The sequence below is a fragment of the Gambusia affinis genome, linkage group LG01 (assembly GCF_019740435.1).
Source record: "Gambusia affinis linkage group LG01, SWU_Gaff_1.0, whole genome shotgun sequence".
NCBI classification, from domain to species: domain Eukaryota; kingdom Metazoa; phylum Chordata; class Actinopteri; order Cyprinodontiformes; family Poeciliidae; genus Gambusia; species Gambusia affinis.
In genome coordinates this window covers 17,044,508-17,188,686 of record NC_057868.1, presented here as the reverse complement: position 1 = coordinate 17,188,686, position 144,179 = coordinate 17,044,508, and the positions used below count along the sequence as shown (strand labels likewise).

The 144,179-nt window shown below is 39.7% G+C and overlaps 3 protein-coding genes and 1 long non-coding RNA gene across 12 annotated transcripts in view; all 4 read right to left on the bottom strand.

Annotated features, from left to right (window-relative positions):
• Positions 1-4,682, bottom strand: part of snphb (syntaphilin b) — a 25,554-nt gene extending 20,872 nt beyond the window's left edge. For 2 of the 5 annotated variants that reach the window (XM_044115961.1, XM_044115987.1), the window contains exon 1: positions 4,467-4,671. The gene's annotated coding sequence lies outside the window, so the exon portion shown is untranslated. Of the gene's footprint in view, positions 1-3,783; positions 4,031-4,051; positions 4,182-4,466 lie in introns of those variants that run through there. The other 3 variants (XM_044115934.1, XM_044115943.1, XM_044115952.1) reach the window with 3 other exon arrangements.
• Positions 4,683-35,262: 30,580 nt separating this feature from the next.
• Positions 35,263-124,833, bottom strand: ntsr1 (neurotensin receptor 1 (high affinity)). Of its 4 annotated transcripts, none has more exons than XM_044116020.1 (4): positions 124,084-124,833; positions 104,012-104,213; positions 45,118-45,202; positions 35,263-40,358 (listed from the first exon to the last, which is right to left on the bottom strand). In XM_044116020.1, the coding sequence occupies exons 1-4, from the start codon at positions 124,750-124,752 to the stop codon at positions 40,103-40,105; spliced, it is 1,212 nt and encodes a 403-aa protein (XP_043971955.1). In that variant the 5' UTR covers positions 124,753-124,833; the 3' UTR covers positions 35,263-40,102. The 4 variants fall into 4 exon arrangements, 3 of the variants coding, with proteins under 3 accessions (XP_043971955.1, XP_043971946.1, XP_043971934.1); XR_006370556.1 differs by lacking the exons at positions 104,012-104,213; positions 124,084-124,833 and adding exons at positions 43,742-43,929; positions 49,149-50,974 and having other exon boundaries at positions 40,272-40,358; XM_044116011.1 differs by lacking the exons at positions 104,012-104,213; positions 124,084-124,833 and adding an exon at positions 49,149-50,974 and having other exon boundaries at positions 40,193-40,358.
• LOC122830599 lies at positions 70,062-79,712 on the bottom strand. Of its 2 annotated transcripts, XR_006370561.1 has the most exons (4): positions 79,669-79,712; positions 71,042-71,134; positions 70,864-70,943; positions 70,067-70,608 (listed from the first exon to the last, which is right to left on the bottom strand). It is a non-coding gene; the product is annotated as an uncharacterized LOC122830599 (long non-coding RNA). The 2 variants fall into 2 exon arrangements; XR_006370560.1 differs by lacking the exon at positions 79,669-79,712 and having other exon boundaries at positions 70,062-70,608; positions 71,042-71,637.
• Positions 85,933-89,675, bottom strand: LOC122830590. Its single transcript, XM_044116033.1, has 9 exons — positions 89,298-89,675; positions 89,139-89,198; positions 89,020-89,055; positions 87,531-87,591; positions 87,338-87,444; positions 86,977-87,249; positions 86,788-86,881; positions 86,539-86,606; positions 85,933-86,454 (listed from the first exon to the last, which is right to left on the bottom strand). The coding sequence occupies exons 1-9, from the start codon at positions 89,373-89,375 to the stop codon at positions 86,164-86,166; spliced, it is 1,068 nt and encodes a 355-aa protein (XP_043971968.1). The 5' UTR covers positions 89,376-89,675; the 3' UTR covers positions 85,933-86,163.
• Positions 124,834-144,179: the final 19,346 nt, after the last annotated feature.

Here is a 144,179-nt window from a genome sequence, read left to right as displayed (position 1 = left end):
GCTCCTGCTGCAGTGCATGCTGTCCAGCTCAGCTAAAGTTTTGCCAAGCACATCACAGCACACTATAGCCCAATTAACATAATAAGTCTGAGGCAGTTCAACCAATCACAATCTGGGAAGTATCTGACACATCAATCAGCGGTTTTAATCTTAATATTAGTTGCTTGACAAAAAGTCCCTGCAGAGTTTTTCTCTCTACAAGCAAGATTTAGCCCTCATTAGGCTTATCTGGTGCTCAATGTGAGTTTATTCGGGTCAGGAGCCTGAAATAACTAATACACTAAGGGTTTGTCAGTAGAGAGTCAGGTTACATTGACAGAAATCATGCCTGAGTGCTGCTACCCACAAAATCATGCTAGTGTTTTACTCACAGCCAGGAGGAGCAAAGGGGCATTATTACAAACCAGAAAATCAATGTTTATGATCACATTAGAAGTGGGAGGAGACTGAGCTGCATTCATTTGTGGCACTCTCTGCAATACCACAAGAAGCTGACAGGGAGGAGCCTCTGGGTTTATAGAGCTGTCTGTTCGGTTAGCAGAGCTTCTGAAACACTTTTCCAAATGAGAGTGTTGGTGTTACTAGAGACAAGGCAAGTCAAATCCCATCTTTAGAGGGCCAGCATTGTGTTTTTTCCAGCACCCCTCCCGACCCCACTAAGGGACAAGGGTGTACAGAAAATGGATGGATGGATGGATATATATGTGACTTAAAAGACATTTGACTTTGTAATTTAATGCCTTGAAATTTGGCCTATGTCTCTTTAAAAATCCCTGCTCTTCCTGGAGCTCCGCCTTCAGGAAATCATCACAACATGGCTCCTCTGTTAACCCTTTCGCAACATTTTTACCAACGTTTCACTGAGAAGTAGCTCCTATAATAAGCTCAGCAATTCCACCAGGTGTTTGCTAATTGTTGCTGGCTAGTCTGAAGGAGCTGAGTTGTGGAGTCTTAGGGGAGGGCTGCTCTGTAATGTGGAATCTGCAAAGCCTGGAAACTGCAGCTGCAAGGAGGAGCTTTGTCTGGAAGGCAGAGCTTGGTCCACCCCGGCATTTTGCACAGCTGAATGCATTCCGTGGAGTATAAAAGATTTGTCAATCACGCATGGAAACATCAATGGAACAGTCCGGGTATGTTGGATGTAACGCTCAAAAAAGTTGATTTACATAAACAGTCCAAAAGTGTTTTGGCATTCTCAACTTTAAACAGAAGAAAAATCACAAGAAAAACCTTTGCAAACCTTGATAATGGAAACTGTCCAATGAAAAGAAATAATAATAATAATAATAATAATAATAATAATAATAATAATAATAATAATAATAATAATAATAATAATAATAATAATAATAATAATAATAAAATCCTTAGAAGTACATTTCCCAGCAGCAATCCCACAAAAAAATATACACTTTGAACTTATCGCTAATATGTTGACTGCATGATTTCTGCGGGTAGACATGTGTGCAGGTTTTGAACCATTGTCCTACACAAAGGACAGTTGGTAGCACAGTTGCCTTCCAGCAAGAAGGTTCTGTGTTCTGGAGTCTTTCTGCATGGAGATTGCATGTTGTCCCGGAGCATGACTGGGTTCTCTCCAGGGACTCTGGCTTCATTCCAGTCCAAAAACATGATTAGAGCAGTTTAAAGAGACCAGTAACTTACAGTGTGAGTGTGTGAAGGTTGGGTGTCCTGTGATTCTAAACCATATGCTGCAGCTGTTCTTTGCTTTCAAATAAATGCTGTTCCTAGACTTTGTGATTAGTAGCACAAACTCCATTTAAAAAACAGTGCAAACAACTCCAACTGACTGTGGCACATAGTGTCAAATAGTGTCATTTGTACCACAACCAATTGTATATTGAGGATATTTACAAGGATTGAAGAAAGTCCTATGAAAACATTTTGTAGTCTTACATATTTTACTTCTTAACTATGATTGTTTGATTTAATTTATTTAATAGAAATATGGAACAATTAGGTTTTCTCTCCATGTGTGCATCTTACCAAACACTATGGGGTGTCAAGGAGTGCCAAGTCACCATGGAGACGGTCAGCTTTCCGCTCGTGTGTGAAACGTGAGCAGAAGGAGAGCTGCGGCTGACAAATAACGCTGGAAAACGGGACAAGAGGGGGAGTCTGCAGCTGACGAGGAGGGCAGGCTGGACAAAGGACAAGAGGGACCAAAAACCAGAGGGAGAGGTCTGGCTGGTTTTCATCTCCTCACTTTTGTGTTGCGTCGCTGAACAAGTTGTATTTGGATTTATAAATAGATCAGGGTGCATATGGCATGGCCCCTAGAGCACAGCGTCTGACTGTTGCAATATTTAAGAACAAACCCAAAAGACTGAGTACAGAATCGGAAGGACAAACAAAAACTTGCTCGGAATGAGTATCCTATGAGCTGTCAGTCAGCTGTGTATGACATCTGGAAAGACAGAAAACTTTTAATCAAACCAACTGCTTAAGATCCAAAAAACATCCAAGAAACAGCTAGAAGACTGCTTTGACGTTTCAAACCTCTGACTCCCAAAAAATGTCATCATCATGCTAAGTGTTAGCATGCCTGTCAGTGAAATGAACAACCTTCTGCAAATTCAGAACTGGACAGTTAACATTGTTATTTAACAGGCTAACTTGCTGTGAAATTGGGAATGTTACTGTACAAGGTAAACAAATGCAGGAAAGAAAGTGTATAGTACTTAATTTTAGACACATAATTCTATTCAATTTAGTTGGCATATTTGAGACAGAATTTCAAACTTGAGTCGTCCTTTAGAAAGTTTTTATATATGATAGTCTGGTATACTTGGTTTGAATGGGGACCAAAATTGCAACATTTGTTCCTTTTTCAGCAGGTATGGTTTACTTTTGCACAAACCAAACCCTTGAAAAACCTGCTGCCCTTCCTCACCTGTGGTGGCGCTGCACTAAGGGCCACAACACAAAAACCTCTGAAGAAGAGACTGACAACTAAATTCATCACAAAATGTAAACAAGAATGGGGTGGCATCAGATTTTCACAGTTACAGGATTCCTCTTTTCTCCAGTGCTAGACTCATGCAACTGCATTTACCCAGAATGCCCTGCGCTATAGTCCACTTCCTGCTTTTGGAGCGGGTCTTGGTCTGCATTCAAACCGCCTAACCGCACCAAAGTGCACCAAGACCTACGTTTTTATCCGGACCAGATTTCTCTTTTTGGTCCGTATCAGAGTTAGATTACGCATTCCCACCTCCTGAAACAAACCGACTTTGTAGCTAAACGGCCTGGAGTTCGATTAAAGAGACTTAATTTTATGTATGTTTGTGATCCTTATCTTGCTATGTTATTCCCTGAGATTAAGGAAAACTAGATGAAATGCTCAGGAAAAAAAACAAACTCCAAGCAGCCCAAGACTCAAACTTGCTATAATCAAGGTTATCATAGTTAGCTAAAAACAAACAAAATTAAACACCAAAATACCAGAGTCATACAATGATGTCTTCTGTTGCGTATTCATTACCCAGTCAATTTAATCACAATACAATACTTTGGTTAATTTTTAGGTACAGGAATCAAAAAGGTCCAAGTGTGAAAAACTCAAAACCACTAAAATTACTCATAAAAACAAAGCTAAAACAAAACTATATTTAACTAATAATAACTAATAAATACTAGCAAACCAATAAATAATAAAACGGGCTGAACTACACACGCACAAAAATAAAACTCCTCATGCATTATGTGATTTTGCATCAAGATTATTGATATATTCTTGGCAGAGTAATCATCCTAACTTACCCCTGTGGTTGAGTCTGACTGTGCTGACTCCATGCACATTTAAGAAGCAGTCCTTGATTTAGAAACATAGTTATTCCTTTCACCACCAAAGAATGAAAAAAATATTTCGCGCCTTAATATGTTTAGAGTAAAAATCCCTGTCATTTATCAGGTTGGGCCAGAATCATAGAAGAAAAAAACAAAACAAAATACAAATGCTGCAAGGTCAAACTGCAGCGCGAAGCAACCTGTCACGACTCCGCTGCGAGGAAACATGGACGACTCTTACCCAGAGTCCTGGGCACACTGTCCTAGACGCTCATAGTTCCACGGGAAATTAGATGCACAAATCGTTGGAGTTCCAGTTTTGGTGCAGTGAGTGTGCACGGAAAGGCTGTAAGGAGTTGAGCTGAATCAGGCGCACAGCGTGAGCAAAACATCTGCCGGCGCAGGAGCGCAGTGCGCAGCTTCCATCAGCTGCAGCAACATAAACAGAGCAGGAAACACACCGTAGGCCGGACTCAGAGCTGAATGAACCATCGAGATCTACACACTCCCTGCACAATCGCTCCATGCATTCATTGTTTTCTGCTTAGAACACTTTTAGTCCTTGACGCACAACACTGTCTTCACTCTTCCACCGCAAAACGACACCTCTGTCGCAGTCAGCAGTGGCTCTGACGGCTGCACTAACCAGACCTTACCTGTGCTCCTTATGTCTCATCCGGGATTTTTTCCGCCTTTCAGGCTCCCATATCCTCGGTTCTTGTGATTTGAGCTCCGACCGACGGAGCGCTGATCTTGGTTCACACACCCGGCGAGCAGAGGCGGAGGAAGGCGGAGGAAGGAGGGGCTGGTCCAGGGGGTGATAGAGGAGGTGAGCTGGATGGAAGGAAGGAAGCAAGGATGGATAGATGGATGGATGGATACGGCTCGAGGAAGAGAGGACGGAAGCATCTGCGTCATGTTACGTCGGGCTATTTTTTTTTAAAGGGAAATACCACTCAGTCTGTTGTGGCTGAAGAACTCGAGGTTGCTTGATTGATTCTTTCATAAAGTAGGAACTTTACTTTTTGGGATAACCCTCAAGTAAAGGGATAACGCTTTAAGTTATATATATATGTATATATATATATAAATATCTAGAAATATAAATATTTCTATATGTTGAAAGTGGCAACTCGGCTTGCCACTTTCATATGAGGTAGGCTACCATTTGTGATGTTACACAGTCAAAGGTTAACAATAATTTGGGTTCTTTACACTGTCATAAGTAAAAACGGATGTTCATTTTTCATAGCCATAAGACGGTGATAGGGCAATTGTAGATAGATAAAAAGTAAAAGTAAATTTGCATCAAAGCACGAAACAAAAATATGCTATCCAAAGCTCAGAACGTTTTAGATTAACCTTAGAGATGTTACAGAAAAACATTTCTAATACGAGTTAAACACCGGTATTTTTGCCCTGAAATGAATTGCACTGCAGCCCAACGCTAATCCACTCCGCACTAAAGGGTAAAAGGACAAGCAACCTAAGCTGGAACAATATGAAATTATTTTTCAAAATTACTTTTTCCAACTTTACTCTGACAGCGATAATAGAAAGACATACTTCAGACAAGCGATTATTTGGTTGAGAACAGTCTATGTAAGTCTATACATTATCACCGGTCTTTCCTGCCACCTAGTGGTGAATAGGAAAAAATCATGGTCCGATATCTTTGGACGAAGCCCTGTGTGCTTGTAAGATGATCTCTACCAAACATTGACAACTCGATTATTCCTTAACTATTCCATAGATAACCAGTGCAAAGACATAATAAATCAATAATATAATAATAATAATAATAATAATAATAATAATAATAATAATAATAATAATAATAATAATAATAATAATAAAAGAGAGACATCCTGCTGTTGCAAGTTCAGAGGCTAAAATGTGTGTGCATTTGGTCCAAAAGTGAACTTCTTTAAAATGCGCTTTTAAACATTTTTTGGAGTGTAAAAATAACTTCTTTTAGTCAATAAAATCAAGACCGATTACTGAGCTCTTTTAAATATGCTACAGAAACTACCGTGTGTCCAAAAATAAATAAATAAATAAATAAATAAATAAATAAATAAATAAATAAATAAATAAATAAATAAATAAATAAAACCTTTTCTCTCAAATCACTTATAATTGGGAGTAAATGGGGATTGATTCTTTCCTGTTGAATTTCGATCACGTCTGCAGCAAGGATGTTCACCAACACTTTAAATACCAAGATCAAACTATAGAGAATGGAAGGTACTGGATGGCTGGAAGGGTGATTAAGTCCTCGGTCAAAACTCCGTTGAAGTCCCTTTGCAATACTTGCAATGACTTGTAATACCACATATTCAACAGCAGAGGTCACTTTATCATCGCCACTCTTATCTGGATGCGCTGCACTCTACTGAGGCTGGATCCGATAGTGGAAAAAGCAGAGAAAAGTATAACAGGAAGTTATATCAGGTGACAAAAAACCAGTAAGCTCATCTATTACCAAGTGTTTATATGGAAAAAAACAATCCTAATTTAATCTACATTTAGACCCAGGAACCATGTACTTGAGCTCTTTTTAAAGCCAAACAAAACTGTAAAAGTATATTTTCAACAATAGATGTATACATTAATTCTGTTCTACCATAGTGTCAGTATTAAGGAATGCTTAAATCACAATCTTTTCAGGTGTAGGATATTCTTTAACATGCTGAAAGACAATTAAGACTTCCTTTTGCATAAAGATTTTGAGTCAATAGAAAATACTTTATATTTTCTATTGACTATATTTTCTATTCAACACTAGAACTGCAGTAGGAAGCTACATTTGACCTTCCATTCTGCAAAATGAAATGTATGAATCAGAGTTTTCTTCATAGCTCCGACCTCCAGCAAGAGTCACTACACAGGTCCATTTTGTGACCATATAAAATCATTTGTGAACTGCTTTTTGTTTGTAAGTTATCTTTGTCTAATCTCAAGCTTATTTTCATGATGAAATGTTGACCATACAAAAAAAAAACAACAAAAAAACAGGATCATATAAGAGGTTAAACATTAGCTCAGGAAAATACAGAAGAAGAGCCTGATGACTGAAAGCTCTGCCTCTTGTTTTATTAAGAATCAGTCCAATATGTTCTATGCTTCAAACCTTATTGAATAATAAAGAGCAAAGACCAAATCATATGATATTCACTGAATAGCTCAGCTAAGAAAAGGACTGTGAGGGAAAATCAAAGTCCAGTTACCATAACAACTGGTTTCAAATTAATCAAGGTAAAGCAACTTGTTCAACACAAACAACAACATAAAACACGTTTAAAACACTTTCAACATGTAAGGAGGTTTCACATGGTTCATTGTTGAGAATATTAAACTCCAAATGATCTTATAATTCATCATATGATCCAGTATGCACTAAGGAAAAGAGAACAGATGGAGTGAAAAATGTCAGTTTCAAGTTATTAATCAGATCAGAGATCGGTGAAGTGACTCCTCTGGTTTTATTTCAGAAAAGTCAACAGAGAGCAAACACAGCAGAGGCCTGGCTGTGGTCACAAACAGCTGTGTGGCTCACAGCAAATCAGAGTCTATTTGGGAAGGTAAAAGTAAATCCTCTCCTCCATCACAGTAACAAAGACTACAGACTAGGAGCATGCTGATTGTTTTTAAAGCTCATCTGGAAAAACAAATGGCTCTTCTTTACTCATTTTGCTCTTTAGTGTATGATGAGTGAAACGGTTTGGAAAGGTTATTCCCTCAGACTGAATGTTGGGATACATGACCAGCTGGCTTACAGGACGTAACAGTCGAACTGGAGTTATTTTCCCCAACAAAGCAGTTGAACTGAATACAAAAAGTAATCAATTCAATTCGGTTCAGTTCATTTATTTACCACCGATTCAAAACAAATGTTGCCAGGTCAGTCATGCATTTATTGCAATTCAGTCAAGTCATCAAGTAGGACATTAAGTATTTTGAAAGGTTCCTCTTATAAATCAACCAGTATAACTGGATTTACAGCTGCAGTTTAGTACATTCTGGTTTGGAAACCATCCAGAAAAGTTCAAACCTGGGCTGCTTCATCCATTCATTGATTTAAAAAAGTAAACTTAAACAGGCAGGAGTTTCATATGTTAACCCAGACATTGGAGCCGCTGTCTTGGTCCAGATGGTACTTTTTCATCCCTCCAACCATTTCTAGTGTAATCCACATGAATCTACAGGAGAAAATTCAATTCCAGGGGCAGAGTGCTCCTGTGTGTTTCCTCAGACGGTCTTAAGTACACATAAATCAAGTTTATCTATAAACAATCAAGAAGCCACACACTGAGTGAAAAAACAGAATATATACATATATATATATATATATATATATATATATATATATATATATATATATATACATATATATATGTACTGGTTGCAGCATAGATGAAAGATGAACGATATCCTAAAACAAATCAGAATATACTGATCCCCACGAAAACACACTCATGGCCTCATCACATTAATGTGTGTCTTTAGTGGCAAAGCAAATGCCACAGGAAAAAAAAGAGACTAAATGCACTAAATGCAAACACAATTTGATCACCAAACAAGGCGGGCTGCGACAGATCTTTTAGAAAGAATACATGTGGCAGCAAATGTGCACCACAGCTACAAAAGGCATGGTAACATTTTGTAAACTGCATGTAGATCAAATGTTCAGCACATTAAGAGTCACCAAGCTCACCCCTCCATCCAAAATACAATACATTTTTTCTTTTTCTTTTCTTTTTTTTTTACTTTTGAGTACTTTGGTTAAAGTTACAGCATATAACTTTTATAAACATACATATATATTTGTTAAAAGTGTCTGTATGTTGTGACAATATACCGTGTCAAATATTCAGTGAAAAAAAATCAAGCTTCTCTGCTTCTTCCCCGGTGGCCCTACTGCTACCTGCAGAAATACACAGCTCAGTCAGAAACAGCCAATCAGAGCCAGGAGGAGGGACTTAGTGCTGTCAGTCACTCTCATGTACTGCTCACCCTCCATTGCAAAATGTTTTTTTGTTTTTTTACATTAGCAGAATATTGAACTTTGTAACACATTTGTAATGGAAATGCAGCAAGTAAGTTCTTTCACCAACATCAGCACATTTACTTTTTAGTTTAAAGTTATCTGCTATGTTTGTAGGGGGGAGGACTGAATTTTAAAACCTTAGGTTGCTGATTTATAGCACACAATAAAATCAGAAACTATGTTAACACCATTATTACATGGTGTTAACATAAAATCATGACTGAGGTCTGACGATCAGTGCTTGTCTGCTTGGCCGTTGCATCATCTCATCTTGTTTAGTGTCGATATGATTTATCACTGAGTGTGCGTTCAGACTGGCACTACTGATACCTCTTCTCTGTGTGAACCGCTAAGCAAAGGCAGGATTCAATTTCACGGTTGAGGAGTGTTCAAGACTGAGGGACATTTCTATGATTGTAGCCATGTGTGATCAGTGTTATGGGAAGGATAATGTCATCACCGCCAATGGTTATGGTTTATGTCTTCTGACATCCTAATGTGGCACATATAGATTGCACCAGGTAGCTCAAGGTCCTATTAAAGTGACTTAGAGTAAGTCTAACACATTTTGCTTTTTAGTTGAAAGTTGGTTTTCAGATTAAGAAAAGATGTGGATTAACAAAACCCCTCATGATGAGCATAGGATATGTCACAGTTCACAATGCAAAGCAGAAAATAAAAACATTATTTAGAGAAAGTTGTTTCCTGAAGCAATTTGATGATTCAGAAATCAATGAACTTCTGGACAACTGATTCTAACCAGTCACTGGTGATGGATTTAATTGGCCGCATAAAGAAGGTGTATCTTAAAAAAATAGACAAAAAGCATCTAGCATTTTGGTACATTAGTAACCCCTTAAAGAACCATGTTTATTTTTCAGCAATGCTAATAACAATATTATTAGTGTCAGCAGTTTACTACAGCTGACCGTGGAATGACTGGAGAAAACGATTTTGTAAACAACAGAATTGATAATGGCCACCTGGATGGCTATCTCAGTTAGCTTAGCATAGCATTTAGCTTTCACCTCTAGCAGTGCTTATACCACAGACTCTGTGGTCTGTTTGCACCTACCAGCTTGGATTAAATTCCTGCAAAACACAACAAAAACTTTGAAATAGGCAATCAGACACAGTATGTAAATTATTTTATCTCTGACAAAAGCCTTTCTTTACTTGTTCTTGAAAAGAAAATTTTTGGTGAGCAAATATTATTTTTGTTTAGTTAGTTGCAAAAGGTATAAAATTTTAGAAATGTTGTCAGATTTCAGTAAAGCTATAATTTGTGTTTGATTCACCAAAGCGGTATTTTTACTGTGAGTAAATTATATTAAACTATAAAGTATATGCACAGTGGTTGTCTAAATGTCACAACCATCAAACTGATGATGGTCCATGGTTCTGTGACTGGCTCCATAGCTGATACGTTTTCACAGAAAACGTTCATGCATTCTTTCATAAATAGTTTCTATGGTTACACACCCGTAATAAATCTTTATATTCCGAGTGCCCTTGAACACACCTAAGCAGTAGAATGAAAAGCTATGTTGTTGGGTAGAACTTAAGAGGTTTGACCATGAATATGTATGAGTCTCTATTAATGTATTCACACAAAATGTGTTTATGTTCTCTGTTTATGTATAATAACAGAATAATTATCTATGTTCTGAAGAATGGTAGGTCTTGTCTTGTGGGGCCCAAACATAATTTTTAGGTTTAGGAGTTAGGATTAGGGCTATGGTGTGGATCAGATTTTAGATAAAGGGTCAGTTTAGTCTATTTATAGGTCCAGTGGTATGATATCAACCTTCTAACCAGCCTTCTTGACCCCTAGTAGAAAGACATCAAAATGCCCTGAGTTTATACAAAAGTGAAGAAATTCTCAAGGTGGTGGAAAGCTGGAGGCCACACTGCAGCTGAGTTGAGCAATTTTAAACAAATTTTCTACAGCACTATATTAGGGGATGTTAACCATCTACACTTTCAAAAGATACCATTGTGAGTTTGTTGCAACTTTCTGCATCTTGGAGGTCGTTGCACAAATGAAATCTTGTTTCAAATTCCAAATGTTGTCTCAACTTCTGATGATTGTAAGGGATGAAGTGGACCCGTTTAGCACCAGCCTCCACCAACATCACATTTGTGTAGTTACACAAAAGTTGTTTCACAAACTTAACAACAGTTTATTGTGCAGAAAGTCAAAGGGGACAGTATTATGTAAAATTGACTATTTTGAAATTACATCATGTCATAATGTTATTTGTTCATCAAAATCTTGCCTGGAGTGTTGCCTTGATTCCTTCATGCATCTTTAAGAAATCCTTTAATCTCCCATGGCAACCAGTCCACTGTGCAACCTCTTAGACTCAGTCCACATTTGAGATACAACTCATAACAGCTCTTCTCAGTGCAACTGGTAAAAACATTTATAGAGGGTTAATAGAGGAGTCGTTGTGATGACTTCCTGAAGGCGGAGTTTCAGAAAGAGGAATAATTTCTTAAAGAGACATAGGCCCAATTTTAAAGTGCTAAATAATGAAGTCCAATTTTTATTATGACAAATTATATGTATATGTACAGTATTTTTATTACACCTGAAGGTAACATAATTACTTCATTGGGCTATAAAATTGCACTTTGTGCCAGGAAATGACATAACATTGCCTCCTTTAACATCGGCTAATGTAGCCTTCAAAAACTAATGGATTGCCTTCACCAGCAGATGTTTTAGGGTTTGTATGAAAGACTCAAAGAGGGAAAAACCATAAAAAGTTCAAATGCATCTTTATTTTAAGAACACAACAGCCAGGCTAGATTTTAAACTACAGGCTGCTCTTAAACTTCTTGAAACCCGTCAGTGAAAAGGAGCACCATAGTTGGTTTATGTCACAATCTATTAACGTAGAACATGGTTAGTCGAGCCTCTTCTCATTCTTGCTGTTCTCAGGAGAATCCAGCAGCGTGGTGTTGCACGACATTCAAACAATTGACCCTGCAAGCATTAATTTGGCGCTCCAACTCCAGGGACTCGGCCTCGTGAAGAATCTATTTCAGTGCTGCAAATGTTTTCCAAAAAAGCAGGCAACCTGACCCCGCTTCATTTGTTGAAGCCATGGTACAAACACAGACAAGGCTATTACACGGTCTTTGCAATCTCATTTATACTCTAAATGGGGGGGCCTCTGATTGCAAACTCATGATGGAGTCCATCAGTCGGTCACAGTAATGAAACATGTTGTTGGAATTTAATTGTATTTAATGTGTGTTTAATATTCTCCTTCAGTAGAAAAGATTCCAGCTACAATAAAGTCATTGTCGTTTACCTGCAGCTCCTCTCCTGTGCTCCTTGTCCCAGTTAGACCATAAAAAGTTTGTGATAATGCTGATACTGGTTCATGAAACGGTTTGCACGAGGTGATATTTGGCATGTGCGTCACATTGTTGGCTGTCTGCGTCACCTGAGCCGACTGAGAACAGGATTTTCTCAGTTTTGCTTGCCACCTCTGAGAGCCTCTGTGAGAACTCACGCAGAGCTGTGTTTCCGTGCAGTCGCTCCACAATGAAACTTTTAAATTGAACTGTGAGTCTGAATAGATCCAAAAGGTAAACAATTTTATGCCTCATCTTATACATCATGCTGTTCGGCCCAACATAATGACGGTATGTGAAGAGAGGAGGCAGGAGGCAAAGCAGAACCTGTAAATGAAAATGCAAAATTGAGTTTGATGTTGTGTGTCCTGCTTGAATTTGCTGACTGTAGAGAAAAAGTTTTACCTTGTTTAGGAGATGAGAACTTTTTCACAAACAGCAGAGGAAATACTGAGCTTATCTCTCAAGTGTAGAAAAATGACAAAAGTTGCTTTTCATTATGTACTTCGTCTTAAAGAGGCAGTATTATGTATTTTCCAGGATCATAGTGCCATTTTATAGCATATTCAAGTAATGCTATAATCAGTTTTTCACAACTGTTACCCTCAGTTGTTAAAAAATCCTGTACATACCAAACATGACTTGAATGAAATTTTACTTTTAATTTCAATTACTTCATTTTAATTTTCTATATGATTTAAAATCAATAATAAAGCATGACGTCGCTCAGAGCACAAAGAAAAGAATTAAACTATGGATCGGGCACATTGTCACGATGCCCATCCTAGAATGTTTTTCAAGACTGATGCAGATATTGATATCGGATCGGCGGATCTCTAGTTAAGTCCAATAAAAGCTGATTCTTGTGGGAATTTTCCTGCCACATTCTGGGTCCTGCTGGGCCTGGAATGACAACTACTGTACTAAATAAAGCATAAACTAAATACACTCTTAATAATTGGTTTACCTCAATTGAAGTATACACTTTCTACAAAATCTAAATGCTTGACTTGCACTTTGCAACTCAAGCATTCAACTCATATTTGCGTCATATTTACTCGCAAACATGATGCGAGTAAAATCAGCAGCTTGAGGACTGGTGGAGCTCAGATCAGCTCCACCAGTCCGTAGTGATGCATCTTCAGGCTGAACGTTCTAATTTCTGTGTGATCCTGTTGGGAATAAGCATTGACTGATTCACAAGAAGCCCAGCCTCTATTATTCAGGAACCCTCTGAAGTTAAGACGAACCATGCAGTGAAACATTGTTAGGTATGGATGAGGTTCACTCTCAGCTCCTGACTGTATGGACAGGTTTGATCTAAGCTGATCTTTACTGACTCTGGATGAAAACTCCACTACCAGTACCATGCTTCCTGCAGTGGGTGGCTAGTCAAACAGACCCTGCCCACTCTACAGTCTCACCTTCCTGTCATTGTACATCCTTGTTTTCATTACCTTTGGTGATGTTGTGGCGTGTTTAGGTCCAGCTGTTGTTTGGGCGTCCAGTCTAAGAGCGAAACACCCGTAGATGTGTGAAGTCTGTGTTGTGACAAGATTCTAGAAGCTAGAGTTGTGAATCTGATTCACAAAGAAAGTAAGGAAAGATCACTTCTGTTTCAGCAGATTTTATTCACTTCTGAACCACTGACGATTGGACACTAGGACGTCGGTTCTGTTGATGTGAAGTGAGAACACTTTGCAGCTGCAGGGTGCTTACAACGCAATGTGCTAACCTTCTAATTTCTGTGTTTGGCCTTTTTTTCTTGAGAGCTTTAAATGCGTAAGCTTTAAATCTTCAGATGTTCTTCGCTCCTCTCAGCTCTTTCAAATAGAGGGCACGAGTCTAGATCTCCGCCTCCTGTTATTTGGCTGCTGTTTATTTTCAATCTCGCATTTCAGATATCAAAGCCTTTTGCAATTTCTCCGACATCTACTCCATTTACAACGTTGAGTCACAGATTGTTTTGCTGCTGTTTCTGACCTCTTCCCCATTGTCTGCAGCTTTTCCACTCAGCTTCTTTAAATTCTTCACACCCTCGACGTCCTTTCGAGTTGTTCCCAATTGATACTTCTTGAATATATTTCAGCATCAAAAAGGGGGGGAAAAAAAAACAAAATATTGAACTTTTGATTGTTGCATAGAAGTGATGAAAATTGAATTTTAAGTCTTAATATGTTGTGTTGAGCAATATTTGAGGAAAGGTACAAACAAGGCAGGCAAACAGAGAGTTTGGGGGCCCAATAGTAAGAAAAGTAAAAATTAATCATGAAAACTGGCAAAAAGTCTACTTTTGTATACTTTTTTATGACTGGAGAGGATAAGCAAGTTTTCACTCCTGGTAGAGTTTATACTTTATATCTCATCAAGTGACTGGTGAAGGAGCATTACATTATTGGTTGATATAAACTAACAGCAAAGTTAAGGTCTTTTCCACAGATGTCTTTTCCCTCATTAGGAACCTGTTTTGACAGGTTTTGACTTTTAAAGTAATTTAGTTGTTGAAGCTGATCTATCAATGTTGGTGTCAGTGTGTATCTCACACCAGGTTTTATTATTAAGGTTATCTTTTACATTTTTATTTATTTTCATGCCATCAAATACAACAAACTTTGAACTCAAACAAACTATTGAGTGTTAAGAGCTGTGAGTACATTGAAGTTTTCTTTTCTGAAATTGATTTATAATATATTTGCAGAAATAAATATGAAGCTTTTGTCAGTTTGTCCTTACTGCTATGAAGCTCTAAGTGCTCTTGCTGTGAATCTGCTTGACGCCACAGGCTTTACAGATTTTGCATCGAAACTGGAGGAAAATGTATTTAGTTCATGTAGAATTGGGGGCTGTGACGAAACTAAATGTGGGAAAAGTGAAGAGGTGTGAGGTCCTTTTAGGATGCTGTTACAAAACAGAATAAATCAGAGCCACCAAAGCATTCTGACCTGACACTGCAGCTAATGCTGCGCTGAACAATAATACGTCCAGATAGCTGGGAGTGGGAGCCTGACTGTGTTTATCGGTGCAGTGGTCCACTGAGCCCTCCTTTAACCTTTATACACCCGGAGGCTCCATGTTCTGGCTTCTGTAATCAACTTAACCTGCTCCCATTTTTAGATGTTACACAGGGCATTCAGTGGAGAGCGCCTGAAAGCGTTGTCTGTAATTCCTGTCTGCTGCAGGAAAGTAGCAGAGATCAAGATCACAGATGAAGCGATACAGTAAGTTTAATGTAATTTCTTAGCTTAATCTCTGAGATGAATTTCCAAGGCCTTCTCTGAAGCACAGTTGATGTACCAAACAATTTCCACAAATCATGAACGGCAAGGCTGGGAATCGATAAAAACCTCACAATTCAAATGTCTTATTCAATAGTCATTTAAGTACTTTAATACTTCAACACATAGTAGTATATCAATAATTAATTGGAGTACCTATTAAGAATTTAATGTATTACTTGCCTGTGTAAACAATATTAATTATTTTACAGGTCATACATTCACATTTTTGAGCAGTGAAATATCTGAAAATAAAAAAAGTAGCACACTAACACTTGTGCTCAATATGAAGTACAAATGTTAAAACATGACTGTATTACAATTGAGGTAAAAGGCACATAAATGTAAATAAAATCCTCTGTAGAAACTGAGATAATTCACATATGTATATTTTTTTTAAACCATTAGTTTTCTACGCATGTTTAAACAATATTGCGATTCTGAGTTACACTCTTCACCAGCAAATGGTGGTAATGCATCGTAGTTAACTGTTTGACAACTGCAAATAAACTCAAGAAGAAGAAGTTGGCTCCACATCTAGGAGTCCTTTTGACACGGAGCTGAAATGTCCTTAAGATTGTTGGAACTGAACAGTGAAGGTTTTAAAAGACACAAGTTCACGACCCTTAACTCAAAACCAACAATCAACGGCGGGAAGCAGCATGCAAACTGGACTTATGATGAATCACACAACTTTCATTCATCACACCCATGTCATCAGCCATGTCTGTCTATATTCCAGTGTCAGTGATACAACACTGAAATGCTCTCTTCTCTCTAGAATACAGGCTCCCTGATGTCTGTGTGGAGAGATGGGGTCACTGTGCAAGCAGAGTGAAAGATGGCTGTCTGTAAACAATCAACCCAGCCGCCCCCCAGCCATCTCAGACAAACCTTCACATAATTGGAAAAATAATAAAAATAAATAAAAGGTTCTTGTGTTTTTCTGAGTGGGAGCTTGTGCTGTGGATCAGGAGCCATAATGAATTGTTTTTGTGTGTTTCTATAGTGTCGCAGTGTTTGCTGAGGCGGCTGGATGTGACTGTTGGAGTGGCATTTCTGACTGGAGAGCAGAAAGCACTCATATTTAATACATTCAGCTGGAACATTTTCACCCTGTGTTCCAACAAGTTGTTTAAAAATGGCTGCTTCTTTTTTTGTGTGTGTGTGTGTGTTTCAATAAAACTAAAGAAGCGTTACTTTCTGTGTAAGCCTTCACTGTAAATACCTGATGATGCGTTTTTGTGAATAAACACATCGTCCTTTTGATTTGATCTAGAGATCCATTTAAAGTCTCCACAGGAAAGAGATAACGTGGCACGCGGGCCACTTCCAGTTCTTCAGTGGCGTTTAAAGGAAACCTGACGTGCGTGTGACCAAGATCTTGTTGAAGCAGAACAGCTGATTTCAACCTGCTGCTTATCTGTCGGAAAACTGAGTCACGCTTCTTGTCTCTGCACTGATTAGAGCCAACATGCGACGCCATGAATTATGATTGTTGCGTGTATTCCTGTACCAAGCTGATTTGTTTGTTTTTGTTTTTTTGTTTTTTTTCCAGGGAGAGACTGGATCTTTTGAGATGAGCTTGTGAGAAATAACTTGTCAGAAATAGTTCCCTCACCTTGCAGCAGACATGCCAGGTCACTCTCACGATCGTCATTATCTGCGTTTCCGCTAACCGTGGAATTACGCAAATTGAGTTTATGAAAATAAATTTGCTTAATGGAAACATGGCAATTTTGAAAGGTGGTTTGCTCAGGGCGCCAGAGAGCCTAGAACCGCCTCTGCTGACTGCTGATTGATGCCACATGCACTGATTCCTGCCCTACATTCACTCACAGAGCGATTGTGTGTCGTCAGGCCCTGACTTGTTTACATCGAATGCCTATAATTATTTTAAAATATGTATTTGTTTAATGATCTGATGCAACATTCACAATATTTTGAGATGCAACATTTTGGGATTTATTATCTGAAGGCCATAATCAACAAATTGTGTTTATATAAAAAAACTTAGTTTCACTTTCTGAAATGTGGATGAAAAAATTGGAACATTTTCTATTATTTTTGTTGTATAGTATTTTTTATTTTAGAGCTGTGCCGATATATCCACAATGGTTCCTTTGCAAATGTTTAAAGCATCAACCTTGCTAACTTGTCCCTGGGATAAAATCATTTCTAATGCTGCCCAAGTTGATGTCACTCTGATAGTCTTCAGCTCCATCTTCTGTCTGTTTGTTCACGCCACCATTTTACCCGTCCATCAAAGCACCTCCTATAAGCCAGGCATTTTTTTTTATCACACTTTCTTCCTCACACTCATCTCCTCTCAGCACCTCTCTTGTTCACTGCCTTTATTTGTTGACCACAGGTCCTTCATGGTGCTTTTTCTATAACTCCACTCTTTGCAGTTTCAGTGCTCTACACATTTCCTCTTACATGCCTTTACTGATTTTTTGTCGAGTTTTTAGTTTTTTCTTTCAGAGCACAGGTCCTCCTCTCCAGGCTCTCTTCCATCTCCTCACCGTCCTTGAAAGCGTCCCACTCCACAATCCACACATCTCTGCTCAGCCCTCCATCTCTCTGCAAAGCCATTGTTTCTCTCTTGGCCGTGCATCATTGAAAAAGGGGAAAAAATGATTTTCAAATTAAAAAAAATACATTTGCATTTGTGAGTGTCTTTGTTGCCCTGGGCACCCACCGCGCCACAAGTGAATAATTCACTCGACAATTTTTTTGAAGAGTGTACTTCAGAAATCAATCAGTCAGACCAGGAAGCTACGACTCCGTTCCTTTTCCTCAAAGGCCGTTGCATTTGACAGGTCACTAGCAGTCGAAGCAAAATGTGAGAAGCTGAAAATACAGGCAGGATGGAGTCAAGCTTAGGTTGTAAAAATGAATTTAGTGCGTCTTGGGAGTAAAACATGACAACAACTGCATATTAAATAATTTTAACGTGGATGAAAATGAGAATAACAATCTGATATTTTCTTAGGGGTCCCAAGGCATCCCCTAGTGCCGCCACTGCTTCTCCCAGTGTTCCCAGTGCTACCTACAGAAATATACTGCTGAGTCAGAAACAACCAATCAGAACCAGGAGGACGGTCGAAGTGGAGGAGCTTGATTTTTTTTTTTTTCACAGATTTTCTGCCTCATATTATACTGTCACCACATATTGTCTAAAGGATAAATAGTTTTTATAAAACATATGTTGTTTTATAAGTGTTACTTTCAAGCCTTTCCAAGTCCTACCATGTTTTGATTTGTCTATTTTTAATGATTCTGACAAAATCATGGCCCAGCTACCTCTTTATTATTCATTATGTAATTACACATCCTTTACAAAGAAGACACTCTGACTACTGCTACTTTGAAATCACGGACTAAATAGAACTTTTTAAATATTTCTCTCAACATGTTTGTTTTTCTCTATATTATTTCTTATTATCCTAACATTTTTATTATTTCCAGTTTTCCTCCTTCCTTGTTGTCTGTCAGGTCGATTTTGTTTTCCAATGAACAATCTGAACTGTTCCCTGCCTGTCTGCCGGCTGCTCCTAAACATGACATGATCGTTCTATCTGTGAGTGGTAATAATGCGTTCTTCATCACTGGAAAACTATGTAGAACCAAGTAGAGACGACTGCTGTTTCACCAGAACCATTACACACAGTCAGCAAGACACATGAGCGCTAAAGACCAAATATGGCAGAAAACTTTCCATCATGCCAACAGGGTGAGAAAAGCCAGCTGTGTTACATAATTATGATTTCCTCTTCATTTGCTTTGTAAGCAGAGAGAACCAACCACAACCCATCTCTTCTCTACTGTGGCATATTAGGACGTTTGTAGACAGAAAAAAAGGACGAGTAAATTTCTACCAAAAAAACAAGGAAATTCCTGAGCTCCAAATGTTGAAAATTTGAAACGTTTTGAGTTTCAAATGTTGACAATTTTTAAATGTCAAAACTCAAACATTTTGAGATTAATCTCAGAAATTAATTTTTGGAAATCTTTAGATTTTTTTTTCTAGCAAATTTTTTGACTTTTCAAACTCAGAATTTTTTTCTGGAAAATTTCTCAAAAAAATTGTTTGTAAATTAATCTAAAAAAAAAAATAAAATTCTGTCCTTTTTTTTTTCTACCTACAAGTCTCCTTTGTCATATAATGCGGTGTGTGAGGTGAGGTAGACGCTAGAGACCCAGGTTAAATGAGTAATGATGTAATTTTAATGAATAAATCCAAACTAAGTCCAAAAACCAAGGCAGCACTGCTTGAACAGAATCCAGGGCTCAACACAGGTAGCAACAAGGTGAACGAATGGACAGGAACGACAGACTAAGGAACAACAGATGTAGCGAGACGTAACCTATAGACGTAGGACCCGACGAAGACACAGACATACAGGTGACACTAAATACACAGAGGGTAATCAGGGAACGAGACACACCTGGAAACTAATCAAGGGGAGACAGGACAACACAGAGACTCAGACACACAGGAAACTCGAAATAAACACACAGAAAAACACGGAACATGACATCTTTCCCTGTAGAGTCTTTCTTGTAAAAAAAATTGCTAGAAAATATCAGCATAATACTTTGTATCAACATAAGTTATGAAATAAACAGGGAACTGAATGAGGAATAACTCAGAAAAATAAAGATAAGAGACCCAGAAGAAGAAGCAAGAAAAGGGGGATGAATATTAGAAGGACTTTTTTGTGAGAAGCAGACGGACAGCGGGTGGAGGGTTTGGTCAAGCGTGTTAACAGCGTGATGCTGGTTAGTCACCGGTGGTAGGTAAACCAACACGGGAGATAAACACACCTGAACTCTGGGAACTTGCAGAGCAGGCTGTTTCTAGAGCCAACACAGGAGCTTAGAGATGGCTTTTCCCACAGGTCTTAATGAGGGAGCTGTCACTCTCATTAGACGCAGTTCAGCGGAGGAGGGAGAGCAGTCAGAAAGGTCAGGTCACATATGAAATACCCATAAACCTTCCTGTTGGTTTTTCTCTCTCTCTTTTCCTTCTTTTAAGAAGATTGGCCATTTCAGGAGAACTTTCTATAAATCTGTAAAGCAAAGAACATCAATGTAAGTTAAAATGGAAAATACAAAATAAAACTAGTCAAAATTAGTAAAAGAAACATGCAGACATGTTTCACTAGATTGTCATCCAATGACTGAAAGACTTGGAATGACACGGCAACAACTTGGCCTGATCAGAGACTGCATCAAACAACTGGAGCTGTCACACAGTATCTCAGGGGTTTAGATCAGTCCTTCCCAAACTGTGGTCTAGGTCAGTGGCCCCCAACCTTTTTAGTACAGCGGACAGGTCAACCCTTCCTAACTTTTCTGCGGACCAAGGGGGGGAGGATCAACATCGTTGCAATTGTTTCTTACTCATTCTGCTGCATGTTGGTGCCCACGACGTAACTGACAGCATCCGGTTTAGGATTTTCAAAATAAAAGCTCCTCCGGACTCAATACATACAACGGACATATTTAATTATTTCTTGCGCGGCCCGGTACCAATTAGTCCGGTACCGGTCCGCAGCCAGGTGATTGGGGACCCCTGGTCTAGGTGATCCACGGGCGCCCCCTAGTGATCCGCAAGGTACTGCATGTCAACGACCGATTATTGACTTAAAACAATAATACTTGTTGAAAAGTTACTTATAATTCAGTTCCGTCTTTTTTCAAGAGGAGTAGCACTAACATTTTGTAAGAATTTGGAAGATTTTGTAAGATTTTGTAAGATTTTGTGTTTTTGCAGTGCATGCTTTTGGTAAATATTCGTCATTAAACTGAGTCAAAATTCCTTCGGAGTGGCTTATATGCTGCCATTTGTGGATGAAAAAGCTGTAAAGCCAAAGGCACAATTATTCTGCAAGAATACCCACTGAAAGTTTGTTATGATGGAGTTAATTGTTCAGAACTTTTGCCCTCAGCGTCACAGGAAGAGAGCCTGTTGATCTGTGGCACTCGGCGTTCTGACAAAAAGGCAGAAAGTGATGCTTTTGGAATAATAAGGAACTGGGGTGTTATTGGTTCTCAGCAATTCGGCTCCCTGATCACATCGGCCTCGTGTCGACGTCGTTTAGGTTTCCTCTTAACTCAGTTTTCCTTTTGCTGTTTCAGCTCTAATCTGGTGTCACTGTGCAGTCGGCCAAAACAGTCACAGCACACACAGTTCTCCAGACTTTATGAACATGCTGTCTATTGACAATGTTAAGAGAGTTAATGGAGGAGAGTACAGACAGTGTAATGTAAACTGTGATGAAAGTGCCAACAGTTGGTGTTGCAGGCAGCTTTTCAAACCAAGTGACTTCATGGAGGGTAAGTTTTTCTTCTCAGCTCAGTGGTTTCTGCCTTTCATGGTCATTCACTTTAAATCATGTTGGTTTTGTTTTGAACATTGTAAAAAGCACCATAAATACTGCATACAGAAATCATAGACTTTAACTATCTTCTGCAAATTACAGCTGTAATTTGCACTTTTAGCTGCAAATTACAGCTGAAAGTGATAGAGTATTAAAGGCTAGCCTAAGAAAAAAGCAAAAAAAAACAAACAAAAAAAAACAAGGTTGATTGACAGCACTAAGCCCCACCTCCCAGCTCTGATTGGTTGTTTTTGGTTGTGTTTTTCTTCAGACAGCAATGTAGCTCAGGGAGGAAGTGGAGGAGATCGAACTTTTACCAGATTATCTGTCTCATTATAATGTCACAACATAGTGACAGTTTTAACAAATATGAAAAAAAAAACATGATTTTGTAAAAGTTACATACTGCTGTTTTAACGAACAGTAATTTTGACAGAGACCTGCACCAAACTGCCCGGGACTGGGACTCCAACCCAGGACAACCGTGTTGAGGACTATGGACCACACATGGTGCTGGGCTGCCTCTGTGTGGCCACTGCTTTTCCAAATTATCTGGTGACCAACTCCATCGATCTCACCACAGCAGTTTTTTGCTTGCTCCAGACTGTTGGCTGCTCCTACCTGATTAAAGGGGAGCACATTGTGAGAGGACCTCTCCCTAACCCCTGAAAGGCCACCCATGTTCATCCATCCAATTTTCATCCCATCTTCCCTAATAAGCTAATTATCTATTGGATTTGCTATAATTAGAGATGGTCGGTATTTGTATTGCAAAAGTGTAATGTGCTATTTGGAAGTGGAAGGTTAAACGGCATTGTAATAACATAAAGGTTTTAGCTACATAGATGCTTAGGCGTGACGTTCCACTGGGATGCATTAGACATTAGATTTCTCTGCTTTGTGTTCACTGCAATAAATGTACCAACACTCGCTTGATCTCCCTCTGTCCCTTTTTCTCTCTCTCTCTTTCTTACACACACACCCAGACACACACACACACACACACACAGGTAGTTGCCCTTCAACCAAGATACATTCACACTCGAATGCCCAGTTGCAGAACTGGTCTGTATGTGTGTACCAACCCTGCAGGCTAAGTAATATCTTCGCCCTGTCACCCTCCGTGATGAGGTCCTTCTCTGGCTCGCAGGAGTGTCAGAGAACACAGACTCTTGTGCTGCATGATCGTTTAAACTGGGTGCTGCTTGAACAAACATTTTAAAACTCAACTTCTCAACCTAGAAAATAATTTTTTTTCTCTAGATGTATAACAGCAGCAGAACAGACCATGGCAAATATTAGGAGTCTGTCTCAGACAATATGTTGTCCACATCAAATGATTTTTTCATTGTCTGTCTTGCTTTAAATGCATTTAAATGAGCCAACTGTTAATTATTAAGCAGAAAATTTAAAAGAATGTAAACACTACCTCAGAATGTAAAATATTTTTTTGTGATTAAATACTTGATGCCTGCATTTAAAAAAATGTTTAAGGTAAAAATTTTTGTATAATTTATTGGGAATCGTCATGATAATTAGCTTAGACTTTCATGTCTGACTGTAATTAAGCTCAAATTGTAGGTTCAATTAAATTTGATTAAAAAACATGTGTCATCACAGGGGGGGTCAGTGGATGCTGAAGTGTGTGTAGTGCCCAGAGGTTACTGACCTTCTGCAGAGACAAAGGCTACACCCAACCAAACTGGCTCAGAAACAGTGAGGCACGAGCTTCATGGAACAGGTTTCCATGGCGATGCAAAGGGTCAGGAACAGTGGTCAAACGTGGTCAAGTTTATTTGGATAGCACATTTCAGCTACATGTTACTTCCAAGTTCTTTACACTATAAAAAACACAATGCAGTAACCAATTATGAAACAAGCCATAAATGAATGTCATCATCAAATTCATCAAGCAAAAATGCATGAAATATTTTTGATCATTGTTCCACTTACTGCTAATCAAAAGCAGCTCTAGTTTTAGTCTGGATTTAAAGGAACTCAGTGTTTCATCTGTTTTGCATTTTCTGAAAGTTTGTTACAGATTTGTGGTGCATAGATGCTGAATGCTGCCTCCAACCTCATACGACGATAAAGTTCATGACTTAATGAGCATGAGGGGTGCATAAAGCTTTGCAGCCTGAAATCCATGGATCCATTCAATCGATGTTTAAAGGACTCACTAACTCTTCGCGTGAATAATTTGGTTCTGGTGACTGGCAGAGTAAAGACATGTAGTAACATACACATAGGCTACATGTGTGCAAAACTCTGACATTCCACTATTCGAAAAAACACAATTTCACAGTTGTGGCGTTTACATTAAATAAAGATCTCAATTAAAATCACACGAGAATATGTTTATTCACTCAATAAGTCATTAAAAAAAAAACCAAAAAACATTCAGCTCCATCATCCCCGTATCACTTCCTGTCATCTTCTTTGTGTTTTCTGCCAGTGGTAACATCTGGTTGTTGATCAGCTGACTGGTTTGGTAGAACTGAGCCTGGATGAGGATGTTAAGCTGTAATTAGCAAAATTTTTTATTTTTTTTCTGTCAGATGAAATAAGCTTTCTTGAACTTTGTTTTGGGCATACTGTAAACAAAAATCCAGTTCATTCCACTTAACACTTCATCATTTTCTGCACTGACTGGCATTTGTCACGTAAAGCCTGCACCTCCTGCAGAAGGTCTTGTACACTGAGGCGCCAGGATCTAACTCTCAAACATGAAATCCACATGGGGAAAAGAACTGATTAGCCTCTGTAAATAAGAATTGGACTCCTCCTTCATCACAGGCCGATTAGAAACCAACCAAAAGAGCGCAAGACTGGAAGTCTTTCTATTTCGAACTGACTTAGAGAATTATAATTCATGAGCTTTAGAACTGTCTTATAATTGGGTCTGTGGCTTATTTCCAGTTGAACATTCGAGATATACCGCCTCACATTTGTGTTTCTTCAGCACTACCTCAAATTTCTTGCTTAAAGTAATTAACTGAAACCAGAAAAAAAGACCTGCTGCATTGGTTTTCCATAATTTATTTTAAATCAACGCTTTACTGACACATCCAGTTCTCAGAGCAGAAAAAAAACTGTTTGCTACACAAATACGCAGTCAGTAAATCCGGCATGACACGATAGATGTGACCTGCTGTCCTAACCAGGCTCAATGAAAGCTGTCACCATGACTCTAATGTGAGGCCTGCAGCATCCTCTCTGTTTAGGAGAACTGGAAACAGCCTGCAGCCGATTGAAAAGGTGACAGTAAGAACCAGGTGAACCGTGTCAGATGTTGTTCAGTAGCAGTCATTAGTAGAGCTGTTTCATGATCTAGTTAGTAGGTAAACCAGTTCCTATCTGCCTTGAATCTTCTTTTGTTCCATCTGTTTCTCAGGCTTGCATCATCTTGACAGGTAGTATCTTGAACATACCTCTGCTGTCTCCCATGTTACTTTAATGTCTGGATTTGTCTTTCATGGCTTTGTTCAGGTTGACTCATCTTCACTACTTGTTTTTGTACCAGCCACTCTCTCAGTCCATCATTTTACTTTTAGATCCAGCAATATATGAAGTAACAGAGACGGAATTGAAGAATCCATACTTAATTTACACATCAGTGCATTACTCAGTAATCTTCTTACCTTTAAATCTCAGAAAGTGTTTAATTCTACTAAATTATGCGCATAAAAAGCCCTAGCAGCACTTCATGTTCAGACACTTTAATGCTGGGATATTTATTTCATTAGTAGAGTTTGTGTTCTGTAACCCTTCTAGACCAGTGCAGAAAAATAAAAACTAAATGGGAGATACATTGAAGATTTGGACTGTTTGAGTGGACAGAAGTTGAAGAAGCAGGCTGGTCCTAAAATTCAGTCCAGAGCGCAAATCTTTGTCGATATTCTGCTGATGTTGAAAAAACACAATTTCGCAATTGCAGCGTTTCCATTAAATAAGAGATTAAATTAAAATCACATGTGAATAAGTTTGTTATTGTTTAAAAAAAAACTAAAGTCATTTCTCCTGCTAGTGCTAGACTTGCATGTTTGTTTGATTTTTTTATTGTATTTACCCAGAATGCCCTTCACTGTTGTCTACTTCCTGCTTTTGGAGCGGTCCCTTGTTACACATTCACATCTCCCCACTCAAACCAGACTTTCTGGGCAAAGGCAGGCTAAATAACTGACCTGACTGTCCCTAAAGCGCAAAAGAGACGAGAGTCTAGTGGACTCTGCAGAACAGTAATATCTGCAAATCACTAATAAAGTTTCCCTCAGTCTGACTCCAGCAGCTAAAAGTTTCTGGTGATATTGTGTCACTTGGTGCATTAATGTAAAGCCAGGTCTCTTTGTACCTCAGGTAACCTGTATTTAACACCCACAGTCTGACTCAGAGTCACTTGAGAAATTATCCTTCAAACTTCCAACTGATTATGTGGAGCCATAGAGGTATGAATGTTTCCAGACGTTGGTCTCACTCTTTACTTTTGCTGAAAATTGTTAGGAGCACTAAAGTACGTCAGAGACAGAACATGTCTATTCTTCCCCGTTCTCTTTATGCACCAGTTTCCTTTCTAAAATGGACATTTTTTCTGTTTATGAAAGCATTTATGTTTATCCAAAAAGCCTCATAATAGATTGGTTTTACGTGAGATCCCTCTTTTGGACCCACTGGCAGTGGAGAATGGGGGGAATATATGCTTTTCTACTCCAGTAATGTCTCGGTAAATATTGTTGTATCCTATTTTAATAGCATTAGTGCCAAATTCAAGTGTTTGAATGCATCATCTCTGGTCTTCCTCTGCAACATCCTGGAGTCCAAAAACCCCAACATGGACAGCAGCTCAGACTTTTACCGGTTTGGAGTGGCACGTTTCCCTGGTTCCAAATCTTTTAAAAGTACCTGAAGTTTTTTATATAGATGCTAAAATTATTTTGGTGGTTTTGTGTAGTATCCTCTTCTCAAGCATACATTTCTTAATTCATCCTTCTGATTCTTAAATAAAAAAGTCAATATATTTGCACGCTGATGTTTGACCATAAGACACATAACAAGTCCTGACTGAGCAAAGGACTGGCGATAGCACAGATTTAATCCAAATACACACACACTATTCAGGAAAAAAGGTACATGAGATAAGACACACACACTTTAAAAATATGACAGAACTTGGCCTTCTTTAAAGTCTGCTTCGTTTCCTCATGTTTAGAAACACGTAGCTCATTTTCCAGCACATAACCCTAGTATGGCATGTTGGAAAAATGTGGCAAAATATTTAACAGAAGCTCTCGAAACATGGCATTGGACAAAATGAAAAGTTTATTGCTTGTTTTCACAATTGGTTATTGATGTTTTTATGATGTTTTTAAGCACTTTGAACTGCCTTGTTGCTCAAATGTGCTATATATACAAATAAACGTCACTTAAAAACCACTGTGACGTTCTGATGAAAGATCCCGAGAGCAATTTTTCATTTCGATAAAACTAAAACCATTAAGCTCTACTTAAATGGGTTGCTCTATCATCTAAGAGTTTTCTAAAGCATCAGGATTTCGTTGGTGATTTATTGCTCCAAACTGCATTCAGTCTGATCTGTAAATCAAAGCTGAAGTTAAAAGAAGGGGGGCAACAAAAGAGGCCGTATAGAGAATGAAACACATCATCACTGCAGTAAATCTGAACAACAGCAGGGATTCAAAGAGTGATAAAAATGAAACATTGGAGAGTCTGATAGGCAGAATATAAAAAAAAAAAAAGATGAAACAATACCCTGTCAGACAACTAGAGAGCTATTCCTGCCAAGTCGAGTTTCACTCTTGGACATGCAGCGCCTGGTTGACCTTCACTTGAGCTGTCTGTCAAACGTGGTTTGGCACTAATGAGACAGCAGCTGGCTGCAATGGGCTGTGTGGCTTTGCATCATGTTAACAAACCGGAGCACAACACCGGCAAACCGTAAAACCTTCTAGGTAGTTCTGAATCTCTAGAGTGTGTGCAGTAACAATAATGTGATAAAGTAACAGGATATATCTTATTTGTCAAGTTATGTACAATGCTGTACTTGGCAGCTTACAGATTCTGTTTTTCTTTATTTGACACACTTAAAGGTTTCAGATTATAAAAATGATAATATTAAATAATAATAATAAAAAACAAATGTTAAGGGGTAAACATGAAATGTTGAACATAAAATGTGATAAATCAGTTACTTTATGATTTAACAGGGAGGATCATGTTTGGTTTGGGCAGCATTGTCTCTTCAGAAATTATTTTTTTAAGGTATTTGGTGTTTGACATGTCCAATTGTTCAATTTTATGTTCACTGCAAACACAGTCATTGTTAAACACTGAAAGACGGGTCAAGTGTATCCATATAGACAGATAACATCAAGTTATTCTATCAAGGTGTACCTAATAAAGTGTCCTGTGGGTGTATTGAAAATGTTGCATTTTCTGAGCTCCCTCTACTGTGTTTTTCTGCACTCTGCTGCAATGTTACCCTGACAGTGCATGTTTGTTGTTGTTTGCAGATTAAGCATAAGACAACATTTGCTGCTGCGTTCTCTCTGTCTGTTCGTTTGACACCTTCTCTCTCCACCACCGCTCTCTGTGTTTCAGGAGGTAGATCACTGCAACAAAGGATTAAATGAGATTAGAAAAAAATGTCAGATGGAGACCATTGAGTGAGTGGTTATTTAATATGTATGGACAATGGACGTTTGGATTCTTTGGATCCTTCTTGATGGATGAGCAGAAAAGCAGAGCTCTTAAAAAATCAATAGAAAGAGTTAGGTCTCTTTTTTCATATTACAAAATTACAAATTTATTGATGGAACCTGACTTAATGTTGTGTTTTGATGGTTGATTTTATGTTGCGTTGTGTTTCTGTGTTTGATACGATGTAAAGCACTTTGAAATGCCTTGCTGCTGAAATGTGCTATAAAATTAAAATGTAATTGATTGATTGATTGATTTTTTTAGTTCTCAGTCTAGCAAAATAGAAATAAAAATAAACAGGGCAAGATTTATTTTCAGCCTGGCTTAAGTGCTTGTAGTTACATTAAATGGCTTTTTATCACTTCTTTTTTTTTTTTATTAATTCTGACTGCTCTAGTGCTTTACACCAGAGCCGGTCATTTAATGCTCTCACACACAGAGCAGTAGGCAGGTCGTGTCAACATGAACCCAGGAGGAACCGAAAATCAAATAACTCATCATCTAGGATATAACTTTGTGTACTTATACTCTAAGCCATGTGTGGATGACTGATGTTGATGCATGAAAGCAAGACAAATACCGACCTCTTCACTAACACTGTTTGTCTGTCATGCTAATCTTTAATGTTGCTTTACTGATGCAGGAAGCTCAATTATTCTTATCTGAATCCTTTCTGCAAGTTTCCAAAGACTGCTGGTGTGGCAGGATCTTTGTTTTATATCAAGTTTAGTATTCAGTGTTTATAACAGCTTGCTTTTCATGTGGATTTTATTATGCTTCAAAATACATCATGACTTTACAGAGACCTCAGTGAAATGATTTGTTTGTTTCCTGCGCGGCTGTTCAGGTTGTTCAGCCTTTGGTGTCCTGAAAAAGGGAAGAACCAAAAGAAACAAGATGTTTTCAGGGTTTTGTTCTCCATGCTAAAAAAAGCCATTTCTTTCCCTTTCCACGTCTGCAATTTGTTGTTTCTCATGGCTTCTTCTCATCTGAAGTAGGATCAGTCCCAACAAGATACAACATTACATCTTAAATGGAGACAAAAGAACACAGTCAGTACTGTTCTGCGTCTTCACTTTGATCACGTGACGAAGGTTTTTTTATACAGTGTTGCAGTGAAGCCTACCGTCCTTACGAGGTTACACATAAAAGACTCGCTTTTTTACATAGTAGTGACTCAATAATCAGAAAGTTTTTGAAATGGCTTGTTTTCCAGACATAAGAAACCATCAACTTATTGACAGAAAATGGAAAGATTGCTTTTTTTAATTAGCACTTGGGCTGTTTCTAGAAGCAGTAGACTCAAGTTGAAGAACAAAAGTATGCAAAAAGTGAATTTGGTGTAGCAGATGCCTTTAAAGCACTGCAAAATGTTCAAATTTTATTTGTTATTTTTTAAAGATTCCAAAGCAAGTTGCTATTTTCACTTGCCCATCATCAATTTACAGTATTTTGTGTATAACACATAACATCCAAATCAAATTAGAACCACCACTGAAGACGGTGGTTCTAATGTCAAATCAACAACGGGTCAGCAACATCAGCTGGTCCTCCTGCAGGATGCCTTCTTTATCAGATTCTAAAGCTTTGTTCCTGTGGACTGTGACAGAAAAATCTGCCGAATAAATATTCTGACACTTCTAAGTTAGAAAATATCTAATGCATTTGGAGCTCAGTTTTTCTGATCAGAGCTGTAGCAACCGTTTCCATGTAGCATCCAGACAGAGGCCGCACGAAGAGCAGGAGATCATCAATGTGGGAATATTCTTGGTGAATAATTGAAAACATTCATATTACATGATTCCAAAGACCTGAACAATGTGACAACTGTCTTCTGAACATCATAAATCATTCTGTTTTCCCTCCCCCCACTTTCCTTTGATCACCTCTCTTCATTTATCTGAAAGCTCCAAAGCAGCCCAGCTTCTCAGTGGTTGAAATCAGCATTAGCATTAGTTGCTAAGAAGAAAAAAAAAAACAGTAGGGCAATTACTCTGCTTCATGTTGCAAATCACGGTGAGGAAAATGGCATCATAAGTGCGAGTTTGGAGCATTCATAAGCACACACTTGAATGTCATTATCTGGCATCGTCGCTCGCTGCTAATTAGAAGGACAAAGGATTCAAGTCTCATAAGTGAACTAGATGGAAAATGAATGGAGTGAATAAAATGAGTGTTTGGTTGGAGAGGAATTGATGATCGATGTGCATGAGAAAAAACACAGGCTAGGATCTGGATCCTTCAAGTCAATATTTGACATATGGAGCATGGGGGACGTGTATTAATGGGTTGTTACAGCAGGACCTTGTGAATGATACAATAAGGGCCAAAGAAATAATTAGTGTTATTAAGATTTTTGAAAGATGTTTGACACCTTAATCTTTTTATTCTCCTGTGTTTTTCAGCATTTTTATTCAACAATTTTGCAAAAAAAAAAAAGAAAACAAAAAAGAAAAAAATCCCTCTCATTTCAGATTTTCACTCATAATTTATTAAGAAAATTTAAACCTCTAATCTTTCCTCTAGTCAAAGGTGGAAATAGTAATATTAGGGCCTAAAGGCATGCATGGTGTCCTCCCTCTGCCTCCCTTCAGTCTTTCAGTAAGATTTTCTGAGAGTGACTTTAGAAACATAAGAAACCATCAAATATATGTTTAATTCTTTTAACCCTTCCTGGATTGAAGAAAAAGCCAATGAAGTGACATGTACAAAATGAGTTACACCGTTACATTTTATCAGATTATATAGCAACATTTTACACCAGTCATGGCATTTTTACTAATATAAAGCATTATGTTGTCAGTTTTTTGAGTTAAATAAAAGCACTGTGCATGTTTGAACACAACTTTTAATGTCTAACCTGCATGTTACCAGAAATGAACGTTTCAGATTATAAATACCCGAGTTTGCAGATGTAAAACTGAATGGATGCATTTTACTTGTCAGCAGCTTTCAATTTCAGAATGCTCTTGAGAAAAGTGGGAAAATTGAAATTATTAACCAATTTTGCTACTTTTCTCAGACAAAAAGTGATCATACCAACAGAGCTCAACTATAAAGCATTTCAGGGAAAATAACCACAGATTTAGCTGAGCAGAAAAGTTGTGGAAATAGAAAATTACCATGCAAATAAAAAATACCTTTAAATGAATTTGGCGTGCTGCCTCTTGGTAGGAACACGGACTGTGAGCCTCTGCCTTTACTCTGCATTCTCATCACCCTTTGTGTGTGTGTGTGTGTGTGTGTGTGTCTTATTGCTGAACTGATTGTCTTCCCAGTGTGTTGCTATCACCAGCTGTTTCTCACCAGACTCACTCACCAACAGAACAAGAGGAGCAGCAGGAGTGGATCTCTGAACACACCTGATGGCCTCCTCACACCCAGGTGGCGTCCAGGCCCACATGTTGCCCTCTTTGTTTCATGTTTCCAGTACTTACCTGTTGCTTCTCTCTCTTCTGATCTGCTGGTTCAAGCTGCTGGAGGTCTGGTGGAAGGTGTCCGCACCGCTGCGCCTACTTCCTCCTCACTGACAATCCTCCCGAGTCTCTCGCCATTCCTTTGATTGCTCTCCCTGGGAAATGACTGACGATCCTCCCGCAACGATCACCAGTGACAGAACATTTACCACCGACTACGACAACCAGTTTGTTCTTCAAACCCTCTGCAGCATCAGCTGTCCATTAACCTCTAACTCTGTATCAGCTCATATGTTGGCATTAATATAAATTTGAGTTATGCTGAACTGGCCAATATGTTATGTTTGAATTAAAGTAATCTAATTTTGCTTCTTTTCACCGTGGGATGACTTCCTTTGGGGAGTTTAAAAGAACCGTGGAAATAAACTGTATAGACTCAAAGGTCCTGAAGCTCCACTGACTGTCAGAGCTAAGATATCTACTGAGGATTCAGCGTGTCACTCCACGCTCAATCACAGCTCCTCTGATCGTTTTGCTCTCAGTCGGGGGGAGAGGATTAAGATTTTATCCTTTGCCACATCAATGGTGTCAGCCCGATGTTAAAATTCACCGTCTGGTTTATGCCCTGGAGCGAAAGATCATTCCTTGGATCTGTGTTCCAATAAAAAGAGATGATCACTGCACTCCACAGAATTATATTACTATTATTATGTCATGCGCAGACACATACCAAATAAAACAACAATATTATGAAAATGTAATTCATTTTATTAAGTGGAATATATTTAATAGGCAAACTACAGTGTGATTTTAAATGTTTATTTCTGATGATCAAGACTTACAGTTAATAATAACCGAAAGACAACCTGTGGAAACTTTCAATAATACCAATTATAATTTATATGTGATTATAAATTATAATAAAACTATCTTTAGTACAGAACTGGTCACACACTTATGGAGGACGGCTAACAACTGGACAGCTGTGCAGCAAACTGACACATGGAGGGAGGGTCAGGCATGCACAGTCATAGCTAAAGAATTTAGCTGTTGAGAATGGAAAGTCGAGTGGAAGGAAAAACTAGTGGTAGAAAATGTGCAAATAGAAGAACTCTTTATGTTGCTTTTACAGTAATTCACTGTAACAGTAATTACTGTAAAATTAACATAAAAAGTCAAATTATAGATCACAAAAACACTCAAAGACATTTGGAGATACTGAAATGCTTGCAAAGCATATCTTTCCCCCCCTATTTTCCAATTCTGAGTAACAGTTTTTCCATTGTAGATAAAAATCAAATCCAAAGAGCTTAAATTAGTCCAAAATAAAAGCTGAAGGAGAATAAGAACAGGATAATAATATTATTATTTTTTTGTCTGCTCAGTGTGTACAATAAAATGAGAGGTTGAAATTTTAACTGTTTTTCCAAATAATTTTGTGCAACTTCAATGCAAAGCTCCACTTTTTTTTTTTTTAAATGCTTTTTACTCTTTTCAACAGGGACATAAGTGATTCTCCAACAGAGCATTTCTGGGAAACATTTTACATGTTGCATTTGTTCATATCGAAAAACAAAAGCAGAGGAAACAAACATGAGGTAGAATAGAGACAAGCAAACACTCTGACTCGCTTCTGTCTGCTGCTGATTTTCCTTCATTGTTTACTGCAGCAGCCATTCAGTTGCTGTCTGTCTCTGTGAATTATCTACACTCAAGTAAATTTTTCTTTCGCTGCAAACAACAGTTCAATCACTTCAACTCGCACATTAACGTCTCCCTCTCCTGTCGCTCCAAACCCTGCAGCTAGACTTTCCTCAGTGTTCTGCTCCTCCAGTGCAGAACACCTGAATCACTCGCTCCACATGGTGATGCAGGAAAACGTCTGGCAAACATTCAAAAAGAACTAGTGAAATGTGGAAGCAGATCTTTTTTTGACTTCACTGGTCAGCCTTTTCTCTTCCAAACTGATCATTTATTTCAACTTTATTTAAAAAGAAATGTGAGCAATGAAAGAGAAAAAAGCCTTTTCAAAGTATTTAGATGTTAAAGCGGACCGTTACAGATGTCCTACGGTTAGTAAGAGGGGTTTGATCTGGTAAATTGTAGTTAAATATAAAAGTCTTGCAGCAGAGCGGCAGGGCTGAGTGGAGGAATTGAGAATTATCTCCATGTCTATCCATTCTTGTCTAACTGTGTCTACAGTAATGAGAGTTTTTCCTGGTTTATTAACTCGGTCCAAATGGTATTAGATTCTGGTATTATTGTTTGCCCTTGTGGCATTTGAAAGTAAAATAACCTACTGCTAACATTTAGAAAGCTCACAGAAAACAACTCAGATGAGGACAAATATAACGATGGAGTTTCTATTCATCCTGAAACAACGAAATGTCTTTATTTTTAATGTGATCCTGGCTGAAGAAACTCATTTTGCAGAGTGATAATACTCAGCTCTGTCTACTTTTAGCATCATTAATTAGAATTAAAATGTATGTTTATTAAAATCTCATTGAGTCATTATTCCAAGAATTAGCAGAAATGAACAACTAGACCAGCGATCTGCAATCAAACATGCTAAAGAAACCAAGCATGTTTTTTATGATTTATTTTTTGTGTCATCTGGTTGGAAACCGTATTTTTTAAAATCGTTTTCCACAAATACTAGCATTCCACCAAAGAAACTGGAGCCATCCTCTTGTTTTTGCAAATGTTTTATGTTTTTCTTCCTTTCCAAACTTCAACTTAGAAACTTAGAAATAAAATGGTGGTAATTGGAAGAATTGAAACTTATTTCCTACATATGTTGCGTTTTTTTTTTTCAAAAGGTTCGATCAATATTAGCGGCTCTCAATCAGTTTTACTTTTATCAGAGGCCAAAATGTTTTTTTTTTGTTTTGTTTTTTAATAGTAATGATTGCAGATCCCTTCTATAAACCAATTAATATATCGATATCCACACTCACCTCTCAGTGCAGATAGCAATAATTATGATCATTTCAGCATATTTTCAGCCTCACAAACCAGCCCTTTTTTCATATCCTATATTCGACAATATATACAAATTCATAAATGCTTATTTGGACTCATCACTGCCTTGATGTTGTTGGATGGTTCCTGCAGAAGGTAACATGAGAAGGTAACATCAGCTTCATTTGGCTCCGCCGTGTTGATGAGGCAGGCCACGTCTGAGAAGCAACACCACTGTCCTGAGAATCAGAACAAACCCAAACTGAAGCCTGCATGCTCAGATGGAGGATTTTATTACAGGCCTCTGGTAAAAACCCAAAGTACTCTTCCAAAGCTGATGTAGCTTCAGTAAGACATTGGACTTCCATGTACATTATGAGTGGTATTTCTTTTTCCAAGTATCCAGCGATTAAATGCAATGACTGTGCTTCAGAAAAGGTCAAACACTTCTCTGCTAAGTGGTGTGTTTGCACAAACGAGCAGTGTGTGTGGAGGTGAAACCTTCCCCATATAGTATACCCTTACATATTGCAGCTCAGCAGGAGAGAGCGCCAGAGAAACATGCTGGCGGTCATATTTTTATTATGTGCATTTAAAGAAAGTTGATATTGGGAAGTTTGCAGAAACCATTAACCCAATAGAGTTACTACAAGAGTAGAACAAAGTGCTCCTCTTAATAAAAGAGCAGATTTGGTTAATTTAAAGCACATTTTTTGGAGTTTTGGACAAGCTGCTATCGTGACTCAGTCAATGGCTGCATTCCTTACTGAGGAATTCCAAACAGAGACAGCCTGAGGGTTTTAACTCTAAATCACTTGTTGCCATGTAAACTTGATATGAAAGTCTGTTTTTATTTATTTAGTTTTTTTGTTTTTTACGGCCTTACCACAAACTAAGGTTGCATTCAAACCAGCCCTGTTTAGTTCAGAAAGAAAACTCTGGTCTGCCTACAGACCTAGGTCTTAGATCAGTTGAAGTGAACCCTTGTGCGCTTCGGATACATATGTGGAAGCCGAGCGGACCAGTAATTGCTCCAAAAGCAGGAAGCGGTCTATGGTGCAGGGCATTCTGGGAAAATATAACTAAAACAGACGTGTGAGTCCAGCGCTAGCGGCAGAAATGGCTCATTATCTTTTACCAAATACAAAAGAGAAATCCTACAACTGAAAAAATCTGACGCTACTTCATTTTTGTTTACATTTTGTGAAGAAGGAAGTTGCGCTGAGTGTCTTAATCAGATGTTTTTGTGTCATTCAGTCGCTCTTGGAACAGCACCACCACAGGCGAGGAGGAGAACAGGTTTTTCAAAAGGTTTGGCACAGTGAAGTGTGATAGGAAACCTCACCAGCTGAAAATAGAACAAATGTTGCAACTTTGGTCCTTAACTGGACTAGGAGGTGTGAAAACACCCCAGGCCTTGTTTAGTTTCTCTTAACGTTGTGGACAAACCAGGTGAGTTTAGGAAAGAAGCACTGAATTCTGGGTTTTACTGTGCCTACTCTGACAGAGGGGATCTTCACTTCCTGCTGCCAGGAAACTGCAGAAGCAGAAACAGCTGATCATTCATGTGACTCTGGTCAGGGATTTCAGGGAAGAGGATTTGCTTCTTCTATGTGTGGATCCAGGATTTAGCAGGAACTTGTCAACACAACAACACAACCTCCTTAAGTCCATAATGTTGCTGCAGATGAGAATGCTCTGCATTATGTGACCGTTTCCTGGTATGCATGGTGTCGGGGTTAGAGTTCCAAACTGCAAACTTAGAAAGCACAGCCTCCACAAGGCAAGCACACTTCAAAACAACCCCCATTGTTGCTGTAAAGCAATTAAGCAATTTTATTCGGAGATGAATAACATAACAAGATCAGATTAAATCAGAGAAACCTAGCTAGGATTTTTTTGTTTTTATTTCATGCTTTCTATATTAACATTGTTACTATAGTTTTTTGTTTTTTTCAAACTTTGTATCTCAGTTTTTGTTCTTTGGTATTCTTTTCTGTTTGCAAAGAAAAAAAAATCCACCTGATAATATGCTTAGAAACTGTTTCCCTCTGTTAAAGCCCATCTTGTGGTTGCTTAATCTGAAGCCTGAACCTAAAACATCTAAGCTAATGCTAACCATTGGACCGTATCCACCCACAACTGATTAACTCACACACATTCCTACTGCCAGGAACTTGGTAGCACGGAAAAAGCAAACCATGCAGTTTGTGACACTGGTCGGGGGTTTCAGGGAAGAGGATTTGCTTCTTCTATGTGTGCATCCAGGGATTAGCAGGAACTTGTCAACACACCAACACAACCTGCTTAAGTCCATAATGTTGCTGCAGACATTCTGTAAATGCACAAGAGTGTATGACCATTTCCTGCTATGCGTAGTGCTGAGGTCAGATTACCAAACTTAAAACTTGTAAGGCAAAAGTTCAACAAGAAATAAACAAGAAACAACATTTTCCATGTTTGCTGTAGATTAATGGATAATCCAACCTGGCCGACTAAAGAATTATAACAATGGAGCAGCCAAAAAAAAATTTGGAATTGAGAGAATGAAGCATATGCACTTTGCAAACCCACTGATAAATTTCAAAACTACAAAAAATAACACATTTTCTGCTTATGTATAAGTGGCAGTCCTAATTGTAAGCAACCCTGACTGTCCTGTTGCAACAGGAGGATTCTGTAGAATCTTTGTAATATAAGTGGAATGATTGAGTGAATTGTTATTGCAGAAATACTATCAACACATGATAGATGGTCATAAGCAATGACCATCTATCATTTAGATTTAGTGTTCAGTTAAGAAATACTAAATCTTACCAGATATTTGTTGTCCAGTTTCTGCAGTGCAAACATCTCCAGTGCACTTTGAAATGAGGCACAACTCATTTCAAAGTTACTTATCAGCAACAGCTAGCAGCCCGTTTAAGTTAATTGTTGAATATTGATTTCAAAAGATGTGCTGTTTCATTGGTCTGGTAAATCCAGAGCTTCACATTTTGGCCCAGATCTTTCTCCACCCAAACAGACTAGAGTAGCGTCACTCGTCAACATCCTGCTTCGTCTTGTTAACCCAACGCACCACATTACTAGGCCTTCTACTGTTCAAAGGAGGGATTTTTGATTTAGCCAGAAAAACGTGGCTTCAGTTTGTGACAGACAAACTGAAGTTTCATTCTGTAAGAAAATAGGAGAAAAAATCAGGAAGAAACTGTAAGATTAGCAACAGTGACTTAGAATATCAGTGACATGAACAGAAAGTCAACTTCGGGCAATTCATTTTTTGAGAACTTCAAAAGAGTCTTGACTAACTTATTAAAACGTACAACAATATAACCTACATTCTTTTTGATTAATCAAACTGAACACTTTAAATTGTACATTGAATTTGAGTGAATTGAGTTAATGCTCATGGTCAAATTTTGCCTGCATAAATTAGGTCCATTATCTTTTCTTTCTACTTTTTACAATTTGCCTCTGTTGGCTCGTTTAAAGAAACTGACCATGTGAGCAACTATTGTAGAAACACAGTCCAGTAAGTATTAGACTCCAATAAAACTCTTGACTCTGTTATTAATGTTTTCAGAGTGCTTGTTTTTGCATCACCGGTGAATACCAACAAACTGATAAATACCATTATACAAATGAGACTTTTTGCTCCAACTCTCACTGTGCAAAAAACTATGAACAATTTTCCTTGACGCACTGCATGACTCTGTCCTGACTGATTTTAAACAATGACATCTGAAACAATATACCTACATAAAAGTCAATTTAAAACATCCAGCCATTTTCTTATCTACTAGAATATATCCTCAGTGGAAATGAGGCGTATGGTGATGTTCAAAACTCAATGTTTGGTTCCACCTTACAAGATCACCTGCAATTATTATTACTCCAGATTTCAAAACTTTGTGAAAAACTTTCACTTACTCATAATCAGTGGGTTGGTGGTTTGAACCCACATTTCATTCGTCTCAGTTGTTGTGTCCTTGGACTGTTACAGAATGTTTGTGTGACCTCAAGCCAAACTGTAATTTTTGCCACTTTTCACATAAGCAAATCTCTCGGCTCTGATTGTTTTGTCACAAACAAGCTGCTGATTTGCTCGGAAAATAAATGTAAAAAAGAAATCACTCTAGTCTGAAAACTCTGCGGGTCTCTCTGCTCTCGCTCTTCCTTTATCTTCTGTTCAAGTTATTTTGTGCCTTAGCTGCCAAGTAGCCTAGATTGTTTTCACTCCTTGCTTTGCTAAAAAAAGAAGAATCCAGAGATCTCTGGACATCTCTCCAGCAGCTGCTGGGAATATTCAGCAAGAAGTGCTTCACTTGATTTAACATTTCTTTCAACAGATGTGGACATTTGAGTTTAGGAACGACTTTATTTCCAGAGTGTATAATTTCTGACATAGCTATGCACAAGTACAACAATCAGGCACAGCCTCTCTTTTCTGGCTATGCTTTCATAGGTTGTTGCTACAAATAATGAAAAGTGTCAGAAATGAACATTCTCCCTGTGAGTGTATTTACAAAACCCCGCTGGAAATGAGAGGGTTGGCTGTACAACAAGGACCTCCTGCAGGCTGAGAGCTGGGCAACAGAGTTTTGCTTGACCAAAACCAAGACATGCAGGACGGGTAAAGAGCCTCTGATGAAAGGGGTTTTCCTCCACACACTTCACGCCCTTTACCCTGCTTTTCTTCATCTAACATCAAAGTCAGGTTTATTCACAGACGCTCACAGATGATGGTTACACCATGGCTGCCGTTGCACTGACAGTATTGCCGAAGGCCATGTTTATAGAGTCTCTGAAGTTTATACTTAACATCTTAAGAAACAAAATGTTCACCTCACTGAGTGATTGAATCCGTTAGTGTCTCTCGCTTCTTCTTCAAATTTTATGCTTTCACATTTTTTTTGGCACAACTTCATGCAATGCTGGATGAAGAAGTCACGAGACATTGTGCAGTTGCAGTCAAATGACAGTGGTCTCTGAGTGGGCACTTGGTTTACCAGGACAAATGATGATCGCCACAGTTCCACGAAGAGCACCGTGACTCAACGTCTAACAGAGGCTTCCTTCTGTAGCCACAACATGGCAGCAAACAGTTCCGTATTGTCAGTACGTTGTTTCTTTGATGATGTTGGTGGAGAAGGTGTGGTTGCTGGAAATGCTGATGGAGTGGCGGGTCAGGGGGTGCAGCTGCTTCCTGGGTGTGTGGCGGCAAGGCATGAAGAAGTAGCGCAGCGTGGTGAAGAAGATCTGGCGGTAGGTAGCAGACACCAGGTTGTAGAGGATGGGGTTGATGGCCGAGCTGACGTAGAACAGCACGTTGGTCAGCATGTAGAAGTAGTGGTAGAAGTCGTACATGTTGCTGCAAGAGTAAAGAGAAGAAAGGAAAGTAAAGGTGTGAAATGTTTGGTTTTGATACACCAATTGTATCCCCTCTCGCCCAAATGACATTTGACCCCATGTGCACTTTTAGAAGTTTTTTTTGGGAACTAATGGTCTGACTGAACATTCTCTCACTTTTCCACCGTCTGACCATAATGTCACTGTCTGTTGTGCTAAGAGGATTAACATGCAAAATATTTAGCTTTAAACTGAATATTTTGTTTGCAGTCAAATATTCATCGAAAATAGAAGTCAGCTAATATTTAGCTCAGAGCAAAACTAGTCAGCCAGCTCTAACTATTTAGCTCAGCGCAAGCTTTGCATGCTAGCTATTCACTTAGCTCAGAGCTAAACATTTAGCTAACATGCAAATTCACTTGCTGGTGACTGGAAGTGGACTACCAAAATAAAAGCTGGGTCTTGTGAACCAGGGGTAGGCCCAGCCATCCTGTGTCAGGTGACTGCTTGTTCCCATTGGGAGGTAACTTACCAGTGGAGAAAACCTCTGGAACAAGCAATTTCTGTCTTTAGTGAAATAATTTAAATGCTCTGGTGAAGTGCAGGAGTTTATATGAAGGTTTGTAAAACCCAAATTTTATTTTGATAGTCCACTTCCAGTTGTTGGCAAGCAAATTTGCATATGAGCTAAATATTTAGTTTAAATTGTTTGAAACTGTGACATTTCTAAACAAATGAAAGACCTGGGAAAAATATGACTTTGGCAAATGAACTCCCATTACAGGCTAAATGATCCAAATCGTTGTTAATATTTGACTGTGTAACTTTTGTAACACCATACGTGACCCCTGGCTGAAATATGTCATTAACAGACTTCTGTACAACCTAATGACAAACTGATGACATGATCAAACTCAAGAGATTACATCTGAGAATCATTAACGGCTCGCCTTTGGAATTTTAGTCGTTTTGACGAAACAGCTGAGAGACCTAAAACACAAATACATTATTATAATTACCAAAACTAATTATCTTTCAAGTGATGTTTTCGTTCTGATTACCAAAGGGATGACGCTGTGTAAACTAATAATGCACATTTCTAAGCCTGTGGTCCACTTCCAAAAACACAAGCCATTATTGAAACGTTTTTAAGATGTAGCCTTGGGATTTCTGCCAGCCACTAACTTTATTAATGCTGTGAAAGCAGGAAACCAACGGCAAGAAGATTCCGCGCGCCCCGCTCTGCTGGAATCTTACAGATACACAGTCACGTACGTCAGCTTTCCAAATCCATGTGACACAAATCTAATCTCCAGAGGAATGAAAATAGCAGACACATCATCTCTGCGAGGATCTCTGTGAAAGTGTTGTAAAAGAAGTAAATTCATTTGATGCGATCTATTTTTGTTGTACCTTATAAATGCCACAAAAAGGTTCAACAGGAATGGAAAACCTTAAAGTGACTGAATCTATCCCCGATAGAGACTGACGATAAGGAAGCAGGAGATTAAGCTACAGAGCTACAGAAGTGGAGGACATTAACGGAGGAAAAGTTACATAAGCCCAGGCGAATGCTGAGAGATATCAGTAAAGAGTAGAAAATATCATGAGGGTGTAAAATATGGTCATAACGTACACCATTCACATCTCTTTTTAATTTTGTTCCATTTCAAATCATGAAACAAATTTGAACATTTAATAAAGATAAATTGAGAACATACAAAAATTTGGTTAACTGATGGCAGAAAAGTTTTCCAATCCTATGCAAAAAATGTAAATGACCCATTTGTTAAATGATCAATGAACTCAAATGTCACTAGTGACACCCACCTGATCATTAGCAGGCCAGAAGAATCAAGTAATAACTTTAATACAAGGATTCGAACACCATGAACTAGGCTAAAAGGAAATTTAAAAAATCAAAAAATGATGCAGTGACATGAAGTACTTAAAGAAGAGATGAGAATCTATCACTAGCTGTGTTTCCTGCTGACCCTCAAGTGAAAATGTTGCAAAACAGAAAAAAATAGTGAATTAGGTATGTTTCCATCTGCTGGTTGAGAGCGAATCAACCAGGCTACACAAATTATAATTTCAATGGAGTTTGACACTAAACATGGGTTTAATGAACAGGAAATAGAGGATGGAAATAGTATGGATTTTCTGAATTGATGGTTTTGCTGTCTAGCTATTTGTTCTGTCATGTCAGTTGGTACTGGCTGTGTTACCTGCTGTATGGAGAAGTAGAAAAAGAAACAGTTTAATGAAGCTGATCAGTGACGGAAGGTAAATGTCAGAATTTATTCTGCAAATGTCCAATTTCCATCTGCCCTTCAGAACATTAACTGTTGTTTTGGAAAAGCCAAAAACCACCTCAAGCTAGCATAAAAACATTTAGCAAAATTGAGGAAGTTATTTTGAATTTTACCATTTCCCTCGACCCTTCATAGTGCAATACTTCAAAAAAATGTGCATAAAGAAAGCTTTGATGGAAACACGGTTAATGACATCTATCAGTCTAGAAAGGACTACAAAACCAGTTCAAAGGCTTCAATAGTCCAGCAATTCAATTCAATACGGTTTGCTTAAGTTACAGCACTAATTCACAAAGATAGTTTCCTCAAGTCACAAAAACAAAAACATCTCATTTAAATTTCAGAAATACATATTTAATCCAAACAGTCAGGTTTAAACTCAAATAAATACATTCAAACCTGATCTCTGTTTAGAATAAATGCAATCAGGTACAGTTTATTACAGGGGTCCCCAAAGTCGGTCCTTGAGGGCCGGCCTCCTGCATGTTTTAGTTCTCTCCCTGGTTTAACGCACCTGGATCAAATTATGGAAGAACATTGACTTGCTCATTAGGTTGCTGGTGCCACCAGGGAGAAAACGTACAGGATGCCGGCCTTCGAGTTTATCATCTCAATGATAAACCCTGGTTTATCATTGAGATGATAAACCAGGGGTCCCCAAAGTCGGTAATGAAAGTTTTGCAAAGAAAGCTAGCAGATTGAGACTTGCAGCAATCATCCCTTCTGTATGAGCATGTGGACAGTTGATTGCATCAAGACATTAACTGTGTAGCCATCAATCCTACTGAGCGTGCAAGACACAATGATAGAGAGAACTCCCCTCTAACAGGAATGGATCTCCAGAGGAATCACGCTTGATGTGAGCGGTCGTCTGCCACCAATGACCGGGGTTTGAGAAAACAGAGCAGACACACAAAAAACACAAGCACTCAACTAGGAGTACCTTCTGTGCTAATGAAAAAGTAGAGAGGTAGTGGCAGCAGTAGCAGAGAAGCAAGAAAATTGCTTTGTATGGGAATGAGACGAGGTTTAACTCTGAAAGACAGTATCACAAGTCATAGATGCATGAATCATGTAAATAAATAATTACTATCTCAGCCGTGGTAAATACTCTCCACCAGCCAGTGAGAAAAACACAGTTTTGTCAGGGCTTTCCCAGTAATCTGGCTTGGCAAAGCACAGACACAGTTGTTCCGTCTGGCACCGGTCTGGTGTTGGGTCAGTCTACATGCATAAGGGCTGCCATGTGCAGAGGGAGTTTAGCCGCTTCTGCTTCCTCTGTAAGAGGAAATGGTGAGAATGAAAGATGGCACTAATGGAAGGTTAGAAAAAGCTGCCTTACATGACAGTGTGGAATCTGCTCTTGGAGTGCATGTAACCAGTCCTGGTGCTCTGAATTATGTCATTTATATTATATAGCTATAGCTTCACAAGGACAATAGGTTCCAGATTTCTGGGCCTGGGAGCCACTAGAATAAATGCTGTACTGTTGTAGCAGGCCATGTGCAAACTGGGGCAGGTAAAGGGAACAGTGAGGACAAAATCCCCATTTTATACCAACTGAAAGGGAAATAAGCAAGCAAAACCTTTAAGGTTTATGCACAAATTACTTGTGCAAATAAGTGATGACGGTCTAACTAAAGTGTAACTAACCTCACTGTGAAACCTTAACAAAGGAGCGATGTTATGATGATTTACTGAAGGCGGAGTTTCAGAAAGAGCAGGAGTTTTTAAAGAGACAGAGGCCCGATTTCAAGGGATTAAATTAGGAAGTCAAATTTCTTTTAAATCATTTTTGATAAATATAGCATTTGACTTGACTGTGCTATAAAATGTCACTATTTTCCTGTAAAACACATAAATTTAAATTGAGTAGAACTGAAAAATTACACTTGGTAACAACATAGCAGGCCAGAACCATCAGCAGGAAAAGAATTAGCTTAGAAATTTGGACAAAATAAGAATGATAAATTTACACCTTGAGGATTTTTAGAAGGACGCATAAAAGCATCTAAAAAAGATTCTTGTGTATCTTACTGTTTCATAGTCATTTATGTTTTACATCTATTGTTTCTTTTTCCTGTGTACGTAAGAGCAGATGAGAGTGAGTAATATTAATATTCTCAAATGCTCTCCGTTTGATTTAATCAGACACATTATGTCTTGATGGACTAAAAATAGAAAGAAAGAGACGGAAAATGGAAGTGAGAGAAGAAGAATTGAAGCTTATCAATAAGATGGAGCTCTCCTGCTTCCATTTTTCAGACGCTTTTAACCGATGACTCTAAATGACTTCTTTAGTCAATACTTAAGTTCATTTGTGCGTATGCTCTTTTGAAAGTACGAATATAAGCAAACATACGTGGGTCTAAAAACACTGACGCCTTGTTGAAAAACAAGCTATTGGAGATAGAACGCCAAAGAGACTAAGGAGAAAAAGAATAAATAAAAAATAAAACTACTTACTCTGACCAGTCGGAGATGTAGCAAAACATGAGGCGACGAGCGTGATAGGGCAGCCAGCAGACCACAAAGGCAATGACCACAGCTCCTGGACACAGGACAGAGTGAGGGAGAATCAGATGCCAATAAACAGAATGCATACATAAAGTTCAAATGACAAAGTGAAAAGTCTCCCTTTTAAAATATGAACAATGTTCAGATGATTGGAGTAACAATGTTCAAGGATCAGTGATGGGCAAAGCTGTGACTGAGGCAGAAATAATAGAGATAATTATGACCTTCAAGCATTTGATTAAAAAGACAAATGGTCACACCCCCATGTCCAGATGCACTGAAAACCCCGGAGCACGCGCTTTCAGAAAAAAAAAGACTTGTAATTTGTATTTGATTGTAGATGAGATCAAAAGGCTCTAACAAAGTAATTTGAAGGCAGCTGCTATTTCTGAAGTTTGAATGCTATCCAGAAGCACAGTGTGATGATGTGCACTTGTACCCCTCGAGCAAAAACAGAGTCAAGTCAGAAAAAAGTCTCAAATTATGATGGCATGATAAATTGTGCACTAGAAAGGATTACTGTCAAATTTATTTGATGAACCGCAAAGAGCATCACCGTCATTTTCTCTTGTTCCTCTCTTTATTATTTAATACAAAAATGTTCTGCCAGTGTCAACCTCCTGCACCAATGACAAAAACCTTTTTATATCAGCATTCATGAGGAATAGGGAGCACAAATATGACTACTGTGATTTTAACAAACATATTTTGTACAAAACTCCAGAAACATAAAAAAAGAAATATATAAAATGTACTTAAATTCCCAGACAAATCATCCACTAATCCAGTGGTTCCCAAAGATTTTCTGGGCCCCCTATGGATTACAATAAAAATCCTCTCCAAATAAGAAAGAGCACACACATCGTTCAACCAGACATAAACCTATACATATATTTTGTTTTTAAACTCCATTGAAGTTTATTTCACACTTCAGGTTGCAACAAAACACACTACAAACCATCTTTACAGTCAAACACTTTTGTGTGTTTTTTTTTTTAATTCATCCATACCGCTTCCCGCACCCCCCTGCAATGGCACTGCGCCCCACACAGGGGGCGTGCTTCCAACTTTGGGAACCACTACACTAATCTATCCATCTATTGTCATCCACTTACCCATTGCAGGTTCACAAGGAAAACCAAGAGATCTCTTTTCCAGTTGACACTTCCCCTCCACCTTTTACTTTCGTCACCAGACCAGATGGTACTGATCCATAAAATTATCTTTCACTCCATTTTACTTTCACTCACAAATATCAACGTCTTCAATGAAAACACTGATATGAAATGAAATAAAATTAGGCATGGAGGAAATAGAGGGAACGTAACATCCAGTACCCGGCTGCCAGGTATGATGCAACAGAACCCTATCAACTCCACACCATTCATGTTGGCAAGCAAAAACTTTAAACATCAGCATTGACATCATCACATCCTCAGGTTTTCTAAAGATTTATAAAATCTAAAAAACACACACAGCCAGCAGTCTCTGTGTGTGTTCTCTGGCCATTCATGTCAAAATAACAAAAAAGATGCAGTGCGTTCAGAACTCAAGTAAAGCAAAGAAAACATGTTCATATTTGTTACGGCCCTGGGCCTTACGGGCTGGATTGCAGGTTTGTTGTCTGTCTTTGTGCTCCTCCTGTTTACAGGTGCTGCTGATTTGTTAATTTGGAGCACAGAGCATTTAAACCAGGCCGTCTCCACCTTCTGGGTCGCCTTCAGTGTCCACTCTGCTCTTGACGCTTGTGGTGTTTTGTTGCTCAGCTCCCCTCCTTTTACACATGTGCGTTTGTCTTTGCACCTCAACACTTCCATATGCACTTGTACAACACATTCAAGCATTTGCATCACACCACTGATACTGACATCCACAATCCATTGTTTGTGTTAATAAATATTCCTTTTTATGCACTTTAACCACTGCATGGTCTCCCGTTTTGTTAGGACTTTGAGCCAGTTGTAACAATATTTATTTAGTGACAGCAATACGAATGTTTTAACTCAGGAAGAGTTCAGAAATCAATATTTGGTGGAATAAACATGAGGTTTTAAAAGGGGTTCAGTGCAGTCGTCTCTTAATTTCTTCCAGACCTTTGTCTGGATTTGAATTAAAGAAATAAAATGGCAAAAGTCTTGCTGGCTGTATCTTCATCCTATCTGATTTCTTATAGCTGTTACTCTGAGTAGCCTGTCCTTCCGAAGCAAATATCCTGGGACCAGTAATCACTTAAACATTAAGCACTCCATCTCCAGTGGCTAAAACTTAATAAAGACAGTCTCTAAGAAATCAACTTCTTCCCTGCCTCAGCTTTGAAAGCAGCTATGTAGGAAGGCACACACTCTAAAGCAGTGTTTTTCAACCACTGTGCCGCAGCACACTAGTGTGCCCTGAGTGATCGTCTGGTGTGCTGTGGAAATTAACCAATTTCACCCAATTGGTCTAAAAAAATATTTTGAAAACAAATTAATTATCTGCAAATAATATGCCATTTTTGAGTGTCTGTGCTGTAAAAGTAACTAGCATATATGAGCATTGCTCATATATGCTATACTTATATATATATATGCTCCATAACATAGCTTTTATATATATATATATATGTATATGCTACATATACATATGATAGCACATGTATGCTTATGTAGCATATGCAAGCATATGCTATCATATGTAGCATATGCTATATATGCTATCATATGTAGCATATGCTATATATGCTATCATATGTAGCATATGCTATATATGCTATCATATGTAGCATATGCTATATATGCTATCATATGTAGCATATGCTATCATATGTAGCATATGCTATATATGCTATCATATGTAGCATATGCTATATATGCTATCATATGTAGCATATGCTATATATATTTATCATATGTAACATATATATATATCATGTATATATATATACGTGTATATATATATATATATGCTATATGTATGTATATATATATATATATATCATATGTAACATATATATATATATATATATGCATATATATATATGCTATCATATGTAGCATATGCTATATATGCTATCATATGTAGCATATGCTATATATGCTATCATATGTAGCATATGCTACATATGATAGCATATGTAGCATATGCTATCATATGTAGCATATGTAGCATATGCTACATATGATAGCATATGCTACATATATATAAGCATAGCAAGTATATATAAGCTATGCTTATATGACTTATATATACAGTACAGACCAAAAGTTTGGACAGACTTTCCAATTGAATTCAATGAGAAGCAATTTTACCCCAACATATCCTGCAGGACCCCCACCCCAACACTAAGCATTGACCACACTCTTGAAATGTCAATACAATGGTCCCCCTGACCAAAATCTACCCATAAAATCTGATATGTCCTGCAGGACCCACCCCAAATAATGAGGGTCGACCACCCCTCTTGAAAAATCAATAAAATTCTCCCTCTTACCAAAATCTACCCACATTGTCCAATTGGACCCCAAATATCCTGCAGGACCCCCACCCCAACACTAAGCATTGACCACACTCTTGAAATGTCAATACGATGGTCCCCCTGACCAAAATCTACCCATAAAACCTGATATGTCCTGCACGACCCACCCCAAATAATGAGGGTCGGCCTCTCCTCTTGAAAAATCAATAAAATTCTCCCTCTGTCAAAAATCTTCCCACATGGTCCACTTTCTTCCCACATGTCCTGGAGGACCCTCCCTCAAACACTGAGATCCTGCCTACATCTTTGCATTTTCAAATGAATTGATTAGAAGAGGCGGCAAAAAACCAGTGTTTCTGGGTTTTGTCGTAGACTTTGTGTCTGAGTCCTCAGGTTTCAGTCGGATATTTTGTGACTGAATTGGTGGAAGTTTATCTTTCTTTGAAAATGAGATCTCTGCAATCTTATTTCTCAACTCACTGATGTTGATTTCTTGCATTTTAATTTTTGTGAGATATGCAGTTACCTCTGCCTCTAATGCTTTTTTCTGTCGTCTAAGAGCTTTGATGGTGGTCTGGCTCTCCTGAACTTGAAGCATTACATCTTCCGGCACATGGTCTAACTTAGACTTGAGACACTTAATCACATTCTGGAGATTCGCCTCCTCAAGCTTTAGATTTTCAATTTCTGTCACTTTCTCCTTCAGCTTTGTGGACAATCTGCGGTTCTCAGTGCGAAGCATTGTGAGTTTTCCCGTTTTCTTGTCCGTGCCTGGGAGAAGTCTAACAGCTCCATTCTCTTCATTTAGCCCCAGCCTTTGCACCTTGGAATACGTTTCTTTAACCATTTTGAATTTCTGCTCATTCGCATGGAGTCGCAGAACTTCCTTAGTTAGTTCTACGATCTTGCATTCCTGTTCACGAATGATATCGGCCTGTATTCCAATTTTTCTGTTATTGCTGAGAAGTACTTCTGCGGCTCTTCTGTTTTTGGTCAGAGCATCTTCTCTCTGCGTTTTCAGTTTCATGTAATCTTCCTGTGTACGCAGGAGGTCCTTTTCAAATTTGATTTTATTTTCCTTGCTGTTGTCTTTCGTGTCAACCAGCTTTATCTTGACCTGCTCCACCTGATGCTTAAATAATTGAGTCTCTTGCTTGGACTTTTCCAGGAGTGTCTGGGTTTCAACAATCTCTTTCTCAAGATTTGCTGCAGAAGTTTTTAGTTTTTGATATTTTTTCTGTAGGTTTGCTTTTTCTGTTTGAGCACGTTCACATTTCTCCTGGAGGACTTGGTATTTCGACTCTTGTTTGGACATCTTCCTCTCAAAATCAATCAAAGACTTGTGAAGTGACGTAATTTCCTTTCGTAGGCTCAGATTTTCGTCATCTTTGTGTTTTAGTCGCTTCATTGAAGTTTCTTCATTCTGGCGATTTCTTTTTGCCTCCATTTCTGTCTCTTGTGCAACTTGGCGTTGTTTCTTAATCTCCTCCTTCTGAGCATCAAGTATCTTTTCCTTTGCATCCAAGACAATCTTAAAATTGTCAATTGTGTTCTCTTTAGTTTTCAATATATCAGACTGCATTTTAAGCTCAGCTTTCAGGCTCTCTGACTCATTTCTAGATGTGATTGCTTTTAGCTGAGACGCATCTACCTGTATTTTCAATCTTTGGTTGTCGTCTTTAAGCTCTTTCACCAGTTTTTCTGCATCAAGGGCTCGATCTCTGTACACCTTCAGTCCTGCCACTTTCTCAGACAAGTCGCGCCTCCGTGCAGTTTCAGCCATGAGAGAATGTGTCTTGTCTGCAAGAGCTTGTTCCATGTTTTTTAACTGACCTTCTAGTTCCTCAATCCTAGTTACACTTTCCAGAAATTTAGCGGAAATCCCTTTAAAGTTGTTGGAAAGTTTAAAATTTTTAACCTCCAGCAATTTAATTTCCTTCTTCAGCTGATATGTGTTCTGTTGTTGTTTCCGTAAATCCTTTTCAGCTTGTTGCGCTCTCTCTTTGGACGGAGAGATTTCTGTCTGGTTGTCCTCTGGCAGTGTGGATCGGCGTGTTGTGTCTCTGGTTCTTTCATCCCCATTTTTCATGAGGTTCTTTTGGGATTGAGAATCATCGTCAGTTAATTCAACCTCCATGGTCTCCCATTCTTGTATTGAACGTCTCATTTTTGTCTTGTTTTTGGATAGCAATCCTTTTACAAACGTATAATCACAGAAAGCAATCCTACCTTGGAACTCTTGGAGCTCAATGACTTTGACACAGACAGGGTCACTGACTATGTCAAAGTCATTGTCTATGACATCACTATGTCATGAGTGATGTCATGATCTTTGTCCCCATGACATCACTGTTCCTGCAGCAGTACACTAAACCAGTGTTTTTGCTTGTAGCTCATTTTAAAGACTTATTTACATTAATCTCACTTAATTCTTTTTATTTTGTGATGACAACTTACTTTTTTGTGTTCAGTTACCTTAAAAGTTACAAATCTTTAGCTTAAAGGGACTTTCTACTTTGACTTTACTTGAAACAATTGAGTTCAATGCCGCATTCGTATCCTACGTCAGACCAGCTCAATATATTCTGATCATCCAACTCAATTCATTAAGTTTATTCATCTCAATTTACTAAGTTTTGCAAACTTAATTCATTGAGTGTGTTTGAGAAATTTGGTTGATAAATTTGATTATATAAAGTGATTTGCTTGTAAAAACGCAACAAAAACAAAAAATTCAAACAGGGAAATAGTTGGATGTGATGTAACGTTTCCAAAGTGTTTTCCAAATGCCATCTTAAACGACAGAAGAAACTGTAATAAATAGTTAAGCATCCCATATGGTGGACACACCCGTTACAAGAACTTGCTGTCTTTTGTTCTACTTTTAATCACATTTCAAATTCGGTCTTCTTCTTCCTTTTAGTACGACCTACAGAGCAGCGTTTCTCAGTTCTGCTGGTTCTGCTGGTTTTCTCTGGCTCTGTTTTTGATACTCCCTATTGATTGCAAAGTCACAGCTCAGGTAATGTGTAGCGCTTGCTAAAATGTCAGCACATCTCAAAAGGCCAATTGCCTCTTTTTCTACTTACCTTCAAATACCAAAGAACACGAGCTGATAAACGAAGCGGATTGCTTGAATAAATACTCCTGCCGTAAAAGCAGTGGAACCTGAGCAGCATGAATGCCGAACGTGCTTCTGTGTGCAGCCCATCAAAGAAGGGCATGAAGTGAATGTTTTTTGTTGTTTTTTTTCTCAGGATGCTTACAAAGAGATTGAGATTGGCAGGTCACACCTCAGCATTTGGTACTTCACTATCATTCCCCACCGATTGGTCTCAACTGGATATTCAATCAACACATACAGAGTAAATTATATTGAAACCATGGCAACCCACGTTCCAGTGACACAGCTATGTCAAACTTACGAACCTCTCATGGTGCACCAGAACAGTTTGTCCACCCCGACTGCTACTGTTATTCATTGTGGGTTGTTTTTTTTTTACCATATTGTAAAGACTCCAACTTGAGTTTAGTAAGCGTTGAGTTAAAAGGTTTGATGTCTCCATTTTTGTAACTGGCACTTAAGGCATTTTTATGCTTCAGAGCTTAACAGCTGTCCCTTGAAGAAATGTGAAATGGAACAGCCTGTTGGTAGATGAACCTGACACAATAACTATTACCTTTTATCTCTCTCTGTCTGCTGAACGTGTTGGTTCATGAACAGTCCGTATGCAGAATTGCACTACACACTATGACAACTTGTTGTTCTGCTAAATTACAGGAATTTCAGGGTTTCCCTCCGTACATTAAAAACCCGGTGGGCTTTAAAATGAAGTATTTGCTTAACTGGGACATCACAGCATTTTTTCATTTTTATACCTCTACCCGCAAAAAACTAAAATGTATTTTAATTGCAGATAATATATGCAACACTGAAGCAGACAAATGCTTAAAATGTTTGTTCTAATGGTCTCATCTTGTTGTGTCACAAAGACCTGATATTTTATTGTCTTCTTAATATCTGTAGACCAGTAAGAGGGTAACTGTGGTTGGGACAGGAAGCAATACGCATCCTTAAGAATTTCCTCCATAAATAAGCATATGTTTGGATTTGAGGACACAGGAAGAGGCAGCTTCCCTGTAAACTACTGAACAAACACAGAGAAAGTGCAGCTGAGATTGTCTTTCTAAAGCTTACGGGCATTTATTCTTGGTATCATTTTCTGGACATGTTTATTATTGTCTCAGATAATGAAGTAAATGGGGACTGTTGCACCACCAAAAACATGTTTCTCTAACATTATCCTGGATATTGGAGAAACTGAGAGGAAGTGAGGCCCGACCTGCTCTGAGGACAGAACAACACACTTGTTTTCCAACACAATTATCTTCTTATTTGTAATAAGACAATTAAAATCCATCTTAGTTTGACAACGAGTCCATCAATATTTTACTGACTGGTGATGTAGCCATGTTCTTAATTGAAAACTAAAAATGTTAAAGTAAGGAAACACCAGAGACAGGATAGCAATCTGGATTGACAACAAATGAATAACAGTAAAAAAGATAGACTAAATAAATGGAATTATAATTAATTTGTATTCATACTAAAATTAACATAGCTAATGTTATAAATAATAAGAGTAAACTTAGTACTTAAAAAAAAAATAAATAAAAAAAATAAAATGAATGGCTTTTGATACAAAAATATCAAAAATTGCTGCAGCCATGACTAGAATCCCAATAATAAAAGTATGCTCCACTGCCTGTTTTGTTCAGAAAGCTGTTGGGGAAAAAACCTGAAGGGTCAGCAAAGTTTAAAGGATAAAAGCAAAGGAAGACCATTAACACTTTTTGAAATCCGTAAAAGCATCTCCAAATCAATCCTGAAACAAACAGAAAGTAAGTGCAACAAATTGGTAATTGGCGCAAATAATGTTTGTTCTCTCTGTGGTGATGCTCGACATTGATTTGGCTGTGGTTTGAAGTGAGCTCAGTATGTTTTTCTCTGAATATGAGACAAAACATGGGCCAGTCCATTAGGTAACACACTCGTGGTGCGACTATGAGTGTGTTACCTAATGCGGCTGTTTCACTGAAGCATTAGGAAGCTATGAAGTAGGTACACTTGTTCATAAAGCCATTACTCATGATCTCGGCATTGACGCTGCTGTAGTTTTGGCAACTGCACAACATAAAGTGCAAGACGATTGTTTTCTCATTAAAGTCGAAAGTGATCAGAAAGTGATCAATTTGTGATTCACTTCCACAAACTTCAATAAATGCATGTTTTTAGATCTCATTGACTTCTTACTTCAGTTAGTGAGAACTGAGATAAAAAGCGCTATATAAATAATATTCCCATTCTAGTTGAAGACTGGAGCCCATTTCTACTGTATTCTGTCCTGGCCAATAATAATAATAATAATAATAATACTCAGTTGAAGCTGTGAGAGTCCAGTTGAAATCACCCATCAATCTAGAAAGCAAACTGATTGCTGGAAAAGAGGGAAAAATCAAAGTGTTCTTGTGTTACCAATGGTTACCTCCAAGAAAAAGCGTGGAGCTATAATTGGTCTGTATCAAAACTGCATCAGATGGAGGAAACTGCTGCGAACTGTTTTCAGCTGAACGTTTTCTATCATCAGGAACTATAGGAACTATATGATAAGGTGTTTGTTTGACGTGATGAAGAACCTGCGGGGAAACCTTGCTTGAGAAATCTAAAGATAATCATTTGTCTTGAGATGAATAGATAACATCGTCCACGCAAACTGGATTGAGCCAAAGTGTTTGGATCCGGCTTTCCGGGTTATTAATTTGCCAGATCATTGACTACGATCAACTGCTGCTGATTGAAGTTTCGCTCTGACTCTCCAACAGTCGGGACACTAAAAGCATGTGAGGAGAATGAATGAGTTTAAAAAAGAAAAGTGCATAGCTTCCATGAAGACAACCAAAGAGAGAAAAAAAAGGAAAAAAATTACTTCAATAATCCAGACTGTTTTGTCGAAAGGTGATTGATCGGCAAACAGAGAAGACCAAGATGGAGAGACACCGGTTTCTGTCTGTCCTTGCAAAGAATGAAAGGAAAGAGCTTCTGTAGTAATTCTATTACTTTCTTTTTCTAACAAATTAGATTACCTCCCTTACAGGTTAGGAAGAACTTGGCATGATTTCCTGAAATCATAAGAAGGCATTTGGGCAGGTCTACATTCAACTGAGACTCAAAGGTCTTTGTTAAGAAAGCCCTTGATTATTTTAAAGGCACTCATTTAAAGAGGACATATACAAAATCCACTTTGTTGTGTACTTTGAACATCAAGGAAAGCAGAAAAAGTTTAATTCAGTCTCTCTAGATGCTGTGTACATTTCTTTCTACTCTCTTTTGGGTCAATCCATTCAGTTTTACTGGTTCTCTAAAGTGTTTTGAACTCTTACGTCTCCTTATTATAGGACAATAATGGACTTCCTGCTAGCCAATTTCACAAATCCGCCATTTTTGCTTCTCGCAGTGATTTATTTTTTTTTTTTTAGCCCAGGTTCAACGTGTTCTGTGTCTTCTTGTTTTAATTTTCTGTCACACTTAAGTGTTTCAGATTTTCCAAAATCACTTAAACATAAATATGTACAAAAAGCAAGTCTGTTCCACAGTGTTCAGCAACAACTGCTATCAAGTGCTGCATTCCCAGAACCGGAACCAAACATGGAGAAGCAGCATTCAGCTTCTATGCTCCTCAAATCTGGAACAAACTTCCAGAAAACTGCAAAACAGCCAAAAAACTGAGTTACTTTAAATCAATATTAAAAAATCCCACCCGTTTAGAGCTGCTTTTGAACCACAATGAATGAAATGAAATATTCTCCAACAAATATGATCCTTATTGAGGATTTTGATAATAGCAATCCTCTTAATGTAGAGTTTCCAGCTGGTTTGGTCAGTTGTTGGCAGCGTGGTGTCTTTGTTGACTTTGTGTTTTTAGGATTCAAAGCCCTTTGAACTGCCTTGTTGCTGAAATGTGATATACAAATAAACTTGACTGCCGGCAGCATGCACGCTTTTCCCGCTCAGCATGCGCAGAGTTAATTCCCCTGAAAGTTTTGCAGCTAAAGGTGACTCCTCACGCAATCAGGCACAATTAAAGGAGCAGTCCGAGTAATAACGACCACGACTCGCTGTTTGAGACGTTCTAAATGCTGTGAGCAGAAAGAGAGAGAGAATAGAAAGCAGAAGTGAAAACATTTTGACAGATACTTGTTAGTCCTAAGAACTGCAGAACTCTGCTCTTCAGAGGCGTACCTTTTTGTTTTTTTTCCCCCCACATACAGTCATGTAGCTTTCTTCACATAGTCGAATCATTTCTCATGGGAGAAAAAGTGGCGGTGGTGGAGGAATATAAATACCTCTGTGTTTGTATGGGCAAAGGCTAAGCAACCTGGTGACAAATACTGGTTTGGTTCCTTTCTTCAAACTACACCGGAGCCTCTGGAGATTATTGTGCAAAGAAAAATTCTTTATGAAATCAAGAAAATTACAGTCAACCATGAGCATCCTCTTCATGAGATTACAGAGGGATGCACTGATCCATTTCTTCGTTGAGTAAATCTCTGTTCAGCAACAGCGAGGGGAACATTTCATCCATTTCCTTGTCTTTCCAAACTGATTGTAAACACAACATTTCAGGGAGTGAACATAAAAATAACATTCCAATACTCTGTCATTTAGTCATTCGCAGGAACAGGATTCTGTGTTGGGCGCCTAAGCTTCACCGCTAATAGCATCATTAAGACATGCACAAGATGTTGTTTAATGTGTGTGTGTGTGTGTGAGAACAGATGCAACAGCTGGGGCAAAACCAACCGCTCCATCAATATGCAGGTCAGCAACTGTGTTTCCAACATTGCTCAACACATTATTCCCAATGCACCAACAGACGCAGGGAAGGCTCGTATTATTTCATTTCATGCAAGTGTTACAGTTTCCGTTCACTCAGCGCGTGCGTGTGCATGTGTGGGTGTGTGTGTGTGTGTGTGTGTGTGTGTGTGTTCACGAGCTCCACTCAGAGACTTTGTAAATACATCATCCCATTGGGAAGAACACACAGCAAGCAGATTTACGCACTGACTACACACATGCATCAAAGCAGAACAGAGAGGAGACCGGTGAAGATAATTACTCGATTTGGCAACAACTAAACACGTCATTTGGGACAGTTATTAATCTGCCTGTAAGTGTGCTACTGATTCATTTCTGAATAGAGTCAGCATTTGTGGTAATAACAGCAATTAAAAAAATACTAAGAGTTCAGATACCAAGAATGTACCAAGAATGTCATTTCATTCTAATCAGGTGATGACGTTGGTTCAAAACAGAAAAAATGAAGAATTTCTTTTCTACTGTTCTGGTTTAGCTATTTTCCTGAGCTGAAATTGCATGATCAGGAGATACAGGAACTAAGACGAAACTGACGGTCTCTGATTGCGGCTTTCGATTTGGGAAATGGCTAAAGGGAAATTCCACCTAATTTTTCATTACCTTCGGCATCTTTAAACTACTCTAGTTAAAAAAACAAAACAAACAAAAAAAAAAACTACAACACTTAGACTCTTCAAACCTGCACTGGATTATTCTCAACTAACTTTTTTCACATGTTGTCATGTTGCAAATGGCAATGCTGTATTTTATAGAGATTTCTTTCCAAAATCCAACTCAAAGCAGTACATAATGGTAGTCTGGTAAAAAACAAAAAACCAAACTGCCCCTTGACTTAAACTTTTCTCCATCCAGAGGGTCTGGGCTCTCAGCCATTGAGAAACAATCATGTCCTGGAAGCACGGACTCTGTTGGAGTTTGAAATTTTACCTAATTGCTAATGTGACATATGTGATGCACCAGTTCCATTTTAAGAAGCTTATCAGAAATTGCCTGCTCTGTAACACAACCACCCTCCACAGTGAAGAGAGGCGGCTATTGATGGCCAACATGGACTGAATGGCTTTGTTCACTTCCTCCGCTGCCGCTGCTAAAGCTACAGGCAGATCACAATTCTAAAACAGCGCAGAAAATTGACGTCATCGTTCATGACTTCTCCTTCTGTTTGCTGATTGGCTCGGTCAAAAATCGACTGAAGACATCCAAGTCAAGGGGAGAAAGCCCAGACTGGGCTGGAAGCCAGAACGTTTTTCAACCGTAATTGCAGAGCAATGGTCATAATAACATAATGATGAAGTGTATAAAAACTTTTACATGGTCTCTGAACAGGGTGCCGTCTGCTGAATTCAGCCTCCCTGGGGAAATTCATTATTGAGCCACATCTAGTTGCAGCTACAGCTGCAGGTCTTGAGGGATGTGCCACATTCAGAGAGATCATTTTTGCCCTAATGGCTGTAGAAAATAGCTCTCACATTTTCAGCTGACCAAATATGCTAATGTAAGCATAAATACTTTCAGTAGCATGTGGGTATCATTAGAATGTTTACTGTCATTTACTTACTCCATTAAGTATACTAAACATGGCTAATAAGTCTGAAAAATAGAAAATAGCTTATTTAAGCTAAAGGCTAATGCTAATGAACTGCCTTGCTGCAAGGCAGTTCCCTAACCTCGGATAAACAGATAATGCAGAATGATATCATTGCACGCCTCCGTGATGCACTGTCCAGAGGGGCATTTTGAGGCTTTTATTTTGAAATTTGCAGTAAGCTTCATATTAAATGCCCACACTAATCCAATGTGTAAGAGTGCTTTGGATAAACCAGTCACATAAAGCCAAAAAAAATTACATGATGTAAAAATTCCCAAGGCTTTTATTTTGAAATTTTGTTAAGCTTCATTTGAAAGGGTCAAAGTCATCCCATGTGTAACAGTCATTGGATTAAATCAGTCATATAACGCTCAAAAAGCAATGACCTGATGTAAAAATTTTCAAGGGCTTTTATTTTGAAATTTTCAGTAAGCTTCATTTCAAAGGCTAGACTCATCCCATGTGTAACAGTGACAGGGTTAAATGAGTTATATACAGCCCATAGCAGCAAGTTGTTCTAAAGGCCAGCTCAGTCCTCCTCTGTTTTAACTGAACTACTAGTTCGAACTACAGTGATGTGATTTGTAGTCCTCAGCAGCTCTCCCTGCTCTGGGTTCCGTTGCCATGGTAAATAATCCTCTCTGCCAGCTGTGAGTGAGACATCCAGGGGGAGACAATTCTCTGTTTGAGCCAGCCAGTTTGACTAAAAAAAGCATTGCAAAAAACTGTTTCCCGTTACCGTAATACATATTCGAAAACCGTTTGAAGCATATGAGAGGCCTATTTGTCGTCTCACATAGTCCCGCCATTCATATCTCTACCTCACTCACAGTATTAACAGCGATGAGATAAAAAAAGTGTGTGCCAAGGTCTGAAATTTATCAGAAATACATGGAAGTGAATCAGTGAGATCTGTCTGCTACCCTGGCGCATGACTTTGCTCTGAAGCACCTGGAGAGAAAACTGTAAGCGCTAGATAATTTTTGAAAACATTTGACCGGAGCAGGCACGCGTATCAATGTCATGACCAAGTTTGATACCAATCATGCAATATTTGTGAGCGTGAGGGCGAGTTAAAAAATGATTTGGGGTCAAAATGTCGCTCTGACTCTCACTCTAGCGGAGCGGCCTTCACACTCTGATTTTTCCAAAAATCAAAAACTTTGGGTCGCTTAGAAAGAAGTTGTGGACAAACCATAATACATATTGACGATGTGCTGTCTTCACTTTAAAAGAGATCACGGACGTATCTACAAAATGAAGTTTGAATGGCGTTTCTACATAAAGTTATGACGACACAGAAAATCCTCAAAAATAGGGTATTTTCAGGATTTACTGGTTGCCTCATCCCCTTGACGACGAGAGATGCACCTGGTGAGCTCGTTAGTGATTTTGGGGTCGTTTTTTGCTTTTTACGTCGCCATGGTAACTCCAAATCCCACCAAAAGTAAAATCACACCACACGGGATCGAGCCGCACGTTTTTATACCACATTTTTGGGTGGGCTCGCAGCGGTACGAGCCGCATTCACGGTGACGGAAGAATAAGTTAAGAACTAGAAAATTCCTGAAGAAATTTAACTGGGGCCTGCCAAAGTGTGCCCGTCGGTTTGGACCCAGCGTTCTGATGCTAAGAATTAGCATCAATGCTAAAGAAAGCTGCAATGTAATCAATAGCATGTGGAGAATCACAAGAATGTTAAGTAAGCTGGACATGCAACATTCAGTATGATAAAGTAAGTGTATTAGCTAAAATGAGCAAATATGCTAATGTAAGCATAAATACTTTCAGTAGCATGTGGGGTATCATTAGAATGTTTACTGTCATTTACTTACTCCATTAAGTATACTAAACATGGCTAATAAGTCTGAAAAATAGAAAATAGCTTATTTAAGCTAAAAGGCTAATGCTAATCAACTGCCTTGCTGCGCAAGGCAGTTCCCTAACCTGGGATAAACAGATAATGCAGAATGATATCACTTCACCGCCCTCGTGATGCACTATCAGAAGGGGCATTTTGAGGCTTTTATTTTGAAATTTGCAGTAAGCTTCATATTAAATGCCCACACTAATCCAATGTGTAAGAGTGCTTTGGATAAACCAGTCACATAAAGCCAAAAAGAGCAATTACATGATGTAAAAATTGCCAAGGCTTTTATTTTGAAATTTTTGTTAAGCTTCATTTGAAAGGGTCAAAGTCATCCCATGTGTAACAGTCATTGGATTAAATCAGTCATATAACGCTCAAAAAGCAATGACCTGATGTAAAAATTTTCAAGGGCTTTTATTTTGAAATTTTCAGTAAGCTTCATTTCAAAGGGCCAAACTCATCCCATGTGTAACAGTGACAGGGTTAAATTAGTTATATACAGCCCATAGCAGCAAGTTTTTCTAAAGGCCAGCTCAGTCCTCCTCTGTTTTAACTGAACTAGTAGTTCGAACTACAGTGATGCGTATTTGTAGTCCTCAGCAGCTCTCCCTGCTCTGGGTTCCGTTGCCATGGTAAATAATCCTCTCTGCCAGCTGTGAGTGAGACATCCAGGGGGAGACAATTCTCTGTTTGAGCCAGCCAGTTTGACTAAAAAAAGCATTGCAAAAAACTGTTTCCCGTTCGGGAACCGTAATACATATTCGAAAACCGTTTGAAGCATATGAGAGGGCTATTTGTCGTCTCACATAGTCCCGCCATTCATATCTCTACCTCACTCACAGTATTAACAGCGATGAGATAAAAAAAAGTGTGTGCCAAGGTCTGAAATTTTTCAGAAATACATGGAAGTGAATCAGTGAGATCTGTCTGCTACCCTGGCGCATGACTTTGCTCTGAAGCACCTGGAGAGAAAACTGTAAGCGCTAGATAATTTTTGAAAACATTTGACCGAGCAGGCATTATCAATGTCATGACCAAGTTTGATACCAATCATGCAATATTTGTGAGCGTGAGGCGAGTTAAAAATGATTTGGGGTCAAAATGTCGCTCTGACTCTCACTCTAGCGGAGCCTTCACACTCTGATTTTTCCAAAATCAAAAACTTTGGGTCGCTTAGAAAGAAGTTGTGGACAAACCATAATACATATTGACGTGCTGTCTTCACTTTAAAAGAGATCACGGACGTATCTACAAAATGAAGTTTGAATGGCGTTTCTACATAAAGTTATGATTTACACAGAAAATCCTCAAAAATAGGGTATTTTCAGGATTTACTCTGGTTGCCTCCCTTGACGAGACTTGCACCTGGTGAGCTCGTTAGTGATTTTGGGGTCGTTTTTGCTTTTACGCCATGGTAACTCCAAATCCCACCAAAAGTAATAGCTCCAATGCCGGGTTCGAGACGCTTTGATACCACTTTTGTGGGTGGGCTCAGCGGTACGAGCCGCATTAACGGAGACGGAAGAAAAATAAATAATAAAGAGGCATTCTATTGGGTGTAGAACAATAGGTGTTATGCCATAATGCATGAGGCAGTGACTGACTTGCTTCGCAAGTCAGTCACTGCTCTCCTTATGCATTGCTATGGGCAGGCCCCAACTAGAAAATTCCTGAAGAAATTTAACTGGGGCCTGCCAAAGTGTGCCCGTCGGTTTGGACCCAGCGTTCTGATGCTAAGAATTTGCATCAATGCTAAGCTAAGTTCAAAAATTCCAAAGAACTATGTGGAGAATCACAAGAATATTGACTAACATGGACTTGCACCATTCAGCATGATAAACTAAATGAATCAGCTAAAATTAGCCAAAATGCTAATGTTAGCATGAATGCTGTCAGTAGCATGTGGGGCATCGCTAGCATGTTTTCTATACCTGACTTACACCATTCAGTATACTAAACATGGCTAATAAGTAAGAAAAATAGCTAATAGCTTATTTAAGACAAAATGCTAATGCTAATGAACTGCCTTGCTGCGCAAGGCAGTTCCCTAACCTGAGAGAAAAAGATAATGCAGAATGATATCATTGCACCGCCTGCGGCGGTGCATTATTCACAGGGGCATATTGAGGCTTTTATTTTGAAATTTTCAGTAAGCTTAATAATAAATGCCCACACTAATCCAATGTGTAAGAGTGGTTTGGAGAAACCAGTCACATAAAGCCTAAAAGAGCAATTACATAATGTAAAAATTGTCAAGGCTTTTATTTTGAAATTCTTTTTAAACTTCATATCAAAGGGCCACACTCATCCAATGTTTAAGAGTTATTGGATTAAATCAGTAATATGCTCATGAAAGCAATTACTTGATTCAAAAATATTCAAGGTAATAGAAAAATAGGTAATAGCGTATTTAAGGTAAAAGGCTAATGCTAATGAACTGCTTTGCTGCACAAGGCAGTTCCCTAACCTGAGAGAAAAATATAAAGCATTCTAATATTATTGCATATACGGCGATTAACCAGAGGGCAATATGAAGGCTTTTATTTTGAAATTTGCAGAAAGCTTCATATTAAATGCCCACACTAATCCAATGTGTAAGAGTGCTTTGGATAAACCAGTCACATAAAGCCAAAAAGAGCAATTACATGATGTAAAAATTGCCAAAGCTTTTATTTTGAAATTTTTGTTAAGCTTCATTTGAAAGGGTCAAAGTCATCCCATGTGTAACAGTCATTGGATTAAATCAGTCACATAAAGCCAAAAAGAGCAATTACATGATGTAAAAATTCCCAAGGCTTTTATTTTGAAATTTTTGTTAAGCTTCATTTGAAAGGGTCAAAGTCATCCCATGTGTAACAGTCATTGGATTAAATCAGTCATATAACGCTCAAAAAAGCAATGACCTGATGTAAAAATTTTCAAGGGCTTTTATTTTGAAATTTTCAGTAAGCTTCATTTCAAAGGGCTAGACTCATCCGTAACAGTGACAGGGTTAAATTAGTTATATACAGCCCATAGCAGCAAGTTTTTCTAAAGGCCAGCTCAGTCCTCCTCTGTTTTAACTGAACTAGTAGTTCGAACTACAGTGATGCGTATTTGTAGTCCTCAGCAGCTCTCCCTGCTCTGGGTTCCGTTGCCATGGTAAATAATCCTCTCTGCCAGCTGTGAGTGAGACATCCAGGGGGAGACAATTCTCTGTTTGAGCCAGCCAGTTTTACTAAAAAAAGCATTGCAAAAAACTGTTTCCCGTTCGGGAACCGTAATACATATTCGAAAACCGTTTGAAGCATATGAGAGGGCTATTTGTCGTCTCACATAGTCCCGCCATTCATATCTCTACCTCACTCACAGTATTAACAGCGATGAGATAAAAAAAGTGTGTGCCAAGGTCTGTAATTTTTCAGAAATGCATGAAAGTGAATCAGTGAGATCTGTCTGCTACCCTGGCGCATGACTTTGCTCTGAAGCACCTGGAGAGAAAACTGTAAGCGCTAGATAATTTTTGAAAACATTTGACCGGAGCAGGCACGCCAGATCAATGTCATGACCAAGTTTGATACCAATCATGCAATATTTGTGAGCGTGAGGGCGAGTTAAAAAATGATTTGGGGTCAAAATGTCGCTCTGACTCTCACTCTAGAGGAGCAGCCTTCACACTCTGATTTTTCCAAAAATCAAAAACTTTGGGTCGCTTAGAAAGAAGTTGTGGACAAACCATAATACATATTGACGTGCTGTCTTCACTTTAAAAGAGATCACGGACGTATCTACAAAATGAAGTTTGAATGGCGTTTCTACATAAGGTTATGACGACACAGAAAATCCTCAAAAATAGGGTATTTTCAGGATTTACTGGTTGCCTCGTCCCCTTGACGACGAGACTTGCACCTGGTGAGCTCGTTAGTGATTTTGGGGTCGTTTTTTGCTTTTTACGTCGCCATGGTAACTCCAAATCCCACCAAAAGTAATAGCTCCAATGCCGGGTTCGAGCCGCACGTTTTGATACCACTTTTATGGGTGGGCTCGCAGCGGTACGAGCCGCATTAACGGTAACGGAAGAATAATAAATACTAGAAAATTCCTGAAGAAATTTAACTGGGGCCTGCCAAAGTGTGCCCGTCGGTTTGGACCCAGCGTTCTGATGCTAACAATTTGCATCAATGCTAAAGAAAGCTGCAATGTAATCAATACAATCAATAGAATCACAATAATGTTAAGTAAACTGGACATGCACCATTCAGTATGATAAAGTAAGTGTATTAGCTAAAATGAGCAAATATGCTAATGTTAGCGTGAATGCTCTCTGTAGCATGTGGGATATTATTAGAATGTTCTCTGTAATTTACTTAATTCCTTCAGAATACTAAACATGGCAGATAAGTAAGAAAAATAGGTAATAGCTTATTTTGCTAAAAGGTGAATGAACTGCCTTGCTGTGCAAGGCAGTTCCCTAACCTGGGATAAACAGATAATGCAGAATGATATCACTGCACCGCCTCCGGCGGTGCACTGTCCAGAGGGGCATTTTGAGGCTTTTATTTTGAAATTTGCAGTAAGCTTCATATTAAATGCCCACACTAATCCAATGTGTAAGAGTGCTTTGGATAAACCAGTCACATAAAGCCAAAAAGAGCAATTACATGATGTAAAAATTCCCAAGGCTTTTATTTTGAAATTTTTGTTAAGCTTCATTTGAAAGGGTCAAAGTCATCCCATGTGTAACAGTCATTGGATTAAATCAGTCATATAACGCTCAAAAAAGCAATGACCTGATGTAAAAATTTTCAAGGGCTTTTATTTTGAAATTTTCAGTAAGCTTCATTTCAAAGGGCCAAACTCATCCCATGTGTAACAGTGACAGGGTTAAATTAGTTATATACAGCCCATAGCAGCAAGTTTTTCTAAAGGCCAGCTCAGTCCTCCTCTGTTTTAACTGAACTAGTAGTTCGAACTACAGTGATGCGTATTTGTAGTCCTCAGCAAATCTCCCTGCTCTGGGTTCCGTTGCCATGGTAAATAATCCTCTCTGCCAGCTGTGAGTGAGACATCCAGGGGGAGACAATTCTCTGTTTGAGCCAGCCAGTTTGACTAAAAAAAGCATTGCAAAAAACTGTTTCCCGTTCGGGAACCGTAATACATATTCGAAAACCGTTTGAAGCATATGAGAGGGCTATTTGTCGTCTCACATAGTCCCGCCATTCATATCTCTACCTCACTCACAGTATTAACAGCAATGAGATAAAAAAAGTGTGTGCCAAGGTCTGAAATTTTTCAGAAATACATGGAAGTGAATCAGTGAGATCTGTCTGCTACCCTGGCGCATGACTTTGCTCTGAAGCACCTGGAGAGAAAACTGTAAGCGCTAGATAATTTTTGAAAACATTTGACCGGAGCAGGCACGCGTATCAATGTCATGACCAAGTTTGATACCAATCATGCAATATTTGTGAGCGTGAGGGCGAGTTAAAAAATGATTTGGGGTCAAAATGTCGCTCTGACTCTCACTCTAGCGGAGCGGCCTTCACACTCTGATTTTTCCAAAAATCAAAAACTTTGGGTCGCTTAGAAAGAAGTTGTGGACAAACCATAATACATATTGACGTGCTGTCTTCACTTTAAAAGAGATCACGGACGTATCTACAAAATGAAGTTTGAATGGCGTTTCTACATAAAGTTATGACGACACAGAAAATCCTCAAAAATAGGGTATTTTCAGGATTTACTGGTTGCCTCGTCCCCTTGACGACGAGAGATGCACCTGGTGAGCTCGTTAGTGATTTTGGGGTCGTTTTTTGCTTTTTACGTCGCCATGGTAACTCCAAAGCCCACCAAAAGTAATAGCTCCCCTCCCGGGAACGAGCCGCACGTTTTGATACCACTTTTGTGGGTGGGCTCGCAGCGGTACGAGCCGCATTAACGGTAACGGAAGAATAATAAATAATACGTATTAAAGAAACATTCTATTGGGTGTAGAACAATAGGTGCCTGCCATGCAATGCATGGAGGCAGTGCTGCTCTCCTTATGCATTGCTATGGGCAGGCCCCAACTAGAAAATTCCTGAAGAAATTTAACTGGGGCCTGCCAAAGTGTGCCCGTCGGTTTGGACCCAGCATTCTGATGCTAAGAATTAGCATCGATGCTAAAGAAAGCTGCAATGTAATCAATAGCATGTGGAGAATCACAAGAATGTTAAGTAAGCTGGACATGCAACATTCAGTATGATAAAGTAAGTGTATTAGCTAAAATGAGCAAATATGCTAATATAAGCATAAATACTTTCAGTAGCATGTGGGGTATCATTAGAATGTTTACTGTCATTTACTTACTCCATTAAGTATACTAAACATGGCTAATAAGTCTGAAAAATAGAAAATAGCTTATTTAAGCTAAAAGGCTAATGCTAATGAACTGCCTTGCTGCGCAAGGCAGTTCCCTAACCTCGGATAAACAGATAATGCAGAATGATATCACTGCACACGCCTCCGGTGATGCACTATCAGAAAGGGCATTTTGAGGCTTTTATTTTGAAATTTGCAGTAAGCTTCATATTAAATGCCCACACTAATCCAATGTGTAAGAGTGCTTTGGATAAACCAGTCACATAAAGCCAAAAAGAGCAATTACATGATGTAAAAATTCCCAAGGCTTTTATTTTGAAATTTTTGTTAAGCTTCATTTGAAAGGGTCAAAGTCATCCCATGTGTAACAGTCATTGGATTAAATCAGTCATATAACGCTCAAAAAGCAATGACCTGATGTAAAAATTTTCAAGGGCTTTTATTTTGAAATTTTCAGTAAGCTTCATTTCAAAGGGCTAGACTCATCCCATGTGTAACAGTGACAGGGTTAAATTAGTTATATACAGCCCATAGCAGCAAGTTTTTCTAAAGGCCAGCTCAGTCCTCCTCTGTTTTAACTGAACTAGTAGTTAGAACTACAGTGATGCGTATTTGTAGTCCTCAGCAGCTCTCCCTGCTCTGGGTTCCGTTGCCATGGTAAATAATCCTCTCTGCCAGCTGTGAGTGAGACATCCAGGGGAGACAATTCTCTGTTTGAGCCAGCCAGTTTGACTAAAAAAGCATTGCAAAAACTGTTTCCGTTGGGATCCGTAATACATATTCGAAAACCGTTTGAAGCATATGAGAGGGCTATTTGTCATCTCACATAGTCCCGCCATTCATATCTCTACCTCACTCACAGTATTAACAGCGATGAGATAAAAAAATTGTGTGCCAAGGTCTGAAATTTTTCAGAAATACATGGAAGTGAATCAGTGAGATCTGTCTGCTACCCTGGCGCTGACTTTGCTCTGAAGCACCTGGAGAGAAAACTGTAAGCGCTAGATAATTTTGAAAACATTTGACGAGCAGGCACAGCGTATCAATGTCATGACCAAGTTTGATACCAATCATGCAATATTTGTGGCGTGAGGGCGAGTTAAAAATGATTTGGGGTCAAAATGTCGCTCTGACTCTCACTCTAGCGGAGCGACATTTACACTCTGATTTTTAAAAAAATCAAAAACTTTGGGTCGCTTAGAAAGAAGTTGTGGACAAACCATAATACATATTGACGTGCTGTCTTCACTTTAAAAGAGATCACGGACGTATCTACAAAATGAAGTTTGAATGGCGTTTCTACATAAGGTTATGACGACACAGAAAATCCTCAAAAATAGGGTATTTTCAGGATTTACAGGTTGCCTCGTCCCCTTGAATGACGAGAGATTGCACCTGGTGAGCTCGTTAGTGATTTTGGGGTCGTTTTTTGCTTTTACGCCATGGTAACTCCAAATCCCACCAAAAGTAATAGCTCCAATGCCGGGTTCGAGCACGCGTTTGATACCACTTTTGTGGGTGGGCTCAGCGACGAGCCGCATTATGATCACGGAAGAAAAATAAATAACTAGAAAATTCCTGAAGAAATTTAACTGGGGCCTGCCAAAGTGTGCCCGTCGGTTTGGACCCAGCGTTCTGATGCTAAAAATCTAGCATCAATGCTAAAGAAAGCTGCAATGTAATCAATAGCATGTGGAGAATCACAAGAATGTTAAGTAAGCTGGACATGCAACATTCAGTATGATAAAGTAAGTGTATTAGCTAAAATGAGCAAATATGCTAATATAAGCATAAATACTTTCAGTAGCATGTGGGGTATCATTAGAATGTTTACTGTCATTCACTTACTCCATTAAGTATACTAAACATGGCTAATAAGTCTGAAAAATAGAAAATAGCTTATTTAAGCTAAAAGGCTAATGCTAATCAACTGCCTTGCTGCGCAAGGCAGTTGCCTAACCTCGGATAAACAGATAATGCAGAATGATATCACTGCACGCCTCGGATGCACTATCAGAAGGGGCATTTTGAGGCTTTTATTTTGAAATTTGCAGTAAGCTTCATATTAAATGCCCACACTAATCCAATGTGTAAGAGTGCTTTGGATAAACCAGTCACATAAAGCCAAAAGAGCAATTACATGATGTAAAAATTCCCAAGGCTTTTATTTTGAAATTTTGTTAAGCTTCATTTGAAAGGGTCAAAGTCATCCCATGTGTAACAGTCATTGGATTAAATCAGTCATATAACGCCTCAAAAAGCAATGACCTGATGTAAAAATTTTCAAGGGCTTTTATTTTGAAATTTTCAGTAAGCTTCATTTCAAAGGGCTAGACTCATCCCATGTGTAACAGTGACAGGGTTAAATTAGTTATATACAGCCCATAGCAGCAAGTTTTTCTAAAGGCCAGCTCAGTCCTCCTCTGTTTTAACTGAACTAGTAGTTAGAACTACAGTGATGCGTATTTGTAGTCCTCAGCAGCTCTCCCTGCTGGGTTCCGTTGCCATGGTAAATAATCCTCTCTGCCAGCTGTGAGTGAGACATCCAGGGAGACAATTCTCTGTTTGAGCCAGCCAGTTTGACTAAAAAAGCATTGCAAAAACTGTTTCCCGTTAGGAACCGTAATACATATTCGAAAACCGTTTGAAGCATATATGAGAGGGCTATTTATGTCTCACATAGTCCCGCCATTCATATCTCGACCTCACTCACAGTATTAACAGCGATGAGATAAAAAAAGTGTGTGCCAAGGTCTGAAATTTTTCAGAAATACATGGAAGTGAATCAGTGAGATCTGTCTGCTACCCTGGCGCATGACTTTGCTCTGAAGCACCTGGAGAGAAAACTGTAAGCGCTAGATAATTTTTGAAAACATTTGACCGGAGCAGGCACGCGTATCAATGTCATGACCAAGTTTGATACCAATCATGCAATATTTGTGAGCGTGAGGGCGAGTTAAAAATGATTTGGGGTCAAAATGTCGCTCTGACTCTCACTCTAGAGGAGCAGCCTTCACACTCTGATTTTTCCAAAAATCAAAAACTTTGGTCGCTTAAACAGAAGAAGTTGTGGACAAACCATAATACATATTGACGTGCTGTCTTCACTTTAAAAGAGATCACGGACGTATCTACAAAATGAAGTTTGAATGGCGTTTCTACATAAGGTTATGACGACACAGAAAATCCTCAAAAATAGGGTATTTTCAGGATTTACTGGTTGCCTCATCCCCTTGACGACGAGACTTGCACCTGGTGAGCTCGTTAGTGATTTTGGGGTCGTTTTTTGCTTTTTACGTCGCCATGGAAACTCCAATCCACAAAAGTAATAGCACCTCCCGGGCACGAGGCCGCGTTTGATACCACTTTTGTGGGTGGGCTCAGCGATGCGAGCCGCATTCGGTAGGCGGATGAATAAGTTTAAGAAACATTCTATTGGGTGTAGAACAATAGGTGCCTGCCATGCAATGCATGGAGGCAGTGACTGACTTGCTTCGCAAGTCAGTCACTGCTCTCCTGTATTGCTATGGGCAAACCCCAACTAGAAAATTCCTGAAGAAATTTAACTGGGGCCTGCCAAAGTGTGCCCGTCGGTTTGGACCCAGCGTTCTGATGCTAACAATTTGCATCAATGCTAAAGAAAGCTGCAATGTAATCAATAGAATCACAAGAATGTTAAGTAAACTGGACATGCACCATTCAGTATGATAAAGTAAGTGTATAAGCTAAAATGAGAGGGCTATTTAATAATATACTTAATAATAGTGACAAAGAAAAAATTTTAATTAAATAACCCACACACACAACAGATCACAGTTTAAATATATATTGAACAATGTTAAAGATTTCTACAAGGTTTTTGCAGGTAAAGTTTACAATGAACTAAAATTACAACATTTAAAGAATATAAATAAAATAAAAAATTTTGCTATGTTTTTTATTTTACATGTGTCCTGTCTGGCCATGTGGCACTCAGGGTTGTTGCCTGAGTGTCAAGGTGAGGCCCGACAGATTTACTCTCACAAGTGAAACATCATGGCTTTGCCATGATGTTTCACTTGTTATAAATATAAAACTTATATAACTATACACATACAGGAACTATAACTATATACACATACAGGAACTGAAACTATAATCTAACATGACATATTACACTCTCTACAATTATAAACAATGACAAAAAAGAATTGCTTCTCCAAAGGTCTTTGGCCAACTTCTTCGGCATCCAATGTGGTGCGACACATCACAAACTGTAGTAAAAAAACAGACAAAAACCAAATTAATATACATGACATTTTTAAACATCTATTTGATTTATGAATGAATAAAGTAAAAATTAAACTTTGTTTAAACTAAAGTTTAAGAATGATTAACATAGATATAAACACCAATGTGACCCAAGAAAAAAGGGCATATATGCACTGGATTCCTTCTATAAAACCTACATATACAAAATCATCAATTTCAAGTTAAAATGAACAAAATTTGCTTAATTTGTCATGTACCTTTCTAAAGAAACAAGAACTCCATCTTCTCCTCATTGGGTGTGGGTCCAAGTCCATGATGTAGGCCAGAGTGTTCTGGACTAAAAATACACAAGTCATTCCGTCAATAAACAGATATTATCAACAACAAAAAAAGTAACTACTTTTTAGGCTGCTACAATTTAGATACATTTGCTACCTTTCATGGGCTGAACTTCCAGTTCTCGTTTCCTCTCTCTCTTCTTGGCAGCCTCCTAGGATAGCTTCTGTGTGGAACAACCTGCAAAATAACCTGCAAAAACAGACTAAAACTGGAAGAAAAAAGGGTTAATTCCACCAAAACAGGACAAATTCTGACTATGTGGAGGGAGTCCAATAGGACAAAAGTGAGTTGAACTTTTGTACTTGTAGTGAAGTAACCACTAGGGGGCTGCAGCAGTAAAAACTACAGTGTTGATTGGGGAGAGATAAAACAAGGAGAGCTTTAATTGAATGATATAAAATAAAGAACGAGTTTCGCAAAAAATTAGATTAATTTGAAGGGTAACAGTTACTGTAACCGGATTAGAAAAATAAGGAAAATGCTCTGGGCCATATTGAAGATCTATTTGAATTAATTTTGATTTCAAAATGAACAGAATATACGTGTAGTAACTGATTGTTTTATCTGCTGCTTCCTGGTCCAATATTTCCAGCAACTACTCTTACAGAGAACCGATAAGTGTTTCAAGATCAGCCACTTTCGTATTCTCAAAGCTCAAACCTTCATGTATACATACAAAACCTGATTATAAATTCTCCTTTCTACAGCTAAATAAGTATGATTCAATGTTTCACATACTGTAATAAAATATTTTTATGCCTACAACAAAATCCACAAGCTACACCATGATTCACAAATGTGTACAATGATTAAATACATATCAAACCCTCTGTAACAATGATAAAAAATATAATCCACACTGCTTTCTGATTGCTGCATGTATGAAAGAGACCAGTTAGATAAAGTGATATTAAGAATGACATGAGATCTTAACATTTTCTCCAAAGAATTTCCTGTCATGAATTCGGGATTAAGATGTACAGTGCTTACAAAGTAATCATACCCTTGAACTGTTCCATATTGTCACATTACAACCACAAATATATTTGTGGGGAGTAATGCCTCCTGGCAAGGTCTATTTGGGGGTCCTGGAGAGGAGGGTCTGTCAAATAGTCAAAAAGGACTCAAGAAGAGCAGTGTGATTTTCACCATGGTCATGAAACACTGGACCAGCTCTATAACCTCAGCAGAGTCCTGGAGGGTTCATGGGAGTTCACCCAACCTCTCTACATGTGTTTTGTGGACTTGGAGAAGGAATTCGACTGTGTCCCTCTGGGAACCATGCTGGGGTTCTCCAGGAGTATGGGGTATCAGGCCCTGTGATAGGGGTTGTTAGGTCCCTTATGACCGATGTCAGAGTCTGGTGTTCATTGCCAGCAGAGTCGGGCTCGTTTCTTGGCGGAGTCCAACTCTCAGCAGAAAAGAGTCCAACTTACTGCTAGCAATGCAGACTAGACTCTGACATCGATCCACAGAAACCTTACAGCCCATATCAAAGACCTTGGACACCATACTCCCAGAGAACCCTCCCCCCCCTGCAAGGTTCCCAGAGGGAGACTGTCAAATGCCTTCTGCGAGTACATAAAACACATGTAGATTGTTTGGATGAACTCCTATGCATTCTCCAGGGCCTTATGGACCATCTTTTTCAGGATCCCAGAATAGACTCTACTAGGGAGGCTTAAAAATATACATGATTGAATGATTTTTTGCAAATAAACTGAAAAGTGTGTATTACTTAGTATATACCTGGAAAAATCAACAGTGTATATTATATACTTGCTCTCTCCACTGTATTTCCACATTTGTGGTTGTAATGTGATGAAATATGGAAAATTTCAAAGAACATGACTATTTTTGCAAGTCACTGTAGATGCAGCTTATACTAAAGCCAACACACAGTATATGGGGTTGTGGTAGCTGTAGTAAGCCTGCAAGACACCCGACTGGACACAGTATTCTGGATTGGAGATGTACAAGTGGTCAAGAAGAGTACGTTTTTCTGTGGTTGGATGAGAGATGAGTTGCATACAGCCTTTGGCTCTAAACAACTCACTGATGGCTTTTTCCCTGGAGGAATAAGGTCCTCATTGAAGTCTCCTAAACGACAATGGGCTGAATATCCATTGAATTCAGGCCATCCAAGAGGTTTGTCAGATTTCTTAAAAATGTTCCAAGATCATAACTTGGAGGCCTGTAAACTGTCGCAATGAGGGCTCTGACTGGGGTGTCGACTTTAATTCAAGATCTGTAACCTGGTTAAAGAATCTACGTTCCTGCGGTTGGAGAAGACTCCGGCAGTAAGTCGCTACTCCCCCTCCCTCTTTGGTAGCAATGTCGACTCTGTTCGAGTAGGAGACATGTCTGTTCCGTGAAAAGAAAGAATAGCCCTCTATTTGGCAAGAAGCTGGAACAGAAGATCCAAACAAATGAGTCTCCGTTAGGCATAAGACATCTGCCAACATGAGTTCATGATGTTGTTTCATGTCCTCAGAGTGACAGACAAGACCTTCGACATTGTGGTGGACAATTGTTAATGTTGCACCCTGATGACCAGACTGAAAATGCAAGAGCGGTCTGGTGTGCAAAACGATGCTGGTCTCATTGATTCCATAGCTGCTCTGATGTTTTCGTCAGCGTAGATCTTACTTTCATCGAAATCAATGATTTTAAGTCCTTCCAGGGAAGTTGTGCGACTGAGGGCGACATATGCCATTCCAGGTTCAAAAATACGTTTCAAGGAAATGACCGCAGACTTCATGGTCATCCCTTGAACCTTGTGTGCCGTACAACCAAAGGCTAACCTGATTGGAAATTGCCGTCGTACCACTCCCTTTACACTACTCTGTTCCTCAAATCTCTCAATGTAAACAAAGCCGTCTGGTTTACCCTGAATTTTTTTTGTATGTCCAGCAAGGGGGTTGTCCAATTTGAGTCCAATTAATTTTACACTAGTCTTTCCATCTTTGGTACTAGTGACAATATCAGAAATGGTGCCAAACGTTCCATTCACAAGACCATCCTCTACATCCAAGTTTCTTATAATCATTACCCTAAAACCCAAACCAGCCTGTATGTTGTTACACAAGTCTCGTTTGTTGCCCGCTATACAACAGCCCAAGTAAATCATGTTTCCTGTCTTTGTAACTCTTTTGTAGTCCTCTGCCTCAATATCAACTGTTACTGCACCTAAAGATGCCACAACTGCTGCATTATGGGTGTCCACCTGTTTGTTTGTTGCAAAAATGTGTAGGACATCCATTGGACATTCTTTGGGGTCAGTAACAGCTTGGATCAAAAGAGTCCTGTCATCCTCACAAAGCAAATCCGCTTTACCTTTAACTCTAACTCGGTTCAGGAGCTCTGCAAACGCTCGGTCATCTTTCTGCCGCATGATTTCCGTTAAGGTGATCATCTGGAAATTCTCATTCAGATATCAAGCATGCCATCCTCGGTGACACAAAGAGGTTTAGCTCGTCCAAGAGGTGGAAGTTGGAAGAAGTCCCCCACAGCCAAAACAGAGACCCCACCCATGAACCTGTTGTTCCCCTTGATTTGTTGAAATCTCCAGTCAACATATGCAAGTAGGTCTTTGGAGACCATGGAGATTTCATCGATGATTAAGATTTCGACATTAGAAAGAACTGCCCTCACGTCATCTAATGAATTTCCAAGACCCTTGTATGGTGGTTTTAAACTTTTGGGTAGTTTCAAGATAGAATGTAAAGTCTTCCCCGATATGTTGTACGCTGCGGTGCCAGTAAAAGCTGTGAGGAGCACGGTAGGCTTGGACATGTCACCAATTTCAAGAAGTCTAGGAAGCTGGCGCAAGAGCTTGGTTGCCTCCTGGTAAACACATTTGATGACATGAGATTTACCACAACCAGCTCCTCCCGTCAAGAAATAAAAGAACGGTTCTGGGTCGTCACCCCAGACGCGCTTCAGACACCAATCGCGAATGGCATAAAACACGGACGCTTGAGTCTCATTTAAACTCCTGTACATTTGTCTGATGAAATCAGGGCTCAATTTAGGAGCTTCAATTTTTGGCATGTCTACAGTGCTGACATCAATTTCATAATCTGGAATAGGGTCTTGCTCTTCATCTTCTTGCAATGGTGGTCGTTCAGCAGCGCATTCTAAACGGTCTACCTCAACCTCGGGTGCAAAAGTGTTCCACGCATTTCGAACCGGTCCCTGCTTTTTTAGTTCTTCCATAATTTTGTCAATTTTTTTACCTTGCCCTTCATACCTTTTGCGATTGAAATCCACATAATGTTTAGCCCGATATCTACCACGGAACCCGTTGTTGTAAAAGGCTTCGTAGGTTGTGTGTTCCTCATTTTTAAGGTCCTCATCTCGTCTATGAGGAAAATACAACTTCAGAAGCCGCCTGTAAAACTTTTCGGGGGTTTTTTTCTCCGAGAAACGAGTAAATCTAATAACTGCAGGTTTGCCCATAGTTCTTTTCTGGATGTATCCTGCATCATTAAGGAGGGGAATTGCGTTTGGCCCTTCAATTTGTCTGCCATATAGAACCCGGTATTCTGACGCAAATTCTGCCAGGCACATGTGTTCGAATTCTAACGTTTCTGGTCTGTTGAGATATTTTTCCGGCAATCCTGTCATCCACACATTTTCCTCATCTGGGGACAGGTTCATGAGTTTACTCATTGGAAGGCTCATTTTTACACCGTCTTCGTCTGTTTGAAGAAAAAGAACGCTGCGTGAGGACTTTTTGAGAGGTAGGCTACAAGTGCGCGCAACGGATTCTTGAGCACTGACCTCTCTCTGTTTTGAATAAGCCTGCATGATCTTTTTCATCTCATCGCGTTGGCTAACATTGGCCGTCTTTAAATCATCTACAACAGACTTGAGGAACTGCGCCATTTCATGCTCTGGCTTGGCTATGTAGGACATCATGTACTCAATGCAGCTGTACTCATCAAGCACATACTGAATGTCCATGTTGGCGTTCCATGCACGGAGGAGATCAGGGTTGTACGCGTTAACCCAGCTATCTTTAGGATCGCGTTTCATCATTACCACCATTCCAGAAGTGAGAGCATCAACATGGCCATTGTACTCTACTTTGGTCATATTACAAGCCTGGAGTAACTCTGACAAATCCCTGAAAGATGATTTGTCATCTTTCAGTAAATCCCTAATTGGTTTCAGTTTTCTCTTTGCCTCTCTTTGTAGATTTGAGACAAATGGTGATCTAGATTTTCTGGACTTTCTCCTACCTTTTTGCTTAGTTTGCTTTGGTTTTTCGGCATCATTTTCAAAATCAAAGTCAATTACTGGGACCGTGATTCTGGTGCGGTCCATTGGTAGTTAGAATCCAAATCGGCATTCAACATTACCTTTTTTGCATGATTTTGAGTGCTTTTTGCTGTGCATTTGAACCTCTGATACAATTTTGTGAAGCTCTGGATCTCTGGTTTCATCAGGCAACTGACAGGATATATAACGATCGATGAACTTTATGACTTCACCGCAAAATGAGGGGTCTTCCATTTCAGGTGCATCCTTTATCCATATCACAGCATGGATATGGGGTGAACCCCTTGCCTGAAATTCCACACGATAAAAGTAATCCTCAACTGGTCCAATGGGCTGCGCAGGGGAAAGAATGAGGTCTCTGAAAAGTGCATCCACTCTCTTTTCAAACATGCGCATGACGGTGACAGGGTTACTTCTAAGAATGTCACACTTTGCATTCCAGTCAAGCTCAGAAAAACTTACCTGCTCCCCATGTTGACCTTTGATGGCCTCAATGACTTCTGGCCATCTCATTTCAGCAGCAGAGAATGTGCAAAAGAAAGTGGGCTTTCCAAGTTGCCTCACCATGGCGTGCAAATCCCGTAATCCTTTCTCCCAATAAGCGGGAGTTCCTCTCAAGGGTTGCATGAAACGGGTGGCCTCTTTATTTTGGATCAGTTTTTCCAACTCCTCTTTGTTCTGGAGCATTTTGCTGGAAATATTTTTTCCATCTTTGGTGCTTGGTTTACCTTTTCTTGTCTGAATGGACATACTATCATTGGCAATATGAGTTTCTGTCACAAACTGAGCAAAGAAAAGGTAACTCTGGTCTTTGGCAAACCGAGTATCTATTGAGAAAAGCCGTACATTGAAATACATACTCGGTGAAAGTGCAACACGACGGGATTCATCTAAAGTGTTTACTCCAGTTGGGAAATGTACAGGGTAAGCCTTGGCTTCAAGTCTTGGAACACTGAAGAAGGAGATGGGCTTGTTCCCCTGAGCCGGCGCAATGCTGAAAATCCCTTCTCCATATGATAATACCTCCTGTGCTATGTCAGGAGGCTGCATGCAGGTGTCCAAGATCAGACCAGGGCGAAGTGCCTGATGCTCTGCCCCTATGTGGTCAGGCTGCTGGTCTGTTGCTGCATCCATTTCAGCCTCCTCTGCCTGTAGATCAGAGTCCTCAACTGGCTGGTCATCTTGGAAACCCTCAAATGTTGCACTTTCATTTATACTAATGTCTTTGTAATCTGGATGACTCTCTTTGAGCTTTCTCAGTGCACCCAAGACATTTTTCATGTTGACCGTGTAAAAGTATTGGTACCCTTTGTACTTGGTTTTCCTCTTAAGCTTCACCTGTAAAAGCTGGGCTTCCTCACGGGGCCTCGGAAGACTATTTACAACTGTTTCCATGTCAGAAGGAACACAAACAACAGCTCCATGTATTGCCCTTTGCTGTCCTTTTGGCAAGGAAACAATTTTTGCAAAAGGTAAAATCTTTGCAATTAATTGCCTTTCAAGTACATTTAATTCCATAGCTCTGTGGGAACCGAAGCCAGGTGAAGGTTATTGGCAGCAATCGATGGCATCTTTCCTCTAGTTAGATGGCTGTCACATGTGTAGCAGATCCACTCCCCCATCCTCTCTTCGGGTACAGAACATGGGGTAGAGCATGCAGATCCACACACATGAACATACATACCTGTTAGACAATCAGCTACTACACGCATATTCTTGGTATATTTATCTCGTTTACAGTGCTTTACTTGATTGGGGAAAAGAGCTCTGTGACACACGGTGCAAACGTATGTGGGTCCGTTTTGAATGTTCTTATAAAAGTTTTGTATCGCAGCTTTCATTTTGTCACTCATCAGAGGGCGTGGAGTTTCAAGTTGGAAGCCTACATTTCGTTTGTACTTTCTTCTGATTCGCAAAGCATGTCCTAGTGTTAAATGTTTGGAAAGTGCTTGTCTTGATAGTCTGCCTCTTCTGTTGGCAGTACATTTTTTATTATGTTGGGCCTTATAACTTGGTTCTCTGTGATATTTTTCTCTCATATACTCACTCATTTTTTTTGTGTGTTGGTTTCTGAAGACTGGGTTGTTTCTGAATCGATTCCTAATGTAGGATTTTTGCTTGCTTCTAAAGGCCGGATCATCTCTGAAACGATTCCTGATGTATGATTTTTGTTTGCTTCTAAAGGCCGGATCATCTCTGAAACGATTCCTGATGTATGATTTTTGTTTGCTTCTAAAGGCCGGATCATCTCTGAATCGATTCCTAATGTAAGATTTTTGTTTGCTTCTAAATACAGGATCATCTCTTAACCGTTTCCTTATATACTCAGCCATGTAGACTCTACGACTGGCTCTGAAGCTGCTGACAAAGTTGGATCTGTACTTAAAGTAATTTATTTGTCTCTTCTGGAAAGATGCATCTGCCCTATATCTATTTTTGATCTGGTCCTTCCTCTGTGCTTGATGAAGAATGTATGTTTCTTTTAAGGCCTGTAGCTTTTTGTTCCTAAATGTTGGAGATTTCAGATATCTTTCTTTTTCAGATGAACTTTGTTTCATTTTATTTACTACATTCTGTCCCTGTTGCGTTTTGACCCTGTTTTTAATTTTTCTTCTATTTGCTTTTGGCGCTTTTGACAAATTTGGAATGGTTGGAGCTGTCTCCTCTAATATGTTTGCAACTTCCTTAAGCCAAGGAGGCATTTCCTCTTCAGAGGTGCTGTCTAGTTTGAAAACAGTTGGACTTACTTCTATGCCTCCAGGTGAAATGTTCTGAAAGGCCAAATCCTGCAAAGGATTTGGCCTTTCAGAAGGGCTGTCATTGTCCCTGACTGGCACAAACTCATAGGTGGCATGGGGGCCGCGGTTTCGAAAGAGCTTCAGGAGATGGTTGACCATGTCAGACAGGTTGCAGAAAGTCATCATTACTGCAGTTCCACTGGGGTGGGGGAGGCCTGCTGAATTTCTTGAGTGGGAATCAAAAACTCCAAACCGACCGCTTCCGTCCCTGAAAACTGCAATGCACTCTGGAGTCACCAAAAGAAAAGCATGGGTGACATTTTCCGACAGACATTCCAGTTGCAGGGCAAGAGGCAAACCCAATTGTCGAGATCCTTGAGGGCTCCCGCTACCAGCAAAAACATGACCTACCCTTAAACCAGTTGTGTGTACAGCATAGATGTTCCTGTCAGTCAACACATGGTCAGGCATCTCTTCAAATGTCAAGTGATTGTCACGAAACGTTCCATCACTGATCAGTTGCTGTTTAACGCCGACATAAAGTTGGTCTCCTTTTTCAATCACTCTGTCAAGCAACACTGTGTCAAACTGCAACCCCTCATTGTGGTAAGCTAAAAATGTGAGTGCCATGCATGTGCACTGGTGATTGCGGGAAAATGCAGCATACCTTTTGTCGGCTTGAGAATGTGAGGCACTTACCGACAGGACAGGTGGACCGCTGATCCCGGGTTCCAGCGCAGAAGCCTGTCACATTAAAAGAAAAAAAGTCAGTATTTATACAAATGTTCACCTGATGACTATCTACCACCAATTAGGCCAGTTGTACACAAGTATTTTGTAATTGAGCAATCAATTATTCAGGTGATAAATAAATACAATTTTGATAAACATAATGGTAAATACTATTATTACAACAGTATTGGATCAGTTTTCAATATAAATACATATGCTCATATTTGTGCATCTAAAATTTGTTTTTCTGTACTTCAGAAATTAATCTGTTAAAAATATTAGCTCACTTTGTTAGCCAATCTGAAAAAACAAAAATTTTGGAAATTATATGCAATTTAATAAAAATTAAAAAGGCACAAATAATAAAGCAGCACACCCATAAAGTTAAAAACCGGAAAACACATTTTTTAATATATATAAAATCACTTTGCACAGTCATTTGTAGCTTTTGTGCGTGACAATCTTTGGCATCTTCGTCATACACAGAACCACATATGTCAACTTTCTCCACAACACATTGCCCTCTTCCACCCATTTGTTGTGACTGAGATGGTAGGAAGGAGTTACCTGGCAGCTCCATCGGACATGGTCCTCCAGTGGCACGGAAGAGGACTCGGCAGGGGGCCTCGGCGTCCATCGGGGGAACGGACTCCGTGCCTGGCTGACGAGCTGGCGTGGTGGTCTCTCTCGGCGCTCCCTCCATCTATAAATCAACAGAAGCTATCAACGGGTACCAAACTGAAAATATATATTTTATTATCTTAAAGACTGTGATATATTTTATGAAACAGTGTCACACCTGCCGCTCCACCGGATTCAGCTTGAGGATCGGAAATTGGACGACGCCTCGGACTCGTCTTCTAATAAAAAAAGTAGAAGAAATTATATAATTGTTAAAACAAACTGTGGGACATCAAATTCAAATGATTATTTAAAAAATTAAATAAAATAAAATACCTTCTTCCTCGTCGGAGAACATGTAGGTATCGGAGCGTCAAGGCCAGACGCAGGAACGATCCGGTCCATCTCCTCCAGCAACGTTGGGCTGAACCACACAGGATTCGGGGGGATGGAAGAATCCAGCAGGTCTCCCTGTAAAATAAAAAAAATAGCTTAAAATAGATTCTTTTGTACACCGAGGACACAACATGTTTTGCTTTGAGATAAAGAAAATCATACCTGTTGGTCAACCATCCTCCCAGTGGCCTGTGGATAGCCATCACCACCCTGGCCCCCGCGAGGCGACTGTAAACAATGAAAAATTATATTCAGTGGAAGCAAGGTATATATATACCATACCATACCATACCAGCTTTATTTATAAAGCACTTTAAAACAACCACAGTTGATACAAAGTGCTGTACAATCCAAAAACAAAAACACAACAAAATAAAAATAATTGTAATTAAAAGTAGTTTAAAAACAAAGACATACACTTTAAACTAGATCTCACTGGTGTTGAAAGCCAAGTTAAATAGATGGGTTTTAAGACGAGCTTTAAAAGTGGACAGAGAAGGGGCCTCTCTGACCTGCAAAGGTAAGTCATTCCATAATTTGGGGCCCATAACAGAGAAAGCCCTGTCCCCTCTGAGCTTCCTTTTTGTTCTCGGTACCTCCAAGAGCAGCTGATTTGCTGACCTGAGGGACTGATGGGGTATGTGGGGATGAAGAAGCTCAGTGAGGTAAGCCGGGGCAAGATTATGCAATGATTTAAAAACAAACATAAGAATTTTAAAATGAATCCTAAAATATACAGGCAGCCAGTGAAGTGAGGCCAGGACAGGGGTCACATGGTCCGTTTTTCGAGTACCTGTCAACAAACGTGCAGCAGCATTTTGTACTAGCTGCAGACGTGAGAGCAGCGCCTGACTGACTCCCAGATAAAGTGCATTACAGTAGTCCAATCGAGTTGAAATAAAAGCATGGATCACTGTTTCAAAATGCTGCCTGGAAAGAAAAGATTTCACTGACGCCAATCGCCTTAAATGATAAAAGCTGGACTTAACCACGGCTCTAATTTGGCTGTCCATTTTAAAATCACTATCCACCTTAAAACCAAGATCTGTAATAACAGGTTTAAAATATTCCTCCAAAGGTCCCAGGTCAACAGAGGAGGACTCACAGGAGCCACTGGGTCCAAACACCATCACCTCTGTTTTGTTTTCATTAAAGTTTAAAAAGTTCAAGGCCAACCAAGCTTTAATATCTCCTAGACAAGCCAGGAGATGTTTGATTGACAGTACATCCTGCTGCTTCATGGGCAAATAAATCTGACAATCATCAGCGTAACAATGAAAAGAAATCCCATGTTTCCTAAGGATAGAACCCAGAGGCAGTATATAAAGAGAGAAAAGCAGTGGGCCAAGAATTGAGCCCTGTGGGACACCATAAGACATTGAGGCCAGAGATGATTCAGAGCCACTAATATTCACTGAAAAAGTTCTCTCCTCCAGGTAAGACCTGAACCATTTAAGAACAGTGCCATCAATACCAACAATGTGGTGTAATCGCGATATTAGAATGTTGTGGTCTACTGTATCAAAGGCAGCAGTTAGGTCAAGTAACATCAGAACAACATGGTGACCAGAATCACATGCAAGAAGGACGTCATTAAAAACTCTAATCAAAGCAGATTCTGTACTATGGAGAGTTTTAAAACCTGACTGAAATACCTCCATGATGCCATTGTCATCTAAAAACTGTGTCAGCTGACAATACACAATTTTCTCTAAGACCTTAGAAAGAAAAGGCAGCTTCGAAATAGGCCGATAGTTAGCCAGAACAGTAGGATCAAGGCTAGGTTTTTTAAGCAGTGGCTGCACTACTGCATGTTTAAAACTAGCGGGAACCACACCTGAAGACAGGCTGCTATTTATAATTGCAAGAACAGGCTGCCCTATACTAGGAAAAATATCTTTAAAAAGTCGTGGAGGCACAGGATCCCGGGGGGAACCTGATAGCTTAATGTGGCCAACCACATCCTCTAACAGTGAGACAGTCACAGGCTCAAACTGATTGAAAGCAGCCGAGCAGGGGACTGAAATTGAAGGGTCAGAGTCAGGAGCTGTGATACGAGCCCTGGTACTACCAACCTTTTCAATAAAGAAATGCATAAAATCATCACACAGCTCAGGAGAAGCTTCCAAGCAGGCATTCTGAGAACTATTTAGCACAAAGTCAATGGTGTTAAACAAAACACGTGGATTATGACTGTTTGAAGAAACGATATTTGCCAAATATTCCCTTTTTGCCTCTTTAACTGTGCTCTGGTAGAGACGCCAACAGTCTTTTAAAATCTGAAGAGTAACTTGCAGTTTATCCTTTTTCCACCTGCGTTCAACACGACGACATTCCTTCCTTGCAGCACGAGTTCTGTCATTAAACCAAGGCTCAGGTTTAATCCTGGGGTGCCTGGTTTTTAATGGAGCAACCGAGTCCAGGATGGTTTTACAGGAAGAATAAAACCAGGACCAGAGCTCTTCTGTGTCGAAGTGGAGGAAGTCAAATAATCCACAGAGCTGAAGAAAAGCAGTAGAAAAATGAGTGGCAGTGGAAGGGTTAATAATGCGACAGCGCCGAACAGCAGTGCGAGTTTTTACTGAGGTAGGTGTCAAAGTAACAGTGAATAAAACAGGCCGGTGATCCGAAAACACAGAGTCACAGATTTCCAAGTTAGTCACAGGCAGACCGCAGGAAATGACCAGGTCCAGTGTGTGTCCATGTTCATGTGTAGGGCCGGATACGGCCTGTACCAGGTTAAAAGAGTCCAAAAGGGTTAAAAAGTCCTTTACCAGAGGCTTATTTGGACAGCACACGTGTATATTGAAGTCCCCAACAATAAGAACATGGTCATAGTTAGTTAAAATCCCAGATAAAAAATCAGAAAAGTCGCTTATAAAATCCTTATCATATTTGGGGGGCCGGTAGACTACAGCACAGAAAACTGGGTCTACGTATCTCATCTCAAAAGACGTAAACTCAAAACTGGGGAATGATGTCTGTAAAAAACCAACACATTCTCACACCCGACTCGTCATATATTGACGAGTTGGGACGCCGTCTGACCATGCGTCACATATTGACGCGAAGGGTAGCCCCTTCGCGTCAATATGTGACGACTTGGGCAGGTTCCTTCACCGTAAAATGTTGACGAATTTAACGATTTCGGAAGGTCGCATGTTTTACATGGATTATTCATGCGAAGGGTCCTCGCAAACACTGCCGAAACTTCAAAACCCCGCAAATTGGTTAGGTTTAGGGAAAAAATTACGGTAAGGCATAAGGTAAAACCCCTCGCGTCACATATTGACGCGAAAGGGGTACCCCGCGCGTCAATATGTGACGCGGAAGGACGTCCCACGCGTCAATATATGACGAGTTGGGAGTGAGAACGGGTTGAAAAAACACTGCTTACATTTGTAGTCCTGTTTGTAAACAGTCGCTGTGCCTCCGCCTCTCCCCGAGGCCCGTGGTGAGTTAAAATAAAAACAATCCGCTGGTACAAGCTCAGATAGAGCACTGGACTCACCAACACTCAGCCACGTCTCAGTCACACACAGAAAATCCAGGTTGTGGTGACCAAAAAAGTCCCGAAGAATAAAAGTTTTATTCACAAGCGACCTGGCGTTTACCAGGCCAATCCTAACAGGAACTTGATCCTGGGCTCCGACAAGTCGGGAAACCCGGGACAGCGGTCTCAGGTTTTGGTAACTCCGACGGCGCATATAGAGCCGAGAAAAGCAAGGGCGGCGGCGTAAAGGAACTTCAACGCCGACCACTGGCACCAAGTAAACACCAACGGGATCCAAGAAACGCCGAGGCACCCGAGAGCCCAGGAACGATCCTTGCGATGCTCGAGCAAAAGCAGAACAGTGCGTCATGTAACACTTCAGCTTCACCAGCCGGCCGCTTCGTCTACCGCGACGACGACGACGACTCCTCCGTGGAAGCAGCTCAGGAACCCGGAACAAGTGGCTCGGAATCTCCGACAGAAGCGGGGGCAAAGATTGTCGGCCCGCAACATTGAATAACTCCATATCCTGGACCAAAGGTTGGAGGTCTAGTAGTGTGTTACGATCATACACCAGCAGAGACTCAGTTCCATAGATGACACAGGACAAAAACAGTATAAACATCAGCAGACGTAAGAATGACAGACGAGCAGCCACACACACCGGCGCCATCTTGTTCAATCATCTGGACAATGAGGATATATATATTGTCATTTTTAACAAACCTTGATTTTACCTTTGCATTTCCTCAAAAGAAATTATCTTAGTGTTTTGTGTGGTATTTCCTCCAGCACAACCTAAACTGTCACTTTTTTCTCTTTTGGATAAACTGTTACTATACATACAGGAGTTACAAAAAATTTCAAGTTGGAAAATGTTTATTTTTTCACTGTGAAACTCACAAAGGGTTTCTACCTTAACTCCTGGAGTTTACCATGGCTGGAAGCTGCTTACTAGCTGGTGGGGGAGTAGCTCTTCCTCTACCCCTGGTGATCGACTCCTTACAGCTGTACAGCACCGCCATTCCTCTGCTTGGACCTCTGAGTACCTGCCTCTGACCCTACCATTACCTCATTTTACCCTTTATGCCTCAGATTATCTACATTTCTAATAAAACTGCCATCAACATCATTTTAATCTTCACTGTGCCTCACAATATGGCTCCAAGTTTCCCTCTTTGACTTCAAGTTAAAAAATAGCAAACCTGCCTGCTGCACATTTATTAGTTACACAATTTTTCATATACAATGACCAGACTGTGAGTGTCTTTACTCCAAGTTTTTCCTGGACTCATTTATAGATTAACATAAGTGTGCGCTTGTTATTTTGTCTATTTATTTTATATTTTGTCACATTTTTAAACTACTTACAATATCACAGTTATGTATACATTTTCATAAATTTTATATTGCTTATGGTTTAATTTGTATTAACTAATATTTACACCTTGGATGATCCACCTTTTCAGCAAATAAGCAATTTCCCCTTCGACATCAATAAAGTATATTTGATTCTACAAACTACATATAAATTATGAAGTGTGTGTGACACCAATCAATATCACTATCTCACTGTTTTTGCCATTATTCTGGTACCACTTGTCACAGTTGCTCTTTTCACCATTACTTGCACAAGTTTCCCCCATTTCTTAGCAACAAAATACAGTCCATACTTATTGTTTGAAGATGAGATTTCAAATAACAAAGGGATGCCATGTTGCATTTTATATTTTATGTTTGAAAACTAATTCCCTTTCTCATTATCAAAATAGGTGGTTTTGACATTTACATGATCTTCTGAAAAGTTTTACTTGCCCTCAACACAATTAAAAAACTGCTATCTAGTTTATGATCTGTACTTTAAGGAAAAGTTGAAATGGACACTCAGGTAGGCAGACACAAAACAGACATGTTAAAAAGTCAAATATACACATTCATGGATTCTTAAAGAATTAAACATGCAAGATTTTGCTTAAATCAACTAAGCATGTATCCAGTACCTTACGACCACCAACCACAGTCCAGGCGAAGGGGTCCGAACGACGCGGAGCAGCCACCTCACCAACCACAACCAGCCGGGGCAGGGGACGTCTCACCGCGGGGGGGGATGCCGTCCCAGGAGGGGGAGGAGCCAACATCACAGGAGCTGGAGATTTCGGTGCACTTAACTCAAGTTGCGAAGAGACCGCCGCCTCAAGCAACTGAGAAAGGACCTCCATCCCAGGACGATCGCTCAAATGAACCTGAAGATATAAAAACATTTTATAAAATACAGTACGCCTAAATAACATTTTTAAAATACAATTCTAAAAATCAATTCAACTTACGCCGTCCCTGCTCCACAAGGCTAGGCTGCTCAACGGGAAGTGTTCAGTGACAGGCAAGTACCGAACACCTAGACAGAAAAAAAGAAAAATGTCATTCTTACTGTCAGTCACACTAACAATGTCGTAATTTGAGAAAAGTAGATACGAAAGGAAAAATAAATAATTTTTACATACATCTGAACCCTGAAAACTATAAAATGTTAATTTGCTGAAGTTTTAGTCTAAACACAAATTGTGTATGTCACTTACTTCTCTGAGCAGCCACACGTTGAAACTCCTGCCGCAGCAGCTGTTGCACACTTTCCTTCACGCCAAGGCGTGGGGGAAAGTCCACAACGACCACCTGTAAAAATTGAGACAAATAAATTAACAAATTAACATACGCCAAGTTTTCTGACATATTTGATTATGGATAAATGCAGTGGATATTATACTTACATTAGCAGAGAGGTTGCAGACGGTACGCAACAAAGCGTCAAACGCCGCTCCGGCCTCCACGAAGGTCCTGCTGGCGGTCAAGTTGTTACTTGGGGCCAGAAGACAGATCACCTCGGGGGGCCGAGGCAGAACTGCATCCAGCACCTCAAGCCGCAACTCTTCCGCAGAGGCGCCGGGAGATGCAAGCATCCCTAAGAAGAAGTCGCCCTTTGGCATGGTAGAATACCCATCCACAATAGCACGCAGATGGGAATCACCAACCAAAAGAGCAAACTGAAAAATAAAAACAAACATTAAGGTTTGCTTATAGAGTTTTATCATTCAAACCAAGATTTGTGTATGAAATCAATAAAAAAAGTACCTTCTTCTCCAGAGCCTCGGCAGTAGGCAGAACCAACTTGCAGCTCCGTCTGGTCACCCGGGAAGCTGGCCACGTCTCCACGCGATGGCGACGCCCCGTCCCACGGCCTGTTTACAGATGTGCATTTATCAAGATTAGGATTTAATGGCTTTGAAAATTTAACAAGAAAACAACAAAGATCTGATATACATACGCGACTCCGGAGAAGTCGACTGCCCACGGGGCTCCTCGTCCTGACGAACCACGGGCGACATCTGCAAAAGAATTATTTACAAAATGTTTAGATTAAGTACAAATAGGCCTGTCACGATAGCAAATTTTGCTGAACGATTAATTGTCTCAAAAAACTATTGCGATAGACGATAGTATTATTTGAAGACCTTTTTACACTGATTTAATGGAAATGACGTAATAATGCATGTGATTTCCTGCCAAAGATGGATGCACTTTATTTTAAAAAGAACACCCAACACTGGAACTGATAAACAAAATAAACAAAACAACCAAAAATAAAAATAAAATTGATTCTCAGTCTCCATTAACAAAAATGTACTTGAATAAAAACGAAATAACATAAAGCCAAAGTGTAAATAAATACTGCATTCAACCAAAAGAGTGCAGATTATAAAGTCTGTTTACCATATTGCCCTTCAGTAATCATTAGATTTAAATAGAGAAGATGGGCACATCGACTACCTGATGCCATAGTTCACACTACATGTTAGTTCACACCTACATTTTCCCCTCATGACAATCTTAGAACTTTTATCTTTCTAAGATTGTGGCTTGTGATCATCCTGTAGTGTGTGGTGTGTTACGCTAGATCGTTGTGGCCGCTCCGATCTAAATCAGGGGTTTTTCCCCGACTGGGATCGTTACCGCAGCCTGTTGAATGTGACAGGTAGCCAATCAGAAAGCCGGGTTCTGCTCCGCACTTTCTGAGGGGAAATTACCGAGGGGAATCCCAAACAGCTGACACGGTGCAACCCGAAGTCCACCGGACATTGGAGATGATATGTGGAAACAACATTAATGTTTATAAAACATTTTGTGCAAAGAATATAGAAATGACGAGGGGAGGAGTTGGAGCGAAATCGCTACGTTGATGAACCCGGTAACTTTTCAGCTGTTCTTCGTTAACGTGACATAAATAGGTTATAATGATTTTCATTCAGTCAGGACGTTACGCTGACACTAGAGCCACATGCGTTGCAGATAGATTGTAGTAAAGCATTGATTAATGCCTGGTTTTAAAATTAGTTAGCTGGACTTGTAGCCATTATGTTGTGCCCACTGTTGGACATCACACGGCACATCGAACCCGATGGAACCGTTATACCTAGGATTTCTGTCGGCTAATGTGTGATCTCAGATTTTGAAAATGGGCCGACAATCGACTGACAGCACTAAGATGGTGTAGTGTGCGCTGGGCATTACACTAATGAAATGAGGAAGGGAGGGTCAGTGGAGAGCAGCGGAGTTGAGCCTTTTTTCATTTAGCGTCATCAACAGAAAGAGAAAAAGGCTGGAAGAGACGATAACGGCGATAATTAAAATGACGTAGATAGCTTTAATTTATCGTACGATTAATCGATTTCTCGTTTATCGCGACAGGCCTAAGTACAAACATAACTGGATTGGGCTATTCTACATAAAACATACTGAACTTGTCATGAACATACCTGGTAGGGCAGGCCACCCTCCAGCAGTCGGGACATCTAAAGACATAAATAAAATGAGTAAACCAAATGACTGTTATCATCCAACAATAAGTTACTAAAATATAAATTGACAGCCTTACCTTCGTCGGCGGAGACCGAGTCGGGTTCCAAGCGCTGGGTGCGAGCGTTGGTGTCCCAGGCTGTAAACACAGAAATGATTATAATCATACTTAAAGTCCAAAGTACAGTAAGAACTATTGTTAGACAAAAACAATTACTGCAATGTGTAATTGATATACCTTGGCGACGACCGGCACACTCTCCAGCTTCCTCCATCTCACCTTGGCCGCCTCCGAGCGTCGTCCTCGACGGGGCATCCTATAAGACAACAGTAGAAAAAGAACACACCTGTGTGGGGGAAAGCTGGTTATTTAAATAAGTGTGTGTGTGTGTGTGTGTGTGAATGTGTGTAACTGAATGTTACTATGTGCAAAAGAACTTGTCTGAATATGTAGATAAAATATGTGTCTGTAGGATAGAGGTATGAGTATAAGTGAATTAATAAGATGATGTGGTGATGCAGAGGTGAGAATCGCAGCAGGCAGCAGTGGAAAACTTCCAAATCGGCAAGTCTCGCACAAGAGAAAAGCTGTAAATACAAGAAAAATAAATTTCAATTAATAAAGGATCGTAAAAATATATATTTTTAAAAAATAGTTTTTTTTTTTCTTAATATAAGGACAAAGTTCAAACTGTTCTGAGGCTTCTAAACAGGACCAATATACTTTTCACAACTGGTGTAAACATCCGTGCATTTTACAACTTGGTCAAAAATGTAATTAAAAAAACAGATTAAACAAATAAATCTAACAGGTTTTTCTTATGTAAATGGAAAAAATAAACTTTAACCAAATCATTTACTATATAAGCTCTTTAAAGTAAAAGATAAAAGTTGTTAAAACATGTTAAACATCAAAATTACAAACCAATGCAAATTAAATATGGGATTCATCCTGTGTGATTTAACCTCAAATTAAACTGTAAACAATTATCCAAACACTGAAAGTCCAATCAGTATAGTACAATAACCTCTGTGGAAATGTAATTAATGCTCCTGCAGTAAAAGTACGTGCTGGACTGCATAAACCTATCAATCATGCAGCAACTTAAGCATTACATATGCAAAAAATGAAGTAAAACCCGACTAAATGTCTCACAAGTGTGAAGCTTTTCACAATGTGCAGGAAAACTGCTGATCAAATACAGGCAGGCTCAAAAAAGCCTGAAAGGCTTCAACTGCGTACCGCTAGCTTTGCAAACACGCCACACATAGACTTTGAATGTAAAGTCGACGGCCCTAACGCTCAAATCAAATTGATGTGAATTCAACATTAGTATGAAGTCGTTTGAATCTAACCACTAATGTTCTTCTGACACGCAAAATAAAAGCCACACGCTCCCAGCCGGAAAAATATCTCATCCAATCCCAATGTATGACTGTATATCACATAGAAAAATACGAACAAAATTACGAGACTTAAAAACACTGCAACATTTAATTATTTAGCTTCCTGTGGATCTAAAACATTTATCTTCACCTTTCCAAATTCCCTTTGTGTGATTTATGGGAGCGACTTCCGCAGCAAACCGGAACCATTATTTGTTTACATGTTAGCAACTCGCTAACCGGCTTTCGTCAAAGGTCTTACACACAAAATAAACCTAGATATTTTATTTTATTCATTCCTGGGCCATACATAATAATAAAATCTCAGATAATGAACTTATTTTATTAAATTAAAATTATAATTTACATAACACCAAGCTAAAATAAAATAGCTAAGTTTGTTTAGTCCATCAGAACCAGAACCGCGATGTTCTCCGTTGCTGAGTCAGACTAAAAATCAACAGATAAATGACTGCAGGTGCTGCGCTTCAGACCATACGAACCGAATCACACATTAACCTGTTATAGAGAGCAACTTGCGACTGTAAGATGCACTTGCGGAACTATATCATATATCATGAGGGCTAGGAATAAATTGGCCAAATCTACAAAAATCCTGTTCCATCAAGCTATCAGGTACGCTATCAGAGCCACAACAAAATATTCCAGAGCAGTCAAACTTTTAAAATTGAGCACATTTCTCAAAGAACACATTATGTCTAAGTAGTTTTAATAATACCGTAATCAAATGAAATATTGAAATAGTATATTTTATGGAGAGAACGCAAACACTTCTTACCTTGACCGAAGCAGACTCGGAAGCAGAAAGTTCCAGAAGCTTCGACGACTTGGTAGTACGTGGCAGCCAATCAGAGATGGTGCTTTTCCCGCTTCTATGACGTAACCTGCTGCTGACCAGTCAACCGCATATAGCAACGATTTTAAAAAATGCAAACATCACAGCTGCCTGGCAAATTTTTCACCTTACGTCACAGGCATAGATACAAGATGGTATGTGTCAACCAATCAGTGATTGACATTTTCCATGTGTATGACATGCTTCAGCTGAGTGTCAGCTTCCACGTGTCAGCTGATGCGGGCTTCTGTTGGATTTAATTTAATTTAAATTTAATTTAAATTTAAATGTAATTAATTTAATTCTGTTTAATTATAATATTTAATATAATTTTTTTTTAATGGAGGAAACACAAACCCACCTATCATAGCAGCTGGCTGGCAACTTCTGCACCATACATCACAGGCTTAGATACAAGATGTTATGTGTCAACCAATCAGATATTGACATTTTCCAGCGTGTATGCTTCAGCTGACGTGTCAGCTTTGAAAAAACAAAAAAAATTATATGTATAGAAAATTTTTATTTAAAAAAAAAAGGTTTATTTTTACTATATGTAAGTAAGAGAAATAGCTAATAGCTTATTTAAGCTAAAAGGTTAATGCAAATGAACTGCCTTTCGCAAGGTAGTTCAGTAACCTAGGAGGAAAAGATATTGCAGAATAATATTATTGCATCGCCATAGAGGGTGCAATAATATTAGTCCACAGTGAAATGCTAATGTCAGTGCTAAAGGTAATGCACTGTCTTGCTCCGCAAGACAGTGCCGTAACCTGAGAGAAAAAAAACTATGCAAGCTGATCTTATTGAACCGCCTATGTCCACTAGTGGGGGCAGTAAAATGCTAATGTGCTAAAGTTAATGCACTGTCTTGCTGCGCAAGACAGTGCCGTAACCTGAGAGAGAAAAAACTATGCAAGCTGATCTTATTGAACCGCCTATGTCCACTAGTGGGGGCAGTAAAATGCTAATGTGCTAAAGTTAATGCACTGTCTTGCTGCGCAAGACAGTGCAATAACTTGTAATAGCTTATTAATGCTAAAAGACTAATGCTAATGAACTGCCTTGCTATCATGCAATGATATCATTCTGCATTATCTGTTTATCCGAGGTTAGGGAACTGCCTTGCGCAGCAAGGCAGTTCATTAGCATTAGCCTTTTAGCTTAAATAAGCTATTTTCTATTTTTCAGACTTATTAGCCATGTTTAGTATACTTAATGGAGTAAGTAAATGACAGTAAACATTCTAATGATACCCCACATGCTACTGACAGTATTTATGCTTATATTATATATCATCTCCCACTGTCCAGAGGGGCATATTGAGGCTTTTATTTTGAAATTTGCAGTAAGCTTCATATTAAATGCCCAGAAGAAATTTAACTGGGGCCTGCCAAAGTGTGCCCGTCGGTTTGGACCCAGCGTTCTGATGCTAAGAATTACCATCAATGCTAAAGAAAGCTGCAATGTAATCAATAGCATGTGGAGAATCACAAGAATGTTAAGTAAGCTGGACATGCAACATTCAGTATGATAAAGTAAGTGTATTAGCTAAAATGAGCAAATATGCTAATGTAAGCATAAATACTTTCAGTAGCATGTGGGGTATCATTAGAATGTTTACTGTCATTTACTTACTCCATTAAGTATACTAAACATGGCTAATAAGTCTGAAAAATAGAAAATAGCTTATTTAAGCTAAAAGGCTAATCGTTAATGAACTGCCTTGCTGCAAGGCAGTTCCCTAACCTGGGATAAACAGATAATGCAGAATGATATCATTGTACTCCTCGGTGCACTGTCCAGAGGGGCATTTTGAGGCTTTTATTTTGAAATTTGCAGTAAGCTTCATATTAAATGCCCACACTAATCCAATGTGTAAGAGTGCTTTGGATAAACCAGTCACATAAAGCCAAAAGAGCAATTACATGATGTAAAAATTCCCAAGGCTTTTATTTTGAAATTTTGTTAAGCTTCATTTGAAAGGGTCAAAGTCATCCCATGTGTAACAGTCATTGGATTAAATCAGTCATATAACGCTCAAAAAGCAATGACCTGATGTAAAAATTTTCAAGGGCTTTTATTTAGAAATTTTCAGTAAGCTTCATTTCAAAGGGCTAGACTCATCCCATGTGTAACAGTGACAGGGTTAAATTAGTTATATACAGCCCATAGCAGCAAGTTTTTCTAAAGGCCAGCTCAGTCCTCCTCTGTTTTAACTGAACTAGTAGTTCGAACTACAGTGATGCGTATTTGTAGTCCTCAGCAGCTCTCCCTGCTCTGGGTTCCGTTGCCATGGTAAATAATCCTCTCTGCCAGCTGTGAGTGAGACATCCAGGGGGAGACAATTCTCTGTTTGAGCCAGCCAGTTTGACTAAAAAGCATTGTAAAAAACTGTTTCCGCTCGGGAACCGTAATACATATTCGAAAACCGTTTGAAGCATATGAGAGGGCTATTTGTCGTCTCACATAGTCCCGCCATTCATATCTCTACCTCACTCACAGTATTAACAGCGATGAGATAAAAAAAAGTGTGTGCCAAGGTCTGTAATTTATCAGAAATACATGGAAGTGAATCAGTGAGATCTGTCTGCTACCCTGGCGCATGACTTTGCTCTGAAGCACCTGGAGAGAAAACTGTAAGCGCTAGATAATTTTTGAAAACATTTGACCGGAGCAGGCATGCGTATCAATGTCAGGACCAAGTTTCATACCAATCATGCAATATTTGTGAGCGTGAGGGCGAGTTAAAAAATTATTTGGGGTCAAAATGTCGCTCTGACTCTCACTCTAGCGAATGACCTTCACCTCTGATTTTTCCAAAAATCAAAAACTTTGGGTCGCTTAGAAAGAAGTTGTGGACAAACCATAATACATATTGACGTGCTGTCTTCACTTTAAAAGAGATCACGGACGTATCTACAAAATGAAGTTTGAATGGTGTTTCTACATAAAGTTATGACACAGAAAATCCTCAAAAATAGGGTATTTTCAGGATTTACTGGTTGCCTCGTCCCCTTGACGCATTTAGACTTGCACCTGGTGAGCTCGTTAGTGATTTTGGGGTCGTTTTTTGCTTTTTACCTCGCCATGGTAACTCCAAATCCCACCAAAAGTAATAGCACCCCTCCCGGCACGAGCCGCACATTTTGATACCACTTTTGTGGGTGGGCTGAGCTGCACGAGCCGCATTCGGTAGGCGGATGAATAAGTTAAGAATAAAGAAACATTCTATTGGGTGTAGAACAATAGGTGCCTGCCATGCAATGCATGGAGGCAGTGACTGACTTGCTTCGCAAGTCAGCCACTGCTCTCCTTATGCATTGCTATGGGCAGGCCCCAATAATAATAATAAAGAGACATTCTATTGGGTGTAGAACAATAGGTGCCTGCCATGCAATGCATGGAGGCAGTGACTGACTTGCTACGCAAGTCAGTCACTGCTCTCCTTATGCATTGCTATGGGCAGGCCCCAACTAGAAAATTCCTGAAGAAATTTAACTGGGGCCTGCCAAAGTGTGCCCGTCGGTTTGGACCCAGCGTTCTGATGCTAAAAATTTGCATCAATGCTAAGCTTAGCTCAAAAATTCAAAAGAAGCATGTGGAGAATCACAAGAATGTTGACTAACATGGACATGAACGATTCAGCATGATAATCAGCTCACTAGCATGTTGTCTATACTTGACCTACACCATTAAGTATACTAAACATGGCTAATAAGTCAGAAAATAGCTAATAGCTTATTTAAGCTAAAAGGCTAATGCTAATGAACTGCCTTGCTTCGCAAGGCAGTTCCCTAACCTGAGAGAAGAATATGAAGCATTCTAATATTATTGCATCGCCGTAAGGCGATGCATTAACCTGAGGGTCATATTGAGGCTTTTATTTTGAAATTTGCAGAAAGCTTCATCATAAATGCCCACACTAATCCAGTGTGTAAGAGTGCTTTGGATAAACCAGTCACATAAAGCCAAAAAGAGCAATTACATGATGTAAAAATTGCCAAGGCTTTTATTTTGAAATTTTTGTTAAGCTTCATTTGAAAGGGTAAAAGTAATTCCATGTGTAACAGTCATTGGATTAAATCAGTCATATAACACTCAAAAAAGCAATTACCTGATGTAAAGATTTTCAAGGGCTTTTATTTTGAAATTTTCAGTAAGCTTAATTTCAAAGGGCCAAACTCATCCCATGTGTAACAGTGACAGGGTTAAATGAGTTATATACAGCCCATAGCAGCAAGTAGTTGTAAAGGCCAGCTCAGTCCTCCTCTGTTTTAACTGAACTACTAGTTAGAACTACAGTGATGCGTATTTGTAGTCCTAAGCAGCTCTCCCTGCTCTGGGTTCCGTTGCCATGGTAAATAATCCTCTCTGCCAGCTGTGAGTGAGACATCCAGGGGGAGACAATTCTCTGTTTGAGCCAGCCAGTTTGACTAAAAAAAGCATTGCAAACAACTGTTTCCCGTTCAGGAACCGTAATACATATTCGAAAACCGTTTGAAGCATATGAGAGGGCTATTTGTCGTATCACATAGTCCCGCCATATTCATATCTCTACCTCACTCACAGTATTAACAGCGATGAGATAAAAAAAGTGTGTGCCAAGGTCTGAAATTTTTCAGAAATACATGGAAGTGAATCAGTGAGATCTGTCTGCTACCCTGGCGCATGACTTTGCTCTGAAGCACCTGGAGAGAAAACCGTAAGCACTAGATAATTTTTGAAAACATTTGACCGGAGCAGGCACGCGTATCAATGTCATGACCAAGTTTGATACCAATCATGCAATATTTGTGAGCGTGAGGGCGAGTTAAAAAATGATTTGGGGTCAAAATGTCGCTCTCACTCTAGCGGAGCGGCCTTCACACTCTGATTTTTCCAAGAATCAAAAACTTTGGGTCGCTTAGAAAGAAGTTGTGGACAAACCATAATTCATATTGACGTGCTGTCTTCACTTTAAAAGAGATCACGGACGTATCTACAAAATGAAGTTTGAATGGTGTTTCTACATAAAGTTATGACGACACAGAAAATCCTCAAAAATAGGGTATTTTCAGGATTTACTGGTTGCCTCATCCCCTTGATGACGAGAGTTGCACCTGGTGAGCTCGTTAGTGATTTTGGGGTCGTTTTTTGCTTTTTACGCCATGGTAACTCCAAATCCCACCAAAATAATAATAGCACACCTCCCGGGATCAAGCCGCACGCTTTGATACCACTTTTGTGGTGGGCTCAAGAGCGTACGAGCCGCATTCGGTGACGGAAGAATAATAAATAATACTTAAAGAGACATTCTATTGGGTGTAGAACAATAGGTGTTATGCATCGATGAGGTAGTGACTGACTTGCTTCGCAAGTCAGTCACTGCTCTCCTTATGCATTGCTATGGGCAGGCCCCAACTAGAAAATTCCTGAAGAAATTTAACTGGGGCCTGCCAAAGTGTGCCCGTCGGTTTGGACCCAGCGTTCTGATGCTAAGAATTTGCATCAATGCTAAAGAAAGCTGCAATGTAATCAATAGAATCACAAGAATGTTAAGTAAACTGGACATGCACCATTCAGTATGATAAAGTAAGTGTATTAGCTAAAATGAGCAAAAATGCTAATGTTAGCGTGAATGCTCTCAGTAGCATGTGGGATATTATTAGAATGTTCTCTGTAATTTACTTAATTCCTTCAGAATACTAAACATGGCAGATAAGTAAGAAAAATAGGTAATAGCTTATTTAAGCTAAAAGGCTAATGCTAATGAACTGCCCTGCTGTGCAGATAATGCAGAATCATATTAGTGTTAGTTAGAACTACAGCTATGGAGTCATAAGTAGTTCTAAAGGCCAGCTCAGTCCTCCTCTGTAGTAACTGACAGTTCCACCATGTTGTAGTTCTAACCTTCAGTCTTTGTAGTTCTAAAGAGCAGCTCAACTGTCATGAGAATGAAACACACAGGGAGAGATGGAATCCTAATAGTTTTAAGCAGTTAGTTTTTCTGATCAAAGCAGGCCAAACATATCTTTACCTAAGTGTTGCCAATAGCATGTGGGGTATCATTAGAATGTTTTCTGTAATTGATTTACTCCATTCAGTATATTTAAAATGACTAATAAGTAAGAAAAATAGCTAATAGTTTATTTAAGGTAAAAGTATTATCTTAATTGACTGCCTTGCTGCGCAAGGCAGTTCCCTAACCTGAGAGAAGAATATAAAGCATTCTAATATTATTGCATCGCCTTACGGCGATGCATTAACCTGAGGGCAATATGAAGGCTTTTATTTTGAAAAATGAACATAAGCTTCATATTTAATGCTCACACTAATCCAATGCCTAACAGTGTTTGGGTTAAATTCCTTATTTACTGGCCTAAACAGCCAGTAGTTCTAAATGGAAGCTCTGTTTTAACTGAGTGTTAGTTAGAACTACAGATATGGTGTTCTGATAGTCCTATTTATTATCATTAGGTCAAAGGTTAATGCCATTGCACTGGCTTGCGCAGCAAGCCAGTGCCATAACCTGAGAGGAAAAGATAATATAGGCAGAGATTTTTGCAGCGCCTTACGGCGCTGCACTCACCTGACAGAGATATTGGGGCTTTTATTGGGAAATTTCCATTAAGCTTTATTTAAAAATTACACATAATCCTGTGTGTAACAATGGTTTGTTAAAATCTGTTATAAAATGCCCAAAACACAAGTAGTTCTAAAGGCCAGCTATATACAGCCCATAGCAGCAAGTTGTTCTAAAGGCCAGCTCAGTCCTCCTCTGTTTTAACTGAACTAGTAGTTCGAACTACAGTGATGCGTATTTGTAGTCCTAAGCAGCTCTCCCTGCTCTGGGTTCCGTTGCCATGGTAAATAATCCTCTCTGCCAGCTGTGAGTGAGACATCCAGGGGGAGACAATTCTCTGTTTGAGCCAGCCAGTTTGACTAAAAAAAGCATTGCAAAAAACTGTTTCCCGTTCGGGAACCGTAATACATATTCGAAAACCGTTTGAAGCATATGAGAGGGCTATTTGTCGTCTCACATAGTCCCGCCATTCATATCTCTACCTCACTCACAGTATTAACAGCGATGAGATAAAAAAAGTGTGTGCCAAGGTCTGAAATTTTTCAGAAATACATGGAAGTGAATCAGTGAGATCTGTCTGCTACCCTGGCGCATGACTTTGCTCTGAAGCACCTGGAGAGAAAACTGTAAGCGCTAGATAATTTTTGAAAACATTTGACCGGAGCAGGCACGCGTATCAATGTCATGACCAAGTTTGATACCAATCATGCAATATTTGTGAGCGTGAGGGCGAGTTAAAAAATGATTTGGGGTCAAAATGTCACTCTGACTCTCACTCTAGCGGAGCAGCCTTCACACTCTGATTCTTCCAAAAATCAAAAACTTTGGGTCGCTTAGAAAGAAGTTGTGGACAAACCATAATACATATTGACGTGCTGTCTTCACTTTAAAAGAGATCACGGACGTATCTACAAAATTAAGTTTGAATGGCGTTTCTACATGAAGTTATGACAACACAGAAAATCCTCAAAAATAGGGTACTTTTAAGATTTAGAGGTTGCTTCGTCCCCTTGACGACGAGATTTCACCTGGTGAGCTCGTTAGTGATTTTGGGGTCGTTGTTTTGTTTTTACGTCGCCATGGTTCCGCCAAAGCCCACCAAAAGTAATAGCACACCTCCCGGGATCGAGCCGCACGTTTTGATACCACTTTTGTGGGTGGGCTCGCAGCGGTACGAGCCGCATTCACGGTGACGGAAGAATAAGTTAAGAATAATAATAAAGAAACATTCTATTGGGTGTAGAACAATAGGTGCCTGCCATGCAATGCATGGAGGCAGTGACTGACTTGCTTTGCAAGTCATTCACTGCTCTCCTTATGCATTGCTATGGGCAGGCCCCAATAACATAATGATGAAGTGTATAAAAACTTTTACATGGTCTCTGAACAGGGTGCCGTCTGCTGAATTCAGCCTCCCTGGGGAAATTCATTATTGAGCCACATCTAGTTGCAGCTACAGCTGCAGGTCTTGAGGGATGTGCCACATTCAGAGAGATCATTTTTGCCCACATGTCTGTAGAAAATAGCTCTCACATTTTCAGCTGACCATTTAATCATTAGAATACATTATAAAGCGCAAATTGTGCAGTCACCAAATGGCTCTTAAAGGTCTTATATTTCCGAACAAACACATTACCTCTAACATGCTCCCAACAGGTAACCAACTGGCTGGTTGGCTAATGTGTTGGTAAAAAAAAAAAAAGTCTTCCTCTGAATAAAACTAAAAGATTAGACGTTTCAGCTCGTTCTATTTCAAACTCCACTTCACGTCTCCTTGAGGTAAATCCTTTTAACATGGACCTTAATTTTGTTCCCACTTCTGATGCAAAATGTGTTTCACTTTGGTTTAATTAAATCACTAGAACAGCATAAATCTGAGGTATTCAAATTCTCAGCTTGGTGTCGGTGTTGATGTGAGTCCACAGCTGTTCGGGGAGGTCAAACAAACTGAAGTAAATTATTCTAACTGTTTGCGATAATTGATTAAAAGGAAATTGCAGAGTCGTCCGTGATTGCTGGGATTTTGCTGAAGCCTTGGCAGTGTATTTCTGCCATGTTGAGATTTGAACATCAACATATTTCACTATAGATAAATTGGACCCTCACTCACTTTTACATTACAATCTCAATCTTAATACAATGAATGTCAAAGGGCTCCTAATGAGCCTTTCATGGCCTTTGCTTCCAGGTTTTTCTGCAGATTCATCCTGTATATGTCGCTTATTCCTTTATGACTGATAATGAAAACTGAGAAGCAGATGGTGTGCTTGGCCTTGTACATATTCTCCCAACCACAGGAAATCAATTTCTCATTTCACTCTGTAATTTTACAACCTTTTTTTGTTGTTGACTGTCCTTGTTGCTGTCGTGATCTGTGTTTTTTGGGTTTATTTTGAAGTTTCCTGTGTGTCTGAGTCTCTGTGTTGTCCTGTCTCCCCGTGATTAGTCCCCAGGTGTGTCTCGTTCCCTGATTACCCTCTTGTGTATTTAGTGTCACCTGTGTGTGTCTGTCTTCGCCGGGTCCTCGCCAGTGAACGCTAGCTACGTCCGTGTTCGTCTTGTCACGCCTGAGTTTTGTTCATTTGAGAGTGGACTGTTACTGTTTATTTTTCATCATTAAAACTCCTCCTCACCTCATCTGGGTCTACTGCTGCCTCACCTCCACCACACAAAATCATGACAGAAGGACCCGACCACAAACGAGGTGAGGTAGCTACCTTTTTGGCTCAGTTGGACCGGGAGGTTTTTCGGGGGACTAGACTGGTCTTGGCACCCCCCGGATACGGTCCCCTCCGTTACCTCCGCCAGGGAAGTAGGCGACCTGAGCCGCCGGTGGACCCGGCCCCTGGTCGCTTCCCGAAAGCACCACCTCCGCAGTCAGTCTGGAGGAAGCGGCGTGAGCCGCCGATGAACTCGGCCCCTCGTTGCTTCCCGGAACCACCACCTCTGCAGTCAGTCCGGAGAAAGCGGCGTGAGCCGCCGATGAACTCGGCCCCTCGTCGCTTCCCGGATCAACCACCTCCGCAGGCCACCCGGAGACAACGACGTGAGCCGCCGGTGGATCCGGCCCCTCGTCGCCCTCCGGGAACGCCACCTCCGCTGCCGGCCCCGAGGCGCTTCGCCGGCACTCCTCCGCTGCCGGCCCCGAGGCGCTTCGCCGGCACTCCTCCGCTGCCGGCCCCGAGGCGGCTCGCCGGACTTCCACCGCAGCCCGGGGCGGCTCGCCGCGCACTTCTCCGCTGCCGCCCCGCGGATCCACGCTGCACTCCTCCGCTGCCCGCTCCGAGGCGCTTGGCTGACTTCCTCCGCTGCCCGCTCCGAGGCGCTTCGCTGACTTCCTCCGCTGCCGCTCCGGGCGGACTTCCTCCGCTGCCCGCTCCGAGGCGCTTCGCCGGACTTCCTCCGCTGCCCGCTCCGAGGCGCTTCGCCGGACTTCCTCCGCTGCCCGCTCCGAGGCGCTTCGCCGGACTTCCTCCGCTGCCCGCTCCGAGGCGCTTCGCCGGACTTCCTCCGCTCCTGCCCTCAGTAAGTCCCCAGTTTCCTAGTGCCAGTCTCCAGTTTCCTAGTGCCAGTCTCCAGTTTCCTAGTGCCAGTCCCGAGCTTCCTAGTGCCTGTCCCGAGCTTCCTAGTGCCTGTCCCGAGCTTCCTAGTGCCTGTCCCGAGCTTCCTAGTGCCTGTCCCGAGCTTCCTAGTGCCTGTCCCGAGCTTCCTAGTGCCTGTCCCGAGCTTCCTAGTGCCTGTCCCGAGCTTCCTAGTGCCTGTCCCGAGCTTCCTAGCGTCAGTTCCCCTAGCGTCAGTTCCCCAGAGCCTCCTAGCGTCAGTTCCCCTAGAGCCCGAGACCCCTAGTGCTCCAGAGACCCCTAGTGCTCCCCCCGAGACCCCTAGTGCTCCCCCCGAGACCCCTAGTGCTCCCCGAGACTCCTCCCCTGCGCTCCCCGAGACTCCTTGTGCTCCTCGCCGCCGCCCGCGGCCCCAGAGACTCCTTGTGCTCCTCGTCGCCGCCTGCGGCGCCCCAGAGACTCCTTGTGCTCCTCGTCGCCGCCCCCGTGCGGCCCCAGAGACTCCTTGTGCTCCTCGTCGCCGCCCCCGTGCGGCCCCAGAGACTCCTTGTGCTCCTCGTCGCCGCCCCCGTGCGGCCCCAGAGACTCCTTGTGCTCCTCGTCGCCGCCCCCGTGCGGCCCCAGAGACTCCTTGTGCTCTCGTGCGGCCCCAGAGACTCCTTGTGCTCCTCGTCGCCGCCCCCGTGCGGCCCGCCTCCTGCGCCGCGGACGGCCGCCGGACAGCCTCCGTGGTTCCCGCCTCCTGCGCCGCGGACGGCCGCCGGACCGCCTCCGTGGTTTCCGCCTCCGGCGCCGCGGACGGCCGCCGGACCGCCTCCGTGGTTTCCGCCTCCGTGGTTTCCGCCTCCGGCGCCGCGGACGGCCGCCGGACCTCCTCTGTGGTTCCCGCCTTCCGGTGCTTCCGCCCACCCAGTTGGGTTTGTTTTGTTTGTTTTTTGGACTCTTGGCCTTCGTGTGCCTCCGCCCACCCGGTTGGGTTTGTTTTTTGTTGTGTTGGACTCTGGCCCCCCGTCCAGCTCCCCTCCACCCACCCTTGTTGTGTTTTTCTGTTTTGGGCGTCTGGGAGCCGCCCTTTGAGGGGGGGGTACTGTCGTGATCTGTGTTTTTTGGGTTTATTTTGAAGTTTCCTGTGTGTCTGAGTCTCTGTGTTGTCCTGTCTCCCCGTGATTAGTCCCCAGGTGTGTCTCGTTCCCTGATTACCCTCTTGTGTATTTAGTGTCACCTGTGTGTGTCTGTCTTCGTCGGGTCCTACGTCAGTGAACGTCTAGCTACGTCCGTGTTCGTCTTGTCACGTCTGTGTAGTTGATTGTCGCGTCATTCAGTCTGCCTGTTTTGTTTGCCACGCTGTTTTTTCTGTGCTACCGGTGTGAGCCCTGGCTTCCGCTCAGCCGTGCCGCCAGAATTTTGTGGATTCATTTCTTTATTAAACTTCATCATCACTCACCTAAGCTGGGTCTCTAGCGTCTACCTCACCACCTCAAACACCGCAAACCCTGACAGTTGCTAAATATGCCGCAGTTACATGTTAGACTAACATATTCTCACTCGGACTAAAGGAACACTTTTGAAGAGCAGATTTAATGATTTAATTTCAATAACTACAAAAAAAGTTTATTTTATTTTTTTTTAAATTGACTTATATGCTCAAATCCAATCCAGAAGTTTGCACAAATGTAGGCAAACCACTTTCTCTGTTTTTTTTTTGTTTGTTTGTTTTTTTTTTTAATCAACGCATATCATATAATCAAAGTCTTTAGAAATAAAGATTTGTTCCTCAAACGGTGCTGCCAAGCAACCGTTACATCTTTGTGCTGTTCAGCTACATTTGAACGAAGCATCTTGATTGTGTTTTGTGGAGACACTATATTTATGTCTAAGTTTTAAAGACACTCAAAGGTGCTATAATAGACTTATAAAGATTAAAAACAATAGTTATTACAAAATAAGAACTAGTTAAACATGTTGTTGTTAGCATGTTAAAGAAGGTCTGAAGTCTTTGAAGAGACCACAACCACTGATCGCCAAAATCCACAAACACCAGCAGCCCATAGAGGATCCTGGTCTGAATGCAGGTTGAACAGCCACTTTCCTGTGCTCAGAATTTCAACAGGGCTTCTCTGCAGACAATACAGGAAATATAAAAGGAATTCATGGGCCTGTGACAAGGAATCTTTGTCTGCTCCGTTTTCACCCACCTGTGAGAGTATCGGTCACACAGACATAGACTTTATTGTTATTCAGCAGCACATTTTTCAATATGTTGAGCAAAAGTTTGCTGAATGGCAAAAAATGAAAAACCCAAAGATTCATTGTAAAGCCAAATCTTACCTTACTTACATTTCAAATGGCTCCCACCATTTTCTCACACTTTGATTGTGAAACATTTTCAACTAAAACTTGTTTTACCCTAAAGTCCTGATTTGCTTTTGATAACTAAAGGTGAGCTCAAGGATTCAAAAAGACGCAGTTGCAACAGTTGAGACTTGAAAGGAAGAAGAAAATCTGTCACCTGACGACAAAAGTATTTTTGATGTCTTCAAAAGTCTTTTTGTGGATTTTTAAGTTTTTAAACAGTTTGTACTTACGGAGGACGAGAACTCCATGGCGAAGCGACTGAGCGCGGTTGGATTCCACTGTGACGTTCAGCATGGTGGGATTTCCCCTGGTGATGGACATGCGGTGGTCTTGCTCGGCTTCCTGGAACATCCGCAGCAGCTGATTGGCTATGACCCCATTGAGCACGGAAATGGCAACCATCGGCAACACAAAGGACAGGAATGCATTTACCTGTTTAAGAAAGGGCAACACATTAAAGACCGGTTGAGTTAGTCTGGACAAATACTAGGTGACATTATCATTACTCAGATAACAGTTAAAACCAGAAGTTCGACATTAAATAGGACAAACCTTTTTCAGTACCAAGTCGGTTAGCATGATCAAAATAATCTATACTGGCTATAAGAGGGAGAATGGTGAGGAAAATTTTACATACACATTTACATGCACTAAAAGTGCCATGCCTTTAATCAAATATGGACGTTTGTTGAAAATAAGTTGGACTTTTCAGTCACCAAATTAATGTTTCGAACAGACAATGGCCCTGTGTATACAGCCAAATTAGTTACAAAGTGGCTTAAGGACAACAAAGTTAATGTTTTGGAATGGTCTTTACAAAGCTCTGATCTCAGACCAATAGAAAATTTCTGGGCAGAGAGCAGGAATCTGGAAACCATTCACAACAAATGTCTCAAGGTACTTTACAAAAAAACATTGCTTCAATTCAATCATACACACAGTCCAAACAGAGCAGTAAGCTGTCAAAGTAGCTCAAAATGTTTCTATAGAAACACAGCAGATTGCATCAAGTCAGTGACCATTACACCAATTGTTTCAGGAGGAAAGAGTACAAATTATAGCAAACTACTTTAAACTGTGAAAGGATAGCCCAAGTTTACCCCAAGTTATTTAGTTTTAAAGGCAATTTTATTGAATATGAAAGAAATGTACGTCGACTTCTGACTTTAGAAGATAGCAATAAAAATAAACACGTCTCTTTGTTTTAGCATTTAGCTGAATGACAAAACTAATTAAAAAATTTTTTTTAAATGGCTGGTTTGATTGGTTTGAGAAGATTAGTGTTACTTTGGTGGTGAATAACTGCATTATTATTATTATTATTATTATTATTATTATTATTATTATTATTATTATTATTAGTTGAGAACCGGGGGATTTTCTGTTTCCTGCTGCTTCCCTCTTCATCCACTAGATGGTGCCTAGAGGCTGCTACACCTTGGAGGGCGTGCCGCTGACTCAGGTCAGCACACCTGTGATTCATCATCTAATCATCCAGGAGTATATGAGGAGCAGGGTGCCAGCACGACGCCTGAGAGTTTGCTAGTTATGGTACTCTGCGCCCCTCTGAGCTAGCTCTATGTGTTTCTCTGAAGTTACTTCTGGTAATTAATCCTTGTTGCCTCTCTCTCTCTCAGGTGTTTCCTTGTGACGCCTTGGAAATTCCTCTGTGTAGTAGTGATGGGCAAATGAAGCCTCATGAAGCAATGAAGCTTCCGGCCCATTGCTTTGCCCAAAAGTTCATCACTCGATGCTTCATTCATTTCTCACTAGTGACACCTGCTGGTGAAGCTGTGACAGCCTTGTTACTCAGACAGGCATATTTAAAAACAATTAGTAAATGCAATATTGTCACAAAGGTTTTGTCAAACTCACGTTTAGTAACAGGAGAGTCAATTAAATCCTATTTAACTAATCTATTTTAGTTATTAAAATTATTTGTTGCCAATCCTAATGGCTGTTTTCTTCTGTCATTGACTGATTTAACAGTAGACATTTGTTTTGGTGTACTCGGAGTGCAGTGCTTGTTGGGGCAGACAGTTTTCTTCGAGTTTTGATTTGCCTCCTGAAAAACTTTCTATTGGCTCTCTGATCTGATCCCTTATATTTTTACTCATAAGCCAGAATTTTACTCATCCAACAGCTTTAAGTCTGTTTCTGCTGTGCAAGACTGATATATTTTTGCAGAACAAAGAAATAGTGGAAATTTCAAGAAGGTGAAAATTTTAGAGGTGAAGGGTTTAATTATTGTTATTTAAGAATCTTGTGAATCATCATCTCAAGTATTCCCAGATGTCAGATTTTTTCTTCTTGCTGGCTCCTTTTCAATCAAGTTTATTTGTGTAGCACATTTCAGCAACGATGCAGTGTCAAAATGTTTTACTTAATAAAAACACATAAATATAAAGTCATAAAATATGCCACAATCAACCATTGAGAAAACTGGTAACAAACATTACACTTTGATGAGTGTCATCATCAAAATCATTAATACACATGAACTATAAAAGGTTCCTTTTATTTCGGCCACTTATGAAGACAAATACTCCACTCATGCGATCAAGCAGCGACTCATCACGCTTTTATTTTGAAAACCGACACGCAAAATGAAGCAGTCACGTGACCCATGCAATGCGAGGCCTCGCTAATTGCCAGTCACGTGGTTTTCAGCAAGACGACACAAGCCTCGAAGCCTGGCTTCAGATAGACCATCACTACTGTGTAGCTCAAGTCCTGGCTTTCTGAATTTCTTCCCTCGTGATGCCGTGGATTGTTACCCACTGGTTGCTCGAGTCTCTTCTTCTTCTCAGTATATCTTCAATAAACAGTTCCTGGGTTCTCAGCTGGCAGTCGGTTCGCTCCTCGTTCCTCCACACCTGAATTTACCTGTCCGCCCTCCACTGCAGTTTCTAGATCTACCTGCAAAGATCTCACTCCGTCAAGATCTCACACTGGAACCCCAATCGCTTCAAGGACACCCACAAAGAGACCTTACCCCAGAAACCACGGTATTACCTTAATGGCGGAAGTTTATCTTCATCTCAAGTAAGATCAGCCTGATTCTTCCTGAATTTCCACTTTCCGACAACCTCAAACTCACCATGTCTTTGTCACTGCTCTTCACAATACAGGCGACCCTGGTTGCCAACCCCAAGGACAAGAACTCCACAATCTTACTTTTCCTCATTGTTAAAATAAACTTATTTATCTGATCATCTGTTCTCCTGATGTTCTGTAAATGGATAATGAGACCAGGACCCATCATGACATTATTAGTCTGTAACAGTAGGAGACTGGAGAAGAGGTGCAAAGTGGATTAATCTTTTTCTCCAGTAAATCTATAACTTATGTTATTAGCATTAACATATATCAACATTCTGTATGCGCTCCCATTTTAAGTATTGCTACTGTCATTACTATAATTTAGATTATTTTTTTTTATTAGCCTGATTTTTGATTTATTTTTTGGTGCTCCTCCCCCCAGGTTCTTGGTGCTCAGCGCGTGATCCAGGAAAGGCAGGACAAAAAAATACATTATGGTATAAAATGTCAAGTTTTGATTGTATTTATTTTATCCTTAATAACTTGGCCTTAGTGTTATAGGTTGGATTGTTTCTGACAGTTGACAATCGTTCACTGGTGAAAGGCTCCAGCTCTCCATGACCCTGGCAAAGACTGGAAGAGTGGAGAAAATAAAGTGGCAATTTGAATTTTAGAAGGAGCCTGCTTCAGGTTTGATCTGCCGTCTTTAGCAGTTGTAGGAGGAGGTGGGTTGGTTAGGGTGACCAAACGTCCGTATTTCACGTCCTGTCCCGGGCGTCCCGGGATATTTTTAGAAAGTGAGGAAATATCTTGTTTTTTGTAGGACCCGGTCCAACGTGTCGTGAATTCTTCTCTCTCCCCCCCCCCGCTGAAAGGTGTCCCGATTTTCCCAAATGAAAATATGGTCACCCTAGGGTTGGTTATTAACAGATTATTTCTCTGAAATGAAGACTGATATCAAATACAACTTATACATCAGTAATAGTTAATATATTTGACTTCACTCAGTGTTCAGTACCAGATACCAGTTTCAGAATAAAATCACCTGCAGATTTCAGACCAGGACAGAGAGAAGAAGAATAAAAACTTTGGATGGTGCATTTCTGACAATGAACTGATGCTTCCTTTTCATACAATTTAAGAAGATATTATTTTCAAGAAAACACTTGGAAAAACTGGGAGAGGGAGAAGAGAAGAGATAACAGAAAGGCTGGATGATGTGGTTGAAAAATGTATCACAATATAAAATACTAAATATACTGCTAGTCTGGTTGCATCACCTTATGCCTTTTATCCAGTTATTACTCCATGAATTTGTCGTTTATTTTTAAGCAGCTATGAGGCACGGTGGCGAAACATAAAACTGCTGCTGCGCAAGGTACTCGGTAGGTTGTTGCTAGGTAACCACAGAGTGATTGAGATAATTGACACCACCAGCCTAGCTTAACTCGCTGTGAGAGGCTGAGCGGACAAAGCCTTTCCTCTGCCTACATCCCCCAGAATGCCATGCGGTTCAGGATTGTAACGCATGGATGTTGATCATATCTCCATCTCAACATATATTGTCAATGATTTATTGTCCAGTCCTAGTTGAATGTGTTCAAAATGTTGGTGTTTCGTGGAGATTGTGAGTATTATAATACTCACAATCTTTAACAAAATACATTAAAGATTGAGGTTGTAGTGAGTCAAAGTGAGAAAAAGCTGAAAGGCTTTGCTGCTGATGGAAACTAACAAAGGGCATGTGCAAAGGAGATTAGTGAAAGCCAAGAAAGAAAAAGGACAAGGAGGGAAGGCAATGAGGAGGTGAAAGCCAGACAGGAGTCATGGCAGCTACGATGAAGCTGGCTGTCTGATTAAAATGTGTACAGATGTGTCAAGTGGTAATTAGGTTAGGCAACTGCGTAATCAATGCACCTGCAATGGCCTTCCCATCATTCCTTCCCGACAGCATTCCCTTAAATACGTGACTCAGACAGGCGCAGACTCAGACGGGCCGATGTTGTTTTCAAGGGGATAATCACGGATGAAAAATTTTAATGGTCTTAATGAACAAGGTGGCTGACTTCGGAAGTTTTCCTTTCCTCCTGGACTCTGATGACTGATTGTAGCTGAAAGGGAGAAGGGGGAGAGGAGGTGGGACCTGCAAGGTGAGCTCTGGTTTCTCTGCAAGAGCCAAATTCCAGCTGAGTGGGAAGAAAATCACAAAAAGCAGCCAAGAAAGCTGGTAGATGTGGATAATTAGGAATGAAGTGGAAGGAAACTGAGATATTAGACAGATTTAATGGGTGGAGGATGAAGGAGCAAGCAGTGAAAATGAGTGTTTTTTTAGATTTTACATTCATTAAAAGAAAAAGTCAATGTAAGGTCAGAAAGACTTGAAATGGACCACCGCTGGTCCCCTTAAGACTTGAATGTCACTGTGTCAGCAGACATCTGGGAGTCATAAACACAGATTACTTAATGGGTTCAGGAACCATTGGTCTGATTTATCTCTGTCACTCCAGATTTATAAGGAACAGGTTGTGGGTCATCATGTCTTCTGTTGGCCTCCAACAATAGCTGCATTTCCACTGACTGTAAACATGTGAAATTACAAAAATACAACACGACAATTTTCAAAATACTCACAAGTTTTTTTATGCTAGGATGAGGCGGTTCTTTTGGCCTTATCAAAATGATTGTCTTTTTGCAAAACTGCAATGGAAACACATTTTCCACATCACGAGTCGTGATTTTAGTTGCATTTTTTATTCTGTGGAAAAAACTCAATTGTGAAATTGCATTTTGTAGACTTTAGTGGAATAGCAGTAAAGTTTTGTGCACAGTGGTAATGCAAACTATTGTTTAAGGAGAAGGCAACAGTAGTCATCTACTTAATAAAACACTTCGTATTTATTTATTGTTCTTTTGAAACACGGGTTTATATAAGCTGGTCAGAATAGTTCGCCCTCTACAAAGCATAATGTTACAATATATTTTTCAATTTGTTTTCTTTTTCCTGTAAATAAAAATTAAACTGAACAAAATTCTCTCCTGTAATAAAGCGTCCCCCATATTCAGGTTACACTAGCAGATCATTTACAGCATAGAGTGCTGATAAACTACAGCTAATGTGTACGATGATCTGGAATTTCTGTTTTGCATTTTTCCTCTGATAAGTTTACTTGAATTATGTACCGCTGCAGAAATCCCCTGCCCCCTGACTGAACCAGATTTTGAGAGCCCTGCTGGACTGGAAAGAACAAATTTTTTCTTCAATCACCAACTTTAGCCTTCCCTGACCTTTAAAACAAAGGTGTAGTTCAGTTCGGTTAAACCAGCCAGCTCCACAAAGCCTGCCAGTAGAATATGATCCAGGGTGCAAAATTAAGTCCTCAACTCAGTTTTTGCACTTTGGTGAGTCTTTAAATGATTGTTTTTTCAGTCCGCTATATAAATTCTGAGCAGACACAGGAGATTCACCCAGGAAACTTGCTAAGCCTGATGGGAGGGCTGCTAGGGATGTCCACTAAGCAGCCTACCATGTTCTTGTGTAGAAAAATTTGTAAAACCTACAGAAATATCGAAAGTACACGAGAAGACATCAAGATTTGGAAATAATAGTGTGTGAGGACAGGTAAAGGGATGACGCAATTGGTTCACACCCCCTCACGTCCAGTTCAGTGTGTCAACTATAAACCTCGCCTAATCTGTTTTTACAGTTACTGGTGTTGAAAAAAACAAAAACAAAGGATGCTTAGTTTGGTGGGGGCAGGTAAAGCCTGCTGGCTTTATGATCAGACCCATGCAAAAACCCAAACTACTAATGTTGTTGTCCACTAGAAGATCCTAAAGGAAAACATTCGTCCATACAAGCCTGAGTGCTGTAAGGTTGCACAGCAGGAAAATAATTCAAAGCACACCAGAAAGTTCACTTCTGAGTGGTTCTGATAAAAATCCAGCAAAATGAAGGTTTTTGAAGCGGCCAAGTCAAAGTGCAGACCTACATCTGATTGAGATGCTGTGTTGTGACCATAAATCCGCTGGTCATATTATGACAACCCTTCATTTTGGCTGTACAGATGTTTTCACAGAACTGTTTATCTCATTGTAACGTATCCCTGGAAACAGCCCGGTGGATGGATGTCCTTTACTGACACGGCAATTTTCTGAACTATAAACATGCAGAGTGAAAGAAACAGACCTGTTATTGAGTTTTACATGAATACTGAAGTGTTTTAATGGATCGAGCTTTTGAACCATTAGCACCATCACCAGCGTCTTAACACTGCTCTTCTTTATTAGTCTTTGTAACATTAACAGAGTTAATGAGTTGTTTACAGATGTTCACATGTTTCAGAAGAATCTGCAACAGTAGGCCTTAACTATACAAAGGTAATACAAAATATGGAGAAATAATGACTTTACTTCACCTGTCAGTGATCAGTTGTTTCTATTTCTTTTAGTGTTGTTAAGTCTTATTCAAGATTTTACGGGTAGTGGCTCCTCTGTGTTGTTGGGATGGAGGTCAATTCTTAGCTTTGTTTCAGTGAGTGGTTAATTAGTGCTGAGAATGCAGGAATTTGACGTTGGGTAATGATGTTGATATTGCTGATTGTCGAGACAATAAGCTCAAAGGCTGCAACCACCATCGGAAGAAGCAATTATTGAAGACAGAGTTATGCTCACACTGCTGTTATGATGGTAAAAGACAAAATGCAGACAGAGCTAAACAGACAAATGATTAAGAATAATGAAGACATGTACTCGGGGTTTCAGTGTAACACCAAATGAAGTCAAATGTGTGAAATGCGTACATTTGTTTTACACAGAAACACAGTCCCACTCGCCTCCTCCTAGGACGACGTTTACACACTGGACATAGATTTCTTTTTGATTGTACCCCCACTCAGTTTCAGCCTGGATCAGTATTACATCACATATGAGACGGGATGTGCTCTGTTGGTGTTAACAGCCAGGGAGCTGCCTGTATGAATGATGCAGCATTAATATTCGCCTCTTTGCAGGAATCATTCTCAAGCGGTCCTTTCTATATAAGACCTTAGGTCAGTGTTTTAGCTCAAAACCAAAATGTAAAACATGGTCAGGTGCAACAAAATGACTCAAAAATATGCACGTCTATTGGCTCACCAAATAAATCTAAGGTTTGTGAGATGTGAAAGGTAACTCAAATCTTTACATATATGTGGATAAATCACATATTTGAGTCAATCTTTCATGCAAAATACAGTCTGCACTTCAAGTCAAAGTGCAGACTTATATTATTGCCAGGATTATGGTTAGAAAAGCTCTCGAGTTCAGAGTGTCAGACTTCCAGTCATTTGGGCCATGCAGACTGTTTCTCTTTTAAAATATTTAAAAAGAGAAACATATTTTAAATATTCTCTTACATAAATCTTGATGAAAGGTGCTGTACAGGATTGCCACAGCTATGTATAATAGTAGCTTTGCCTTTCGTTCCTCTGCTTTCTGTGGGCACATTTTATTCTGGTGGCTCTGACAAGTCCATGAATACCTGCAATCCTCATGTCAAACAGGAGCTGGGAGGCAAAGAATGTAATACGTTCAAACCTGAGAGACATGCAGCAGATATCACTGGGTCCAGGAATCGAACCCGCGACGAGGACGAGGACTCAAGGCCTCAAGGCCTCCAAACATGGGTCACGCTCTTACGACAGGAGGGGGGGTAGGGCGTTGTGAGGATCGAGAGCAATGCCGTTGTCTCTTCTTACACATTCTTACACATTCAGCTGCCACCGGCCCTGGTGTAGGACTGTCCTCAGAGCCGCACACGGCGAACCGACCGCGGACAGACGGAGACGGGTTTTGGGGTTTTGGGGGGTTTTCTGATTACGAATTCTTGAATTTCAGAAAGGGTAGATTTTCAAACCTGAAAAGAATACATCTTTTACTGAGGCATAACACGTCTTGCGCATGTTGGTGCGCAAGACATAACTGACAGCATCCGGTTTAGGATTTACAAAATAAAAGCTCCTCCAGACTCAATACATAGAACGGACATAATTAATTATTTCTTGCGCAGCCCGGTACCAATTGGTCCATGGACCAGTACCGGACTGCGGCCCGGTGGTTAGTGCAACAAAATGCGTACGCATTATTTATTTATTTATTTTTTTCCCCACCAGGGGGTCCTTTTTGTGGGCTCTTGTGTCCCTTTTTTTCATAGTAGGCTGACAGGAAAGGGGGAAGACATGCGGCAAATGTCGTTGGGTCCGGGAATCGAACCCGCGACGGCCGCATCAAGGACTGAGGGCCTCCAAACGTGGGGCGCGCTAATCTCTACGCCACCGGAGCACGCCCCCGCATTATTTATTTTAATTGTATGTTTTGTTTTGTGTTTGCTTTAAGACTGTAAGTCGGTTTGTGAATAACATTATTACTAAGTCAGGTTTCCTGGGGAAACCGCAAGTAGGGGTGACATTTCCTAATTCTCTTGATGTACCATAAATTTTATTGCTTATTTATATTTCCAGTTCTCTAAACATCCAAATAAGCAACAAATACCCAGGCTTTAATGTTGTATTCTGGTTCTTGTTTTTGACATAAAAACATATTTTTATGTCACAAGACATAAAAATGAGACGCTGCTTCATTTACTATTTCTTTGTGCTATTTTTTTAATCTTTCCATGCCTGAGATGGGTCACAAACTAACATTGTAGATTATTAATAAGAAAAAACACTAAACATTAGCTGATGGATAAAACGTTAAAGCTAAAGTCATCCATGTGGAAGTGTTATTAAAGTATCTGTTAGACAACATTGTTTTCTCCTGAGGATCTCGTCCCTGGTGATCCGCCTGACCCGAGACTTTGTGTGTAAATAAATGGTATTCATCTCACACTCAGCAGGGAATAATCCAAATATTTAAACATTTCTGACAGTGTTTAAACCAAAGTCTTTCTTCAGCTAAATACAGCGCGTCCTGTGCTGTTTTACAGTTTCCAGCAGAAACAATCAGTGACGTTAATGAACCTGGTTTCTGTCTGGTTTTGTGTCTAACATGAGCAACGCAGAACTCAATGCATTTAACAATATCCACAGGAAGCTTTGTAATCCTTTTGTCAACCTGTTCAAATGGAAAGCCAGACAGGTGGAATAAACAGCAGTGAAAAAAGCTTACAAGAAAAACTCACTGGAGAAAAAGTGGAAGAAAACAATTTCAGCTGCTCTGTTCTCTGTTCAGTTGAAATTGAAAGATCAATTTCAACTGTTTTCCCAATCAGAGTATGAAAAGCAGATCTGTCCTCTTGAAATGTTATCTGTAAGCAATCAGAAAATACTATTCTAGCATGCATCCTTACACCATTTCAGAAAAATGATTTTATAAGTATTTTATATTTATTATGATTAAATAATAATATAATATTATTATTATATAATAATATATATAATAATAATACTTTTTTTTACTTTTTAAAAGTAAAATATATTACTTTTAAATAGGTAGTTTTGAATTTTGGACTTGAACTCCCTGCTTTTCATGGTGACTGCTGTTTAGTTCATACTGCGACTGGGGCCTTGTTTCTCCATCTATGTATTTTCTGTTTAAACTATTAGAAAAGATTTCCAACGCTTGTTTTTTTTTTTCTTTTGCTGCTGTGACATCCATCCTAAAATGTGACTTCAAAACCGAGGTATGTCTAGATTTCTAGAGCTGCCACCTTGTTAGACTGCTGGAACATGTGAACATTTGTTCAGTATATTTAAAAAAAAAAAAAAAAAAGCCAAACACCCAAAGGTGGTGTTTTATGAAAATACCTTTTCAAATTTTCAGTAATGTGTCGACGGTAAATGTATGTGTGGGTGTTTTTATTTTAGGCATTTTGTTTGGTGTGTTCTGACGAAGCAAGAGTGAACTAGTTAGATAGAAAGAGCTTTTCTGAGGCTGTAAAAAACACAATATAATGGATTGTGAACATGATAAGAGTCTTATAATGGGCCTGATGAATTTAATGTGCTTCTTGCAAAAAAAGAGTAATTTATTTTCAAATACATCACCTCGGCCTTTGTTCCTATGTCTCAAAACCATGATCAGGGTTTAGATGCAGCTCTTCCATTCAGTGAATGTGCTGTTTTCCCTCTCTGGCTGATTGAGGGCTCTGACTTGAGCTGCTTTTTATACACACAGCCATTCTGTTAGGTAGGTGAACCAACCAGACCTGGGCCGAGTTGTCTCAGTAAGGCCATACAGGAGGACAGTGAGCTGACTGTAGCCCTGGCGAATCTTTAAAGAAAAGTCTCAAGAAGTCACTGCATTCTGTCCCAACTGACATAACTTTGATGTTTAGCAGATCCCTTAGAGTTGAAATCACTGAAACAGTAAGGAGACGTTTTTGGCTTGGGCTTAACAACGAGGAGACACTCAGGGGTTCAGTCCACCAGAACTTAAAAAAGGACAAATCTTAATAATCAGTCTCACTTAAAATAGCTAAACGACAACTTTTCAAAGTGAGTATAACACTTTTGAAAACACAGAGTATATCACCTGGAAAGAAGGACAACAGAAAATAGGACATAGAATTAAAATTAAGTGGAATTACCTCTAATTGATATGCTCTAATCAGCATGTTTAAAGGTGTGGTACACCACAGAGAGCTCAGCAGTTCAGTGCAGCGACAAACATCCACAGTTGTATCTCCTACTAAGGTCACGTTACAGACACCAAGCAACCGGTCATGACTGCTTTTTGGCTGCAGGTAGATGCAGGAGTACAGAGAGAAAAACCAGACATGCATGAGGAAAACATAACATTACACACATCAAAACCCCAGCTCACACTAAAACCACCTTCCCTCACCGCAAAATTATTCATGCTCCTACACCTGTTCACATTTTGTCACAACCACAAAACGTCAATGTATTCACTGAAATCTGGTATGTTCTCACACCCTGTGGTCAAGTACTTTGTTCGATTGGGGACCAAAATTGCAACATTTGAAGTTGACTTTCACACTGCACTGTCAAACCGACCAAACTCACTGGACAGCCTGGTCCCGCCTTGTTTATAGTGGCGATGTACCAGGATTCACCGACGGAAACGACACAAAAATCTGTGAAGAAGATATTAAGCGCAACTTCATTGTTCACAAAATGTAAACGACAATGAAGTGGTGTCAGAATTAAGCAGCTTTAGGGTTTCTCTTTTGTCCTAAAAGAGAAAAAAACAGGAGCCATTTCAACTGCAAATGTTTAACTTGCATGCTTGTTTTAGTAGTATTTACACAGAATACCCTGTGAATTAGTTCACTTCATGCTTTTGGAGAGGTTTCTGGTCCACTTGCCATTCACGTGAAATCAAACTGCACCAGAAAAAACTTCAACCGAACCGAGACCCAGGTTTGAAGACAGACTAAATTTTCCTTTTCTTTTTGGTCTGCATCTGCGTATTACTATGCATTGTGTAAAGCAGGTCGGGATATAAAATGATATTCCAAGCTTTTAGAAATTACCTTACAATTTAGTCATTAAATTGTAAGGTAATATAAGTATTGCCTTCCTTTGAAGTAAGGTAAAAGCTAGACCTAAATCCCAGACTTAGGCTGATAAGTGGCAAGACGGTCTTAGTCCATACTGATTGAGCTTGAGCTTGTTTTTACATGGATATGGACTAAATTTCAGTCTATAGATTACGTAAATCCGGTCCCAAGTCCCAAGAAGACCTGCTGGAAAAATGCTAACACTGTTGAAACTAACGCCACTCGGAGAGAAAAAAAACATGTATCGTAACCAAGCAAAGAAGGAATAATGTAGAAGTCTTTCCTCACGGATGAACTGGAAGGTTTACAGTTCAAACTCACCATGCTGCACAAACAACTCGCTCCCTTGCATCACAGCATGAGGCCACTTAATGTTGCAAAGGCAAACAAGCCCAAAAGTGCACAGGCTTCTCTCTAAGTGCACACTGAAGCGACGGAATAAAAACATTTATCTAACAGGAACATATACAGAAACTATAGGAACTGGAGAAAGGAACTACGCTTTCAATAATTCTCACATATGCAGATCATAAAAGACAGTTCCACAGTTTCTAATTTTTTGGGTTTGACTGTTTTCTTAATTGGGCTGTAAAATTTGCTACTGAGTTAAAGCAGGTCTGGCTACTAAATCTGAGTCCATATTTTCCACAGAATATTTTTCAAGAAGATGTTATTCATCTGTCAAAATAACATGTATGTCATACATGTTTCGTCAAGAGTGAGAGGAAGTCAGCACACCATTCTGGGGGACCAAAATTGCCATATTTGTAGTTCACTTTCACACTGCACTGTCAAACCGACCAAACTCACTGGCGTTTGGTACATCTGGAAAAGACAGCACTCACGCCCAAACATGGACACTCCAAGCACAAAAGCCTCGGTCAGGAAACCAGAGACCTTCTTCCTGCGCCACTGAACTGCCCAAAGAAACATCAGTACGTTCAAAAGACAATTCTTCTCTGCTGTTAAGACGCAGAAATGGAACCACTGGACATAGATAGTTTACTGAAGTCGCCTTGTTGATGATGATTACGTTTACTTTTAAAGCAGTATTCCTGTTTGTGGAGCACAGACATGTTTCTCCGAAAAGTTTGAAGATTTCTGTAATACGTTTTATTCCCTCCTTCATCGTTGTCACAATAAAATACCACAAAATAATGTGTTTACATATTAAGTCCATTAAGCAGGCCAAGGCTTTGTTCTACGGTACTACACCAACACTCTTAAGGTGCTGAGAGTAAACATTTAGAAACTGTCCCGTCGTCCAGACTGGACTCGAGGTACAACACCGAAAACGTCCACAAGAAGTGGAAGAGCACATGGTGCTTCTTGAAGAAGTTTAGGGATTTCAGTCTTTGCTGCAAACATCTTAAAAAAGGCCAGATTTATCAAAAAGAAAATAATCTGAATAAAATATGTATAAAAAAACTATTTAAAGCTGAGGACCAGACACACAAGAAACCCAAGACAATGCCACAGGAAGAAAAGACATGGGATAACTAAGAAGAGAAAACCATATAGCTTCTGGAGTTTAGACCAGTAGAGAGACGAGAGTCCATTTGTGGAGTCTGGGTTTGATAGTTACCAGGACAACAGTACTTCTGACTCGTTTCCACTAGTGGCTGCTCACCGCTGCTAGATTAAGCTGCACTCAGTTATATGGGGTTTCCATTAGTAACAGCCATAGGATCCAAGCCCCTGTATTTGAAACCTTTGTCACTTTGCTTCCAAGCGTGCTGGAACTAGGGGCTGATTGGCTAGGGGCTAGAGTCACTGGTTGCATCCAAAGGACAAAATTTGACCCACCATTTGTCAAAACTGTCTCACTGCTCGCAGTCTTTTCTGGCTCTCTTCCTTGACATTGACATTGTTTGGTTGTGTTGTGTTTGTATTACATGCAGATCACATTTAGCTACTTTTATGACACTGGGACTGTTCATCTAAAAGACAACCCCACCCAGCAAAGCAGTAATTAAAAACCACCAGAGCCCCACAGTGGGAAAAGGACTTTGGTGACTTCACCGGGTCTAGAATCAAATGGGATACTGACGTAGGGCCGTTCTTCAGGAGTTGAGCTCAGACTAATTAGTTCCAGAGAAAAGAATTCTTAATGCTCCAGCATAACAATATATATTAGATCATTTTCATCCTCTTGTTGTGAGATGAATAACTTTAGTATGGAATAACTTGATTGGCCAGAGTTCTAACCTCAAAGTGACAGAAAACATCTGGGATGAATTAGAGGGGAGCTTGTGACACAGTCCTTCATCAGTGTCTGACCTTACAAATGCTCTTTGCAAGGTTAGGAGAATGTCAAGTGTCATCGTTGCCAGACATGTTTCTCAGAAGAGCTGAAGCTGTCAGACCTGCAGAATACTGCAGAATACTTTTGGCAAAGAAGAAACGTATTTATCAACATCAACCTGGGAGGGGACAAGCAGATCAGTACCAGGCAACGTGGTGAATCCAAATTAAACTGCACTGGTATTTCATGAATTAATAACACATCTAATTATCAGGAACAGACTGAAGAATGATCTATATATTAGCAGCAGGAATTAACTGGCCAGGCAGGGACAGAAATCATCACAGCCAGGCCACATATCCAGTCAGCTTTCCACTGACTGACTGCATGATAATGATGACAAATGTGTGTTTGTGTTTGTGTGTGTACTTGTATTTACTACATAGAAGACCACTTATACTCACAAGGGGAGGTCATTAGTGAAATGTAAGGACCTGTTCCTGGTTCTCGCTTTTTTTTTCTTTTTTTTTTTGCAGTCTACTAGTTAGGTGCAGAGACATGGTGAGAATTATATTTCGGCTTAAGGGGCATATGGAATAATTTTTTAGCTTAATCAAGCAACTATGTTGTCTTCTGCACACTGGTTTATTGGTCAGCCAATTTATCTGTGCCAATTCCCTCTTTTGGAAGATTGGTGGCCGATACTTACATGTTCAGCTGATCTCCCAAAATTATCCATCTCAGCAAAAGTAAAAAAAATCCCCCACTGTTCTCTTCTGCTCTCCCATGAGAGAGATATGACTGATCCACCAGATCATCTCTGCATATTAGCAGTTAGCAATGGTCTCCCCACTGTTGCCAAATCAGTAACGATTAAGAGAGAAAAAAAAAAAAAACTAAAATTGGAATTGGCAGGACAGGCTTTTAAAAGATTGGCCAGAAAATTGCAATCAGTGCACCCCAACTTCTGTTGTGGTAGAAATGCGGCACATATCAAATATGACATAAAAGAATTTTGACTTTGTAATTTAATGCCATGGAATTGGTTCTCTGTCTCTTTAAAATCTCTGGCTCTTTCTGAAACTCCACCTTCAGAAAGTCATCACAACATGGCTCCTCTATTAACCCTTTAACAGCATTTTCATCAGCGTTGCACTGAGAGGTTGCTCTATCATGAGTACAGCAGATGTGCAGTTCCACCACATGTTTGCTAGTTGCTTCTGGCTAGTCTGAAGGAGCTGAGAGGTGGAGGGCTGCTCTGTGAGGCAGAAGGTCAGAAGCTTGGACACAGAGCTGTGCCTTGAAGGTGGCATTAAGTCCACCCAGGCGTTTTAAACAGCTGAATGGTTGCCAAGGGAGATCAAGGGATTTCTTTCACATGCATGAAGAGAATCAAAGCAACACCCCAGGAAAGTTTTTGATGAGAAAATAACATTATGACATGATGTAAGGCTCAAAAAAGTCAATTTTGCAGAATGCAAACCCTTTTAATGTTAGGAACAAATGATTAGGGGTTAGGGGAAACTGGGTTAGGGGAAACTGTCTGGGTTAGACATAAATGGAGTTAATAAAATAAACTAAAGTCAACACAAAGTTCCCATTTTGATGGAATTACAAGGAGGTGTGTGTGTGTGTGCGTGTGTGTGTGTGCGTGTGCGTGGGTGTGTGTGTGTGTGTGCGGGTGTGTGTGTGCGTGTGCGTGGGTGTGTGTGTGTGTGTGCGGGTGTGTGTGTGTGTGTGCGTGTGTGTGTGTGCGTGTGCGTGGGTGTGTGTGTGTGTGTGCGGGTGTGTGTGTGTGTGTTTGGAGTGTGTGCCTAATTTCTTTATTCTTGTTTAATAACTGTTGCTTGTGTCTGTCTCTGTCAAATATCCTATTTGCAGCTGTTGTGAAAATGGCACTCAACATACAACCGTGACGCCTGGTCAAAGCTTAAAATGATAGTAATTAACCACAGCTGAGACGAATTGCTTATTTATCTCTTATTTTTCTGCTTTTAGCATTAGAGTAAGACCCAAGCATAATAATAACTGTCAGATGTATCGTCTTAGTTAGGTTGAATCTAGTTGATCCACAACAGATGAGGGGCGAGTGCAGGAACAACTCAGGATGAGAGAGAAACAGTGTCTATTATTTTAAACACAGATTCACACGCAGGACTTTATCGATCAGAGTAGACTGACATGAACTGTCAGGTCAGACAGAGAGGAAAAGGAAAGAAGCAACATGCATGCAGTGTATGCAGACGCTGATTTCTTTGAGGAAAAAAGAAAAGAAAACTGTCACATTCATATCCTTTCCTGGATTCCAATTATCATCACTATCACTATCAGAATCTATGATACAACGTTTTATATGCAGGTATCTTCAAGTGCCATCTACTGGAAGAGGCAGCCACAGCAGGTAAGACAGGAAGTGTTAAAGTGTGAGTTAAACTGACTTCCATCAGCCTCTGTTGTCTGACTATCAGCGAATGAAAAGCTGCACTTGCTGTGTTATTTTACAGAACTTGTCTTTTACTGTCCTCTCATTGCTTTACAGCTGATTTTGTCTCTTAATTATTCTCCATCGATACTTACAAAAAACTAAGACGAACAAAGCATGACATGTGCCCACCTTAGTTCATTCCAAACAGATATTTAACTTTTCCACAATTAATAAGTGCCAACCCTGGAAACGTCAGGATTTTGTTTTTAACTAAAATAGTCATTTTCCAAGTGTTGCATGTCTGACAGCCACAAGTCTGGTTTTCAGAGGGAATTCTCGATCCGCTGCATTATTTATTTTTGCCATTTACGGCACAGATTAAGCAGCGAAAGAAGTCAAGATGGCTGGACTATCACCCCCGAGCAGAGTTCACTCTGTGCTCCTATTAATCCATCCTCTATCTTCCTCCATCCCCTCTGCACTTTGTCTTTCCAAGCATCTACAAGCCTGGTGAGGCACACATGTACCGTCTCGCCGCTCAAAGTTACTGATTGTTGTGGAAAGAGGCTAAATGCGTGGCGCCTCTGGTGCTAAATCCAGCAGGCACAACCTGTCAGTGCATGCAAGCATCAGAAACACATGCACTCTTAGAAAATTCTGCGCAAGGTATTGGCTTGGTCACTGATTCTTCTGTAGAATTAATGTTTTGGAAGAGATTTTCTTCTATGAAGCGAAAATATATGCTTGTGCCTTTTCTATGTAGACATTTAACCAAAGCAACCTAGAATACAATCGTTGAGCAATGCTGCAGCTCCAGTTGGTGGTTATTATGTTGACATGGTGAATAGAAGGAGAAGAACAAAGACGAGACAGAAGGAATGAGGGGACGAGGCAAACAGCGTGTTGATGCAGAGGAGCAAATTGGCACAAAGTTGCAGAAGAAAAAACTGTGGCAGTATTTTATCTAGTCATCTCAGCAATTTATAATCCAGCAAAGCAACATACTGTGTTTCTCAGCTAATCTTAAACCATCAATGACAAATTAAGACTTTAAAGAGAGACGAAAAGCAGTGGAAAGTCTCCATTAAAGTGTGACGAACATTTGGGTTAGAACTATAAATTGGTCACAGATGCAATAGATATTCAGTCCTGTCATAAAGTTATCAAGACTTCCAGTCTCGGTACTGTCATACAGCCTGAACTCTAACCCTACCTGTGTGGATGTGCCATAAGTTTCTCCAGCTGAATAGAAACAAAATTGAAGTAATTGTCTTTGGAGCAAAAGAAGAACAATCAAAAGTTGGTTATTAGAGCTGGAAACTAGTGATCAGGCCTGAAATCTGAGTGTAGCGATGGACTCTGACCTGAACCTTCAGAGACACATGAAGACAGTTAGGTCTGACTAACAAATAAATCCTCCAGCTGCACCTGTCCAGTACGCTGCTGCTGCTGCCGTTCTGACTAAAACCAGGAAGACAGAGCACATCACACCAGTTCTAAAGTCCTTCCACTGGCTCCCTTTAGCTCAGAGAATAGACTTTAAAATACTGTTAGTAAATTCTTAATGTATTGTTATGCCAAACCGTTCAGTGGTTTATAAACTATCACTCTTGCTTTTAAGTCAGCGCAATGTAAAGATGGTAGGAAGAGGAAACAGGATAAGAGGAGAAGCAGCTGCAGCTGTGGCATTAAACAGACAAAAATGTGAGACCAAGAGAGGGAGATATGAAGACAGGCATGAATCAAAAACTCATTATATGCCACATCTGTTACTCGGTGGCCTCTGAAGCCACCCAAAGGTCACTGAAACCTACTGAATTTTTAAAGCGGAGTTCTTTATAAGCAGAATGGATTTTATAAAACATAGTAAATTTGAGATATCTTTACAAACTCCTTACATGTTAGATCTTATTGTACTAATGTGTGAGCAAATTTGTTTGTTTGGCCAAAACAACTTGGGTATTATTAGTTATTATTCTACACAATAATAATTTTAAAATTTCAAATTTCATATCATATGAGTCATTTGAAAATTCCCACCATTCAATACAGAGGACACACAGTCCTCTGTATTCTTAGTGAAATTCTCTCACTCCTCTCATGGGAGGTTTGTACTCTTGCCATCTGGTTGAAAATATTGCTTCATTAAAGAAAGAAAAGACAAAATGTACTTTAATATTCATTCACCATGGTAATAAGAATGCTAATTACACAATAACAATTTGATTACAAAAGAAAAGGTTTTCAGATCTCCAAAGCTAAATATGTTATTTTTCACATTAGTTAAGGATTTCTTAAGGGACTTTCTATTTAAAGATTATAATAAACACCTGCAGGCCATAACTTTCTTGGTAAAAATCTAAACCAATCATTAATCAAAAAGCCCATTTCTGCTCTCTATGTGAAGCTTGATGCTTAAATTCAGATTGTCTTATGCAACTGGTGTCATGAAGGAGCCTGTTTTAAAACTACAATAGAAGTTTTGAATAATATTGTATACAAAAGAGAGCAGACATTTTTTAATCATTACAATAAATACAATCAAATTTCAACTCCTTATCGACTAATCTTAGAAGTGAACAAAACAGCTTTATCACACCTCTAGCATCCTTTCAGCTCCTTAAATCATTTTCTTCACTTTAGATAAAAAATAAAAAAATAAAAAAAATCATGATTTTTTAAAATATGTTGATGAAGTTTGAAACAATTATTACAACTATTACATAACATTGTAAATTCCTGCGCAGTCTTCTGACGGCACACATCGGAGCGCGAACTGGAATCAGACACACAGCCGTGCGTAAAGCCTTCACTCCACACTTTAACCACAAATTTCATCATTGCATTCCTCCATCTTTCACAACACACACTCCGTCCTTTCACAGGCGGTTATTCTGGAAGTTCTGATGTGTAAATATTTGCAGTGAATATCTCGGGGTCCATAACTCTCGCTGCGCAAAGACCAGTAGCTGAGACGGAAGCGCAAAGCCCCTCACACCCAGCAGCTGAAAGCGCACACACACCCGGACACGCACCCACACACACACACACACACACGCACGCACACACACACACCATCTCCACCCACCTGCAGCACGGTCTTCATGGTGACAGCGGAGACGATGGTGGTGCAGATCTTCTCCCCTTTGCGGGTCATTTGGCCCATGATGAAGAGCATCGGAGTGGCGAGCGCGAAGGACGCGATCCACATGGCGCTGATAAGCTTCTTAGTGCGGCTCCGGGACATGATGCTCTTCGCTTTGAACGGGTGGCAGATGGCCATGTAGCGCTCCACGCTCAGGCTGGCGATGTTGAGCGCGGTGGCGTAGGAGCAGCTGTCCCGCAGGAAGTAGTAGCCCCTGCACACGGCGTCCCCGAACACCCACGGGTGGTGGAACCAGATGAAATTGTAGAGCTCGATGGGCATGGAGAGGACGAGGATGAGCAGGTCCGACACGGCCAGGCTGGCCAGGTGGTAGTGCACGGTGCTCTGGAGGTTCTGCAGGCTCTTTTTGCTCAGCAGGGTGTAGAGGGTGACGGAGTTCCCCAGAGAGCCGACGGCGAACAGAGCCACGTAGATGACGGTGACTATCACCTTGGAGTAGATGTCGGTGTTCACCTCCAGGTCTTCTTCCTCCGCTCTGGGAGCGCCCGTGTCGTTCCCAATGGGAGACAGCGACTTGTTCCCAAACAGCCGCTGCGTCAGCGCGCCAAAGCCGGCCAGGTTGCCTTCCGAGAGCGTGAAGTTTAAATCCATTCTGCTTTTAAATATGAAGCATCCAAGGATCGCGATCTGTGCGCTGATCCGTGAGCTGCTGCTGCTTGAGAAAAGCCGAACCGATGCGTGGAGGTCGGAGCGCGGCTGCTTTTATATTTGGCACAGCAGGGAGGCGCGCTCGCTATTGGCGCCGCTTTGATGACGCGTGGACATTTAGTGAGAGTTTCATCTGTGAACGGGCAGATTATCAATACATTTAATAAAGTTGCTCCAGTGGCGGAACTAGACTTTTAGCAAGAGGTGGATGTTGCAGTTATTTTTATTTTTTATTTTTTTAATGTGGGACTTTTAAAAAAAAGCACCCAGGGTCTTTGATGCCCTACTTTTGATGAGTTAATTACATAGATTTTAACACGTTCAAAATATTAACACCATTATTTGAGTAATCTAAATAACAGATTCAAAACAACACATGTCTTAGTTGAGCTCATATTTATTTCATCACTTAGACAAAGGGATTTTGGAACTGGAAATGTCTCTTCTTTCATTCATCAATGGCTTTTGATTAAAAATGTGATTTCAGTTAGTTAATTACAGACCCTGCAATTAACTCGATTAAAAATCCGAACCCAGTCCCACCACTAAAAAATAAAAATAAAAATAAATAAATACCTGATTGAGTTCTTTTTCAGCCCAATCTTAGATTATGAAGAAGCAGAGAACAATCTCAAGCATTTGAAGAAATTTGCCTTTTAAGATCTTTCTCTTCTCATCTAAAAGGACTTAATTTAATAATGCAGAGGCATTTTAATTAAGAAGGGATTTTGCAGGTTATTCCTCTCTTCCTCTGTCGCAGAAATGCAGAGAAATTATGTCAGACGACAACCGTATAGAGCTCACCTCAATGCATCACAATGTGCACAGGACTTCATTTGTGGCTGGTTCTCCTTTGCTAATGATCCACTCACAGCGTGCAGAGATATTATCACTGGACGGGAAGAGAGGAATTGTTGCTCTAACGGTTACTTGGCAATAGCCATGCAGCACCGTTCAAACCAGTGTTGCAAAGCAGCTCTGCCTCTTTACCGCCAACAAACCCAACAGAAAACAGGTTGTTTCTTCCACGCTCTTTAGCAGCCAGCGGTGTGTTTGCCGCTCATCCCATGCTGTGGAAAACTTCATTTCTTTTACTGGGCAGGACTCTCGCCTGCGAGCACACACTTAATCATGTTTATTGCATCCACACACAAATGGTTCTCGCCCACGGTGAGGCACCTGTTTGGGGGCTGCAGGTAAGGTCTTCCGAGAGATTCACGGCCGCTGATAATTTTTCAAACTGATGCACAAGAAATCTGTCTACCTGAAGGCTTTTGTTTGTCTCTGGGAAACGCAAATACACATGATATTGAAAGACACTGTTTCCAGGACATTTTGTGGTTAAAGAGTAGTCGACATTTTTGTCCCTCATCTTCACAGTTGTTCAAGGTTCTTTCATTCTCTCTAAATGAAATTATGGCAGCAGAGAAGAAAAATAGAGCATGTTGGGTCGAAAATGAAATTTAAAAGCTTAGGAAAGGTTGCTCTGCGCAATGTGTTGATGCACAATTTCAGTGCAAGGTTAAAAACAATGCAGATTTTAAAGAATGACTGCTGGGGTATGAGTTGAGAAGAAAGTTGTTTTTGTTTTTACTTAAGTGAGCTGAGGAACTCTGTTTAACATTTCTTTTGTCCACTGTCCATGAGTAAACACTGTTGTAGCAGTAACGCAGATGCAAAGTGAAAAGTTATTAGTTTATAACAAATTGAAACTTTATGTATATCTTATTTTTTTTCCCAGGCTACGGGTGTACTGTTCCTTGCCTTGCAGTGTGTGATGGTGTGGGTGGTAAAACACACGCAATAAATCACATTTACTGAAGCGCAAAGTCTTTGTCCACATTACACCCTTCATCCCAGTAAACACATTTAAATGGGAGAGTCTGCTACTGCATCCGGACAAGAGAAAGTGTTTTGTTGTAACCGCAGTCTACAGATGCCCTTTGTGATCAAATGCGTATGAGTTGAATATGAAGTTGGCTGAAAATGATAATCAGAAAGTAGGTCAGGCTGTGCTGCTGTCGGAGGGCCTCCGAGAGTTTAACCTGCTCAACTGAGGGAATCTTCATCAGAGCAGACAGTTTCTGTATTGTGCAGCAAAAGACAAAAGTGCAACTAATCGCCCCGTGAAAGCGTAAACCTAAATTTTGGAAAACTCCAACAAACTGGGTGGAACCAAGAGGCGGAGAGACACGGCCGAGTTCAGGGATGAGTGGGAGAAGCTGGAGGAAAGAGGCACTTAGAAACTTTATCGTTATGTTTTGTGATTTTTCAATACACCTCTAAAGACCTTATGTGTGTGAGTATATATATATATATATATATATATATATATATATATATATATATGGAGGATAAGGATAATCATGGCCGCCCAGGAACAGGCCCTAAACACCAGAGCACACACCAGACAAGGCCCCTGAGACAGTCCAACACATAACAGCAGGGTGCAGGGAAAGAATACATGGAACGACACAACCAAGTGGCAGGCATAGTGTACAGAAACATCTGTGCAGAATATGGAACCCCCAAGATCGAAGTGGGAAACACCCCCAAAGGTAGTGGAGAAAGATCCTGTGGGACTTCCAGATCCAGACAGACAAAATGGTGAGGGCGAACCAACCAGACATAGTCGTGGTGGATAAACAACATCCGTTGTGGTGGATGTGGCAATACCAAGTGACTGCAACATCAGGAAAAAGGAGCATGAGAAACTAGAGAAATACCAGGGCCTGGAACTGGAGAGGGCCTGGAAGGTGAAGACCACAATGCCTGTGGTCATTGGGACCCTCGGGGCAGTCACCCCCAAACTGGAACAGTGGCTACAACAGATCCCATGAGCAACATGGGAACAACATCTCAGTCCAGAAATGTGCAGTCCTAGGCACATGAACCCTCAAGCTCCCAGGCCTCTGGTAGAGGACCCGAGCTAAGAGGAAGAAGAATCACCACCCGCGGTGGGTGAGAAGGGAATTTTTTTTTAGGTATATATATATACAGGTATATATAAATACCTGTATATACCTATAGACTTGGTAATATTATGTGTTTTTGCAGTGATTGAGGATAAAAACAAAAGGAAGCACAGGCGAGTTTTAGAAACTCTCTCTTTAGAAACAACAAAGTGTGGCATTTAAAAAAAGATGTGAGAACCAAAGCTGCCTATTGTGCATGCGCTCTGGGGACATCAATTACACAGCATGTGCTAGACATTGGAACGGACTTAGGTTTTTAAGTATACACATATAATTGCATACCTTTGTGTGCAAAAACAATTATGCCGCCCACAACGTACATCCGAAACTAAACATCTATGCATAGAAACTAGTCTTGCTCAAACTTACTGAGACACCTGGCTTAATGATTTACACAAAAATGTTGCAAATTTCATCTTAGAATGTAACTTTGTGGGCTGCACAGTGGCGCAGTTGGTAGAGCTGTTGCCTTGCAGCAAGAAGTTCCTGGGTTCGATTCCCGGCCCGGGGTCTTTCTGCATGGAGTTTGCATGTTCTTCCTGTGCATGGTGGGTTCTCTCCGGGTTCTCCGGCTTCCTCCCACAGTCCAAAAACATGACTGTCAGGTTAATTGGGCTCTCTAAATTCTCCCTAGGTGTGAGTGTGTGTGTGAATGGTTGTTTGTCTTGTATGTCTCTGTGTTGCCCTGCAACAGACTGGCGACCTGTCCAGGGTGAACCCCGCCTCTCGTCCAGAAGTAGCTGGAGATAGACACCACCAGCAACCCTCCTGACCCCATTAGGGACAAGGTTGAACAGAAAATGGATGGATGGATGTAACTTTGTGCACCACTGGGGGTATTTCTAATCAAGAGTAGATGGGAAAAAGAATTCATGCAACTCTAGCATTTAAAGAGGCAGACTCCCATCAGATCCTAAATTGGTTGAATTGCCAGCCTTTACTCTGTTGCTTTTTAAATATTTATAATTGAATCAGAGGAGATGATATCTGTAGCTATTCATTATGCACAGAACAGCAGGAAACAACAGTGAGCTAGTCTAAAGGCTAGCTTATGCAAATGTCTGCCTTATGTAAATGTTGGGGAAACTGGCACAAGAACAAATTTTTTGATTATTCAGAGATGAAGAAAAAACACTGATACACTGCTGTTTTTGGATGTTCTGTCAGGATCCAATGATCACCAAAAATCATTATGGGTAGTTCTGCTCATGTGTTTCTGTGTAAAATTCTTCTTTGGTAGTCACTGTAAAACATGGCCCACTAATATCATTTGTAGCAAACTGACACGTGGCATCGGCCATGTTGGTGGTGGCAAATCATGCAATCTGCTTGAGGGCGGATGGGGCACTGCTGCAAGAATTACCAAAATAATAAGAAACTAAGACAAACATATATGAGATAATTATTATTAACCTCATGTCCTATTCCCTAATGCTCTCAATCAAAAATGTGTTGGGGAGCCTGTTAACCAAAAAAAAAAAAAACGTAAAATATTTTCTTTTGAGTGTTATGTCTTCTTAACCACTGATTGATGTTGTGACCTTGACCTGTAACTGGTACAAATTCTTCATAAAGAAATTCAAAGGAAAAAAAAAACAAACATTCATAGCTCTGGAAAACTTCTGAAGCCAGTTGTTGCCTTTTTCCACCTCAAACAGGACGGACAATGCTCTACAACACAAGCCCCCAAAGTACGCTAGATATACTTTGAAGAGTTGGAAATTGTTAAAACCCACACGCAGAAAGCCAAACACACACATTAAAGAGTTTATTAAACTGGTAATTCATTAAATGGTTTGTTACAAACAGACTGAATGTGCACAGACTTCTTAGGAGTTATACGACAGATCTATCACGGAGATAACTGACTTTGGCTCCGTTTTTCCTGAAGATGTTTCCACACCCGTCTTTGTCTGCGAGCCTCCAGGTTAGACAATCTCCTGGATGTGTGCAGAAACGTCTCCAAGCGGAGCGCCTTCCTTTTTATTCCATCAATCCAAAAACCTGACTCGATAATTTGCTATGCAGAACACATCAAGCAGTCCGTCTGATGCTGCTGCTCCTGTTCTGCTGTCGCTGTTCAGCAGCAGGTAAATCAAATCTACAGCTGTCTTCGACAGATGCCACAGGAAAATAGTAAGCACCCACACATGAAGCATCTAAAAGTCTATTTTTATTGTGCCAATAAAATGACTGAACCTTTAAACTTTTCAAACACTCTGCTGAGACTAAAGAAGATATTGCCACTTTTTGTTTTTCAAGAAGACCATATTTAACAAAGACCCTACCTACTATTAAAAACTACGTTTTTAACACACATATGCAATAATGGTGTGACTTGGATGACAAAATAAACACTAAAATTGTAAGGTTTTCAGCATTTCTGTGTTTATTGGAGTTCTGTGTATTTAATTTGAGTTTTCAGTTTTTCTGGGTCTCCGTGTTGTCTGGTCTCCCCTGTGATTGTTCCCAGGTGTGTCTCGTTCTGTGATTACCCTCTGTGTATTTAACCCCACCTGTGTTCCTTGTTGGGTCCTTGTTGTTGTATGTTTAGTCGTGTGCTGTCAATTCTGTCCTTTGGGTGTCCAGTGTTACCAGTATTGAGCCCTGGCTTCCGCTCAGCTGTGCTGCCTGGATTGTGGACTGTTTATGGGTTCATTTGCACTATTATTCTGCTGTGTTTTCCCTCACCGCAACCTACACCACTTCATGACATGAGTGTTTCAAGTTATTAGTATGTTTAGCTACTCCAGAGAAAAGTTTCTTGCTTCTGGCAGCCTCAGTGATTCCTCCACTTCCTGGTGTCACATCATAAAAGGTCCTCTTCACCACCCAGCTCTTTAAATCTCAGCAAAAATAAATGAGGACACTTAATGATCTGGACAAACATGAAAGGTGTTCACCAGATGTGACTGTGCAATGACTGAAACCTTTGTGACAATGTTTAATCTCTGTTAAACGTGGGGAATGTTAATCTGTGACATTTCTTCTGCAAACATCTGAAGGAAGGTTTAGATCCAGAGCTTGAAAACTAATTAATTTTCAAAACTCTGCACACCTAGAAATGTTTTTCATGTAACTTGATGAAAGGCAGAATATAAAAATTTAAAGGCACCAGAAACATTAGATGCATAAAAAATTTATTATTATTATTATTATTATTATTATTATTATTATTATATGGTAATTTTATAATTATATCCTAATTCTTATTATTTAGTATTCAACATGAATATTTTGCTCATCCGCATGTTGTCGTGGACCTGCCTACTTTTACTCATTACCATTTTCCAGTAATGACTTAAAGCTGAGACGACACACTTCACTGAACTCAATAAATTATGGACTCTCAAAGAGAAGCTTATTATTTTCACATTTCTGTCCGATCCAAGCCCCCATCCTCGTCGCTCTCATTTTTATTTTTCTTCTCATTTCAATTATTTTTTTAAACCCACTCCCTTACTTTTGCAAAAATAACATTTTTGCTAAGTCTCCCTCACCCTTGGCCTCCCCCCTGGTCTCGGCTCCGATGAAGTAGGACCAGAAGACCAAAATAAATCTCTCAGACACAGCTGCCTTCGCTCTACTGAGGAGTAAAAGTACTTGGAACTCCAGATTAGCAGCAAGTGGTTAAGTGGTGGAAGTAAAAAAAATAAAATAAAATAAACTTTTAAAAAGCCAAAATTAGGCTGTAAAGAAATTAGAAAATGAATGTAGTATTGCAGAATTAAGCGAATTCAGAGAGAACTCTGCAAAGCTAAAATAACTAAAGCAAAGTTTGTGAGGTTTAATAAATCTGTGGGTAGATGCTAAAGTCAGTGTGTTTCAGTTTGGTCTCTGTCTTAGCTTTTATTATCTCCCAGTTTAATTTACTCATATGGACTCACTTTGTATTGTACCTCATACAAAGAGCAGGTGTGTTAGGTACATCTGTTGTTGTTTTTTTTACTATGTACAAAGGTGAACAGCCAATCACATGGAGGCAAAGGGGCAGTATAACATCAACCAAGTACCTATGTGACCTTCAACTGTTATAAAAATGCCATATATATAAAATATTACTTAAAATAAATTTGACTTTGTAATTTCATGCCTTGAAATTGGGCCTCTGTCTCTTTCTCTACTCTTTCTGACACTCCGCCTTCAGAGAGTCATCACAACAACTCTTCTCTATTAACCCTTTAACAACGTTTTTACCAGCTACTAATAAGTAGCTCCTTTAATGAGCTCAGCAGATGCACAGTTCCACCAGGTGTTTGCTAATTGCTGCTGGCTAGTCTGAAGGAGCTGAGTGGGGAGTTGCAGGGGAGGGCTGCTCTTTGAGCTTAGAAACTCAGAAACCTGGAAACTCCTGAGCTTCTCTTGTAAAAGACCTTTTTTTTTTTTTTCTGGCAGTGTGTCAAAATTACATTTGTCCCACTGCTCTGTGTGCGCATGATTGTCCTGTCTGTCTCTGTGTTGCCCTGTCCCAGGTTGCATCTCACCTTGATTGCTGGAGATAGACTCCTGCACCCCTGGCGACCCCACTAGGGATAACAGCCAATCACTCTTAATCTGTAAGAGTGGTACATTTGTTAAATACTTATTATGCCTTTTAACTTGCTTGAAAGCACAGTTGTGTTCAGAGCTTCTTGCATTGTATCAGGAAACAAGCTTTAAACATATGTTGTAACTTGTTTAATGAAGTTTTTTTACACATACAAATCTTCCTACACACATGTACTCTCATTTATGAATACACAAACATGAAAATGTCAGCCATTTTATTTTACAAGATTACAAAGCTTTATTTGCAACTATGCAGTCTGATTTACGAGCACCAAAATCGATAAGACTAAAATTTGTGCCCATATATAGACAGAATATGCTTGAAACATGTATGAAACATATAATCACAAAACTCCAAAAACATCAACATTGAGTTTGTAAAATACATTTTACTGATGAACTTCTGTCAGACTTCGCTAACTTAGATTCAGAACTGTTCCTCCATCTCCACACATCCTCCACCCAACCCATCGTGGTATTGAACTCCTCCTCTCATATTCAATTATTTTGACAGAAAGCAATATTGTGTTCCTTTGATGTTATGCTCCATGAGTGCCTCAGATGCTATTTTGTTTCATTTTACCACACTCAAGTGTTAACACTGCCCCTCCTCCTCTCAAAGCCCCCCACCGTGACCTTCAAAGGTGCTTTGAAAGTCTTGCTAAACCTCCAGAGATACTACTTAAAGTCATTTTACCTCATGTAGCCAAGAAATAAAAAAAAATAACAGTAATTTATTTTTGATTCACCAAAAAGTCACTTGAAAGGTTGCATCAGCAAATTGTGCGTGTGTGCGTGTGTGTGTCTGGGTGTGCCAGTGCTTGGATTGTGCAAACTTTTCCTATTCTTGCACTAATTCCGTGCATATGAGAGCAATGTCCTCCATATCTTCTTTCTCTCCTTCACTGCAGGTAACACGCAGCTGAACTCTGTTTCCAAAGGTACTGGTGGCCCTTTCTTTATTTTAATCAAAGTACGTTTCTGAATGAAGAAGCAAGGACAATGGTTTCACCAATGCCTTTTTATATGCACATAAAGTTCAATCTTACCTGCTAATAATTAAACCAGATCTTGCCCTTGCAAACTGGAACCACTGAAATCCCAAATGTCCTCCCTGACTGTCAGGGCTCAGTTTTTTGTTATTTTCTCTAGAAATAACAAAAAATATAAAGAACAATACTTCAGACAGCCCAATATATAGATTCAAGAAATAAAGAAACAAAGAACAAAGAAAAAAGGCCTGTGCTCCATAATTTGTCTTCTTTAAGTTGACCTTCTGGAACTGCACAGCACTTCAGTCCCACAAATGTTCTTTCACTCACAGTACTCTCAGTATATGAAGAATAGCTAATGTAATGGTGTGTCCATAGCAACAGTAATGGTAATGGTACTTGAACGACAAATGACTAATGTCCCTCTAATGGAATTTTGCAGTAAGAGTATAAGAAGCTGCTGATGGGAGATAAACGGTGGGGGTTACTTTACCATTTAGAGCCATTAAGCAAAAGAACAGCAAAACATGAGGAGGGAAAAATTGTAAAAATAAGTAGTTTATGTTGTTTCCCAAATGGTTAGATCTTCCTTACTTTAGTGATCAGTCATGCAGTGAATCAAAGACAGTGTGAGTGCCGGCCTCTGCATTATTTTCTGCTCTGCTCTCACTCTCAGTGGTTCCACCTTGCTTAAGGCAGAACATTATTTTGATTGGTAGCATGTCAACCTTGTGGCCAATCAGATGTGAGGACATGGGCTCATACAACGATGTGAGAATCTGTCTACCCAGACTGTCAGCAGACAGTGGTGAGGCTGACATTTCTTATGCAAAACCCTGTGAACGTAAATAATACCTGGTGTAAACGAAAAACGACGGCAGCTTATACAGAGAATAGCAGAGGTTACGATACAGCAGGGTTACTGAATTTGGTTCTGCTTCTGATATAGTTATGTTAGGTAGATTTATACATATTATTTTCCTCATTTGTTCTTGCATTGAATAAAAACTACAGGTTTAATTAAAATGAAATGGTTCCTTTTATAACAGAACAAATACATGAAATTAAGGAAGCATGACACTTCCCATAAAAACACAAAACGGCTTTATTATCATGAGCTTAAATATGAGGCAACAAAAGATAATGAAATGTGGGACCTATGCCAAACTTCCCATCACTGCCTTCCATCAGTTCAGACTTTTTCATATTAATTTATTTAGTAAAATCGACCTTTGCATTTTTATTTGAAAATGTTTTTGTGTCTGCAGAAGATCGAGCCATTTTTTCATCTGTCAGTCAGATCTGCCTGTCAGATGAAAATTTTCCATTGTTAAGACACAAAAGTTAATCAGCAGATAAAACTTGACTCTGCTGAGTTATTCAGCTAAAACGTTTGACTTTTCTCCTCATGAAAGCTTGTTTTTTGGAAGAAGCTTATTGAGCTGCAGCCGTGACTAAGGATGGATGATCCAGTGGGAACTGGATGATGTAGGCAGGATATTTTAAAGGTCACGAGCTGTGGTGTCCAGTAGGCATTCAGAATATACTGATTTTTTTTCTTCTGCACTCCTGATAATTTGCTTGATGGACTGTAAAGCTGGACCTACTGAGAGCCACTGCTACAATACACCCAAATATATCTTCCACAGTGCTTGTTGGGGCCACTGTTACATCAGGCTTGTTTAAAATTACTTATCAGGACGTTTTTTGTAACACAGGATAGAGTTTAAGCACCCAGAAGGTCTAGTTTGAAATGAGAGTTTTATGTTGAAAAATGGTAGTTGGACGGCATGATTACAATCCAGATCTAGTGAATTACATGGTTGGCAAAAGGGGAAAATCAAGAGTGGATTTTTCCCAAAATGCAGACATCTGCTCTGAGTTGCATTTCATATATTGTTGTTGCTCGATAATCTTTTGTTTCTTTTGTAATTTGTTGGTTTTTTGGGGGGAAATATTAGCTTGAGTTGTCTAAGGAAGAAATAGTTAATAGAAAGATGGCTATCATAAAACTTCAAAAATACAAAACCAATAGAAGCAAGATCAGCTCTGTTTATTCAGCTTTAATCAAAATCTAGTTTGTCTAAAAAAAATCCTGTTTGCTTGGGGAGGATTGAATGAACAATCCAACTCTAATACAAACCAAAGAAGCAAAATCAGGTCCCCCTGCGAACCTCAGTCTTGGTACTGTTGAAGTTAACTCTATTTTCTTTTACATTTAGCGAAAAAGGGAATTGCACTCGTGTCTTTTTCAGAGGTTTTCAGATTGTTTCACAAAGTTTGGTTTGTTTTATGTGTAACAAATGTTGCAATTGTGGCAGCCAATCGAGTCAAGTCTGCCGGAATACAAGGTCTGACAAAACACTGCGTCTCTGATTTTAACACAATTTTAATGTGACTGAAACATTGAGACACTTTGAAATTCATTTTCATACACTTAAAAACTGCATAAAAATTGCTGTGGAATACGTCGACTGTTTTAGCGGTTAGTTTTCCACTGTATCCACTAATAAAGCACTGAGGAAAAATATTTTCAATGCCTTACTATTAATGTCTTCGAGTAAATTTTGTGCCCTGATAAAAGCATCCTAACAGGCAAATTTTTTTTTGTTTACAAAAAAAGGCACTCTCTTCCAACCATCTAATAATCTTGAGTCTCTGTTGTTTGAATATCATCTTGATTTTGTTGCCATCTGTTTTAAAACAGATCACTAATCTCTCCTAAAGATATTCATTCACGTCTGTTATTCACTTCCTCTTGCACTCCCTAAGTGAATTCTCAGTCTTTCTATAGTCATTAGCTGAGTTTCTATTATAAATCTTTGATAATATTCCCCGAATGCCAAAAAAAAAAAACAATTTTGCAATTGCAGTGTTTCCATTAAATAAGAAAGAAAATGAGGTAAGTCATTTAAAAACAGTTATCTTCCTCTCGTCTTCTCTATGGTTTTCACCAGTAGTAATATTGCAAAAAAAAGAGAAAGTGTTCTTTGCGAAATGCATTACGCTGATGCAGCCAAAAATCCATCTCATCCAAGTGCAAACCATGAGTTTTTTCTAAATTGGCATCAAGAAAATGTATTTTCATAATTCATAACAGACAATTTTACAGTCAATGGAAACATAACTACTGTTAAAGTTAGTGGGAAAGGAATGAAAGGGGAGCACACAAAATCTGAAATATCATGAATCTGACTTTTCTCTGAAGTTTTAATTGGTCAAAATTATTGTTCATGTGACTCGTGCTTTGTTTCCACCATAAACGAATTTATTCCACAGACAAAAAGTATCTTAGGGCCACTTAACCCCCTAAAAATACAGAAGAATGAAATGAAAGCTGGTTATGTTGTGATATTTGGAATAGAGAAGACAGAATTTCCCAGGATCTATCCTGCCACTCACAGGACACAGGAAACACTTCCCTCAAAACCCTGGAAGGATAATTACAGGGATGAATGAATGTTCTGTATCCAAACAAATAGAAATCTTCCATCCTTATTAGGACCTTTGGTAAAGAAGAGTGAAAAGTCGTATAATAATATTAGCACTCTAGCACTCGTAGAAAAATGTCACTGCAACATCACATCGCACAACACACCTTTCAATTAAGCCTAGATGCTACAGGTTGACATGAATAATTTAGTGAGAGTATAACTGTCCCTCCAGAAAGCCTGTCACTGTTGTCATCTGATATAGCTTTGGTTTCACTTAAGGTTAAAGTTAAATTTATTCCTATCTGTATAATTTGGTTTTAATTTTTGCATGTGCTTCATTCTGAAAGATCTGACAATGAAGCCATTCACTAGCAGCGTTAGTAGCTTTCTATCTCTCATTCGTGTTTTTTGCATACGTAGTCACTTCTAGACTACCAGTTCTACTGCTGTCACCTGCAGAAATACTCAGATGATTCTGCAGTCGTATGATTCAGAGATGGACTAAAAGCTGAGTGCAGAGAGCCAGTGAAACATCTTATATGTTGTATAGATGTCTATACAACAGATATGTAGATGTCTTAATATAATATAAAATGTAAAAAGAACTAAACTGCCTCTGCTGCATTAACTTAAAGACTTTTAGGACTAAAGCATATCAAAGAATAGACTCCGCAGCAATGACCTCTTTTTATTATGGACTTTTGTTTCTGTTATTTCCTTGTGTTTATGTCTTAGTTTCATTGTTTTCCCCTCTATTAATTCCCCCCCTCTTTTAGTTCAGTTATTTCTCATTTGAGCTTTAGATCTGTTCTTTTGCAATTAGCATTCATTTGATCCTCCCATGTTAGTTTATCCCTTCATATCGACAGTTTTGTGCACATTTAAAATGGAAACGGCCATTTACTCTCCTTCCCCAGCTGTAGTCACCTCCCTGTAATTCTGTACATTTTCCTCCCTGAACTCACCGCTGGTTCCTCCTGTAGCATTTTGTTACTCTCCCTCCATGTTGTCTCCTTTCGCTCCTGTTGAGTAACTTCTGTATTTTTCATCAAATAAGTCCAATAATTCCAATTGCTTCTCTGCATTTTGAAATTGCTCCAAACTCATCTGTCATGACATGTTGTTTTTATTTATCATTATATTGCATCATGGAATGGAGTTGCTCTCAAAATCCCTGAAATGTACATGCCAGACAAACAGAGTACCAAAATAGACAAATATGTAGTTAAAATGTAATTATCTTTTCACTCCGTGATAGCTTGGGATTAAAACCCTTTTCATTGCAAGCATTTTTGATTTGCCACCATTAAAAAAAATAAATAAAAAATGGTGCAGATGGATTCACAATGGGCTGGTTCCATTAGGCGCTCCGGAATGTCAGCGGAGCAGATTCAATATGAGCCGGACGCCGATGCGGTGCAGCCGCTACTGGAAGCTGCTGCTCTGAAAGAGCTCTGTGATTATAGCAGTGTAGCTGCTGATGACGGTCTTGTGCGAAATTCTGTTCCCCTGTGAAAATCTGTTCCCCTGTGTCTGAACATTTTCACGGCGCTTCTGATCGATTTCTCGGTAAAACAACTCATATAATCATGTCAAGGTTGTAACATTCCGTTTAATCGGCAGCTGTTGTTTACAAAATTGTAAAGTAATTAAATAAACGAGGTCTTTTTACGCTGATTTGTGTTATTTTAAACGCCAAGAGAATCGGTCTTTCTTCAACTATTGTCACTTCAGCTTGACAGAAATAAAAGTCAGTCACCAAACAATTTGTCAACAGTAGTATGTATTTATAATTTTTCATTGCTGATATAAGAGGATGGTAGCTGGCTGATAGCAAGGCACAAAAATTAAGACTTCCTGAAAAGATGAGAGTGTAGACTTTCTGGTAAATCTTGTTCTAATGTAAAATATGACAGATCACTGGATTGAGGAAATTTCTAGTATACTACATGCTACCACACATAACAATTTTTGAGAATTTGGAAACAGTTGCTCTTTATTTCCCAAAGTTATGGGAGAAGGAGAGGAGAGATTGGATATTTCAGCTGCCTGAAATAATCCGTTCCCCCTCTATAAAATGGGAACAAATTGATTTACCAACAAGTCTTTAACTGTGTTTATTCCTTTCATCATCAACAAGAAATACTGCAAGTTTGGAAACATTTGCTCTTAAATTGCCAAAGTTATGAGGGGGGAACCAAATATTTTAGCTGTTTTTGCCACCTAAAATAATCTGTTCCCCCTCCATAAAATGGGAACAAATTGATTTACCAATAAGTCTTTAACTGTGTTTATTCCTTTCATCAACAACAATAAATCCTGTGAATTATTATTAATTACTATTATTAATTATTAATTACTTATTAATTTGTATACTTATTAAATTAACAATTTCTTTAAATGTTTTCAGAGTCCATGTTACTGTATTAGGTTTGGGCTAAGTATAGATGTTTTAGCAAAACATATACAGTACAGGCCGAAAGTTGGGACACACCTTCTAATTGAATTCAATTATAATTATTTGAATTCTAATTGAATTCAATTATAATTAATTGAATTCAATTATAATTAATTGAATTCAATTAGACAAACAATTTGTCTAATTGAAGGTGTGTCCCAAAAGTATGTATGCATGTATGTATGTTGTATAATGGTTAATAAATTACATTTTGAAAACTGTTTGATATTTATACTTACAAGACTTTGATATAAGGCAGCTATGGAAAGATAGTTTAAATCCCAAGGCTCCTTATCTTTGAGAAATGAAGAGTAAATTTTTCCAAAGCACAGTTAAACCCTTTCTTGTAAATTAATTTGTTCCCATATTGTTTTAGAGGGGGAACAGATTATTTCAGGTGGCTAAAATATTTGGTTCCCCCCTCATAACTTTGTCAAATTTAGAGCAAATGCTACCAAATTCACAGGATTTATTGTTGTTGATGAAAGGAATAAACACAGTTAAAGACTTATTGGTAAATCAATTTGTTCCCATTTTATGGAGGGGGAACAGATTATTTTAGGTGGCAAAAACAGCTAAAATATTTGGTTCCCCCCTCATAACTTTGGCAATTTAAGAGCAAATGTTTCCAAACTTGCAGTATTTCTTGTTGATGATGAAAGGAATAAACACAGTTAAAGACTTGTTGGTAAATCAATTTGTTCCCATTTTATAGAGGGGGAACGGATTATTTCAGGCAGCTGAAATATCCAATCTCTCCTCTCCTTCTCCCATAACTTTGGGAAATAAAGAGCAACTGTTTCCAAATTCTCAAAAATTGTTATGTGTGGTAGCATGTAGTATACTAGAAATTTCCTCAATCCAGTGATCTGTCATATTTTACATTAGAACAAGATTTACCAGAAAGTCTACACTCTCATCTTTTCAGGAAGTCTTAATTTTTGTGCCTTGCTATCAGCCAGCTACCATCCTCTTATATCAGCAATGAAAAATTATAAATACATACTACTGTTGACAAATTGTTTGGTGACTGACTTTTATTTCTGTCAAGCTGAAGTGACAATAGTTGAAGAAAGACCGATTCTCTTGGCGTTTAAAATAACACAAAACAGCGTAAAAAGACCTCGTTTATTTAATTACTTTACAATTTTGTAAACAACAGCTGCCGATTAAACGGAATGTTACAACCTTGACATGATTATATGAGTTGTTTTACCGAGAAATCGATCAGAAGCGCCGTGAAAATGTTCAGATCCGCCTTTCTGGCTGCGATGCGCGCTCCCGACACAGGGGAACAGATTTTCACAGGGGAACAGAATTTCGCACAAGAACGGAACGCATCGCAAACAACAAGGTCTGCGATGACATGCACATCGGTTAATCACTCGGCGGATCGTACAGACAGCTGCGTGGGGTCCGTCTTCAAAAAGCAGCTGAGGTTTGTGCAGCTGCGGCGCCGTCCTGGGTGATCCATGGATGCGTCTCACAGCTTGGAAAGACAAACCTGCTTAATGCTGTCACAGGACCAAATGCATATTAAAAGAAACGATGGTAACATAAAGATGTGTCAATTCTTTCATATGAATTTACTCACAAACCAAGAAAGAGTTAAAAAAACTGATTTAAGACATTTTATTCCCAAAGAGGCTAATTAACTTAATTATGTTAGCTGATGATTAAAAAGATTAATAAAAAAAAAAAAACAGTTCCCAGTGAGCTCATGCTGCTTTCCATATTGTGTCTTAACTCTCCTGTTGTCATGCTTAAAACAGCCTCATAAACTGTGAAATAACTGAGTGATTTTAAATATGAAACCCCACCAACTTGAAGAATAAACAAATTAACAGTGTAAAGAATTAATGTCCTCAAAGCAGCTGTGAGAAATGATATAAGCCTGAATGGATTGTGTGTTTGAAGAAGAAAACATAATCATGTTCTAATTTTCTGTCTGATTCCTTGTGTACTACTCTGTCTTGTGCTTCTGATTTACTCTCCTATGATGAGTGATCAATTAGTAGTGTTTATTGTATCTGTAAAATGCATAAAACAGATAACTCCACTGAAATTTATGAACCTACAAACCTGAATCTTATTGTACGCAGCTATGAAAATTTATTTGCCCATATACAAATGCCCTCTGTTTTGTCACTTAAATGTTTTTGAAGATGTCAGATATCTAAGTCTTGAGCTTAATGTTTAACTTATTTATTTTTCCCCTTCACCTGACACCCAATAATTGTGGAGCCAGGCGACCTCACTACACTGAATAGATTCTCTGGTGGGGTCTCTTGAGGACCCCTGCTTTAGAAAGTAAATTTACTGATTGCTTGATTAAGATAAATTGCAAGATACTTTGTTCACCACATGCAGCAGCTGCAGACAAAAGCCCCTGTCCTCCCACCAACCTAAAAATGACAGCCAATCTTCACAATACTCACTGTATTGTACTGTAAACATTATTCTTAACAATAATCAGTGACATAAGACTCTCTGAAGGGAGCTGAATCGTCAGCAGCAATTCACTTCAGCGAGCCATTCAAATGATCCATTTAGGAAAATGAATATTTTTAAAAGAACAGGCTGCTTTATCTTGAATCATCTATCTATCTATCTATCTATCTATCTATCTATCTATCTATCTATCTATCTATCTATCTATCTATCTATCTATCTATCTATCTATCTATCTATCTATCTATCTATCTATCTATCTATCTATCTATCTATCTATCTATCTATCTATCTATCTATCTATCTATCTATCTATCTATCTATCTATCTATCTATCTATCTATCTATCTATCTATCTATCTATCTATCTATCTATCTATCTATCTATCTATCTATCTATCTATCTATCTATCTATCTATCTATCTATCTATCTATCTATCTATCTATCTATCTATCTATCTATCTATCTATCTATCTATCTATCTATCTATCTATCTATCTATCTATCTATCTATCTATCTATCTATCTATCTATCTATCTATCTATCTATCTATCAATCATCTTACAAGCTTATCCCTGGTGTCTCTAGGGAAGCTAGTGTCAGTGGTGAACGAGCGAGAGGTGAGTTAAACCCTGGAAAGGTCGCCAGTCCATCACAGGGCAACTTGAATCTACTTTTATATAAATTCAGAGAAATCTACAATAAATAGAATTTGTATAAAGTAAAAATAAAACTCAGCCTCTGAACCACCAAGCTGACATTTGGCCAGCTGTTACATTCATGGTTGTTTTTCTGGCTGTTTATCTCTCCAGCATCAGCCAGTAATCTGGCATCAATGGCCTTTTGGTGGATGTTTCTTTGTGGTAATGGCAGAGTTATTGTTTGAACGGTTCTCTGGGATTTTACCATCAAACAATAACAAATTGATTTCTATTCATTAAAAACTTCAGTTGGAGGTTTATTATCAGTAAATGTCAGTGGAATTAAAGAAAAGAAAAAAATTATCTACCACTCAAATTGCAAGAAAGAGAGAATAGGGGTTATTATGTCATATTCTACGGGATGTCTTCTGTAAACAGTGTCATTTGGTTGCTGAGGCATGATTGGCTAATTCAATATATTTTTTTATGACAAAGCATCTGAACAGATGAATCTGGCAACATGGCTGATGAGTATAGGTTCCTTCTATTGATCATTTGCAAAAACGTTTGAGTTCTTAGGGTTTCCCTGCCTGAAATGTCTTGATGGAGGAAAGTTTCACTCATTTTCAGTTTGGAGGAACCAGGTGCCACTTGTAAAGTTGCAGTAACTTTAGCTTATCATAGGAAAAATGGGAGTTCATTTTTGAGGTAATATTTAGTTTGAAACTAAATATTAGCATGCTAATTACATATTTAGCCTGACATGGCACTTATAGACAAATGAAAAACATGGTGAACTGTAAAAATGACTTTGAAAAATCCAACAAATTTTTTTTCTCTTATGACAGGCCAAATAACTCTCTTACTGAAGTTTAAAGTGAGCATGTCACTCCAAACCTTCTGCTGGGTTCACAGAGAAAGATTTGAGAAAGAGGAAAAAAACAAAAATCCAGTAAGTCACAGCTGTGTGGTTGTAATACCTTAATGGTGTCAGAGGTCAGAAGAGAAAGGCAGAATGAGGGAACACGCCACATTTTTAGAACAGCTTGTTTCAACAGAGGTACTCGGACACTTTGGACACTCAACACACTGACGTTCAATCAGATAGACTACAGCTGCAGAAGAAGCAGCAGCCGCCACGTCTGTCTGCTAGACCAGAGAATTCAGGATCCAGTTCACACAGGCTCATAAACGGGAAATGTTCTGCCCTTGTATACATACCACCATACCAGGCCTAAGGACTCCTAAACACTTTATGCTACAATACGTCATTCACCCATTCAGACACACAGACACACATTCACACGCTGGCAGTAAGCTACATTGTTGCCACGGCTGCCCTGGAGCAGATTGACAGAAGGCTGCAACAATCAGATGTTGCCGTCAGAATTTTTATTTGAATGCAACATTGCCACATGCTTGCCTTTAAAAAAGCGAATACATTTTTGAATAACCAGCACTATGCCCATTATTAAAAGTAAATCATAGTGACCAAAGATACCAAGCACATCAGTCGGTTCTGGACGGGTTCAAAAATGTTGTAAACATGTCCACCAGCAGGGAAAACAAACTTTGCTTGCTAACCATTCTTTTACAGAATGGCAGGAAAAAAGGTTCCTGGTTTTCCTTCCCTGAACTGTCTTGATGGAGGGCTGCTTTCATCAAGCAGGATATTTGTAAAAAAAAAAAAAAAAAACTTGATTTATTTCTCTTAATGGTGAGATCCAAGAGCGTTTGCAGAATTGATAGGAGTTGCAGGGCAGGTGTGTAAAGAGCTAACACAAGTGACATAAAAGTATAAAGTGACAGACACCAGAAGCACACTGTAAAGAGTCTGTACTATGAAACAGAACGGTATGATCTGGTTG

Bases quoted from the DNA above. Each gene is read 5' to 3' on its own strand.
- LOC122830590 (XM_044116033.1), bottom strand. From the start codon at position 89,375: ATGCCCCGTCGAGGACGACGCTCGGAGGCGGCCAAGGTGAGATGGAGG. The intron at 89,056-89,138 runs GTAAGGCTGTCA...TTATGTCTTTAG, and splicing joins CTCGGTCTCCGCCGACGAAG to ATGTCCCGACTGCTGGAGGG. The intron at 87,250-87,337 runs GTACTTTTTTTA...TTTATTTTTCAG, and splicing joins CCGAGGCTCTGGAGAAGAAG to TTTGCTCTTTTGGTTGGTGA.
- ntsr1 (XM_044115999.1), bottom strand. From the start codon at position 50,789: ATGAGACGTTCAATACAAGAATGGGAGACCATGGAGGTTGAATTAACT. The intron at 45,203-49,148 runs GTAACTGCATAT...TCCTGTGTCCAG, and splicing joins AAAAAGCATTAGAGGCAGAG to GAGCTGTGGTCATTGCCTTT. The intron at 41,693-45,117 runs GTAAGTAGTTTT...ACACTTTCACAG, and splicing joins TACATCTCCGACTGGTCAGA to AGATCCTCGCAGAGATGATG.